We start from the raw sequence: 119398 nt of genomic DNA, 5'->3' as shown, positions 1-119398 counted from the left end.
TCTAATAGGATAGGTGGCCTCCGGTACTTCTTTACGATATAATCGAGTTCGTGCGGGTAGTATCGGGTAGTTAGTAGGTAGTTTAGCTAGTAGTGCTACCTAGCGAACCCCGACGGATCTTAGATCCTTATATTCTCGCCTATAGGATTACTACGTTTTCTTCTTCGTCCTATAGCTCCGCGTAGATCCTATTTTTCTCCTTTACTAGAGCTAGACGTCTTTTAAGGGTCTCTAACTCTCGGAGTTCCGCCTCCTCGTCTATCTCGGTCGGGGTTATCGGATCCGGCGGGTTTCCTCCCTAAGGGTTATCGTCGACTCCCTATATCTCTACCTCTTCTAGTAGGGGTTATAGGGGTCCCGGGACGTCATTCGTTTCCGCGATCGGGGCTAAGGTTCCCCTTAGGCGGTCGCTCGTGCGTCGAGTCGTCGATATTACGTATTCTAACGGTCTAGTTCAATTGAGATTTAGCGATTAGAATATTAGGACCGGCGTACTAGCGGGTCCTAGTAGGTAGTATAGAACTAGAGTGAAGGAATAGTAGGGTACTAGTATATTTATAAACTAATCGCTAAAGAGCTAAGTTCCCCTAGCAGTCTCTATATAGATGACCTTTAGCGGGTCACGGGACTAGGTCACCTAACCCGGCAGGACTTAGTCTCCCTAGTGCGGTCTCTGGCGGGGGGTTATGCTACCCCTACTGGGTCACGGGTTCTAGGTCATAGGACTAGGCGGGATCCAGCCTGTGAGGCACTCTCCTAGTAGAGGGTCGTAACAAACCGTATCTATATTTCTAAAGGTAAACCTATAATCTACTAAGAAATTATAAGGATCTATTATAATAATCTATAGATAGACTATTATATAAGGAAAAGAACGCTATAGGCTATTAGATATAAATACTAGTAGAAAAGCCTTATTAAGGATATATAAGTCTACGTCCTTATATACTAAGTTTACTAGTCTAATACTATTAAATACTATAAGCTATATAGACTACTCGAACTACTATTAATACTAGAGAGACTAGGCTAGTAGATAAGCGTAAACTTTATTATAGGTCTACTACCCTTAAAATAAGAGGGGAAGACCTATAATATAATTATAGTCGTAATCGACCTATTCTTAAAATATTCCCTCTATATTTCCTATACTAAGAACGTAGACTTACTAGAACTCGTAATCTTATTTTACGAAAAGGTTATACCCCTATAGGGAATACTAGAAAATCTCGTTAGTAATAGAGATATTATCTTTATATTAAAATTTTAGAGCTACTTCTACTATCTCCTTACTATAAGATATAGACTATTAATAGCTTACTACCTATAAACCGATAAATAAACTAAGAGATAAAACTAAAATATTAAGTATTACTTATATAATATAATAAGTTAGTACTAAGATAACTAAATAAGATAGATCTCTTTTATATAGATTATTTATAATATTACTACTTATAATATACTAAAAATATCTCCGGCTAAAATATTACTAAGATTCTAACCGGAACTAAGAACGTTAGTATTAGATAGGAAAATAGAAACCTATAATAATACCGAAAGCTATATAGAGGAAATACTAAAAATATAAGAGATACTAAGAAAGCGCCTAAAAGAGTTAAAAATTATAATAAAGCGAGTTTATAATAGGAGATATATAAAGAAGTCTTTTATAATTAGATAATAGATTATACTAAGAAATAAGTATATTAACTTAGGATAACTATATAAGAAGCTAGATAACCGCTATATAGGACCCTTCGCGATAGTAAATATAATAGGATAATAAGTATACTAGCTAATCCTTATATTAAGATATTATAAGATCTATCTTATATAATATACTTTAATACTAAAACTATACTATAGAGATCTACTAAAAATTTAAAAGCGGCCTAACCCTATACTAGTAGATAACTAACCTAAATAGAAGATCGAGGAGATCTTTATTAATAACTATAAAAGCGCTAAATATCTTATTAAATAAAGAGAATATAGGTATAAAGAAAATACTTAGGAGCTAAGAGAAAACGTAGAAAATATACTAGTATTCGAGAACTATTATAATAAAAAGAAAGAATAGCCGGAGTATATAATATACTAAGGAAGATCTATAAAGAAGAAGTTAATATAATCTAGGATCTACCGCTAGATATATTCTAAGAAGGTTAGAAAGACTAAAGTAGGCTTAAGAATACTAAATCTAATAGCTAACTACTAAATAGACCCCTAAAAAATAACTAGCTATACTAGTATATATTATAGATAGGTTAGGGGAGGATCTAGAATACTAATAAAGATAAGAAGCGGATAAAAAATATCCTAGAAAGACTATAGATATATAATAAGGATATATAGAAGTTTATTACTAAAAAATAAGATAAAAAGTAATATAGCTAATACTCTCTAAAGGTATAATATAATAACTACCTATACTAGATAAGTAACCTCTAAGATATATCTATACTTTTACCGCTATATATATAATTTAGCCTAAGAAGATACCTAAAGCTAACCTATAACCTAACTTATTAATAAAACCTATATTAAAGAGAGCGGAGGAGATAGAGAAAGTAGAGAGGGCGTAATATAAAGAGAACCGAAAGGCGTAACTATATCTATATAGATATCTTAAGTTAAAGTATTCTATATACCTTAAAACCCCTATATAATTATAAAGAACGATATATTCTACGCGAGGGTAGTATAGGACACTAAGATATAAGTATTAGCTTAAATATCGAGCCTAGAATCGATCTAAAAAATATTAATAACCGCTAATATAAATAGAGATCCGTACTTATTATTATATAAGACTACCGCTTCTTTATATAATAGTCGTATTAGGGAGTATTAACGTTAATCCTACTAGGCGGAGGGATATATATATACGCTAAGTTTTATCTAAGATAGTCTATATAACACTAATACTATATACTCGTAGGGTTAGTAGGGGAGACGATAGCTAGAGGGACGTAATTATTAATAGAGATATATATCGTACTTACGACCGGAGGAAAAGGAGCTACTATATTAATTCGAAATAACCTATAGTAAGAAAAGCGAAACGACGAAAAAGCTATAAGAAGAAAAAGCGAAAGGATAAGAAAGTATAGAAAGAAGAAAGCTATAACTCGAAGAGAGATAAGTAAAAAATATATAAAGAACTTATATTATACGCGACGAAGAGAGATAACGCTTAAAGCTCCGAGTCTAGCTATACCTTCTACTATAAAGATAAATTACTCCCTTTTAGATAAGCTAGATACGTACTATTTTCGAACTCTCCCTATCTCGACTATAAGAGACCCTCGACCCCCGACCCTTAGCTATAAGGACGTAGCTCTTTAAGGAGGGGGAAAATGTTACGACCCTCTACTAGGAGAGTGCCTTATAGGCTAGATCCCGCCTAGTCTTATAACCTAGAACCCGTGACCTAGTAGGGGTAGCATGACCCCCCGCTAGAGAGTGCACTAGGAAGACTAAGTCTTACCGGGTCATATAACCTAGTCCCGTGACCCGCTAAAGGTCATCTATATAGAGACTACTAGGGGAACTTAGCTCTTTAGCGATTAGTTTATAAATATACTAGTACCCTACTATTCCTTCACTCTAGTTCTATATTACCTACTAGGACCCGCTAGTACGCCGGTCCTAATAAGAAACCACTATTAAACGTCGCCGCCGTACTATAGTTTAGGATCTAGATTATTAGTTAGATACGTACTATAGTAAAATAACTCGGTATATATTATTAATTAATTAAGTTTATTTACTATTTTACTATTTATATACTAGGTTTATAAAATTAGAGATCCGATATATACTCCTATTACTATAATTAGACTAGTATAAGTATAAGAAATGCTATACTTCTACCTTAGAGTTAGCCCTTTATTTAGTCCTTACTAAACTAGTCTTCCTAATTCGCTATTATAGGGGACTTAATATGTTATTCTATCGCTTAGTAGGCTAGTTATCTAGTATATATACTAATACTATCTTATTTTTATATAAGCTATATGAAAGTATTATACGTTAGTACCCCTATTTAATATATAAAAATATATTACTTTATTTATTAAAAGGTAGTCTATAATTTAGGGCTTAGGGCTTTATTAATAGTACTTTTTGTCTAACTATACGTCCTACTATAGCCTAAAGGGCTAGCTATTCTAGGTACAAAAGGTAATATAATATATAGTTCTAAGTAAGTTATCTCTCTTATATAATAGTTTATATACTAACTTTTATTATTATAGGCTATTACTATACTAAATAGTATTATTACTAGCTTAATAGACCCTTTTTCTAGTAAAATAGGTAATACGCGGGTTTACGATAGTCTTTATATTGTCACCTACCAGTCGATCTATGAGAGAATCGAGTACAAAAACGAGAAAACCAAAGATAGGGAAAGAAGAGAGAGAGATCTGGTAGGAGATAAGACTTTATACCCTATCTTATATATAAACCAATTAAACCTACATATCCCAAATAGGTTTAGTAATATTTGCTATCAAATAAGAGACAAAGGAAATAAGCAAACAATCTAGGAGATCAGAAGGTATAAATAAGATATATAACGTGGATCGTCATATATTCCCCGCAAAAGAATATATCTAGTCCCTAGATATTTAAAGACTAGAAATAAAAGTATCGTAATCGAAAGTACCCTTAACCTTAATCTCTTTGATAGCGGTATCTATTTCGTCCTTATCCCTTTAAAGTTTATCCCTCTATAGAATACTAATGTTAATACCGGAAATATCTATTTTATTAGTATAGGTATTCGAAGAAGTTAACTAGAAATTATAACCGGTAAGCTACTATACGATTTTAAGGAATTCGGGATAGGTATAAGGTAAATTAAGTTATTAAGAAAGTCTATTACGTAGGGAAGTATTAAGACCTTTATAGAAAGTAGAGATTTTTATAACGTCGGGCTACTCTTATCCTCGAGCTTTATAAAGAACTCTTTCGAATTTAGCGATATAAGCGGCGAGAGTATCGGAATCCTACTTAGTTAAAAGAAGTCGATCTTCGGCTTCTTAAGTCTTATTTAGATTATTATAAACGCGTCGAAGTTAATCGAGAATAGTATTATAGTTATAAATACCGGAGTTATATACGGTTAAAAGTTAAGAAAGAACTATAGCTTAGACTTAACTCGAGAGATTAAAAAAAACGTAGTAAAACTAAGCTATTAAATCTCCGATAGTAAGTCCGTCGATAGCTAACTTTATATAAATAGAGGCGTCTTACGTATCGTATCTAAATAACTAACTACTAAATTTCTCTAGATCTAAAAGGGAGGCCTTTAGGTATTTTAAAGAAGAAGGAGAAAGGGTAGCTTACTAGACCTTAAGTTATTAAATCTACTACTAAAGGTTATCGATAATAGCTATAAACTTAATATAAAGCTTAGTACGAAGCTATTAAATTTATTATTAATATTAATTTATTTTAATAAGGATTAAGAGAAGGAAGCGAGATTTAAAAAAAGACTTATACTAGAAATCTATACCTAGAATAATAGAAAGAAGAAAAAATTAAGGTAAAGGAGTTAAGAAAAAAGGGAATAGTTAGTCTCCGCCTTAGCTTACTAGACTAACCTAGAGTAGCCTAGTCTCTATTCGTCTAAAGCACGATACTAAGCTATCTAAAGGAGAAATTAAAAATAGGCTTCTACTAAGAATAAGCTTATATACGTAAGCTCTCTATATAGTGTTATAAAGCGGTGCCCTTCTTAATATAGGCCTTTATAAAGAGGATCTTTAGTTTTATATTACTTACTAGATCGATCTATAAGAGAATCGAGTATAATAATAAGAAAACTAAAGATAGGGAAAGAAGAGAGAGAGAGAGATCTATAGATAACGAGAGCCTTTTATAACCCTTATATTATATAAACTAATTAAACCTATATATCCTAAATAGGTTTAGTAATATTTAGAAGAATAAAGGAAAACTAGCAAACAATCTAGATAAAGGAAATAAGTAAACAATCTAGGAGATCGGAAGGTGTAATAAGACATATGACGTGGATCGTCATATCGAGGAGGTAATTTCTTTTTATCTTATCTTATTGTTTTTTTAGTCTATAGTGAGTAGAGAGAGTCGTAACTATCTACTATTTTTTTAACGAAGTAGACTAAGGATAGCCTTAGGATTCAAAGGCTAGATTCCTTAAGTTTTAAAAGCGCCCCGGATAATATATAATATAAAGGCTTACTTTCGAATATTATATATTATCTAGAAAAAGTCCTTTTTTCGAGATATACTTCTACCCTATATAACTATCTTATTATTTACTATATAAAAATAGTATTTAGGTTATTAAAATACCTAAATATTAAGGGGCTAGTAAAGATAGGTAGTATATAGTAAAAACTATAGTAGGATAATAAAATATTATTTATAAAACTATATAAAACTATATAAAACTATATAAAACTATATAAAACTATATAAAACTATATAAAACTATATAAAACTGTTACCTGCTAGTCGACCTACGAGAGAATCGAGTACAAAAACGAGAAAACCAAAGATAAGGAAAGAAGAGAGAGAGATCTATAGAGGACGACGAGAGCCTTTTATAACCCTTATATCATACAAACCAATCAAACCTATATATCCTAAATAGGTTTAGTAATATTTAGAAGATAAAGGAAAACTAGCAAACAATCTAGATAAAGGAAATAAGCAAACAATCTAGGAGATCGGAAGGTATAAATAAGATATATAACGTAGATCGTTATATATTCCCCGCGAAAGAATATATCTAGTCCCTAGATATTTAAAGACAAGAAATAAAAGTATCGTAATCGAAAGTACCCTTAACCTTAAGCTCTTTAATAGCGGTATCTATTTCGTCTTTATCCCTTTATAGTATGCTAACGTTAATATCGGAAATATCTATTTTGTTAGTATAGGTATTCGAAGAAGTTAACTAGAAATTATAACCGGCGAGCTACTACACGATTTTAAGGAATTCGGGATAGGTATATAGTAAATTAAGCTATTAAGAAAGTCTATTACGTAGGGAAGTATTAAGACCTTTACGGAAAGTAGAGATTTTTATAACGTCGGGCTACTCTTATCCTCGAGCTTCGTAAAGAACTCTTTCGAATTTAGCGATATAGACGGCGAGAGTGTCGGAATCTTACTTAATTAAAAGAAGTCGATCTTTAGCTTCTTAAGTCTTATTTAGATTATTATAAATACGTCGAAGTTAGGCGTTTTAAAGAAGAAGAAGAAGAAGGGGTAGGGGGTATAGCTTACTAGACCTCGAGTTATCGAATCTACTACTAAAGGTTATCGATAATAGCTATAAACTCGGTATAAAGCTTAGCGCGTAGCTTAGTACGAAGCTATTAAAGTTATTAATCTATTTTAACGAGGATCGAGGGAAGAAAGCGAGATTTAAAAAAAGACTTATACTAGAAATCTATATCTAGAAATAATAGAAAAGAAGAAAAAATTAAGGGTAAAGGAGTTAAGAAAAGAAGGGAATAGTCGGTCTCCGCCTTAGCTTACTAGACTAACCCGGAGTAGCCTAGTCTCTATTTATCCGAAGCACAATACTAAGCTATCTAAAGGAGAAATCAAAAACGGGCTTCTACTAAGAACAAGCTTATTATACGTAAACTCTCTATATAGTATTATAAAGCGGTGCCCTTCTCAATATAGGCCTTTATAAAGAGGATCTTTGGTTTTATGTCACCTGCTAGTCGACCTACGAGAGAATCGAGTATAAAAACGAGAAAACCAAAGATGAGGAAAGAAGAGAGAGAGATCTGTAGAGGACGACGAGAGCCCTTTATAACCCTTGTATCATGTAAACCAATTAAACCTACACATCCTAAATAGGTTTAGTAATATTTAGAAGATAAAGGAAAACTAGCAAACAATCTGGATAAAGGAAACAAGCAAACAATCTAGGAGATCGGAAGGTGTAAACAAGACATATGACGTAGATCGTCACAAAAACTATATAAAACTATATAAAACTATATAATGTTGAGAACCATGCCTGAGGCAGGATTCTCTCATCCGCAGGATTATCAACGCTACGCCTCTTTTGTCTTTTCTGCCGAAAAGCTCACCTTTGGGGGCCAAATTGAGGACTCCGATCCTCGGCACACAAATGGGCATAAATAGCAGGAAAAGGCAGATATTATCTAGATCTTCAGACAATTTAATACTTCCATGAGAGATGCTATTCCTAGTATCATTTGAACCCATTGTTGAACCCTGCATGCTGTATCATACCTCTGTATCTTCAACATATAAAACTATATAAAACTATATAAAACTATATAAAACTATATAAAACTATATATAGTATATAAATAGTAGTTATCTATTAACAAAAGCCTTAATAGGCCCTTTCGAATATAGTCTTTTAATACTTCGTAAAATAAGTATAACTATTAAACCGCGGTATAGTCGTTAATCTAGCTATTTAGGGTTAGTTTAATACGAAAATCTAGTATAGTAATATTTATATACTACTCTTTAAAATACTCGGAGCCCTTTAATAAAAACTATAGAAGTATAATCTACCTATTAGTAGTAATATACTTTATTCTAATAATTAATTTATACTAACCGCCGGTAGGGTTAGGATAGTCTATTATAGATATAATAACCTTTTATCGCTTATTTTCGCTAATTCTATAGCTAGTTTTATCTTAATTAAAGATCATATTTAGTTAGAAAATATATTTTCTATAAGCTTACGTAACCTATAGAAATAAAGGAATAAATAACTAAAATCCTCGCTATTAACCCTTACTTTTTTTTAGCTAGTTTAGGGTTAATATATATAAGGTCGTGGTATAAACGTTTAATAAAACGATAGACCTAGTTTTTACTAATTTAATAATCCGAACTAGTATCTTTTAGAATAGAATTACTATCCTACTCTTTAAGATAAGGGGTAAGGTAAATAGATATATTATATAGAGAATTAATCTATTAAATTAATACCTTCTCCTAAATTATATCTAATACCCTACTTTAGCTACTATAAGCGGAGGTAGACTTATTACCGCGGATACGCCTATATAGCCGTAGGTATAGAACGCCGAAATCACGCGCTAGCTAAGAGATATTAGAGATATCACCCTAGGAATAGACCTTAAGTGCCTTTATAATCCGATCCTTAGTAAAATAAGGGGTATTTGATATAGTGGCGGGGAGATAAATAAGGTTTAATGAGAAAAATGTTGATTTTGTCGGAAGCGGTGAGAATTTTCGAAGTAGTAAAGCGCACCAACCCACAGGAGTGGTGTTAGGCGCCTGGTACGATTATTAGGCAGGAATCAGGCCAAATTCAGGTAGGGGCTGTCCCATTAACCAAGAGCTGTCTCATTAACAATCCCTTACTTTTATAGCTATATTCAGTAATATTATAGGGAGATAGTTATTCAATACTTTTAGGATAAACGAGTATATAAGATTTATAACTTATTTACCTAGATAAGGAAGGAAGATATAATTAAATAAAGCTCCTTTCTTATAACAAGGGTTTTTTATTTAATAATAAAAGAGAAGCTATTTGTATTTCTTAACTTTAACTTTACTTTTTTATATTGTTTTATTATTATTTATATCTTATCTTATATATATTCTATATATATTCTATAGATAATTTATTTATATTTACTTATCTTATACTTTCGTATTTTATCTCTTTTTATGCGTTAATTATATTAATTATAGCGCGTAGTTATAGTCGCGGTTAGAGTTACGGCTATAATTATAGATATGGTTATAGTATAGATCTTATTATTAATCTCTCTATTAATTAGTTCATACCCTCTTCTTTTTTAGATTTATTTAAGATAGTATTTAAGATTGTTGATATCTAGCACTTCTCATAAGTGCAGGACTGACGATGTGCCTGACCAGTGAGGTTCCCAAAGGAAGGCCTGGACAGTGAGGCTTCCAAGGAGGGGAGCCCTGATCTCAACAGGCTGCATACCAACACATCTGAGAGACAGGACCAGACTCTACGCTACGAAAAGAGAGAGAGAGACTGGAAATCCTGTATTCGTCTGAAGAGAAGAGAAGAGAAGAAGGGAAGGAAACTATCTGGAAGAAAGAGCTTCTTATAGCATGGCGAGGAAGGAGGAGTCACCTGACTTCAAACAACATCATCATACAGATCTCTGCATATGATCATCCCCTGCAAGGATCATGCAGACCTCTGCATCTGATCCTCGCATGGAGCATCATACAGGGAGAAAGAGAGGGTAGGATTGTAGTCTTGCATTTTGCAAGGGGGTTCTTAATTCCTTATAAGGATCGGCTGAACTCTAGAGTGCAATCCCTATATAGGACTTTCTATAGGATTCCACATAATAAACTCTGTACCATAGTTGTGTATTTAAGTCCCCTCATTTCCTACCTTAAAACACTAGATAATTATAACTTCCTCTTCTATAATACTATCCTCTTTATGCTTCTCTTACTAGACTCCTTTCTAGGTTAACAAAGATTTATAACCTTTTTAGTATTAATCTATCTATAACTATTTCTTATATTAGTCCTATAAAAATTATTTATCGCTCTTATAACTTTAGTTCTTTTATATATCTAAAATAAAACTATCCTATTTAATATTATTTAAATTAGTATATCATCTGTTTATATATAGCTAAGAAAAAGTAGGTAGCTAATAGCTCTCTTAAGGTTAAATATAAATCTAAGGCTATTAGATCTATTTCCTATTAGTATTATATAAAAAAATAGCGTATATATAATTTAGTATAGATTCGTTTATCTTTCTTACTATTATTAGATTCTAACTATATAGATTGTTAGTAGTGTTAGAAGTAATATTATAGACCTAATCTTAATTATTAAATAGACTACCTAAATTTTCGAAAAGTCAAAAGATTACCTTAGCTATATAGAATAGAAAGAGGTTAATAGATCCTAATTATTCTATAAGCCTACTATCTATACTACTATAAACAGTAGGATTCAAGAGTTAATCTCCGACTTTTCGGCTTTAATCTATAGTTACCAAGCTACTTATAGTTTCTCTCTATCCTAGAAAAAGATACCTATAGTAAGCAATATCCCCTCTGTTCTGTATATATTTTATTAATAAATTAGTAGGATATCGCTTATACTTATAAACGGTTTCTCTCTTCCTAAGTTTTAAGCCTTTTACCCTATTCTAGGCTTCTTATTATAAAAGTAGAGCGAAAGATATATAATATTTTAGTACGCTATTTCGTTTAATATAGTGATTCTAGCTATATATTATAGAATACTATGAAGTGAGATTCGACGAAGATCGTATTATTTATATAAGCTAGGGGAATCTAATGGTAATATATATAAGTATATAGTCTCTAGGAACTACTAATATAGTACGAACGGAGCTTATTAAGAACCATGCCTAAGGCATAATTCTCTTATCCGTAGAATCAGTAACGCTACGCCTCCTCTGTCTTTTCCGCCGAAAAGCACACTTTAGGGGCCAAATGAGTACTCCGATACTCGGCGTATAAAGGGGCATAAATAGTAGGAAAAAGCAGATACTATTTAGATCTTTAGACAATCTTACACCTTCTAAGAGAGATTCTACATTATAGTATCAGTTAAACCTATCATTAAAACCTTACATACTATATCATACCTCTATATCTTTAATAGCTCTATATAGTGCCCTATATAGACTAAAGGTATAGGAAGCACCTTATAATCTAGTCTTAGGATTATAAAAGTATTCTTTTGTTAGTAACCTTATTCTAGTGATTATTATATCCAGATAGGATACTAACATAAGTCCTTCCCTTTCTTTTAATATCTAAGCTAACTTCCCTATTATATTAGATATATTATAGTTTCCTTCTACGTCCGGTATAGCTTTAGATATTATTTAATTTTCTCTAAGTTACTTTTTAAGGATCTTTTTTTAACAATTAGCTTTTTGGTAATATCTTAGTGGTATTTTAGTAGCAAGCTAAAAGTATTTCTATCTAAATTTATTATTTCTCTAATATTAATAGTATACTAATATATAACTATATATTTTAGACTGTTTTCTTCTCTTTCTTTAGTCTCTTATAAGATTTAATAGCCTCTTTTATATTTCTTATATTTTCTTCTAAGATATATTAGTTATAGTTAATAGACTAATCTTTCTATTTTATTAATAACTATCGCTCTTTATCAAATAGTTTTATATCTTTAATATATTTAATTTCCTATTCCTTAGACTCTTCGAGTTTAGATATTAATACGGTTTTAGATATTTCTCTCTTCTATAGTTCTAAAAGCGAAATATAGAATATACTATACATCTTATCATATTAGTTTAGGAGACTTAGCTAATATACTTATAATCCAATAGGGTTTAGGACATTTAACGGTCTAATATATCTTAGAGCTAATTTCTTAATAAAGACTTTAAATTTTAGATTTTTTATTAATAGCTGTTACGACCCTCTGCTGGAGAGTGCCTCACAGGCTGGATCCCGCCTAGTCCTGGGACCCAGAACCCGTGATCCAGCAGGGGTAGCATGACCCCCCGCCAGAGAGCACATCATGAAGACTGAGTCCTGCCGGGTCAGGTGACCTAGTCCCGTGACCCACCAGAGGTCATCCCCGAAGAGACTGCCAGGGGAACTTAGCTCTTTAGCGATTAGTTTATGAATATATCAGCACTCTGCTATTCCTTCACTCTAGTTCTACATTACCTGCCAGGACCCGCCAGTACGCCGGTCCTAACAGACAAGTAGGTCGACTTTGACAGGTGGGTGTAGGACCCTCGTTAGCGAGGGTCCGTAATTTTGGTGAGCAAAATGTAGGGGCCGGTTATAGGTTTTAGTAGTGTCGCACGGTCGCATCCTACTCAAAGTATAGTTTTGAACTTCAATTTTCACCATTATATAGCGATTTCTATTAAAATTAAAAAGCACTAGACTACATTAGATTAAATACAATTTTAATCGTATTAGTTTTAGAATTTTATGATATCATTTTGCAGTGGTATTATTGATTATAAGCTTTCTGCGAATAGCTTCATAACCTCTGGGTCTCCTGGGTTGTGCCTATAATGAAGGTTCGGTGCTGATTAGAATCATTTGACTTTTAGTCTGTGTTCTTGTATTATATAATCAAAATTATTATGTAATGTTGTGCAACTAGTCAAACCTTCCGTTGTGCGTGGATCAACACCTGGAATTCTGTATTACCCAAGGTAAATGATTATATAATGTTGTGCAACTAGTAAAATCCGTTGTGCGCGGATCAGAACCCAGTCTGGGCAGGGTGGACTGCTTACCTAACCCGTACTCAGTTCTACGCAGGAAAAAAAAAAAGAAAAAAAAAAAAAAAAAAAAACCGGCCCGAGGTGAGCACTACACCGGAATAGGGAAAGCAGCGGAGTACATACAACTGAGGTACATATCAGTACCTGTACCTCTGAGAATATGCGATTGAAGGCACTTTATGGAGTCTCTGGACGCTAGGTACACAGGTCGTGTGTACGTCATGAATTAGCCGCAAGATGCTATCAAAATCTCAGCCTCCCCGAGTCTCGACTCTGGACTCTTGACTCTCGAGTCTTGCCTCTCGATCGGTGTGTGGTTCAGTGGATCGTCTTCTCGTCTTGGCTGCCCGTTTCTGCTAATTTCTGCGAAAATACCGGTGGCCGCGGGTTCCACCAGCAGCCACGTTCCCAGCGGTGGTCTATGTCATTTTCTCAAACGAACTGCCAGAAATGGCAGCAAGCAAGCCTGTCTCCAGATCGTGGTGGCCACCGGTGCGGATCTCCCTATTGGCTCTATCATCATGATGCGCATCGAATATCCTCTTGGGTCCACAGCACCTTTGGACCATCGGGGAAGGTTTTTTCTTCATTGGCTGGCGAGACTTCATGAGAATTGGCTTCCCTTTTGGAACGCTGAATCCCCCACCTCTTTCTCTTTTTTATATCCTTTTGATATCTTATTTATCATCTATTCTCCTTTATAAATATAGATCGTAGATCACCGATTGTGTTCGCCAAATGATGAGTCCGCTATCCTTTTCCTAACCAACATTGAAAGGGTCAAGATGCCCGCTCCTCTGAACCCCCATCCCAAGCATAGTTCTTCCTTTGCTTCGGAAGCACATAATGATGGCCCTCCGAGGGTGAATGTCTCACATGAAGATGAGGATGCCCTGGTCGATATCCATCATACCTTAACTGAGAAGAGTTTGGCCGATCCCAAATATCCGGAACCACATTCCTCCTTCGACAAGTTCCTGGAGGAACAGATCCAGGGCAGGAAATGTGCCAATCTCGGTGTCTGTTTCCAATCGCTCTCGACTTGGGGTGATGCGGACAGCCATGCAGGTGTAAAGACTCTGGGTACGGCCCTGTGGCGAACCCTCACCCTACAAGATATCTACGAGTGGACCATTCAGCCCTGGCTGGCAAAGAAGAAGCCCCAAGATGGACGTCCATTGATTCGGGACTTTTCGGGAGTCGTCCACAGCGGGGAAATTATGCTGTAAGTGAGATCTCACCTATCGAGGAATTTGGTCTAATTGCAACATATAGCGTTCTTGGCCGTCCCGGTGCTGGTTGCTCAACATTCCTCCGCAGCATCGCTGGCCATCATTCCTCCTATTTGGGAGTGACTGGCTCAATCGACTACTCGGGCCTGAGCCCGGAAGAGGTTCGGAAGCACTACCGGGGCGCAGTAGCATACATCCCCGAAGACGATGTGCATTTTCCAACGTTGACGGTGCGCCAAACGCTGGAGTTTGCTCTTCAAAGTAAGACGCCCAAGCGTTACCGGGACAAAATTCCGAGGTACCTGGAGATCTATGGGAGGGTCTTTGGGATGTCGCATACCATGAACACGTTGGTGGGCAATGAGTACATTCGTGGCGTGTCCGGGGGAGAACGCAAGCGGATCTCCATCATTGAATCGCTCGCCACTGATTCGTCGGTGGCCTGCTGGGATAATTCGACAAGAGGACTGGATGCCTCTTCTGCCCTGGACTATGCACGCAGTCTGCGTATCATGACAGATACGTGTGGTAAAGCGACCTTGCTCACTTTGTATCAAGCGTCAGATGCAATCTACGAGCTGGTAGATAAGGTGCTGCTCATTGATGAAGGCCGTATGCTCTACCAAGGGCCTGCTAATGAAGCCAAGGGTTATTTCGAAGACCTGGGCTACGAATGCGCCGACATGCAAACCACCTCGGATTTCCTGACTAGCATCACCCTGCCCGAAAGACGGCAGTTCCGTGCTGGATGGGAAAACCGCTCCCCAAAGGGCCCGATCGAACTCGAAGCAGCTTTCCGCCAGAGTGCTGCGTTTGCAAAAATCGAGACCGCAGTCAAAAGCTATGAAGATCGGAAGTTTACTACCAAAACTTCTGAAACTTATCCAGCGGATTCAGACTGCGACAGCGTAGAGGAATTCAAGAAGACCGTGCAGAGCGATAAGTCGCGTTTCGTTTCGTCCAAATCGCCATATACAATTTCGCTCTTCCGGCAAGTGGTGCTTTGTACAAAGCGCCAGATTTGGCAGTTGAAAGGCCACCTGGGCCCGCTGTATATCAAGTTGATATCCTGCGTTGTTTATGGCTTGCTGATTGGGTCCATGTTCTACGACCAACCCCAAACCACCGAGGGCTTGTACTCTCGTGGAGGCGTGCTCTTCTACTCTGCCATTCTACTTGCCTGGCTGCAGATGTCTGAACTGGAAGAAGCTATGCAGGGCCGCGATATTTTGAGCCGGCAAAAGAAATATGCTTTTGTAAGACCCAGTGCTGTGTGCTTGGCTCGCGTTCTCACAGATATGGTGGTAACCATCTTTCTCACGTTCCTCTATTCGATCGTCATGTACTTCTTGTCTGGTCTGCGAACCGAGGTGAGCAAATAGAAAAAGTCTTCATGCCGGCGGTATCGACTCCTTACTAACCTGTCTAGGCTGGTCCCTTTTTCATCCTCATCCTCTTCATCTATATGAGCACGATCTGCCTCACAGCGCAATTCCGCGTCTTTGCCGCTTTGTCACCGAACTTCGAAGTTGCACTCCGCTACTGCGGAGTATCTGTTGTGTTCTGCATTGTCTTTGGCGGCTATGTCCTCTCAGTCGATAAGATGATTCAAGATGTTCCCTGGGTTGGATGGCTAGCATACACAACCCCTGCGTTGTTCGCCTACGAATCAATCATGGCAGCCGAATTTCACAACATCAATTTCACCTGTGCTGCCGGGTCCATTGTCCCATCCGGCGCTGGGTATACCGACGTTGCCTACCAGACGTGTGCCTATGCTGGTAGTCAGATCGGTAGCACTGTGATCAACGGCGATGACTACCTGGCTGTAAAGTATGGATTCTACTACAGCAATGTCTGGCGCAATTTCGGTATTCTGTGTCTTTTCTCCGTCGTCTTTATTGCGTCCACCTGCTGGCTAAGCGAGGTGCTTGAATGGGAGCTGGATAGTGCAGGCCCCATTCGATACAAGGGGTCGCGCAAGCTATTCAAACGGAAGAGCAGTGGTGCTGATGAGGAGAACTCACCCGTCTCCGTTGACTCTGCTGCGCCGCCCCCAAGTGGCCAAACCCTGCATGACCAGACACTTACAGCTACTGAGTCCACCTTCTCTTGGTCGGACTTGGAATTGAATGTGCAGATTGGCAAGGAAACACGGAAGATCTTGGATGGTGTTTGTGGATACTGCAAACCAGGGTCTCTGACTGCTCTCGTTGGTGCCTCCGGAGCAGGCAAGTCTACATGTAAGATCTTTAGCGAAAGTCATTTCCATTTATAGTTACTGACAGCCTTTAGTGTTGACTGCACTCACGCAAAGGGGCAGCCCTGGCTCCTTGTCTGGGTCTTTATTCGTAGACAACAAGTCAATCGACCAATCCTTCAACCGACAGATTGGATATTGCCAGCAGATGGACATCCACGATGAAAGCAGCACAATCAGAGAAGCCTTCGAATTTTCTGCACTACTCCGGCAAAGTCGTGAGATTCCTACGACGGAAAAACTGGCTTACGTGGAAACGGTGATTCATACATTGGACCTGGTCGAATTGCAAGATGCAGTGATCGAGTCTCTGGATATTGAGAAGAAAAAGCGTGTTACGATTGGGGTAGAGCTTTGCGCTCGACCCAAATTGCTTCTATTCCTCGATGAACCGACAAGTGGGCTCGACAGCCAAGGTGCAACTAGTATCGTTGCTCTGCTCCGGCGCCTGGCCAACCAGGGCCTGGCAGTCCTTTGCACCATTCACCAGGCTAACCAACAACAATTTGAAGAAGTAAGTATCGATCTATGAACTCATCATTCTATTCTAACAAAACCAGTTCGACCGTGTCCTAGCTCTGAGTCCCGGTGGAAGAACATACTACTTCGGCCCAGTTGGTGAATCTGGCCGCGACATTTTCGAATATTTTGCTAGACGCGGCAACCTCCCCGAACGCGCCACTAACGCAGCCGACTTCCTCATTGAAGTGGTTGTCGGTGGTATGAAAGCGTCGGGAAACAAAACAGACTGGGCAACCGTCTGGCGCGACTCGGAAGAATGCGCTCAAGTCAAAAACGAAATAACCTCAATCCGCTCTGACAAGAATCCCAATTCTCCTTCCCTGCCTCCTACCTTGCCCCCTCTCAGCCAGCAGATCAAACTTTTGACCCAACGAACTTGCCGCCAGTTCTGGCGCACTTCTGAGTACCCGTACTCGCGCCTCTACTCTTCCTTCCTCCACGCTCTCGTCAATGGCCTCACCTATTTGCAGATCGGAAACAGTACTACGGATCTGCAGTCGAAGGCCTTCTCCTGCTTCCTTGTTCTGATGCTCGTCCCTGAGTTTATCAACGCTATATCCATGCGATTCATCATGAATCGCGATATCTGGTTAGCCAGAGAAGGCCCCAGCGGGGTTTATGGCTGGGTTGCATTCTGTACCGCCCAGATCCTCTCAGAAATTCCTTATTCGGCTATTGGTAGTGTGATGTTCTTTGTCCTATACTACTTTATGGTCGGGTTGCCCCTCGGCTTCGCGGCCGGCTACAGCTTCCTGATGTTCTTCCTTTTCTTCCTTTTCTCGACCTCCTGGGGACAATGGATTGCCGCTCTAAGGTGGGTCATGCCGCACGCTCTTTCGTTATTTCTAGTAGGACTTGACTAACACAACGCTGTGTAGTGCCGACTCCATGATTGCTGCAACGCTCATGCCATTTTTCATCATCATGTGCGAGTTGTTTAACGGTATTCTCCGACCACAAAGTCAGATGCCCGTCTTCTGGAAGTACACCATGTACTATATCACCCCGTTTACCTACTGGATCGGCGGTGTGCTCACTGCTGTCCTGCGCGGTACCGATGTCGTCTGCTCCCAGACGGAGTTGACTGTCTTCGAAAGTCCCCCGAACACCACTTGCCGCGAGTATGCGGGAGCATGGCTCAATGCTAAGGGTATCGGGTATCTCTCCAACCCGGATGGGATGGGCGAGTGTGGATATTGTGAATTCAGCCATGGTGATGATGTGAGTTGATGCTGATCTCGAATCACTCGTGAGCAGATGCTAACAATCTACATAGTATTTGTCTGGAATTGGGTTGGACTCTTCGAAGATCTGGCCATATTTTGGCATCTTCTTTGCTTTTACCGTTACGAACTACTTGACGGTTTACTTATTGGTTTATATGCGGTCTGTTATGAGGCCATTCTGGCGGTCGAAGTAGATCATCACTACTGGATGGATTTCGGTCCGAATTCTTTTCGAGTTGTATATATAGCTTCCGCATAGCGTTGGTGTACATATCACAAGTAAATATCCCGATTCCTTCAAAACCCATGTTCATACCCTCGAGGCATCTACTCATCTAGTGGTCAGACTCAGAATGAACCAATGCTGCCACATGACCTGCTGAATGCTAAGGCGCCCGTTTCACCTGTAGTCGTGTTGGATGAAAGATTGCACAAAGCCCAAGCATTGCAAGCATTGCAAGCATTGCCAGCATTCATAACCTGTGAATTGCGACCAAACGCCTGACAGCGATTCACGTCGATTCACGTGAGTCGCTTGGCCAAAAGCTTGAGTTGTCGCGGAGATAAGTCCCGGGGTTACTTAAAGGGGTAACTCCGACACCGGACATCCCTGATTCAGAAGTAGTTTCAACCATCCTGTCTGCTACATATCTGCCAGACACGCCCTGTTGTCACTCTTTCCAGGAGAATTTGTCATTGATTTGTCGTGGGAGAGAGCCATCTCTTCCGTTGAGACCCCGTGGAATCGTAGGGGGAAACGGCCCCTTGTCCGAAAAGGCAACGTCTCAAGTCTAGCGTCATCGCAAGGCAAGGAAAAACCCAATTTGAAATCACTCAACAACCCTGAATATGGAAAACCACGATTCGATCTCTTCGGAACATGAAGAGACAGATCAATCTCGCGCTCCGCAGCGCCGCCGCCGCCCGCCCCTGTCTTGTACAGTCTGTCGCAAGCGCAAGTTGAAATGCGATCGTGCTCAGCCTTGTGGACAATGCGTACGCTCAAAAACAGCAGCGCAATGTGTTTTTGTCGGAACGCAGCTGGGCCCCGTTCTCGACTCTGGGCAACGCATGTCGCCACCGCAAGCACCCAATAGCGTGACCGTGGAAGAGCAATCCGGTCGAAAAAGCGGGATGTTTGTCTTCGACTCCAAATTGGGGCCAAATTCGACTACCAATCGTGTCTCGAAGCGTACTCAACCAGATGAGCTGCGCGAGCTCCGGACTCGGCTGCGCAATCTGGAAAATTCTATCGGCAAGCCGTCTCATCTTCATACCCCTGAGACGTCGGTCGGTGATGTCCTTTCCGAAGCTGAGACGAACAGTCTTGACAATGTTGGCGTTGAGGATCGCGTGCGATTTTTACCTGAATGTAGCTTTCGTGGAAAGAAGACCAAGACCCGTTATTTCGGTCGCAGTCATTACACAACTACCGTTTCTTTCGTGGGTATCCCTCATGGTAATCACGAGAAGAATATACTAATCGGACGTAGTTTCATGATATCGGAACCTTCATGCGGCGAGGGAATCGCCACGGAGAGGGGAAAGATGAGGAATATACAGATATGAAACAATTCAAGACGGAACTGTGGTCACGCGAATCCCAGGATCATCAGCGCGAGTTCCGCGAGCAGGCTTTCAAGCTGAAGGAAATGGTCCCTCAGAAACATGTCGCAGATCATCTGCTTCAGCTGTACCTCGATACCTTTGAAATGACATATCGAATCTTGCACACGCCGACTTTCTTGAAACAATATGCCGAGCTCTGGGCGAATCCCCAATTCACCGACATGGCTTTCGTGGCCCAGTTACTAGCTATCATGGCTGCTGGTAGCTGCTTCTATGCTCCATCCGCAGGCCAAGACCACCGGGATGTATTCCAGAAACCGGCCCTGAAATGGATTATGGCTGTCCAGTCCTTCATTTCGTGCACATTTATAAGCCCGGATATTGACTTTCGAATGCTCCAGACTCAAGCTCTCCTTCTGGTAGCTCGCCTCGGAGTTGCCAGTGACGGGGATGTAGCCTGGGCTTCAGCGGGGTGGTTGATTCGGTCCGCGACAACAATGGGATTGCATCGTGATCCGACACGCTTCCATAAGCTCCGCCCTTTTTACGCTGAACTGCGCCGTCGGCTATGGGCGACTATTGTGGAGCTGGACCTCAAGATTTCACTCGACCGTGGTGTGCCACCATCAGTTGACCTGGATGAATGCGACTGCGATGCACCATCGAATTGGGACGATGCGGATATGATACCGGACATGGAAAACAATCCTGCTCCCCGTAGCACTGCTCTCTATACCCAAAACTTCTACCAGACTCTCCTTACCAAGACCCTTCCACTCCGCTTTCGAATTGCCAAAAAAGTCAACAGTCTCTCCTTCGATTTATCTTACGATGACGCCCTGAAAATGGGCGACGAGCTATCCCGCTCCATGCAACAAACATCTTCTTTGTTCGAAGAAAATGCGCCAGGTCCTGCAGCGGAAGAGGCAGAACGCCACCGTTTCGCCCAGTCCTTACATTTGTTCATCATGCGCAAGTTCCTCCTTGCCTTGCATCGGCCCTTCTCGCTGAGTGTCGTTCGCCTACCTAAGTGCTCTTATTCCCGCAAAGTATGCCTCGAAGAGTCTCTCGGTATCCTCTCGCAGATGGAGCTCCCTCCCCCAACGGAGAACATTATCGCTCCGCATATCACCCAGTTGGGCAGCGGAATGTTCCGTGATGAGACGTTCCACGCCGCGGTCACTGTCTGTGTGGAGCTCTCCCTCCAAGCCAATGAAATGAGATCATCCACTACTGCGGGTATGGACGGTGTCAACTCCAGCGTTCTCATGAGCATGATCCAATCCCAACAGGGTGTGATGATGCAAGCTATCGAGCGCACGGCTGACAACTTCGGGCGGCGCATTGATGTCGGTGGAAAGGGATCTAAGCCTTTCTTCTTCTTGAATATTATTCTTGCCTCTGTCAAGTCGCGCGTCAAGGGGGAAGATCCCCTGTGTCACATTGAGGCTGCATCCAAGAGATCTGTTCGTATCTGCAGGGCTATCTTGAACGGCCTCATCTATGAGGAGGCTCGGATCGCTGTGGATAGCGGGCTTGTGCAGGTAGGCACCTCTGTCTACAGCTATCTATTGACCGTAACTAACATATCCGTCCAGACTCCCGTTCCGTCGGGACTAAATTCGGTGTCTGCCACTCCAAGTGATCTTGACGCTGTATCGTTTCTCTTCAACGATTTGACTGATTTCGCGGTAAGTCGTTGCTTCTCAGTTGCTGTTTAGGGCTATACTGACCCTTCACAGCCAATGGATCTAGGAGGATGGCTTGGCAGCTCAGAGAATCCTGGTCCGGAGGTATGGGATTGGGATGCAAACTTGTCGGTCAATCTTCCGACATTCTCATGAATTACGTAGTTACGATCTATCAGGGTCACTGCGGTCATCCATTGCGGTGTTCCTTCTGATAGAAGATATTATTCCCCCAATTTGATTATTATTGTTATCGTGTCACTCAGCGCCGAGTTACTGTACCGGAGCTTATTGCCTGCATTTTCAGGACCTTCTTCCCTTGGTGAACGGCAACAGCGGTGGTCTGGTGCTAGCTGATATCCTTTTTCATGGGCGGCTTCCACTGCTATACCGGCACAAGAAGTAAGACCAATCCCAGTCAAGCATGGTATCTTGGATTGTATTTACGCGTAGGTTCTTGTACTGGATATAGAGACTAAATGTCCGATCCTGTAGCTTCGGCTTTCCGGCGAGTGGTGGGCTCTTACTCCGGGACCTTATAAAATCTACAAGTCCGTTAGGAGAAAGATCAATCTGGGACTCGGTCATATTGATAGCTTCGGAATTGAGGGCCATTATAATTGATCTCCGGAGAAAAAGACGAAGCCAAAGCGATAATTGTCGACAAGAGTACTGGGGGAGTCGGAATATGACACACAAAAAGACTCCAAGTCAAAGAAAAGGGTGATATGTCTTTGGAAGTCGGGTGAATCAGAAGATCGAGTCGTCTAGATCTCTTTGTCCAGGCGCCACTCTATACTTGCAATCAATGAATACGTTGGTCCATCTTTGTGATCTATCACTTCAATTAGCTCTAACTCACTAGCTTGATGGTCGATCTAAGAATGGCTCCAGCTGATCATCGGATTATAGTGTGATTTTCTATACTCTGAAGTGCTACGAGATCTGTGACATCCAAAACATCCGTGTATACCTCTTTGCATTACAGCTCTTCCTCAGGCTTTTCCTCGGGGTTCTATGGAGCCTGCTTGTTGAGATCCTTTGGAGCCACATAGTCCTTCAATGCAGGGTCTATCACTGGCTCAGGCTTCTTGACAGGTTTCTTAGCAGGTTCCTTAGCAGGTTCCTTAGCAGGCTCCTTAGCAGGCGGCTCATCAGGTTCATCCGGCACATTCGGATTAATATTCCTGACGGGAGGATATTTTATTTGACCTGGGATGTCGGGCCGATATTTCTTTCGCTTCTTGGAATCACGGCCATCGTCTTCTTCATTCTCTTCGTCTCCTTTCTTGCGCTTTGTGCCAGCAGAAGAACCTGGTGGTTTTAGACGGACTACTGAGCTAGATCGACGCCGTTTGGCTGGCTGTGGTAGTTTGGCTGGCTGTGGTAGTTTGGCTGGCTGTGGTAGTTTGGCTGGCTGTGGTAGTTTGGCTGGCTGTGGTAGTTTGGCTGGTTGAGGCAGTTTGGCTGGCAGAGGTTGCTGCGGCACAAGTTGACCTTGATCGAATAGAACACGGAACTCCGGTTGAAGAGCTACAAACATTGCGTAAAGAAGCGGCTCGAGACTGGTTACATTGGATGTATAGTTACGAACTGTCGCTGGCAGCAAGGGAAGTCGGGCTTGAATCTCTCTTCTTATCGTGTCGCGTCGAATGCTGGACCTGAGTAGACCGCGTCTGTTGTCGTCACTCAATGGGCTGGCGACGTCGTAAAATAATTGCCTGAGTACATTCATCAAACCATCCTGGTCGGCCACGCTATTTTGAATGCCCAGCTCTTGAAAAGGTCGGCGTGTTTTATTTCCGGTTGGCTTATAGCCACCCATCAGACGCGAGAGAAATTGTTCTTCGGGCGTCATCTCTGCCATCGTCTTGCCTCGGGACGTGCTGATATGTCTTGGTTCGGCCATTGTGTGGATTTGTTGAATATGGTAGTGGTTAGGGATGAGAAGGGCATCCCTCGTTACTTATATACTCATCGCCCAATGTGGTCATACACATACTGCCATAAAGATGGCTTGGGCAGTTTACTATGCTATCTTACGGCAACGCACAGAGGACCTATATTCGAACAAGAAATAGACTAGAGACAAAGGCAAAGCCCATAGAGAACCGAGGAGCTTTCATCTCACAATGCCTGGTTCTTTCATTCGTTTCATATGGAGCCGATATCAATTCAAGGGAGCCAAAGGGCAGGCCACTACAGATAGAGCTGTTGGGGACAATGGGCTGTTGAGATTTAAACATGTGCTTGTTCATAGATACCTTTCTTTCTTGCTCTTTGTCGATTGTCTTCTGGCAGCTTAAAGCAAGTCTGCATTCACATACTCCTCCCTATCCGATTGTTAGAAGGCTGGGATGACCGCTGCCCCTTCTAGATTATGTTGGGAAGAACGATGGGAGAATGCTCCTAATAGTAATCAGAATAACAGGAATCTCTCTAGATGACTTGAGGAAAGGAAAAATGAGGAAGAATCAACAGGAAAACAGCCAAAAACCAAAAAGAATGCATGCACTGTATCCTCAACGCCAAAGAAACAACCAAAAGCCCTCAAATCCTGCCTATCTCCTTCAGCATCTCTTGAGTGCCCATCTGCGAGGGCTCATCTACAAAATGCTTCTTCGGGGTCATCGAACGGCTTTGGGCCAAACTAGGAAAAAGAAGGAATGTCAGCCTCGACTCAACAGAATCAGAAAAGAGAATACTCACGCCTGATACCGCTGAATATTCCAAATCTCCAGATGTGCCAGGTTGCCCAATGCAGCTTGTATATCTCGCACCAGGTTCTCACATCGTCCCATACTGAAATCGGTTCTCACCACCACCCGCATCATCCCCATCCCCTCGCAGTCTGCAGCCATCGTGTATGCAGGCACAATCCACCCTCGTTCGCGTAGTTTCCGGGACAGCGCCCATTCGTCGAAGAACACGCTCAGTGTCGAACTAAGCCTAAATGCCACAACCGGTAGGCCATGTCCATGGCAATCACTCATGATTATGAACCCCATTTGTTGTAACTGATTTGTGAGGTAGTCGGCTGTCTGTGTGAGGTTGGTCATAACCGCCGTGTAGCCACTGCGTCCTAGCCGGGTTAGCTGGTAGTACTGGGCAATGATATGGGAGGCCGGCTTGGAGAAGTTCATTGTGAAGTTGAGTTGGTCAGCACCGAGGTAGTTGATGTTGAAGATGAGTTCTTTGGGAAGATAATCTGGCGACCGCCAGAGGGCCCATCCGATGCCCGGATACACCTACGCTGGGTGTTAGCAACGGACTATAGACCCCGTAAATGCTAGATGTTGTACTCACTAGTCCGTATTTGTGGCCCGAGACATTGATCGAGGCGACATTGGAGAGTGCAAAATCCCACACTAGACCGGGATTGACGAAGGGGGCCACGAATCCACCGCTGGCGGCATCTACATGGATTGGTGTATCTAGTCCTCTTTGGACGAGCAGCTTGTTGATGGCCTGGACATCTTCGTATTGTCCCGTGTATGTTGTTCCTAAGATCGCACAGATTCCGATCGTATTCTCATCGACCAGGTCAACTGCTTGGACGGGGTCGATCACATATCGAGACTCGGTGCACGGTACCAGCTTCTCGGTGATATCAAAGTAGTTGGCTGCCTTTTCCCAGCAGACTTGCACACCGCTACTCATGATGATATTTGGCTTAGAGGCATCTTTCCCTTGCGCTTTGCGGTTGATCTGCCAGCGCTTTTTCATCGCCAAGGTTGCCAACATGATAGCCTCGGAAGAGCCAATACATGATGTTCCAATAGTGGTTGGTGCTCCGTGCGAGACAGGGGAGTGGAAAAGATCTCCGAGGATGTTTAGACACCGGTGTTCGATTTCGACAGACCTGGGGTATTCTTCGTGATCGATGACATTCTTGTTGGATGATTCGACGAGGAGTTTGAGGGCTTCCTCTTCCTAGGAAAGGGTTACTCATGTTGAAACTGAGATCAGAGAGAGGATTCAAGACATACCATGTATGTTGTCACGAAGCTGGCCAGGCTACATCCAGCACGATGTCAGTTGACGGCTCCGACACTAGGCCGATGTACGGAGGACTCACTTCAACATGGGTTGACCGTCTAGAGATAGCTCATCTTTGATCATCTGATAGGCCACATCTTTTGGCATCTCTCTGTCTGGCAGCCGCTGCGTCGGCATCGCGGCGACGGCAAATTTGGAGCCATAGACGTAAGAGCAGTCGTGCGTCTCACCAGCGAGCTCGGAGAATTGCTCTATAGAACCCATTGTGCAGCTGATTAGATACGAAGAAGAATAGTGCATTTATCACTTCGAAAGACTCTCTTTGTTTTATATCCATCTCTCTAATAATACCTATCGTTCTTCGAGGGCTAGAAACCAAAAATATCTCATAGTAGGTGGCATCGCGTGGTGGTGTGAGGGATTTACAAATTACACGCGACATCATGATCAAGGAAAGGGGCCACGCTGAATCTGGTTCGCTGATATGTTCTATTTTCTCCGATTCGAGATTGGACAACATGACGAGCATCATGGCACACATTTGAAACCCGACCTGAGGCTAGATCTATATCTCAGAATCAAAGTTGACCCCCATACGCTCTTGGCAAACGCAGGCCAAGGCCTTCTAGAATCCAGCCATCTATACGGAGTACTCCGTACTCCGTACTCCGTACATAGCGAGAGAGGGAGTACTCCGTAGGATGTTCTGGTGCTCCTTATTATTCATTGAAGCCCGTCATCCCTTGCCCCAAAGTTCGAGCATTCCACGCCCTAGATTGTGGATAGGGGCGTGAGAGGGATATCGCCCATACGTACGGAGTAGCATCGCACATAAAACCCAAGCAGTGGATCGCCACGATGAAATAAAACCTGCTTTGCGTTGCTGGCCCCGATCAGACCCCTGACTGGATTTGGGCACCCGTTCTCCTTTCTCTCAGGCTGATACGGCGCAACGGCACCGAGTGCCGAAATTGGAGGCGCAGCTCTCAATCCTTGAGTGGCTTTTGCATGGATCTTAGGCAGATACGTATTGCATTGTCGGGAGGTTTCAGGGTATTATTGGGGTTGATAGCGGTTGGGCGTCAGTGGGTTGGCGGCTGTGGCTTCATCAGGAGATCGTTCAGGAGTCGCAGGCATATTCCACCCTTTCCCTCTTTTGATTCCAGTTTCTCGTGATTTTTAGTTCGGCCAACTCTCGCAACGTTTCCTTTTGCAATTTGTTTTCTCGAAATGTCTGGAAGTGGTTTCCCCCCTTATCTATGACACGTAACAGAGCACATCCCTTGCCGCGGACTAGATGCAAAGGCCGCGGTGGCATATTGGCAAGATAAGAGACCTCGAATCAGCTCAAGGACGACAAGGGAGCATTCCGTAATATCAATATGACGGTACTCCGGAGAAACCCATGTCATGTTCAAGCCCCCATTGTTCACAACATCGGTTGTCAGCCCCCATTGTCTTGCACATTATCTCCCACGTAGCAATTGTTTTGCAAAGCAATCCACTGCGATTGCGATCGGAAAGATCTGAATGGAAAGCAGGTACTCCGTGTTCCTTGAAATCCATCAACTGGGCTCTTAGTGCATCGTCGGCGGGAATAGGATGCTACACCCAACGCTGGATCTGAGTAGCTTTAATGTTGTCCTTGCATTATCCGGTGAGAATTCCACATGCTTTGTCCAAGTCACTCTTCTGATAGATTGCCCTAGGAATACATGTCTTGGTCTTTGGCGTTGTCGCTGTGAAAATCAACCAACGATGGTATCTCGGTGAAGCCTGTATGTTGTCCTTCGACCTTATTGATAAACCAGAATGACTGACGATATCTAGTACCCTCCTTCATTGTGGGGACTATCATAGGCCCTTTCTGTGCAAAGTTCATTGACGTGAGCCAATGGGGAGGAGATATCGAAGTCGACTGTGGTGATATTGCCTACGTACGTCCGCTCACCATTGAGAAAGAGGTTAACCTGACGAGAGCAGGGCTTGAGTCGACTCGTGATCGGTGTTGCAATGATCAAAGTAGGCTATGAGCTGCCAAAACGATATATTAGACTTCATCTGCTCGAACTCACCATCTGCCTGCTGCCTTTGATGACAATCCAGTGGCTGATAACCTCGGCATGCATTAAATTGATGATCCCTCAGCTATCCTTTGTGTGTCTACAACCCCTGAAGCTGATAGAGAGTCTGACTAACTATCATGTAGCTGACTGCCCTCATAATCGGGTCGTGTGTCATCTGTATAGACCCGGTTCTCTCGCAGGCTATTGCAAAAGGTCCTTTCGCAGATCAATATGTCCGACGTCATCTTCGAGAATTCATCTCCGCCGAAGCGGGTGGGAACGACGGTTTCGGGTTCCCATTTCTGCTGCTCTCGATCGCCCTTCTTCGCTATGCCGATGCGCCGGGGATGGAGATGGCAACAGCCGGCCATGCGAAACAAAGTCAAGACTGGATTGGCGAGCCGGACATAGGACGGTTTGGGGGGACTGTCGGTCGAGCCTTGGCACATTGGGCTGTGGAAGGAGTATTGTACATGTTAGTGATGGGCGCTGGATATGGTGTGCTAGTCGGGTTCCTGAGCCGGAAAGCATTGAACATAGCCTCGAGAAGGTATGTGGATACACATGAATCTGGCACTACGATACAGACTGATAAGAAATGCAGGCAATGGATTGACAAGGCAAACTTTTTCTCATATCCTCTTGCGATGGGTGTAGGTCGGGTTCAACATGATCATCGGATATATGCTAATCCAGTGGGCAGTTGTTCATCGTCGGGACCTGCGGCTGTTTTGGCTCCGACGAGACCCTCGCCTGCTTTATCGCCGGATGTGCCCTAAATTGGGATGGGTCCTATCATTTCGAAGTTGAAGAGAGACACGACTCATTCAATTCGACGATTGGAAACCTCTTGAATATCGGAACATTTATGTTTCTCGGTGCTATCATGCCATGGGACCAAATGCATATGCCTAACCAGAGCGGGATCACGATTCCTCGGCTAGTTGGGCTCGGATTCTTGATCTTAATATTCCGTCGTATACCAGCAATCATGATGGGGTATCGATTTATGCCAAAAGTCTGTGAGAGTTGGAAAGAGGCATTGTTTATGGGATACTTTGCTCCGATTGGTAAGTCGAAGGGGGTGTTATTTCGTATTAAGGTGCAGCGCTTACTAGTCTCAGGAATTGGTGCCATTTCATATGTCGAGTATGCTCGACGATTGTTGCCGGACCCTGGAGAGAGTGATGCAGAAATCAATACCTTGACTACTGCCATGATACCTGGTATGACATCCCTCTCGGATTGACTCGAAACTGGACTGACTGCTAGCTGCAGTGGTATATTGGCTTGTTTTCTTCTCTATTGTCATCCATGGCCTGTCGGTACCGGTCCTGAGCTGCCTGTATAGATGGTTCCGAGTTCCTATTGTCCGCGATCACCCAGTTGAGATCGTTCTTCTCTCAGAGACGGAACCCATTCCCAATAACAGTGTGGTCGATCGCACCGGTCATTCTATAATATTGAACAACCGCTTCTCTTATGTCTCAAACCGGCAATCCCGTTCAGCTCATAGTGATCTGCATCGGGATCAAACAGACACGATTGTGCTATGTCCTAGTGAAGAAACTAGCTATACCGGCTCGGTAGAACAAGTCTCAACGAAAGCGTCGTCGCCCGAACTGAAGCGGAGTTTTCCTACGAGAAATTTAGTTTGAGATGCGACACTGGGAACTGGAATCATCATAAAATGGATACCTAGCTATATATATTTTTTCGCGCTTGATATATTAGAGACAGCTAGAATCCTACGAGGATGACGTTCACAGGCTTTATATAATGTGAGACTCGAGAGAACGACCGTAGTCTGGCCCCCCTTTTGCCATCACCCGGATGCCCATCAGAAAGAGTGGTGATTGGGGGATTTATCAAACAAGACAAGTCTTCTGTGTATGGGGCATCCTATTCTGTTTTGAGAATATTCGCTACTCCAAATGGACTATCGCATCGGCATCGGCCCTATAGTACAGTGTGCACCGCCAGCTTCATCAAAGCGGTGACGGACGCAGCCGTTGATTGGCTGCGTTAGCTACCCAAAGAGGATTAGTATAGAACAAAAACCAGCGGATCCTAATCAATGGACAGCCAATCACAGCCCCAGATTTCTTGCGCCTCAACTCTAAATGACTCGACAGGAACGGGGGACGCGTCTACTCCGTACATGCGATGAGGATCTATACGATATCTTCACTCACAGATATAATTTCTACCTACTCCGTATGCACAGAGGAATCAAATTTGAAGGTATTGTACGGTATATGGACCCATCGATGGCAAGATGGTGGGCTATCTGGTTGTAGCATGCAGCGTGTGCTATTCTGCTCTTGTTGAACTTCCAGCATCAGAACAGAGTCAATGTTCAGCGACAAAAAAAGATGGATTGAGAGATTGACGACTTGCCCCTGGGATCCATATTCACAAAATGTGGAGGTGCAAAAAAAGAAACTGTGCATCATCCGTGAATCGAACACGGGCCTCGTCGATGGCAACGACGAATTCTACCACTAGACCAATGATGCTAGTTGATGTATGGAGTTGCTGGCTATGGCTACATCAGCCAAAAAGGACGAACGACGAGGAGGAAACGCAAGTGCAGAGACGTGGGTAACTGATGTTCAGAGGATGTGAACAGTGAACACCAAGATTATCACCGAACACGAAAATGAGCGGACATCTCATCCAAGTCCTGGATTATGGCTACGGCTGAAACAATGAAACCCACGATTCGACGATCAAAGAGAAAACCCCAAAGGCAACGACTGAACGACCGATCGGCATGATCTCATTTCTCGGGCTCTCGGTGTTGAGGGAAATCCACATGCCCCCGAATCGCTCACAAAAAGAGATCCGCGGGAAACAGCGACTCCTCCATTCTTGAACGTGCATCCTACAGCATCATTATTTCCAAATGTCGTGAGTTTAGTGACGACCTACCAGACCGACCCAGACTGATCACTCCAGTGCCCTTCTGACAACCCTCGGCCTGCGCGCTGCCCCTGGCCAGGTGCCAGCCAACCATGCTTCAGGATTCCTGGTGGCAAATTGGGTGTTCGCTTTTTGCTTAATGAGCACTCGTGGCACGAAGATGCGCCTGGGTCTGGATAACAATGTCCACCCGCGGGAGGACTTGACTAAGTACGGCGAAGCCGCTGTACAGTCGGGCAAAATCAGTCGTCGCGCCCTGGAGAAGTTGAAGCGACAAGAGTCCGCACACGCCAACGCGCAGGAGGGATATCCTTTGTTTGTTGCGGCGAGTATGTGCAGATTCCTTTTCTGACTCGAGTTGGCAACTTCGAGTTCGAGTTTGCCGCACTGTACGAAGTACTAACCCATATGATGCAGTCCTCGTTTCTCTGTACGCCGGTCTCCCCAATGAGACGATCAACACTATTGGTGCATGGTATTCCGCTTCACGTCTCGCATATAGTCTGCTGTACTCCCATGTCGAGTCCCGCTCGTGGAGTTACCTGCGCTCAGTGGCGTGGTGGTCCGGGAACATCAGCTGCATCTATGGGCTGGTACAGGCCAGCAAGAAGCTGTAAAGTCGACAAAGTCTTTTTTTGCACCACTATGTCTTCGGTTTTGGATAGTGTGCTCGATAAATAATACTTTGGAATGTATCTATGAATCGTATCTTCCATCGAACAACAACACGGCTATGATCAATGGGCAGCACATGGGGCGTAGTTGTGACGATTTGCTGATGTCCCGGTGGCGGACCACACTTTCGATGACTCTGCATCTACTTCATACAAGTCTCGCCAGACATCACTACGAACTGCTCAATCGCTGTCTGTCCACTCTGTGTGGCAACTGATAACTTGTGTATAACGAGGTGGGATTGCATCTGGATGATATCGGTCATCCTGAAATGTGTATTCCACTATGCGCATAGTGAGATCACCACCTTCGCCCCATTATGAAGTCAAAGCATATATCAGCCCCGAGTGAACAATTCTCTCTTTTTATCTAACAAGAAAGAAGGGTTCCAACAACAGCTACACAAGTAAGAGTTTGCACTATGTCTTCCAACAAGGTCAATCTTACTCTCCAGGAAAGAATCAACTCCGCCCGTGGTTACAAAGCGTAAATATAGATTGAGGTGTCTACAAGAATTACGACTGATGAGTTTTTCTTCAGGGCCTTAAACAATCCACGCGTCTCGGATGAGGCAAAGCAACACGCACGAGAGGCGCTGCCCGAAATCAATGAGCAAGAAGCCCGCCAGCAGCTTGAGCAAGAAGCCCCCCAGCAACATGTGCCTTATCACCGCGAAAGAAGCACCTCCGAGGACATGGAAAGCCAGATCCCAAGCTCCCCCCAGGACCGGGTAAATGCGGCTCGTGGATACAGAGCGTATGTGCTCTCTGAATACCAGGGAATAATGGGGTATACGTGTGATGGCTGATACATAAACAGGGCTATCCATAATCCACTTGTCTCGGAAGAAGGAAAGGAACATGCGCGGAATATGTACGAAGGGATGAACGATGAAGAGGCCCGACAGGAGCTCTACCGTGCCCAAGGAAGGCCAAAAAATCCTGTCCGAATGGCAGCTGGATTGAAAGCGTGAGTCCAGAAACCAAGAAACCCATCCATCTGATGTGTCCATACTCACGATAGTAGCGCTCAACGCAACCCGCGGGTCAGTGAAGAGGGTCACCGTAGAGCTACGGAGCAGCTCCATGAGATTGAGCACGACCGACCAGAAGAGTGATTGGCGTCGCCTACATGTACATTACACCAGAGATTATAAAGGGATAATGTCACCATTACTCTATTTCCTATGATCCATGTCTGATGTGCAATGTAGAGACATGGGAGGAGTGCAGAAGTGCTTATTACCGGTAACGCTTCACTGGAAAGCAACAGTGTTTTTGTGAAAAGGAGAGAAGAGAGCTTCCAAATAGACTGATACCATCGACAAGGAAGAATTTCCCAGCTGGAACGCTCCATGGTAGATGCAAGACTCGTGGACAAGCGGAGGCGGATTGCCCCCTGCCACACGGTCGAGAGCTACTTTCATCCGGCTTTCAATGCAAAAGAATAACCCGTCAATCTCAGAATTCCTAAACTGAAAAAGAAACCAATTTCGACATGAAGTTGAGGGAGGATGCACTGCTCCGCTGATTGGTGGAAGAACGCCATCCTCCCTCCCCAGACGGGACAATCAGTTCCGGCCATGGCGACGGGGCTCTTCAGGTTGGAATGAGACCAATTACACAGGGCCTCAGCCCATTCTGACAAAAGTCTCTCCGCATCCCCGCTTGTACAGGACCTTGGCAAGAAGCGGAGAAATGGTTCCATCTACACAGTTGTGATCCACAACGCGGCTAACCCGCTCCATTACTGCACTCATTCCGTAGGCTCTGCCGACCATCCGAGTCTGACAAGATGGGAATTGCTCGCTTTGACAGGCGGAGAAATCTGTCTCCTCTGCCCGTCGTGCAGTTCCCCGGACCGTGCCAGTCTGGGGAAAGACACAACAGGGGGCTGACGATGAGCTGTATTTTGAGGGCCCGATATTCCAGGATGTTTTTATAAATGAGCAGCAGTGCCGGTCTCAATTCTTGAATCTGGAAAAGAGCAACTGTACAATCAATCGACCCTTGTTGACTTGCCTAAAATGAAGTTTCTCGCTATTGGTGCGCTTCTGCTCAGCACGGTGGGCGCTGTTGCAACGGAGCATATTATCCAGGGTGCTAGCATCATCCAGGCCAAGGACAAGTCCGGGTTGCAGAAGATCGGTGCACATGGACATCACAAGCACCCGGATCGCCGGACAGTGACCATTCGGTCGTCTAGGAGTGACACGGACGATATCTCCGATGATTTCCTCTGGGGTATCAAAGCTGCCAATCACGGTGGCAGACTTCTTCTGCAAAAGGGGAAGAAGTATGTTATTGGAAAGAAGCTAGACCTCACCTTCTTGAATAATATTGAGGTGCAGCTTGAGGGTGAATTGAAGGTATCCTATACTACTACTCCCCGCTTGAGCTTCTCTGACAGACACAGTTCACCGATGACATCGACTACTGGCAAGCAAACCACTTCTACTACAGTTTCCAGAAGTCTATCACGTTCTGGGTCTGGGGTGGCAAGGATATCAAGATCTTCGGCAAGGGAACTCTCAATGGTAATGGCCAGGAGTGGTACAATGGGTTTGCTGGCCGGGAAATTCTGGTAAGGATCATCTTGACAACCGGATGAGGATGACCGACGCTGACGCATGATCCAGGACTCGGACAATACCTTCTATCGACCCATTCTGTTCATGACTGACAACGCTACTCGAGTGTCCGTCGAGGGGATCACCCAGCTCAACTCGCCCTGCTGGACCAACTTCTTCGTGCGCTCCAAGGATGTCTCTTTTGACGATGTATTCATCAATGCTTTTTCGACCAACGCCTCTGTAAGTCATAGTTCTGATATCCGATTCTCTGAGTCTAACCCTCCGTTTGTAGGCCTTGCCCAAGAACACCGATGGCTTTGACTCCCTGAATGTGGACGGCCTGAGTGTGACTAACACTCGGATCGATATTGGGGATGACTGCTTCTCCCCGAAGCCTAACACTACCAACATCTTCGTGCAGAATCTGTGGTGCAACAACACCCATGGTGTCAGTATGGGCAGTATTGGACAGTACCCCGGAGTTGAGGACATCATTGAGAATGCCTGGATCGAGAATGTGACTTTGTTGAACGGCCAGGTAAGAGAACATCTCTCACCCCATCCCGGTTCTCTTTGAGGCACTCGATACTAATCCGAAATCAAGAACGGCGCCCGGCTCAAGGCGTGGGCTGGACCCAACGTCGGCTTCGGTCGCATCAACAACATCACCTACAAGAACATCCGCATTGAGAATACCGATGCGCCGATCGTGTTGGATCAATGCTATTTCAACATCAACTCCACCACTTGTACCGAGTATCCCTCCTCTGTCAACTTCACCAACATCAAGTTCGAGAACATCTATGGCACTTCGTCGGGCAAGAATGGCAAGGTGATTGCCGACCTGACCTGCTCTCCCAATGCCGTGTGCTCCGGTATTGAACTGGCCGATATCGACATTAGCAGCCCTGCTGGTAGTCCCCCGACCGTGATCTGCGATGGAATCACCGGAGACATTGGGGTGGATTGTCAGTCCAGCTCGGCTTGAAGGGTCGGCGACATCCGCTGTAAGGGGCATAGATAGAATCCAAAGTACGACTGCGTACTCTCAATGTGAACAAATCATTTGCAAAGGATAATCGTTCAAATGGCCGCAGTAGGCAGTGTACTCCGAGGTTATTCCCCGAGGCGCAAAACCCCCAGCTCGGCCCACAGTGACTGGCTCCTCTGTGGGGATCTCTCGGGACTCCTTGATGTTTTCCTTCCTATTCCCCTTCGTATGTCGATATTCTGCTTATTGAAGGCCGTGAATTGGTCAGAACCAATATCTTCGCCAATCCCAAGCAGCTGTGAACAATGTGTGTCCCTTGGCCCTGAACGCGACGGAGCCCGGTCCAACAGCCCAACAGCCCAGCAGCTGAAAAGCCAAGCAGCCAAACAGCAAATGTGGAGAGCCACCGAACTCAACTTCTCCATCTGAACCTGCCAGCCAATTAAAACGGAACAAGCAACGCCCAGCTCTCTTCCCCGAGAGAAAATAGATGTTCTCTCCCGGTCTTCCGACACACACCAACAGAGAGGACTTCAAAACCCAGCCATCATCCTCGATCGGATCCTATTCTATCCTGGGCAATCAGACCCTGATACCAGGATGTCAGAATGTCAGGATGTCTCCTCTATCCCCCCTTCATCGCTGAGTGATTCGGCTGAGACTATCCCCGCAGGCTGTCTTTGACTCTTTGGTCCAGAACGTACCAACGCGATCAGCTGGGACTTGCCGCCATCAGAATCCAGTGTTCAACGTGCAGACCCCCGGGTCTACTTCGCTGCCAGTCTGGGGAAACATGCCTCCCCAGGGTCCTATATCCCCACCCCCAGATGCCCCGGAAAAGGCGGAGCACGGGGAACGAACGGGATGAGGATTTGACGGGGTCTCCGCTATAAGAACACTGTGGCAGACTTGCTTCTTTTCTTTCTTTTTTCCTTCTGTCGGTGATCTTTGAACACCACTGATCATTGCGTGCTTGGTTCAACATGGAGAAAATGAACAGTCAACACGAGCACATCGAAGGACTTTCCAAACAAGGGATCGAGTCCGGAAAGCACTCTGACTTTTATGTCGAAGACAAGGTCGCTCATTTGTCCGAGGAACATCGCCAGTATCTTCTTGCACGTCATGGCACGTTGGATTTGGATCCCATCCCTGACATGACCGATGCGGATCCATACAATTGGCCGCGATGGAGAGTGAGTACAACCTCAATTGACCAATTCCTCCCCGGACCACGTTTCTGATATTCTGTTTCAATGTAGAAAAATGTGAACCTGACCCTGGTCGCTTTCCACGCCATGATGGGCACTTTTACTGCCTCGTCTATCCAGTCGGCATTCGAAAATATCTCCGAGGATCTGGACATCAGTATGCAGCGTACCAGCTATCTAGTCTCCCTATTTATTGCCGTTCTGGGGGGTGCCCCTCTCATCTGGCGTCCACTATGTAACCGATTCGGTCGCCGCCCGATCTTCCTGATCTCGTTGATTTGCAGTTTGATTGGGAACGTTGGGTGTGCGAATAGCCCATCCTATGCTACCATGGGTCTCTGCCGTGCGATCACTGCCTTCTTCATCAGCCCTGCTGCCGCTATTGGTAGTGCGGTGGTTGCGGAGACGTTCTTCCGGAAAGATCGGGCTAGCTGTATGGGTGGATGGACGCTGATGGTCACTTTGGGAGTACCTGCTGCTCCGTTCATCTTCGGGTTTGTTGCTTTGCGTGTGGGATATCGGTGGATCTACTATATCCTTGCAATCGTGAGTCTTTTCCTGACCTTCCTTTTTGTTTGCAACCTTGCACCTAAGAGTGAGATCTCGACTAACCGTGTGCTGTTAATAGGTCAACGGAATCCAGCTTATCCTCTATTTTTTCTTCGGCTCGGAATCCCTCTACATGCGCGATGATGTTCCCTCGAACCACGTCACTGCCACTAAGCAGGGCTTATTCGACTTTGGCCGCATTGATCCAGCACCGCTCAAACTCTGGGACTTTTTCCAGCCCTTGAGCTACGTGATGAAGCCCTGTGTGACCATTCCGGCAGCTGCCTACGCAATGATCTTCCTTTGGGGCAGTATCGCCCTCACCATCGAGATTTCGCGGATCTACCCTGCCGATTTCGGCTTGAACACCCAGCAGGTTGGTCTGCAATTCCTCGGTGTGATTGTCGGGTCTGTGATCGGTGAACAGATCGGTGGGTTTATCTCCGATCGGTGGATGATCATGCGCCAGAAATGCACCGGAGAGCCCTCGCCGCCAGAATTCCGTCTGTGGCTCAGCTACATTGGCCATGCATTGACTATCTGTGGTCTTGTGGTCTTTGCCATTCGGCTGCGGGACTCTGGAGGTACCTGGGATATTACCCCAGTCATTGGGTCGGCTATTGCGGCAGGTGGTAACCAGATTGTAACGACTGTTGACATTACCTATGCGGTTGATTGCTACCGTGCGGATGCCGCCAGTGTGGGGGTTTTCATTACCTTTGTTCGTCAGATCTGGGGATTCATGGGGCCATTCTGGTATGTGGTTTATTTTCTGTCTGGATCTTTGCAATTACTCACTCCTGCAGGTTCCCCGAGATGTTCGAGGTTGTTGGGTGGGCCGGTGGAGCTGGCATCGCCGTTGCTCTTATGGTTGGAGTCAGTGTGATTCCGACCATCTTCTTGCAGTGGCGAGGCGCTACCTGGCGTTGACTGAGACGGCCAGGTGATAATAATTGCTTGTCATATAAAGAAAGTCATACCAAGGTGGCTGTTTCTTCCAATCTAGGAGATGCTGCCCTGCTTGGGCTTCATATGGGTCCACCATATTCATTGATCCAACAGGTTGTGCCTTCGTACTGTTGCTATTGGTACAAAGATATATGGATATGTAGTAAAGCACAGCTTTAAAGCTCTCGACATGATTGACAGTTATTGAAGTTACATGTAGACTATCATCCTAAGATCATTGTCTCAATGTACCCCTACCATTGTAAAGCGGGACACCGCAAACTCACAGGATTGACTACATGGCTGTTAGATACCTCATTCAGATACAGAGGTCCCGGCTGAAGCTATTCAACAATAGTTCACGCTTGTGGGGTCGGGGAAAAGGGGTATACGACCGGGCCACCGCATACGTTTATATAGAACTGATGGGAGGAGAAGAATGGCAAAGGCGAAAAGAAAAAAAAGAAGTATCGGGGAATCGCACCCCTGACTGGGATGCTCCTTATGGTCGCGTCTCACAGGCAATCGTCGCATTTAAAGTCATTCGTTTATGGTCTTCATTGCACAGACATTCGTCCGGACCTAAACACACTAGGCTAACTTCCCAGGATTACTGATTTCAGTCCACATTCTTGTATTTATCCTCACTTCTTCACTTCTTCACTCACCTCGACATCAACATCTCCCTCCTGATGCATCTGCTTCTTACTTATCCTCTTCGCTCCTCGTCATGCTGCTTTATCAGCCTCAATCCTGGATTGTGCGCCCTCAGTATTCTCACACTGAATATACTTATGATCTGAATGATCACACTTAAATCTGTACGCGTGAGTCCTTGAACCTATCCAAGCACTACCTCAACATGCTCGAATGCTTCAAAACACCAAACCTCTTTGCTATGTCTTATATCCCTACCAAAGACCAACAGACTATAGGAGTGCTTTCATTCTCTAGGTTCTTATACTTTATACTTACTAGGTTATCTCACTTGTGACTCTATGCAGAATCTTCCCTCCCAGCAATGTTAGGTTCTATACAGGCCACAACTGATTGTTCTGATAGGATTCGACTCCTTCTTAGGGCAGTCAAGGCTATTGACAATTCCATCGTGTTCATGAACTGCAGATCAAATGCTGAACTGCGACCTACCACCCCCCGACCCTCCGTATTCTCAGATGCATTCCCTCCAAAGGCTTGATAGTCACAGCCCCAGAAACATGAATCTCCTGCGTGGGATCTTGCATCTCAAACGAGAACCGCCCCACAACGCCAGCAAGCGCACATCGCAGCTCGGCACGCGCAAAATCCTTCCCAATACAAGACCGCTGCCCGTGCAGGAATGTAATCTGCGCGTAGTTTGTGGAAGCCCCGCCGTTATTGTTTGGAACACTGTGCCCACGTTTATCCGTGTCGATCCACCGCTCTGGTAGAAACTCCTCCCCATTGTCGCCCCAGAATAGCGAACTGCGATTGATTGCCCATGGGCATATCACGACTCGTGTGCCCTTTGGGATGAACTTACCTGCTACCACTGTACCGCGTACCGCTTCCCGGATGGTCATGGGTACTGTAGGATACAGTCGAAGCACTTCTTGACAGACCCCGTTTAATAATGGGAGGTGTTCGAGATCTTGGTACGTGATTGGGCTGTCGCCAGATGGGATGCTGGCGCGAATTTCTTCTCGGAGCCTGGTTTGATACTCTGGGTGCAGGTGAAGCAGATAGCAGGCCCAGGTCAGGGCGCTGGCGGTGGTTTCGTGCTGTCGAATAGTTAGAGGCAGGTCGGATACTTCAAGGTTATATTCACAGGGCAATACTCACACCAGCAGCCAAAAAGGTCAGCATCTGATCAACCAACTCGGTATCTGAAAAGTCACCCCCAAGCATCATTGTCCCCAAGATATCAGCTTCGAGATCCTGAGCCGAGACCTTGGATTTAGCCAGGTTGTCCCGCTTCTCGTGTACGATCTCATTGCATGCACTGCGCAGGTAGGCTGTCTCGGTGTCAAGCATGGTATTAATCCGCCACGGCACCCGCCTCGCAATCCACTGCGGCAGCGTGATGTTCATCACTAGGAACGCCGCCTTCTCTCTGGTTGGTTCGAGGATTCTAGAGAAGCTCTCTGCTATCTTATTTTCCTTATTCTGCAGCGAGCCGAAGTCACGGCCCACTGCTATCGGTCCGATTATATCGAGCGTGAGGCGACTGTTGGATTGTGAGCACGTGTCCAAGGCCAACCACGTTTTAAAAAGACGTACCTCGCCCATTCACCTATTTCAATCTCGCCAACCTCATCCTCCGAAATCGTTCCTCCGATGGGGCGAGTCTTGATCTCTTTCTCCAGTTCATCCAATAACTGGCCTGTCTTGCTCCACATGAGTGAATACATCGAGCGGATATTCTTAATATTAAATGCGGGTGTGAGTGCCTTGCGCTGCTTCTTGTGCGCCGCCCCTTCGGAGGTAACCATCCCGAAGCCCAAGATGCGGGCGAGAAAGTGGCGCGCCCGCCACGGCTTCTCAAAATCATATGTATTCGTGCTCATAATATCTAACAGAGCTTGGTGGTTGGTCGGCAATACATAGCTCTGATTGAACATGCCACGCAGGTGAAGAAGGCCTTCATTCGGAATCGTTTTCATCCAGATAAGAGGCTTAGCCCCCTTCGGTGAATCAAGGAGGAGTTGCCCGTGCGAACCCTGCAACGAGATCAGTACCACTGCGTCTTGGTAAGCGGTTGTCTCCCTACCTGGACTTTTGGCAGATGTCTCAATGGATTCAGCAGGTATGGCCATAGCACCATACTGTATATGGCCAACAGGGAGAAATTCACTCCCAGTGAGCCTAGACAGATTGTTTGAAAGGTCTTGTCTTCAAAGACAACGCGTTGGAGGAAATACGCCTCCACCAGGGAGAAGGCTCCTATTGCCGGTAGACTGTCCCCGAGGGCCATGCTGTTGGCAAATGTGTGAAATGTTGTAGATATGCAATCCTCCAGGCTTAGGAATGAAGACCGGCGTCATATAATTTGGGTGATGATCCATTGTGTCCGCCTAGCGGTGCCTGGCATTGACCCCCACAAAGATCGACATCCCTATTGCGGTGACCAATGCGAGACCTCGGCTCTAATGCCTTCAGATTTCCAAACATGGACCCAAGAAACGGTGACAACTGCCAAGATTCATGATTTAGTATTAGCGCCATGTTGAGAGAAGGGGTGATCAGGTGGTGATATTCTGCAGGACCTGCCCATTCAAAATATCCTGGTACCTTGTCCTCCGTATCTCCGGAGGATGCGATGTACCTGGATGTAGGTACATGTAGTTACATATGTACTTAGGTACATCATACGACTAACTGCATTGGAATAGCGGGCAAGCTCCGGGTGGGGTCACTCCCGAGGTCAGTTCATCCAAAGTTCCAAGGTTTTTAGTTCCAAGGTTTCGTTCCAAGGTTCCATGGATGAATCCGCAGCAATATCCATGGTATAGTTCCAAATTCCATGGGCTGGGACGAGCTAAAACGTGGAACAATATGGAACAATGTGGGGATGCCAAGAAACATGTGAAACTGAAGCAGCTGCGCCGATCAACAGACGATCCCAGTCGGGAATGTTCAATTTGTCTAAACGGTGAGGGGGGGAAAGTCTTTGAATGCTGTGAAGCCGAGGCTGAGTGGGGATGCATTTTATATCCGACTGTGTATATCCTGATTTTACATCATTTACCCTCCGAAACAATCTCACTTTCACAGTCTCTCCCTCGAACAACAATCATGTCCGCGCTCGATCTTATCGCGCAATATACACAAAAGGCGCTTGTTAGCCTCCCGGAGCCGGCCCAACTTCTCCTTCGTAATTCGAGAGCCCAAAAGACCTTGGGTGTGCTCGCAGCATTGGGTCTCCTCCGCGCCACAAATAACCTATTTTCAAAATGGTCCCTTCAGAATTGGACATCGAACCAGCCTTGGGTCGCCGCCCGCGAGCTGATCTTGCTCACAGGGGGCTGTAGTGGAATCGGCAAGCAGGTCATGGAGGACTTGGCGCGCACCGGTGTGCGTGTCGTGATTCTCGATATCAATGAGCCAGACTTCCAGTTGCCCGCCAATGTCGCCTTCTACAAGGCAAACATCACTTCCTCTGCGGATATTGCCAATGTTGCAAAGATCATCCGCGCGAAGCATGGTGAGCCCACGGTGTTGATTAATAACGCCGGTGTCGGTTACGAGGGGACTATCCTCGATGAGCCGGAGGCCAAGATCCGGCAGACCTTTGAGGTGAACACTCTCTCGCATTTCCTGATGGTGAAAGAGTTCTTGCCTGCAATGGTCAAGGCGAACCATGGACATGTCGTGACGGTTGCTAGTATGGCGAGCTTTGTTGCACTAGGCGAGATGGTGGATTATTGCTGCTCAAAGGTGAGCGCGCTTGCTTTCCACGAGGGATTGCGCCAGGAATTACGCCACTGGTATAAGGCACCTAATGTGCGCACTAGGTAAGACGGCCTCGAATCGGATCTCTGGGTATATCGACTGATTTTTGTTTTAGTGTGATTCACCCCCTGTGGGTGCGAACTCCCCCTCATCGAGATGCTCACCGGCAACGAGAAAGACTTCAACCAACCTATCATGACCCCCCAGGTTGTTTCAGATGCTATCTGCAAACAAATCCTCACCCAGACCAGTGGCCAGATTGTCCTGCCTGGCAGCCATTCGGCTGTTAGTGCAGTGCGCGCATTGCCAATCTGGATACAAGAGCATGTGCGCTCTATTTCTTCCGGTAACTTGCTGAAGTTGCGCGTGGCAGACCAGGGGAAAGCGAAGGCGCAGTAATTATTGGCTCTGTGGGGAATCGATGGAAATGCAGTTACTCTGTGAATCATACCTAATTCGGATGTAAATATGTCATTGTGTCAAATAAATATAACAGGCTGGTCCATGCAATTCTCAAAGCGTTGCCTTAAGAGATAGACAAAGTCGATAGGCCTCACATCTGATCTCCAAACCGCAGTTTACCTGTGTGCCATACTACCTGCACCTTAATTACCCTGTGTGAAACCTGAAGGACGCCCCCAGAGATGATATTTACCTGATATACTGCATCTATGATGATTCTTTAATTCGACATGAGAATAAGATAGATTACACAAGACAATGCCAACGTCAGATGTAACATTCCAGGCCATGGACTCAAATATAACCCGATCACACCTTACCGTGCCATCTAAACCATCGTCTCTCCTAAATAAGTCTCAATCCGCTTCCCTTGCTCCGTCTTCGTCGCATCCCCAAGCTCCATATTGGAGAACGGCGCAACATGACACTCGCGATGCCCAATAAACAGCTCCACATTCTCAAACCCTGCCTTCACCTTCGTCGCAAAGTCCTGGATCAGAGGCAACATGATCTCATTCCCACCGGCCGTGATCAGCATCGAGTTCACCGGGAACTTCGTGAACCAACCCATCGGCGCATTCGACAGATCCGTGTAATAGTCTCGTTTGCTCGGACCGATGTACGCTGTCGCCCACGGCCCTGCCACCGCCGTCGTGATAATATCGCCGCCATGGTAGACTTCCATCCCCGGAAATGTCGTGTCTAGTAGTGTCCACGGTGCAATCATCACCGCGCCGCCGAGATTTGCACTAAGCAGGAGTGGTTTGATCTCCGGGTGTGGATGTGCTAGGTGTGACAGTACCCCGCCAACGAGGTTCCCGCCTGCCGAGTCACCACCGAGGAAGATCGATGCCGGGTCGCGGTTTGGTTGCGACAGGATATACCGCACGGAGCTCACTGCCTGTCGAAGTTGTGTCGGGTAGGTAGCGATCGGCGCCAATGTATACGTGATGCCAAAGACCGCCACACTTTTCCCGGATGCTTTGAGGTCGCGCACTAGTTGCGCATAGAACTTCCAGTAGCCCATGTGGGCGGGCAGCCCGAAACCACCTCCTGGAAGCAAATTGTGAGTATTATTTGGCAACGACCTAGATTGGATGAGAGGTGCGTACCGTGGAACCAGATTAGCACATTGTCGGCATTGCGATCACCCAGCCAGTGCCCCAGAGCACCATCGCCCAATTCGACCGATTCAGGCCGTCCGCCCGTTTTCTTCAGGTACAATTCATAGATCTTGTGGGATGATGGCAAGATGTACTGCATCTGACTTGGGCTCAGACGCGCGGTGGCCTGACGGAACAGTGCATATCCCGTATGCAGGGATAGAGTTGTTGCTTGGCGTTCGGTGCGCCGAATCCCAGTCAGGAGAGCATAGAAGGCCGCTGCGATGATAGAGGCCACTGCTGGCAGTAGGTCCAGCTTCTCCTGCAGAGAGAGCTCTGCTTTGGATAGCGACATGGTGTGTATACCGGTATTTGTCCACTATTGTGCGAGGCCATTGGATTCTCTTATCAGAGTCCCTCTCGGCGACGAGGGAAGCTCGCAAGGCTTCCCGGGTTGGGCTTAGGATGGACGGGTTGGGGCCGAGGTTGCGAGTGGAGAGGTTGGCGGTGGGGACTCTTTCCCCCAGTTGGCTCGACCGTCACATCTTTACTTCTTACGATGCTATACTCCATACATTCGATCGGAAATAACATTGAACAAACGGGATTGATCGGATTTGTCGATTTGTATGACCCATGGAGTACAAAATACCTCCATATATGTGGTTAAGATATCATCTGACTTGATTCTGCCATGCCTCCCTGCCTCCCTGCCTCCATGATTGCATGATGTATACGGAGTACCCGAGATGCACGTGCAACTATACGAAATCCAGGAGCAAATCACTTCCCCGCATCTCGAGAGATCAAGCTGCACCTTTGCTCCGTGCGTACTGTTTACCCCAAGCGTCTTGGATCGGAGCCCCCCCGCCGATCCCCAAGCCCCCAAAGCAACAGGCTGTGAAACCGAGGCACGTGAACTCACTTTTTATATATGACCTTGCCGATGCTGTAGACATCTGTTGCCTCGAACAGTCACCATGAACGGAACTAAGCAGACTCGCTTCGATGTCATTATCATCGGCGCAGGCATCTCCGGCATCAACGCCGCGTACCGCATCCAGGACCAACTCCCTGGTTACAGCTATACCATTCTCGAGGCCCGCGACGACTTAGGTGGTACCTGGGATCTTTTCAAGTATCCGGGAATCCGCTCTGATTCCGATCTCTTCACCTTCGGCTTCCAGTTTAATCCCTGGTCTCGCGCGAACCCGATTGCCGAGGGCGGCGCCATCAAAGAGTACATGCGTGAGACAGCGGCCAAATATGGCATCGACCAACATATTCTCTACAATCACCGTCTGTCATTGGCGGACTGGTCCTCCGACGACAACGCCTGGTCGCTGGCTGTCAACTCCAACGGCACCGACCAGACCTTCACCGCCCGCTACGTCATCTTTGGGACGGGCTACTACAACTACGAGGAACCCCTGAAGGCCGACATCCCCGGTCTGGAGAACTTCCAGGGCCAGATCGTGCATCCGCAGCTCTGGCCTGAAGATCTCCAATATAAGAATAAAAAGATCGTCATCATCGGCTCCGGCGCTACAGCTGTCACTCTCCTTCCCACTCTCGCTCAGGATGCCACCCGTGTCACAATGCTACAGCGCAGCCCTACCTACATCGCCTCCGTTCCCAATCATACAAGCACCTACTGGCTCTCCTATATCCTGCCCAAGGCGCTGTATGATAAGCTGCAACTCCTGATTTGGGTCTACAGCACGCGCATGATCTTCCTCTTCTGCCAGCGTTTCCCGAATTTCTCCCGTTGGCTGCTCAAGTTGACTCTGCGCAACCAGTTGCCCAGTCATATTCCATATGACCCACACTTCAAGCCTAGGTACAATCCTTGGGACCAGCGGTTATGTGTCTGTCCCGATGGCGATTTCTTCCGCTGTCTCCGACAGGGCAAAGGCGACGTGAAGACCGACACGATCCGCCAGGTTACGAAGAATGGGCTTATCTTGAATTCTGGCGACCAGCTGGAAGCTGATATCATTATCACTGCTACTGGACTGAAGTTGCAGATCGCGGGTGGCGCTGCACTGTCAGTTGACGGGAAGAAGATCGACGCAGGTGACAAGTATATGTGGAACGGAGTCATGCTTCAGGATCTGCCTAATGCAGCCTTCGTCATTGGGTATACCAATGCGTCGTGGACGCTAGGTGCAGATGCTACAGCGCAATTTGTCTGCCGTTTATTGAAGAAACTTGAGTCACAGAAATTGATTGCTGCCGTCCCCCGCTTGAGGGAGAAAGAGGCAGCTACTCTTCAGGATCGTCGCCTGTTGAATCTTAAATCGACCTATGTCGCTACTGCCGAACACGCCTTGCCTAGGGCTGCTGATCGCGGTCCCTGGAAACCGCGTGATTTCTATATGAAGGATATGAAATTTGCGTTGGGCGGTGATATTGATACCGGTCTAGAGTTTGTGCAAGGACCGGATCTGCACCTACGTGCCAAGATGTCATGATGGATTTGAATATTTATGAAATGGTACCATTCTTGCCATGAATTTATTACGCTTATGTCCCTCGGTTAGTGGGGTGTTTCCTAAATACAGCGTTGCATGGAGATTCCTACTCACGATACATTTATTCCAGTGTTTCAATCTCCAGTATGCATGTTCCTCTATTCGACAGTAGTCTCTAGGGTCTTGGAGACGATATCGCATTACCCAGAAATTCCAAATTGAATATTAGGAGCAAAAGTTTTCAACCAAGTCGTGATTTGCATCTGTGTTTCAAGAGCTAAGCGAGTCAGGTTGAGTTAATCCCCTAGGCAGGTACCAAGGTGGTTCAAGGGGCCTATAGAGGGTCACTAGGTTATCTGGTCAGCATCGCAAATAGCCACGACAACCTGTCCTCTCATAGAATACGCCCCGATTTTTCAGGAAGAATTTAAGGTTAATTTTGAGCCGCAGAACTGGACTGAGTCTGCTCGATCAGGTTGATTCAACCAACTTCACTTTCTGGTATGATGTCACCCAATGACAGCACGATTGTCAGGTCTTCGATGAACAGCTTTGACCGGTTAGTTCATTTCTTGCCTTTCCATTCTTCACACTTCTCAATGCTTCCCTCTGAATTCCCTAACCGCCCAAATGGCCCCCGAGGACAAGTATAGTGACCCCAAGCTCCGCGATGGAATCAAAAAGGCAGTCCACCACAGTGATAAAGGTGGTAAGCCCGGCCAATGGTCTGCACGAAAGGTACACCGACCCAGATGTGTTTTCGCAGTCTCCCAGTTGTTCGTATGAAGTGTTTTCACCATATGACAGGCCCAAATGATGGCATCCGAATACAAAAAGCGTGGTGGCTACAATACCACCAAGGAAGAGCAGACGAAGTCTCAGAAACACCTCGAAAGGTGGACCAAGGCGGATTGGCAAACAAAAGAGGGGACCGGGACAGCACGGCAGGATGACGAGTCGCGTAAACGGTATCTGCCCAAAAGGGCGTGGGAGGAGTTGAGCGAAGAAGAAAAGAGAGCAACAGACGAGAAGAAGCTCGAAGAGTCCAAAGAAGGAAAGCAGTTTGTTGGGAATCCCGAGTCGGCGAAGAAGGCGAGGAGAAGGGTTAGTTTTGATGTCGAGGATGAAAGTCCGGGGTCTCATGGAGATTCAAACGAAACCGATCATAGTGAAGAGGGAGGGAGGGGACAATGGTAAGAAAAAGGACGTGGAGACGGAGAAGCACAATTCGGACAAGGCAAAGAAAGACGAGAAGACACGAAAGACCAAGAACGGAGGCGTGGGAACCAAACGCAGTGCAAAGGATGAAGCGCCAAACAAGAAGCAGAAGGATAGCACAAGGATGCAAAGCCTCAGGAAGAGAAAGTAATACAAAAATATGATTCTCCTGAGCAGATTGGTTTCAGCGTCGCGGTATTGTCTCTCCACAAACATTTGACCCTCTGCTGGGCTTGTAGATAGTGGCCTACGGTCCTCGGTGATCCGACGCAAAAAGGAAACCAGTACCCCCAATAGAAGCCCCTGGTGAACACACAAAATGCGGACGCATTGGTAGCCCACGGGTTTTACAAGAAGTACAGCACTAGAGAATACAACACCAGAATACCCAATCTATAATAGAGGAAATGTGTGATACAATGAAAAATATTTCATTCGGGGTTCATGATCTTGAGGCTCAACTTGTAAATGTTCAGGCCTCATCCATCATGCCTGCATTACTTCATCCTTACATGTCTCGTTCTGTATCCTAAAGAATTCCCTTTACTTCTCCTCATCAGGAGTCGGTCGGGTGTTGTATTGGCTGTCCGGCAACATGTTCATGCTGTCCTCCTCGGCATCCAACTTGTAGTTGGTGAGCCAGAACCCAACGGCACCAATGAAGGCAAGGATGGCAACGATGGTGTAGTTCCAAATCAATAGAGGATCCTTGATAAGGCCGGTGAATGCCTGTCCGAGAGCCGAGGAGAAGGCGTTCATCAACATGCACACAGCCTGGACAATGGAACGCATGTTCTTGGGGGCCTTGGTGTAGGCGTACTCGAGGGAGGTCACGGACGCCAAGATCTCAGAAATACCACCCATGATGTAGGTTAGGGCCTGGATCCAAACGGAGATGTTCGTGAATTTACCCTCCTCTTCAAGACATCTGTTGGCTTCATCGCCGCAAGGTCCAAGCTTGTAGATGTAGTGTTGAGTGACCGCAGCGACGACCATACTGAGGGAGGCCATGACAAAGCCGGCGGTGATACGTTTCAAAGGCGAAAAGTTGATTCCCATCTTGCGCAAACCCGGGTAGATGACGTGATCGAAGATGGGGATGAAGATGATTAGGGCAAAGGGGTTCAGGTTGTTGATGATATCGTTGGGAACACCTCCGAGCTTCATAGTAGCGGCTTGTGAGGTCAAGTTGTTCAGCATCTGGTTGTAGGCAAGCCAGTAAAGAGGGTACCATAGGAACACTCTACAGGCAAGCAATCCACGTCGGACTTCATCAACCCAGGCATCATCGAAGTCCATCCAGGCGGGCTTGCTGTTGCCAAGATAGCTAGGTTTGACAACGGACCACATGTTGTGGTCAGGGTCGGAGCTCTGGAACCACCGCACGGGGTTCCAGTGCCAGTGACCGTGCATAGCCAGCTTCCACAGCTTGAATGCCTTGGTGTAAGTCGATCCACTGGGAGGAGTCAAGCGGTATTGCTTCTTGCAGAGGAAGAGCACCAGAGGGCAGAAAATGTACATGATGGTGGGGAGAAGGAATGACAGGTAGAAGCCAACATAACGCTCGGCGTAGGCCATGGAAATCTGGCCCATAAGAGCACCGGCGTTGACCATCATGTAGAAGTACAGATAGATACGGGCAACCGTGGCAGTCGGGTCAACGATGACACGCTCACCGGAAGGTAGAACCCTGATAAAAGCCTTGTCCTCACGGTATTGTTCTGCGATAAGGGGAGAAATATTGGCCTTGAAACCACCAGTTCCCATACCCATGATGATAAGACCAACAGAGAAAACGCCGATGGCTGCGTTCGGGTGCTGGATGACTGTAGGAATAGCAGCAATGATAAGGAGGATATGTCCGACGATTGAGAATGCACTGGCCACGAAGATGGTACGGAAACGTCCCCAATATTGATCAGCCATGACGGCACCCAAAAGAGGCATGACATAAGACCAGAACTGGTTAACTATTCGATCGGTGATATTAGCAAGATGAAGCAAGCATTCCACCACATCTCACTTACACAATGTCAGTCCAGTAGACGCCTGTTGGCCCATGCCCAAAGCTCCAGGTACACCATTGCTGAAATCAGAAACGCCTTTAACGAGGGCTCCAGTGGTGGATTGGGGTGGCAAAGGTCGCTGAATGAAATTGACGACTAGGTCAGGTTAGCCATTGGTCTCTTCGAGTGGGAGGGTTCAGGTGGTCCATACAAACAGCGGTGGTACCGTAGTAGGAGAAACGCTCGCACAGCTCCACAAAGGCGACAGTGAATGCGGCCCAGGGAATGTTGTCGGAGACACGGCGCAGTTGGTCCATCTCCTCCAAGGTGGGATAAACCCTGTCTACAGTGTCGTCGGAAGACTCAAGAGAGTCATTGTTGACGGGTCCCTCATTGATCTGTAGTTCCTTCTTCTCGTCAATACCGATCTCATGTGAGGCTGCCTTAGATTTGGCAATCTCAGCCACGTCAACGGGGTCGCTCATGGTGATAGTGTCCTGAATCCAAATAGGTTGGGGGGAGGATGAAACACACAGAACAGAAAAGAAGAAAAGAAGAGCAAACAACCGAAGGGGAAGCAGTAGTTATATGGGCATGGCGTGATTAAGCCTGACCAACGAGCTACCCAGTCATTTCAATTTCGCCTTTACCTACTCCGTACTCTCTTCTAGAACCTCGGGTGTGTCCCGGGGAATTGTCTGTATCTGGACATGGCGCTCAGTGTCCACCAACAAACCGTCAATAGCCGGAAGACCCTGCGTCGTGTACTTGGACCAGATTGGAGCTGTGGGATCTGTGCACTTGCGTGGCGTCGAAACGGTTCAATCAAGACCAACTTCGGCTCCATCCGACTATCACAACGTTGACAGGCAGTTGGGGGCGACAAAAACACGCACCGGTAGCTTTGTTCGAAAAGCATCAGATCCCGGATAGGCTAATAGTCGCCAAGGCTGGCATCATCCAATCAGTCAGCTGCAGTGGGCTTAGGCCCTCCGTTGGTGTGCATCGGGGACCACTTGAGATCCCTTGGCGCCAGTGAAGGTCAATTGACAGCGCCTGGCCCAGTATCTCCCCGCGCCATGCCGCTTGGCTGGCATCCTACACTGTAACCCTGTCTACTCCTGGGGGCTTGGCCAGGATCACACACCCTATCACCGTCAGGAACGGGCTGATAACCGAGGTGAGATAGCTGATATCCGGCACATGGCCTGGGGCCACTAATGTGCTTCATATTGGCAAAAACTGTGGAGACTCTGATTAGGCTCAAGGTGAAGTTGCCACTCTTTCCCCCTGGGGAAGTGAGACATACGGCCATGTGATCTTGCCATCCTCCCACTCTCTATTATGCTTTGATCCAACTGGTTCAGTGCATTGGCATCGTCTTGGACCGTCGGTGGCCCGGGCCTGCTGGGCTCGTATAACCTCATGATTGTTGGGCTGACCACCTCTTTTGACAAATCGTCCCTCTGCCATTCTCCCTCTCCCGGTCGGCTTCCGGTCGGGCTGGGGTGCAATGCTGTTTGGCGCTTCTTTCTTCCCTCCAATACGGAATGTGTTGGTTGGAAGTTGTATCATCTGATCTAAAATGATCATATCAAATCTCTCTGTATGGCGTCCTCCGGAGTACGGAGTAACCGTCCTCCGTATACTGAGAGTACATACTCCGTACTCGCTCCCCCACCCCCACCCCCACTGAACAGAATCGATCCACCGAGTCTAGCGAGTTTGTGCGGACTACGGAGTAATCTCGCACCTGTGGATTTCTTGGATTGGGAGGTCGCCACCCGATCACGTTCTCCGTTGGATTGCCCGAATGTCGTACGTTCCGAGGGTACCACTTGCATTCAAACTGCGCCAGGGATTCCTGAAAGGGATGTTCAATGTCGCAGATGCAAGAATTGGCCTTTGAATCAAACCCCTTTCGGGCCCTTGCGTCTCATACCCCCTTCGCAACCGTTGCCTCCGCCTTGTCAAGATCCTTGCTCCATTGGCCGTCTGATTGGATGAAAAAAAAAACATTATGGGCCGGAGGACAGGGATAATCGATCGGCGAGCCAATGTGGTCTTGGCTGGCCTTTTTGGGGTGGATGTCCGATCGGACTACTCCGTATCTAGGCATGCATGCCTCCATAACGCTGCGTGAACGCATAACAAACTCATGGAGACTGATCTTGAGATCGCGGGGGAAGCTTGTCTCTGGCCCCCGGTGGCACATTCTGTGGCAAATCGTTCCGTTAGCCCATCTTTCGTATAGCGTCTGTGTCCGTGGGCGGCTCTAAAGAATAGCTGGACTCCATATTCATGTTGACCCATATGTACACATACAATCCACATCATTCCGAAATCCGAAGCCGAATTCCAACTGCCGAAGAAGAAGATGCATCATTGCCGCTGCCGAACAGGCGGCAACTGCCCCATCATCGTTCAGGAGGCTCGGCATCTCGGGCGGCTCGGGGCCTTCGGAGGCTTGGAACGAACTATTGCGGCTTCCCGAGATGATATCAAGTCGTCCGAGAGGAGGATTTTGCACAGGTTGTGGGAGGAGTACCCCAGCCAATCTAATAGGGAAGTTCTTTTTGAGAGTTCCTAGATCGACAGATCCTGAGTGCATTCAGACATACCTCAATCAACATCTGTACATCACTCTTACTTTTGCCCTGTATCTCAATGGCTTCCACCGCCCCTCACCTCTGTCTCTGATCCTTCGTTGAGCCTCTCAAGGCCGACAGTGATCTACTTGAGATTAACACCCCCGTCGACGCCAATCTCGAAGCTGCCGCTATCACTCGTCGTGTCTGCGAGACAGATGACAATGCACCTCTGTTCAACAATGTCATCGGCTCGCAGCACGGCCTGTTCCGTATCCTCGGTCCCCCTGGTTCTCTGAGGAAATCCAAAGGACCGCTATGGCTGACTGGCACGTCATCTCGCCTTGCCTCCTACAGCCTCCATGCGTGACATCCTCGACCAGATGCTCTCAGCCAGCACCATGACCCCGATTCCACCTCAAATCGTACCGACAGGCCCTTGTAAGGAGAACTTCATAAAGGCAAGTCAAATTGATCTGACCAAGATCCCGGCCCTCTCATCCACCAGTCGAATGGAGGAAAGTACATCCAGACTTATGGAATGCATATCGTCCAGTACCCCGACGGATCATGGACCAACTGGTCAATCGCACGGGCAATGGTGTCTGACGAGCGTCATCTGACTGGTCTGGTCATTGAGCCCCAGCATATCTGGTAAATTCACCAGATGTGGAAGAACGAAGGCTATGACGTGTCCTAGGCCTTGGCTTTCGGTGTTCCACCTGCTGCCATCATGGCTTCAAGCATGCCTATCCCCGATGGCGTTTCCGAGGCTGGTTATAGTGATGCGATGACTGGTTCTGCCCTTGAACTTGCTAAGTGCGATACTAATGACCTCTACGTGCCTGCCACATCTGAGATCGTTTTTGAGGGACATTGTCCATCACTGACAAGGGTCCCGAGGATCCCTTTGGTGAGATGCACGGTTACGTCTTTCCCGCAGACACCCACCTTTGGCCGAAGTATACGTCCAATCGCATCACCTACCGTAATGACCCAATCATGCCCATGTCCTCCTGTGGACGCTTAACCGATGAGACTGTAAGAACCTCTTTCCGTCTGATATCAATTTCATGCTGATATTTTACTAGCACACAATGATTGGTTCTCTCGCTGCCGCTGAAATCCGCCAGATCTGCCAACAACATGATCTCCCCGTAACTGATGCATTTACTCCTTTCGTGTCCCAGGTCACCTGGGTCGCATCGCGCATTGACACCGCTCGCCTGCGGGAGATGAAAACCACATCCGCCGAGTTCTCCAAGCGAATTGGCGATGTGATCTTCAATTCCAAGGCGGGATATACAATCCATCGGCTTGTTCTGCGCGGCGATGAGATGTCTACGATGACAATGATCTTCGAGGTTTCCCACTTGTCCCGTATATGAGCCATAGAAATGGCTCCCCTACCATGGGTGGTAAGGTTGTTTCGGATGCGCTGATGCCGTCTGAATATACGACTGGTCGAGACTGGGTGCTTGTTAACTTCAAGAACTCCTATCCCGAGGAGCTTCAGAAAAGGATTCTGGACAACCGAACCAAGATGGGGTTCCAAGATGATTGATTACCGGTGTCTCTTATGCCTTCGTTTTTTGATGAATAGATACATACCCCGTAGATTGAATAGACTGTAGACTCGAACTTGTACTCCATTGATCTTGACAAACGAACCATCTCCTGCCGTGTGTAATGACATTTGAATTAAATATGTCTATCGAGATTTGTGTCTTCATCCCAGAATATATTCGTTCTCCTATATATATATCCCAGCATACCAGGACATTTCCCCCATCTCAAAATCAAATGTAATCTTAAATGTTCCACATCATACAGACTTCGGGATCAAAGCAATCAAGATTCAAATCATTATACGGAGTTCACGTTCATGTATCTATCTCCATATATCTATGTTGTTGCATGTAGCATCTCTTCCTCATAGATGCTCCGAGTGGCCCGTGCGCTTGGAGAAAGCAGCTCCCGGTTTCATCTTCATTTCGACCAGCTCAGCAATCTACGGATTACGGAGTATACCATTCGCGTTTCCATTATTCTGGATTAATTATTTTCATTTGATTTTGAGTTTGAACTTGGATGAGAGGAGATAAAGATTGCGAGAAACCCCCTGAAGCCACCAAAGCCCGAGCGTTACCAAAGTCCTAATCTCGGACTCCGGGCCGGCTCCTTCGGTGCAATGAGCTCCGTCAGCCACCACGAAGTTGACCGAGTATGGACTCCGCCTTAGGCGTCGAGAGCGGGAAGCACGAGCCTGTTATCCCCGTCGAAAAAGGAAGGTCAAATGTGATGGCTCTCAGCCGTGTCGCACTTGTCTGAAGCGGAATCACGCACAAATCTGCACGTATGATGCTCCGCGAGATTCAAGGCGCGAAAGATCCCGTCCCTCTAATGCCCCCTCCGTATCGCCAAATGCACCTCTACAGCCGGGCCTGACAGATAATGCAAGTCCTACCACTGTACCGTCTATCTCTCTATCTTTGCGACCGGATGAAGCTTCGAAGAATTTTGTCTACTGGGGCGACAATTCCATTGTCTCGATCCTGCGTTCGCAGGCCTCAGATGCTAACGAGTCCATGACCCGCGACCTAGGTTCGGTTCTGGGCTTCCAAAATACTCTTAGGAGCTACTCGTTTATGGATCCGAGGACGCCATAGGAACGATGGAGCTTTTTGCTCGGTATCTTGCCGCAAAGAACGGAGGGTTTGAAGTAGGTTGTCGTTGTTAGTGGTAGAGACTCCTGGATGCTGACCCGATAGATTTTTTCATTATTACCATGGCATGGCATGGCTTATCCGTTCAGTCCACTCGTGGCTGATACAAAGACACGATATGTCCTACCAGGAGATCATGCATTTTTTCTGTCGAGTCGGCCTGGATATCATGCGACCAGAACCCCTCGGTGTCAATGAGCTTGATCGAGCAGTTGATGCCTTACAACAACTCGACAATCTCTACCAGTAAGGACGATCCTATTTACAAGTACGTCATAATTGCACAACATTCCAGCAGAATCTTGAGCACCTTGCACTAAAAATGCATTTATCCTTTTGCGTATCGGTGGTGTGCCGTCCTGCTATGAAACAATGGCAACCGCAACCCCCCACTATTCCAAGCTGATATCTTACGGATTCGGGCCAAGCGCAGCTTAATTAATGCTTCTAGGGCGTTTTTTTTTTTAATTTCCAGGCTCTGGGTGTGGTGCCGCTGCGGAGTTGGTCAATGATACATACCGTCCTGAGCTCAACGTTACTCCTTTGCATCTGGAAAGAAACACGGAATGATCCGGAATGTCGGGACTTGCAAAAGAGTGTCATTGACGTGTTCTCCTCATTGGACTCTCGGACAACAGATGAGGGGGACTTAGAGCCAGATAATGGCAGCCAGTGGCTATCTGCCCGTCATATTCTTGCCTTGATCACTTTACGTGCGGCTTTAGGTCGACAGCAACCCAACAGTGCTTCCAAGAATGAAGCCCTGGAAATCCCAGGTCTTAACGGTGGGACCTTGGGACCCTGGTGAGTCACATTTCCCGTGCACGAGTGTTTGCTTTGTCGCATTGATTTGGTGTCATTCTGGAGGTTATCCGGGTTCAATTCCCATATACAGAAGGAGGCGGACATGTGCCATATAGACGCGAGAATCATACAGAATCCCAGAGTTGCTATGCGCCTCATCAGGAGTTCCCCAGCCAGAGTACCACTTTGAGTTCGGATTTCGGGCACGGCGAGGGTAACGCAAGGAGATTGAGATCTGAGTGAAGATATATATGCGCCTGGGTGGATTGTGGAGGCAATGCACATTCTATGTCTATCCCTTGGTTGCCCACTTCGATATGAGGATCGTCAGGCAAGAGTGGACCGTAGTCTGCCGTGCATTGCAATCAATTCCTCTCGCTCCATGAAACTGCCATAATGCGTATTCTATTGAGACTGGTTCTGTGGTTCGCTTTCCCTTTTGCGTTGGCTGTCCCGGCGCCAGACAAAAGAGTAGCTGGCCCGACGGTTACCATCCGCAAGCCCGAGGCCACTGTTGTTGGCTCCTTGGGCGTTGACAAGATTGAGAAATTCAATGGCATCCCATTTGCACTGCCTCCGATTGGTTCCCTTCGGTTAAAGCCACCTCAGCCAATCCGAACCTCCCTCGGCACTATCAAAGCTACATCCGTCGCTAGATCCTGCCCGCAATTCTTGTTCAGCACCGATAAAAAGAACATCCCCAGCTCCATACTTGGGAAGCTTTCGAATGTGCCCATCTTTCAAGAAATTACCAACTCTGGCGAAGATTGTTTGACCCTGGATGTGCGTCGCCCAGCTGGGACCAAGGCCGGCGCAAATCTACCAGTGCTGATTTGGATTTATGGCGGCGGCTTTGAGCAAGGTTCCACCGCGGAGTATGATGGCGCAAGGTTTGTGGCAAGCTCTGTGGCATTGAACATGCCGGTAATCTTTGTGGCAATGAACTATCGCCTCGGAGGATTTGGATTCCTTCCGGGCGCAGAGATCTTTCGAGATGGTTCATCCAATCTCGGGCTCTTGGACCAGCGTCTTGCTTTGGAGTGGGTCGCAGACAATATTGCTGCATTTGGAGGTGATCCATCCAAAGTTACTATCTGGGGTGAGTCTGCTGGATCCATCTCTGTGTTTGACCAGATGGCGTTGTATGATGGGGACCATATGTACAATGGCACGCCCCTATTCCGCGCTGCAATCATGAACTCTGGCAGCATCGTACCAGCTAATGATATTGACGGCATCAAAGGCCAAGCTGTCTACGACACTGTTGTGGAAAACGGTGGCTGTCGGGGAGCAACTGACACCCTTGAATGTCTCCGCGGGCTGGATTATACCAAATTTCTCAATGCCGTCAACTCTGTCCCAGGCATCTTGGGTTACAATTCTGTCGCCGCGTCATACCTACCTCGTCCAGATGGTATGGTATTGACAGAATCGCCAGAACAACTGGCCAGGAAGGGGAAATACGCCTCAGTGCCATTCATCATCGGCAACCAAGAAGACGAGGGTACTGTCTTCGCTCTGTATCAGAATAATCTGACAACTACCGAGCAAATCGTCGATTACCTCCAAAATTTGTATTTCTTCGACGCCTCCAGACAACAGATCACAGATCTTGTCGCTACCTACCAAACCGTCGAAGAGGACGGCTCGCCCTTCCGCACAGGGCCCTTGTACAATTGGTACCCTCAATACAAACGACTTGCAGCTATTCTGGGTGATCTTTCATTTACCCTCACGCGCCGGATCTTTCTGAACTATGCTCAGAAAGCAAAACCCAACGTCCCATTCTGGTCCTATCTGGCGTCCTATGACCATGGGCTGCCCTTCCTAGGAACCTTCCATGGATCGGATGTCATTCAAGTCTTCTATAGCATTCTTCCAAACTACGGATCTAGATCTCTGCATTCATATTACCTATCGTTTGTATATGATCAGGACCCCAACACGAGGGCCTCGGAGTATATGAACTGGCCGCAATGGGGTAATAATCACTCGCTGATGAATTTCTTCCACGATCACGGCGCGCTGTTGCCGGATGATTTCCGTCAAGATTCCTACGATTACATGTTTGCAAACCTTGCTGCATTGCATATCTGAGTGAGAATGGGACCCTGATGATGATTGGGGGTTTCACGAATTACGTCGACACGGATCACAATTGACGAAGAAGAGCCGAGCAACCAGTGATGCTTGCTTTTCATATTTGATGTACAAACTTCATAGCGAATTCAGATATATCATTGATTACCATAGTCCTAGGTAAGGTTCAATTTGTGTTTATGAGCCACACTTGTCATGACTGCTGATCCCAGGTTCATCTCCAAGTCGCACTCGCAGTAGCTGTAGTTCCAGCACATCCACTAGGAACCGTATACGATCGATTCGGATCGCTCTCCCATGTCACGCTCGAAGATCCGCTCGTCTTTTTGATAAATTTATACTCAAATTTGGTTCCAACGGGGAGTGTGATCGTCGCCTGCCACAAAGGATTCGAGGAAGTGTAGCCGTCTGCGGACAAGGCAATGGCCTTACCAGTGTCCCAGCTGCCAAGTTGACTGATCGAACCCGCGATGTAAATATCCTGGCCGTAACTAGTTGTCACCAGCTCCTTGAATAAGACGGGTAGAGCGGTGGCCTGAGTGCAACCCGTTCCTGTAGCGGTGGATGTGGTCTGAGTCGCTGTGGCAGTAGTGGTAGTGCTAGTGGGAACGGGGTTGCCGCAAAGGCCACTGCCGCTCACAGAGGAGGCGAGAACAAGCACGCGTGGTAGTCCAGAAGCCATTGGTACTGCGGCATTGCCGTTGGAATCCACTGTGATGGATGTGCAGGTGTACAACTCCATTAACTTGGCGCCGGATGAATACCCGGTCCCACCTAGCCACAACGTGTAGGATGAGCCCGAAGACCCGCGATTGGAGACCACGGTGATGACCGGTGATCCGCCCGACCCTTTTTTCATGGCTAGGGTATTGCTGTCTTGATAGAAGGGGGCATTCTGGCAAGGCTGTTAGCTTTCATCTGGAGCAAGGGTTGCCAAAAGGAAAAAGAGGTTGAAAGCGCACCTTATTCGTGACAAAATTCGAGTCTGCTGCGACCGCCAACCTGCGGATTCGATTCGTAGTCGCAACGTGTTGATACAGCTCAGCATTCGTAGAATATCCTGATAGCCAAATGGCCTCACGATTGCCGGGATCCTCTCCACCACTGTACTGTTGCTCCTGACCAGCATACAAAATGGGAATACCATCTGATAAAAAGAGGAAGGAAATGACATTCTTGGCCTGTGAGAGGTCCTTTGTATAGCTGCAAAAACAGTCAGTGTTGTGAAACTCCGAGAACCTGGAATTTCGCACCTTGCAAAACGTGGGTTATCGTGATTCTCGATGAAATTCCCTAGCAAGGTTGAATCGGCGCAAGAAGACGCCACCGTGTTGATCATGTTATACAAGTTGTTGATGCTGCCACTGGAGGATTTAAAGGCAGATAGCAAGGGATAGTAACTGAATAGTTAGGCTTGGTTCACGCGAAAGCGGAATGAGGTAGCTGGTCTCACATGGGATAATTCAAGACCCCGTCCAAATAATTTTGATAGTCGCAGGTGTAAGAAGGGCTTCCATCAAAGATTTCTCCGACGGCGTAGACGCCTGCAGCGTCGTTAAATCCAGGCCAGAAAGACTTCTGGACATGCTTCACGGTGTCGATGCGTATTCCGTCAACTGGAAATTGTCAGATTGCTTTTGATCCACTAGCCGTTGGACTCACTAGAGTATTTAGACACCAGATCCGCAATCCAACTGTACCAGATGTTCTGTACTGCGCTCTGGCTTGTGTCCAAATCCGGCAGCGAGACTGAAGTATCACCCAGCCAGCAATTTTCGACATTCGACTGGTCATTATAATTGCTGATCAGACAATAGGAGTGGAAGTATGATGAAGAGTCAAAAGGAGTGAAGACACTGTAGTCCACACTATTTCCAGATCCGGCATAGCCCTACGGGGGTGTTAGATCGTTCCAACCTGCTCGTCGGTAAAACATACCATATGGTTCGCTACAACGTCAACCATGAGATACATGCCTCGGGCATGCAGTGCATCGGAGAGAGCCCGCAAGTCGTCAGATGTACCCAAGTGCGAATCAACATCATATCTACCGCAGCTGGTCAGTGGTGTTCCCATATCTAGGTTTGAACGTCTTACATATCTTGCTGCCAGTATCCATGGAAGGCCGCGCCATAAGCGGTTGTTTGCGGTAACTGCTTTGTCACTGGGGTAATCCAAATGGCAGTGAAGCCCATTCCCTGGATATAATCCAGCTGGGAGTCGAGTCAGTAGAGGTGCTTTGGGGAGTCATTGAGATCCATACATGGTTAATGATACCCTGCCAGCTGCCACCGCAATAGGGCTGGTCGTCGCAATTAGTTCCTGATTCTAAATTTCCGGGCGAAGAGACTGCATACTCTTTGTTCAACATTGCACGCCGCACTAGTCGAGTTATCCTCGCGTCCAAACCGGTCCGTCAACAGGAAATAGATGGATTGACTGCGCCATTCTGCAGGTGTCAGACCCATGGCCACCTGCACTAGCAGCAGAATCGCAGTGAGAAAAGTATTCTTCATGGTTGCTGCCATGCAAAGGAAGAGTAGTTGTGTGATGGAAATCCGCGCTCTTGATAGATCTCACCGGGAATGGCAGGATTGATTTATACCTGCAACCTGGCTCTTGAGCGTTGTGACCAAGACCTTCAGATCATCGCAGAAAGCGGGCCTTCCTCATGCACAGGACTGAAGATTTGTTGCAACATGCGCCTCCCACAGTTCCAATCCAATCGGTCAAACTGGACAACGCCATCGGGCTGATTCCAGGTAGCATTGATTTCGCTAGTCACACATGATATTGGATAAAAAAGCGCCGAAGTGCCAAAAGAGAGTTGAAAACCAATCCCGGGCCGAGATGTCAAGTCAAAACCAACGAAAAGGTGAGAATCGCACCGTCGCCAATGCCAATACTCCGGGAATTGCAGCAGTCTCAGCCTGTGCCGGTCCTGAAACGGCCAAGCCTCCGGATCTTAGCAGGATCTCTCCATAGCCCCTCATTCGACTAGACGATATCTCATGTCAAATTCACTCGCAGGTCATTTCCTGTCACAGCGCTAGTCCCCAGACGAGTCTAGCGTGTCAGGAACGGGCTCAGCCCGATCGTGCGATTGGTGGCGTTCACCCCGGATTGTCCGATGAAGAGGACAGGGGACGGGGATTCAACGGGGGCGGGATGAAGATGCGATGTGCACATGGAATTTGGTCAAGGATGACGAGTTCTTGCATTCGGGTCGATTGAAGCGATTGGATTTCAGACCATTCGGCAGTTAGGCCTCGCATCTGCCTCGGGAGATATTCGATATACCTGCTGAAGAGAGTAGTGATAGACCGCATCCTGGAAAATCCAAAATCAAGCTCATGACACCTGGAAATTCCTTCCAGGCCGCTGATACAGAAGCGAAATGGGGATCCTGGCTGGAATTTCTCGGCTGACTTCTGCAAGAGTATCGCACGACTATGCATTTCTCACGGAATTAGAGACTGCTGTGATGTAGTATTGCGATTGAGATTCTTTGGAAGTCGACTGAATCTTCTGCTTCATCTATAAAGGCGATGGAATTACATCTCGACGCTAGGGAGTCTACCGTCTTGGGAGGCCGCCGCAGAAATGAGGATCATGTCCCAAGCACAATGTGGATGACCTTGAAGACGAATAGACTGAGTAAAGCCCGGATCCGTTGAGTGGACAACGAAGCAGCGCTTCGGATACACGAGAATGAAAACGCGAACATGGAAAGTGTATATAACTCGAAGAATCAATTCAAAAGCGCTAGCCACCGGGCGATTATAACCCGTCATTCAAACGCATTCCGGTCAAATTTGATGGCGTGTAATGAACAACCCACTAAACGACGCCAGAAGTGAACAGGCCAGGGAGACCACTATAGACAGTCAGCATGAGGCAGCCTAGTAGCACAATAGAATCAACTCCTAACTCACGATATGTATGTTTAAGCCCGGAAACATAACAGGCGACCACGATCTCGCGCACTTGACCACTCAAATGGGCGATATAATTCGTATCCGACATCGCGCGCTTAATGATCTAGGACAATTAGAACCCTGGGAAATGCGTCACTGTCGGTCAGGAAAGACTGACCTCTTCCGAACCAGGCCCATGAAGATTCTTGCTCAGTTCTCGCTGGAATCCCATTCCCAAAACTGAGTTGGAGGTAGTTACACCAGCTGTTATGGAAAATCCGACCACCAGCATGTATCCTGCAGTTGCCATGGCCATTTCCTCGGGTGGTAGCATAGAGGACATGGCAATAAATGATGATGCCGCCGAGATTCCAGTTCCCAGGCCACCGGGAAGGATAAACAACGACTGCCAGAAGCCGGTCTTGCCTTCCCAGTAGAGATACAGGAGAAGGTAGGACAGGGAGGCCACGAGGCCGGCGATGACCAGAAGGATCTTGAATTGACCTGTCCGTCGGATGAACACTCCAGCTAATAATCCACCAAGAGCATTCCCCACCACTGCTGGTACGAGATGAACACCTGCTACCGTGGTCGATGCTCGTTGGGTGATTTGGAAGTACAATGGTATCGCGAACATCATTCCCAGCTGTGCGGCAGTCTGAAGTGCACCGATGATGTATGCGGCTGACACATTCGTCCGGCGAAGGATGCGGAGGTTGAAAATGGGCTCGCTGGCGACATAGGCTTCCACGACCACGAAGGCGACTAGAAGTAATACTCCGCCGCTCCCCAGAAAGACCGTCCACCATGAAGTCCACGGGAAGGATTTTCCGCCTTGGTCAAGAAGCGTTGTCATGGCGATGATAGATGCGCCCAACAAGCCTATTCCTAGGAGATCTAGCCTGCCAGAACGGTTGTCAAAGGCGAAGTCTTTCTCCTCTCCGATGTTCAGTTTGACGATCACAAGCACTGCACCTACTACGAGGAAGGGTGCTTGGAGGATAAACAGCCTGACTCACAGTTAGCGAAAATATATCATTCTAGATTCAACTTACCATCTCCATCCGATGGTATCGCTCAGCCAACCACCCACTGGACCCCCCAGACTACGGCCAAGGGTCATGGCAATATTCACATACGCTCTCCAACTTGCGACCTCTCGCTTTGGGACGATATCTGTAATGATAATTGCGCTGATCGTTATGATACCGGCGCCACCCATGCCGCTGATCGCGCGACCCAGAATGACCTCCCATATGTGGGATCCGACGCCACTGTCGGTTGTCAACATTGCAGCTCGTTGAATCAAGAGAGTGCATACCTTATGATACACCCTGCCGCAAATAAGATGTAGGAGAGCAGTAATAACGGTTTGCGACCGTAGATATCGCTCAGTTTCCCATACTAGACGGCTGATTAGATGCTCGATGCGAGGATCTCCTTTGGCATGAGTTCACTGACCATTAGCTGCGCCGTGCAAAGACCCAACGTATAGCCCGTCGAGAGCCAACTGGCATCGCGCAGTCGATTGAACTCGGAGGAGACACGACCTGCTGCTGCCATCACCAGGGTCGCATCGGCGTTGGAGATAAACTCGCCTGTCTTCACTTAGAGTTGTTTTCTCTTCCACCGCGATTCCATCTTACCAAGCAGAAGCACCGTGATGATTGTTCCAATACTCGTTAAAGCCTTCAATCTGGGCTCGAGTGGCGGCAGTAAGGGAGTCTCTTCGTCTTGTAAATGGCCATTCTCATCGATTGACTGTGTTCTGGTGATGCTCTCAGGTATCCCCTCCGGTTGAGTGTCGCCATCGGTATAGGCGGCCATTGTCGAAATACTACACAGTTCGCGGCGGATTGGATATATGCGACCGGGCGACAAATGCGGACTCTGTTTTCGGAACTCAGGTCTGGATTCCAGGCACGTTGACAAATGATTTCAATCGTCTTCGTATGCTCATTGCAATGGCAAAGCACGCCATTGATGTGACTCCGTATACCCCCTGTTCTTCCACGTGTGTTTTCCCTAGGCCCCTGAGACCAATACCCAACCAAAAGATGTCTGGTCACAGAAATCAAAGAAGCCAACGTTCCCAGACGAAGTGAGAATAAACCCCCCGATGTTGACCTGATGTGCCACCGCAATGGGGACGGCTTCATCTTTCCCACCAAGACTCCCGTCAGCCCTGAGGCCCACCGATGGCATCATTTCGGGCTCGAGCGTCGATCGACTAGTGGGCTGTGATCAATTGGATCGACTCAACTCTTCAACTGATCTCTCGCAATGAAATTGATCGCGCTGACCGGCCTCGTCGCCGCGGTGGAGGGAGTATCCGTCAATCTCCAGTCCAATTTCCAATCCAACCTCCAATCAGCTCTGCAGTCGGTGCTCAAACACGAAACACCATCGCCCAATATTCTCTTCATTCTCACCGATGATCAAGATCTCCAGCTGAACTCAATTGCTTACACCCCGCTCATCTCCAAGCATATCCGCGATCAAGGCACCTTTTTCCGCAACCACTTCGTCACCACGGCACTGTGCTGTCCGTCGCGTGTGAGCTTGTGGACGGGTCGCCAGGCCCATAACACCAATGTGACCGATGTGAGCCCGCCATACGGGGGATATCCCAAGTTTGTCGAGCGTGGCTTCAATGAGGATTTCCTTCCCATCTGGCTGCAAGAGGCAGGCTACGATACTTATTATACTGGCAAAATGTTCAACGCCCACACCATTCACAACTACCACAGCCCGCATATAAATGGGTTCAATGGCTCGGATTTTCTCCTCGATCCTTATACTTATTCGTATCTCAATTCGACATACCAGCGAAACCATGAGGCCCCCGTCAGCTACGAGGGGGAACATACCATCGATGTGATTACGGGCAAGGCACTGGGGTTCCTCGATGATGCTTTAGATGGTGAGAGGCCATTTTTCCTGGCCGTGTCGCCTGTCGCCCCGCACTCGAATGTGGACCCGGAGGATATCGTCTCTGGGAAGATTCAAATGACGGCGCCCATTCCTCTCCAGCGACACGAGCATTTGTTCGAGTCGGTCAAGGTGCCTCGCACCCTGAACTTCAATCCGGACGAGGTAAGCCCAGTCCTAATTCAACTCACTTCTGTTTCTTTTCTTTCTTCCAAATCGCCTCTAACTGTTCCTTTTCATTGCCCAGCCAAGCGGGATCAGCTGGATTCGTGGCCTTCCCCCGCAGAACCAGTCGGTGGTCGATTACAATGACCACTTTTACCGCTCGCGTCTTCGCGCGTTGCAGGGTGTGGATGAATTGGTTGATTCGCTCGTCACGCGACTGGAAGAGAGTGGTCAGCTCGATAATACCTACATTATCTATACCTCCGACAATGGTTTCCATATCGGTCAGCATCGACTTCCGCCCGGGAAGACCTGCGGGTTCGAAGAGGACATTCGCGTGCCCCTGTTTATTCGCGGGCCAGGTGTTGCAAAAGGCCATGTGCAGGATGCGGTGACGACCCATATCGACTTGGCTCCGACCCTTTTCCATCTGGCGGGCCTTCCAGCTCGGGACGATTTTGATGGTGTTGCAATTCCGGTGACGCCGGAATTCGATGGCGAGAGGCATGAACATGTCACAGTGGAATACTGGGGATCTGCTGTTGTGGAAGGTGCTTATAGTGGTATCGGTAGGTCTGAGGCAACACCCGAGCATTTCCAGGCTCATTGCGCAGGTGAGTTGCTAATTTCCTGAGTCTGCAGGTGTCGACGGCTCCTCCACAATCCCAAACAACACCTACAAATCCGTTCGCTTGCTGGGTGAGGGTTACAACCTCTACTACTCCGTTTGGTGCAACAACGAACACGAACTGTACGATCTGTCGGTAAGTAAATGGGATTTTCGTTTTTCTAGAACTGCGACTTATTCTTCTCCAGACGGATCCGTACCAGTTGAACAATCTCTACCCGTCTACCACCTCCCTGGCCAATGACATCGAGCCTCGGATTCTCGGCCGCAGCTTGGCACAGATTATCAGTCGATTGGATGCTCTGCTTATGGTGCTCAAGTCCTGTCAGGGAGTGACCTGCATCCAGCCATGGGATGTGCTTCAGCCGGTAGATGACGTCAGTAGTCTCCAGGATGCTCTGCACGAAGAGTATGATAACTTTTACGGAGCTCAGCCTCAGGTCTCATTTGACTGGTGTGATGCAGGGTACATCATCGATGCTGAAGGCCCGCAGGTGCCGTTGACCAGTCGGCATGGTGTGTCTTGGGATATCTGGGTGTAGGCATCCATCCGATTGTACATAAGCACTGAGTTTGAATATATCCGATTGCCTTTGCTTCAAGTGGCAGGTTTTCCTTTGTTTGCAACTTGGGGAAACCCTAGGAAAGAAGGGGTCTAAGGTGCTCGTTGTGATGGCAGCCATCTGCTCGATTGCTGGTGTCCAGTGTATTCTAGCCGGTTCGCTTTATGCTTACTGTCAATTCTGTCGATAAAGCACGGCCTCTATGGAAGATAATTTCGAGGCAAATGCAGGTGGCATGTGGACTGGATAAGGGTTGTTAGCCAGAATTTCCTAGTGAGACATCTAGATATGTATGGGAAATGAAAACCAACCCTCGTCGAGCATACCAGCATGCAAATAAAGGTTTCACTGTCAAATCTAGATCAGATCAAGATCGTGCTGGCATCCTACTGCCATTTCAGAAATCCGTTCACCAAGGCTCCCTTCAGTTGCCCGTCAGATGTTTCTCAGTGTACCTCCGCCATATCATCGGTGCCTTGTGCCCAAGGTGATGATATCTATATCTCCCGATTGCAATGAAAGGGTGAGGGAGCAAGGCTGAAAGGTCACGGGGAAAACACGAGTCAGCTCATAAAGAGCGATTCTCCGTTTGCAGGCAACCATCCCATTATCTTCTCCTTCTCCTTCTTCTTCTTCTTCTTCTTCGCCAAACAAGTCATCCATCGACTCCCTCTCTCTCAGATCCTTTTCGTGTCACTTATTCATATCCGACAGTCATCTTGGTCAACTCAGTCCACAGAGCACGAGCATAACTTCTTGTACTAGGCCCTTTTCTCCGCTTGGGACTTCATCAGGACTGAACTAATCATCCTCAAAACGCATCTCAGCCGATCATACCTCTCTCCCAGTATGACTCTTTTGCAGACAAGTTGATATTTACTGACCAAATCGTCTTCTTTAGTCGAAATCTGAGAAACAACACTTGCATCCTGATCTACTTACTCCAATCAAATGGACTCATCGCCAGCAATACCCAGGTAACTTTTAGAGCTTTGAAGAAACGCCAAATCTTCTCGTTCCTTTCCTCCTTCCCTCGATATGCATCCTGTGGGGTACCTCCTTGATGATGAAGGTCATCATATTAAACATCACACCATCATCGGGTCTGGCAGGGGCGTGGTTGTTGTTAGACGCGACGATGTGGCAGTCAAGATGGCAATAGTTCACGCGAGTGACTCGTTCAAGGACGTGGAAGCGAACAGGAGGAAAATCCGGGCAGAGCAAGCCGTGTGGCGGCGCGTTCAGCCTAACTTCACTAAGCCAGTTCAAGGGATCGTTCATTGTCTCGATCTTCCTGGAGATACTATCGAGCTGAAATACATGTCAGGGGGCACACTCGGCCAGTGGTTAAGTCATAGGGAGCCACCCCGGCTCCCTCTTCAGAAGAAGTGGATTCGGCAGCTGGCTATTGGGTTGCACAACCTCCATCAGCGGCGCGTAATCCACTGTGATATTCTCCCCCGCAACCTTCTCCTAGATGATGCGCAAGATATTATGATAATGGACCTCGGTGCATCAACCGCCATGCCACTCAGCACCGTTATGGTGGATGCGGTTGATAGATATAACTGCTCAATGTGGACGGATCTTTGCCAGCTTGGGCTTGTGATTTATCAGATTGTCACTGGGAGACCCCACGGCGTCCGTATCTATCATTCACGCAGTAACGGCGATTCCGTCGCCACGTTTCCCTCTCGGCAGATGCTCCCTGCTGTGGGAAAAGACGTTTGGGCCCGTGAAATCATCGAGACCTGCTGGAAGAAGCGTGGATATGGGGCCGCAGGGGCAGCAGGCATTGTGGCAACGCTGGACCGTATGAAGATCTGCTCGTAGCAATTGGTGGCTCTTTCTACATCTATGCAAATTCCATGAGTTCTGATACTTTCTTTTCTTCAGTAAGTATTTCTTTGTTGATACCGATTCTCTAGTATCTCAGCCCCTGTGGGCTCTCATGCAGCCACAGCAATCTTTTCACCTGGAAATCGAATCGGATTTCGCTTTTTTCCATCTACCGTGGCTATTCGGATTAGCGAACATGTCCAGATAGCCAAGACGGGCACTTGTTCGCTGTCCAGGAACAGCTACGATGTACAGCTGTTTCCGGAAAATGAAGTCACTAGCACAGCCACACGCCACGCATCTCGGTGACGACCGTCCAACTCTACAGCGTACCTACTACCTACAGGGTACCTACATAGTGCGCTTCTGACACATAGATCATGCATGTCACGTCCAGAAGATTTCTCTCCCTAGTAATGAGAGGGAAGCTACCACAATGCACAATTACCCAATTCCCGCTCTACTGCCTTTCCGGCACCCCCCGCATCAAACTGCCCAAGATCCAGAAGGTCCCGAGTTGTCACACACGAGGAATCGTGACGTTGCCCAACAAATCGCATCTTGTCATGTCGAAGCGTGAGATGAACCAAGAAGCTTCCTTCAATCAGAAGGTGTTCAACTTGTCGCTGTCTCTATCGCAGAGCCGCATGAATGATGCAACGGAGCTACGCTGCATGGTTTTGAATGTGGATGGGTCGGTCCAATATTCTGACACCCGGGGGACCAGAGAAGACGTCGCTAAGCGGTACGGTCTGGATGCCCGTGATCTGCGTAATGTAGACCTTGTCTCTGAGGGAATCCCACATCTGTTGGTTCGTCCATCAACGATCTTCATTAGCATGTTCACCCTTCGGCTTCTTATCTGCACAGATGGCGTGCTCCTTTTCCTTTTGCCAATTGAAGACAGCCACGTGAAGGTACAGGACGTGTTTTTGACCGACCTCCAGGGCAGGCTGCAGCCCGATCCCGGCTGTGGCGTGCTAGCAAAACTGCCATTTGAGCTACGGGTAGTGGATGCAGCGCTTGCCTCGGTTATCGCAACCCTCGAAGCTGAGCATGTTCTCATTCGCCGGGAAGTTGAAGAAAGCCTGCGTGATTCAACCAGGGAAGATGTCGTCCACGCCGTGCTCCGCGGGTTGCAGGATCACCGAAAAAGGCTCGTGGCTATTGAGCAGCGTGCCCGTCAGTTCCGGTCAGCGCTCAGGGAGATGCTCGAACATGATGATGATATGGCAATGATGTACTTGTCCGACCGTCAGGCGGGCAAACCGCACGTTGAAGAGGATCACCAAGAAGTGGAATATCTCCTCGAGGGATATTACAAGAACACAGACGCGATTTCGGAGTCTGCAAGCGCATTGTTAGGGGACGTGGAACGGACAACAGAGACCATCCAATCCATTCTCGACGTCCGGCGGAATCAAATCTTGATCTTCGAGGCTCAGCTCGAGATTTGTATGTTGGGATTCGCAGTGTCCACCTTTGTGGCAGGTCTGTTTGGAATGAATGTTGCGAACTTCTTTGAAGAGAGCACTTCGGCATTTGCCATCTTGGTGGGTGCATGCGTGATGGGAACTGTTTTCATTGCCAAGTATGGGATGTGGAAACTTGATAGATACCGAAAGTTACGATTTTAGAGCTACGAACCGTATTTATCTTTGGAAGAACGAGATCGACCATGTTGGAGCTCATGTTAGGGCTCAAGTCGACCACCGTAGCCTCCTGATGCCCTGCGTACGTCGAGAGGAAGGAGCCGGGCAAACTTTCGCTTTCCCCGCGCTGCCTTCTCTTCTTTCTCTTCTTTCTCTTCTCTTCTCTCTTCTCTCCCCTCTCTTCTCTCATCGCATCCACTTGCTCCATCATTCTGAATCCCACCTTCGATCCCTCAACCAAAGTCATCATGCCTGAAGATAACTACGGCAATTCGTACTCGTACTCGGGCTCTGGCGTCAACAGCCAGGTGAGTCGGGATCTACAAGACATCCTCAGAGCTAACTGGGATCCAGGCTAACCACTACTGCTCGCGCGACTATGGCTCCTCGGCATCGAACTCCAACTCGTACCATTACTCTAACCAGTGAGTGATCATATCTTAAGTTCTCGAGATCCGACGATCCGTGATGATCTCCGGCAGCTGCAGCTTGACTAACATTCATCCACCAATCAGGAATGGTTCCTACTATTACTCGAACCCCGATGGCAGCACCTATTACAACAACGGCCAGGGTAGTGCCACATACACGCCTTCCTCTTCCTCGGGTGGTTCCTCTCAGAACTCCGGCAGCTCCGGAAAGTAACTGGGCTGTGAACCTGTGATGTAAGAAGTGCATTGAGCCACTTCTTTGCCCTGGAGGCGATTGATTTGCTTGAATACGCGGACGCTTGACATCGAAGGACTTGCCGTTTGAATGGCGAATAATAACTTATTAAGTAACCTGGGATGAGGAACTAGCTAGCAAAGCGCCCGAGAAATATAATTATCCTACCTCGGTCGATGACGGAGAAGGCTTCCAGTATTCCATTCTTTCACGTATGACTATAGCAACCGATGATATCTCACATCCAACGAGTTGTCTTCGATGGGACTACGGACGACGAAAAGCACCCATAGAAAAGACGATCCACCCCGCTGTTCCCCCCCTTTTACCCCTTCTCTCATCCTACGCGCGTTGAGCGACCGTACTATTTGTGCTTCAAGTCTTGTTTTGAGACAAGATATTGGCCCATCGAGCATCTTCATTCCAGAATCGCAGTCTCTGCTTTTGGACTTTTGACTTGAGAGGTGAAGGGGGGGGGGTTCTCATTTCCGACGCCAGGCGAACGTTGCGGCCAGCGCCATTCGGACTTAGTCTTCCAAAACACGAAATACTGACGAGGGCCCAGGTAAACCGCTGACCCTTGTCGGGATGAAGTAAAAGGTTGAGTATCAGGAGATATTGGGTGGAATGTGATTGAACAGACTCATGACAGTCGAGTCGTGGATTCTCTTCCCATCCATGTCCATTATGTTGACAGTATCTTTAGTCTAATTTCCCATATCTATAAAAACATGAAGCAATGACGGGGTTGACAGGCTCATTCCGGACCATCGTTCCAGCTTAGTTCACAGCGATTCCGCTCTGCTGTTGTCCTTCTTTCAGTGCAATCTCCAGTCCATCAATCACTTTCTCGGGCATGCTCAAAAATGCGGAGTGAGATCCATCGACGTGATAGGTCACTGGGGTGCCCAGGAGCTTCGCGAAGCTCTCTTGGGCGGACAAAGGAATGGCTCCATCCTGGTCACAGAACAGATACATACTGGGCATCTCGTGCCACGGCTCATGCAGAGCTGGTTCCCGGAATGACTTCTGCGGTTGCGGCTTCAAGTTCGCAATCGCGTTCTGCTGCTCTTCTGGCGACATGTCGTGATAAAACACGGTTTCTTGATTGGAAGACCAGCAATAACCGTCATCCGGACTCTATATAACTTGGATTAGCTCGTTGCCGGTGGGATATTTCAACCAAAGAGCCAAAACAAAAGAGGAAAGGAAAGGAGAAAGAACCCGACGTGACTCACCTTGATCAGCATCCAAGGAAGCCAATTTCCGCCCAGCATATCAAGTACCGATTGGCCCTTGGGGGTTGCAAACGCAGCCATCCATACTACCATAAGCACGCCGCCAGGAAGGCCAGCCCGAGACCGCTGAGCATACCCCAGGCCTTCGACAGCCCCAGCACCGACCAGGCCACCATAGGAATGGTTCACCACCACAATCTGGCGGCCCGCGTCCACCATCTCTTGCAAGATGGCTTTGGTATATTCAATGTCGGCGTGCAGCCCCTTATTTGGTGGGGACGCGCCCACGGAGGGGGTTGCGATAGCTTTAGTTGCGAAACCACGCTTGTGCATCAAATCCCGCAGGACGTCGAATGTGTCGGCAGTATGCCATGCGCCTGGCACGAAGACGAAGATTGGTTTCTCGGACATGGTGATCTCTCCGTTGGTGTCGATGTTTGAGAGTGAGGCGAATAGGTTCAAACGAGGGGAGATTGACTTAGGCTTGACCACCCCACATTTATAAGGACCGAAAACGTTGAACGGCTCCTTTAACTGTGCATTGGCATTATACTATTGAGCGGCGCGTATTATAAATGGATCATTAATACGTACGGAGTACGCGTGGTGAGATTAGCTCCAGTGCTAGCCCTAGGGGGATTAATATTAATGTCCTACTTCGATTGGACTAGTCCGACTCTCAGAGACAGCATCTCCCAAGCACCCAAATAGAAGGTCAGAACCTGGATCCAATCCCACTAGCGGGAGTTGACCGGAACTAGAGAAGTCCCTTCGGCAGAGTAGGGGCAATTGGTGAATTTCGCCGTTCAACGTGAGATGCCCGGAGAAAGGTGAATGATCGTCTTCCCCTTTACACCAAACCGGAGGTTATCCTCTGACCCGCCGTTAAGACGCCAGTTTGACGCCAACGGTGGAGCACGGCTGAGGCTGCTAAGCTGATAGGCCATTGCCGCAGCCCTGGAGCCCGAAATATCCTGAACAAGCCTACGATTGGCCTCTTCGTTGACGATCCACTCGGGAGTCGGCCGTAGCCAACGGGTATCCTTGGCTTTGCCCACAACGCAAATGCATTTGCCCTGGTTTCTTTCCGGATGTGGGATTTCGGGCAATGGGCGTGTAGATCAGATGTCATGGATATCCGGGCTCCTCTTCCGAACAGGCTCCTGGCATCTTGCGGTCTAGAGACGTCGGGATTCCCTGTCGGGGTTTGCGTCTGCCAAATTAGTTCCTAGTTCCCAGTCCACAGAAGTTGACTGGTACAGAGTTGCTCCTTTGACCCGGGCAATGCTCGAATGTGACTTGTGTTCAACGACATGGCATACATGTTGTCCCCGATGAGTAGCTTATGCCTACTCCGTCCTCCGTCCTTCTACAACAGCACAAGTGGACCAAATCGCGAACAGAAAAAAAAAAAAAAATAGGAATAGGGAGAGCACATCTAATCCTGCCCCCCAATAACCCCCCCCCCCCAATTCCCCCACCTGCCCCTTTGGAGTGTCAAAAGAGAACGCCGACTACGAAGTATGGAGTATACCTAGCCTTGTTTGGACCCTCTCTTAACGGCCTTGGAATTATTCGCGGTTATGCATTAGTCAAAATGAGGATTCGATTCCTCATAATCCATTCTGGACATATTCGGTATACAGTCTGTCGCTCAAATGTGGATGCTCCGTCAGTCACTTCGTCGTTTCATTCTATTAAAACCCACCTCCGCGCCTCATCGAACTCGCAAAAAAATGCGCTGATTCAGTTTCGCAGGGTCAACATGCCCGCGCTCAATCCCCATGAAAGCTTCCAGGCCTCCTGGCAAGCTGGAACGATCACGATGACAATTCTTGCGGTACTCTTCGTGATCTTACGGTTTCTGGCACGGTGGAAGAAGTCGTTGAAGCCAGGATGGGACGACTATTTGATCGTCGTGGCTTTGGTACCGTTCTTTGCCCTCGTCGGGGTAATGCTAACCTGTACGATCGGTTTCCTCCATGATATCCCCGGTGTTCTGACGCTAACGGTGCATAGCGGTCCATTACGGCATGGGTTTACATTCGGAGATTCTACCCCCGGAGAATACGATGATGATTGCAAAGGTTCGCAGCGTTGAGAAATCTCGTGAAGTCGACACGTTTGCTTACATGCCTCTAGCTCCTGGTGGTCTTTGAGTGTTTCTATGTCACAACGATTGCAGTGACCAAGGCTTCCATCCTGCTCATGTATAGCCGCATCTTCCCCACACGAGAGATCAAGATTGCCTGTATCGTTCTGGGTAGTCTATCTGTCGCGTGGGCCATCGCTATTATCCTCGTGAGCATTTTCCAATGCACTCCGATTGCCCGAGCCTGGGACGTCAGTATTCCCGGCCACTGCATCGACCTCAAAGGCTCCTTTATTGGCAACGCGGTACCCAACGTTGTCACTGATATCCTTATGCTTTGCCTGCCGGTGCGGGTGGTATGGAGACTGCACGCAAGCCTCACCCATCGACTATCCGTGATTGCAATCTTTATGCTGGGTAGTTTGTATGTATACCCTTTTCCCTGTTCCTCTCTTGCATGGAATTTGCCCAGGATTGACTGACATGTCCTTAGTGTGATCTTTACCAGTGTGTATCGCTTTAGCACTCTGTTCGATTTCAACGTGGCGGACATCGCCTGGACACTCGGTAAATCCTGCACCTGGTGTGTCGTCGAGGTCTCAACGGGAATTATCTGCGCTTGCATGCCAACATTGCGGCCCTTGTTCATGATGATTTCATCCAAATTTTCCAGCCGGTCTGGAACCCAAAAATCTCGGACAGATGTCCAGCAATCCAAGGGGTATGAGTTGGATAATTCTGCCTTACGACCGGCAGATGAGCCACGCAATAAGACCAAGACGCATCTGGATGTGTCCAACGCCGACGACATGTCGGACGAAGTGCCTTTGAATTCCATTCGGGTTCAGCGGGATATGACATGGCAAGAATCGAGTGATTCCTTGCGACAGTATTATAAATAGAGACAACCCCATCATGTACAAGAGATTACCTCTATCAATGCGTATAATTTAATTGACCTCCATAAGCACAATTTCAAGACGTTAATTTCTCTTTCAATGTGGGTTCTCTATCAGAGATTGTTTAAAAAAATGCTAAAATGCAATGATCGGAGCAGGTCTAAAGCGTCGAGTCCACTCCGCCACACATATCACTATGTGGAGAATTCAGCCTATTATGTATATGTATATGGGTATCAACTCCGTACTCCGGTCGCCATAGGTATCATTCATGGTGGTTCCACTCGACATTACGAGGCACAATTCCGAGACTCTGAAACGCCATATATTAACGGATCCACTCCAGGGGTAGCTTGACTTGTGCTCTAGTAATTGTTTATTGTGTACAACATCTACCGTGTTTTTCAAGCAGCTACTCCGTATGATGCTCCATAGATCCATCTATTCTTGTGAACGGTGGGTGTGTGGAGTTCATCATCAGATACATCACCACGAAGTCGGATATGTATACCAATCGTAGATTGTGTACAGAGTATCTATGAACATCATTACAAGTCCAATGAAACTGATCTCATCTAACCGATCCAGGTCAACACGACATGGACACTTACTACATACGCTAACACATGTCGCCAGTGGGAATGTGCCGGGAGGGAGTTCTGCAGGATCATCTTGTGGGCTATTGGCTTAGCGAACGAACTATTAGGCCCAGGTCGAATCGACCAGTATTGCAAGGCTTTGGATCCGATGGGACGCTGTGGTCCTCTCGAAAGGAAATTGGAGACAAACCGCCAAGGGTATGGTAGTCGAGTGCATTTGATCACCCCTTTTGTACTCGACCGATAGAAGATATTCGATCGTCGAAATGAATTAATAAAACAATGCGAATGGCTAGAAAAACGGCGAACGAAGAGTACAAACATCAATTCAGTCTTGGTAATTTCTCCCGATCATATCAAGTAGCAACATGGACTGCGGGTATAAATCTCAATCAAGGCTGCCCGCCAGGCAATTCTTCTTGCCATATTGAACACCCTTTGTTTTGAGCTCTCTGTTCGAAAGTGTCGGAGTAGAAGGGGGCAGGGAAAAAAAAAATACAGATACACAATTCAGATGCGAGTTAAGAATATACATAAACCAAACGCAAACCCACGCTCACTCGATCTCTCGGAAAGATTTACAGAGCGATCATTCCAACACCAGCCAGTAGGGCGGTGGCAACATAGGCTGCCACCTGGAAAGACCCGAAGGACACGCTGGAGTGGATGTTCATAGCGCCGCCGCTGGAGGAAGTCGCTGAGGTAGAAGAGGCCGAGGAGGACGAGTCGGAGTCGGAGTCGGAATCGGAGTCAGACTTCTTGCTGCCAGTACCCTCGGTGGTGATGGTTCCCACTCCCGCACTTCCGGCTTCCTTCATCTGCGAAGAGCAGGTGCCGGTAGCCTTGGTGACGGCCTTGACGGTAGCCGATCCAGCGAAATCGCAAGCATCGGCGGCCTTGTTCTGCTCAAGGTAGTACTTGTTCAAAGCAAAGGCAAGTTGATGCTTGGTGGAGCACATGCTGTATGCACCATACTCGCCTGTGGTGGCATTGGCGGCCAGTCCGCTGCAATCGGTGTAGCCGCAAACGGTGCTGAACAGCTTGGAGTATCTCTTCTCGGAGAGTGACTCAGTCACAACGCAGGCAGAGGCATCGTACATGCAGTCACACAGATTGCTATCAGCGGCGGGTGGGAGAGGCTCGGCCTCAGCACCCCACTTGGATCCAACGGTGGGACAGCTGCGCAGAGCGGTATTGGTGGGTGTGTAGGAGGCCTTGTTCGTACCCGTGGGGTCCACATTGGCGATCTGGCTGGAATAATATTTGAAGTCGGACATGGTCTTAACACTGGTGCTGTCGACAATGGAAACAAGACCTGCTTTCTGATAAGTTCATGCTTTCACGGGAGTTGAAAGGCCGCTTCTTACCGTAGTTGTTGGCCTCTTGGAAGTACATGTACACGATACCACCAGACCAGACCTCGGACATGGTCTCGCCGTACAGAGCCTTGACCTCAGTGAACTTGCGAGGCTGCACCTCATTGCAACCGTACTCGGCGAAGAAAACAGGGACAGTATAATCGGCGAACTCTTCAGTGCGGTCTTTGTATCCGGATTTGGAGTAGGTCGATTCACCACACCACGAGTAGATGTTATATCCCCAGAAGTCAATGGTCTCGTCGGAGTCCTGGCAGTTGAAGTAGTCGGCCATGTTCGCACGGATGTTGGACACATCCGCGGTAGCATAACCGACACCCATGGGGCGATAGTTCTTCTTCTTGATGTATTTCTTGATGTCGCGGACAGCAGCCTTGACGAAGGCGCTGGCATCGGAAGTCGAGACAGTGTTGGAAACCTCATTACCAGCGAAGAAGCCGATTGTGTTTGTGTATTGGGCCAGTTCATCAATCACGGAAGTGTATCGTTCGTAGAGATCGGTGTTCCACGCAGGTTCGCTGCGGTCGATTGAGAGCGAGGGCTCGGATAGATCGGAAATCACGTAGATACCGGCATCGGACAAGAGCTTCATACAGGCAGAGTGATCAGCGGAAGCGTTGATGGCGTAGGTACGGATCACGTTGGTGCGCAACTCCTGCATGATGGGAACATCACGGGCACAAGCCTCGGGATCAGCCAGAGGGTCCTTGTAGCTATTGCTATCAGTAGTTTCCTCTGGGAGAAGGTTAGTGGAGATGGAGACGGTGATGGATCCCCGATCACCTACGCTGATAGGCAAGACCACGCATATAGCTGTGCTTGTCAGTAACACGTCAAATTCAGGAGTCCGGGAGTCCGGGGCGCGACTTACAACTGAGTGTTGTTGCTGGAGTAGAAGAACTTGGTTCCCTGTTGTTTCTTTAATACACCATTCTCTCTCATACATGTGCTCTAGAGACTGCACCACCGTACCTTGATAACAATGGGGTCAAGATCGGCGACAGCAGCCCCAACCAGGGTAGCTAGTGCCACCAGGGAAAACTTCATGGTGAAGGTCGCGAAGCTCACTGCCCGCAATCAAATCTAGCGAGTGAATAAAGTTGGATATACAAACGAAAGACTGAGAATCAAGAGACGCTTGCAAGGAATGAATAACGACGTACGTCGCTGAAATGTGAGAGGGGAAAAGCGTCTGGTGGCTTCGAATCCATTAATAGGCCCCCCTGGAGGTCTCCGACAGCGACTGGATCCGATTTGCTCCCCTGAAACCAAACGGGGACACAGCCGAGGCCCCAAATGTGGCTAAGTGTCTCGAAGCCCATTTCAATAATAGGTCTGAAGGGGGGCTACTGGCAGACTAGCGCCATGTCAATTTCGTTCGGAGATAATGGTCCCGAACCGACCTTAGGGCTTGCGAATGAAAGCGAATCGGTTTCGTGCGAGCGAATTATAACGCGAGAGCGACACGCCCCACGCAGTTAACGTGTCTTGGCTTTGGTCTTGAGGATGTGATTTGTTCGGGCCTCGGTCTTTGCCGGGATGAGAGCTGCCAAAGATCATCTTGTACATGACGATCTCGATCTGAAGGTGTTCGGCATGAACTGATATTTGAGTCCGAGGAGCGACCAGACAGGAGTCAAGAGAGAAGTCAAGACACGAAGCCCAGACGCGAACTCGCCGTGGTGTGTTGTGGGGCCGTGCCTTTTTGCTTTTTTTTTTCTCTTTTCTTTTGTTTTTTTCTGTTTTTTTCTGTTTTTCCTGTGATTTCTTTTCTCTTGGCTCCTTTCTCTGAAGAAGTGAAACATAATCAGAGACTAAGCTTCTTGCTAGACAGCGCGAGGCTGTATTCTATAGTAGGGGAAGCCAGTGGCACTGTCCCGATCCTCTCCAACTCATGTCCGAGTCTTGGTTATTATGTGGGATGTTATGTATAATATTTATGTTGTATCTATAAATATTATGCATAGTTATTCTCTTTTGCTTTTCTCAAGTGGACCATCAAGAGATCCGTCTCTGCCGGCCTGGTATGTTATACATCCACGTTCTACCTACATAGAGGTAGGTATGAACGGAGAAACGTGGAAGCCTCCTATAGTTCAGACCACTTCGATCTACGCTGTCCTCGGACGCGATCGACCTGTAAATCAAGTTGGTTTTCAATTCTGTGGTCTCTCAAGAGTCTCTCGGCTGACCCGGCGCAATGGAACAAGAACTAGAATGACAACTACATGGTCTATGGCACTTCGAGTACCTTCAATCTCGATACTAGAGTGGTGGACTGGGAATGCTCACGTATCCCAGAGGCAGCCATTCAGCCAGGGCAAGGGTTCAAAGCTACATGGTTTTGATAAGAGACCAAATCGTCCAAACGACGTATTATCCGACCTTGATATCTCCATGGCGACTCCGTTCTAAGCAAACATAAATTATACATCAACCTCGGGCTTGAAAAATGGCATCAGAAAGCGTTCCTTCGTTTCATTCTGGAGTACGATCCGGTCCAGATTCCGACCTTCACATCCGTTGTTGTTTCCGATGTGTCTCGATGGCCGCATCGAACGATCGGATAGTGTCGAGCGGGCGCTCAAACCGACTGCGTGTGGGGTTGGAGAGATCGGGATCGGCTATGGGCGCAGTTAGAACCGTGCTGTTCCTAACCATGATGGGTGATGGCTTACTGATGAGATTTCCTTCCCTGTCCCTGTGCTGCATGTTGCGGAGGGATAATGTATCCCGGGATCCAGGTTGGAGGTTCACAGCGGCTGCTAGTCGTTAGTGCCGCAGATTTAACCGTTTCATCAGGGCAATGGAATACACACTGGGTTCTTGCTCATAGAGAGCCATGTTGGGGTCGGCTTTGCTCTGAAGAGAGATTTTGGGGCTATGTTGCGACTTGACCGAACCAGAACGCTCGGTAGAAGCCGTTGAGGATGGCATTGTGGGGAATGGATAACAAAACGATCTTGGCAATCGTAGGACTCGATTGGAATGTGTTTAGATCACTTGTTGTGATCGTGCTCGATGATATTCCTAGTAAGGCAATTCGGGAGACAATTTGGTCCTATATATATCCTCCTTGCACCTGCCACCTCCGCTCAACTTCCACTAAGAATAGCTCTCAAATTAACATCACGCAAGCTGTGGCGACATTGGCGGACAGGTTAGGATGGTGATTGGGCTGATCCTGATCGGCCACCGTAGCTGATTGGCAGGTACAAATCTAATTTGGTATGACGTTAAAGCTCCATCAGGACATTCTTAATGGCCACTCAGACGTCCCGTCCAGAATGCTTAGCATGCATCATAGCCAATCCGGCTACATAGGCGTTTCCGGGGCCACGCAAGCACCGGTGGCTGGCCTTTTGGGCCGCTCCAAGCACCCGGAAGCATTCCCAGCCATTGTATTGTGTTATTAAGGAACCATGCCGACCAGGACGTGAGTTGCAGAAGTGGAATCACTTCCAGCGAAGAAAGGACCGTCACATGCAGGTACGCACCATTGTGTGACTACTTGCTCGTGGAGATAATCGCCGGTTTTGAAAATGTGACACGCCCCAGCATTCTTCCTCCAGGAACAATCGATCACATCACACCCTACGAAAGGGGTTGATAGTGTTTTCACATGGTCCCATAGGGCGAAATTCTTTTGATTGAAAGGTATGTTTCAGGACCGTAGACTCCGTAAGGCGTACTCCGTACTCCGTACCGTTTACAGTCATATGGCCAACCTTGCAAGGTTCGAAGATTGAGAGATTAGGATATTGAGTTCCTCTTTCGTCTACAGGTACTCCGTGCTATCCGGTCGGACTATTGCGCTCAGGCGGTGATTGAGAGTGCAACTTGATAAAAAGAAAAAAAAATGGACATACAAGCAACACCGTTCTTTTTATTGGAGATGAACCCCGAGCAATCTACTGGGATAGGTGGATGAAATCAAGATTTCATATGGGCGTGTAATGCGGTACCTTCACTGCATTATTAAAGCCTCTTATTCCGGTGATACCTAATTCAGAGTACCTATGTCGTACTCCGTACATTATATAGCGAGACACGTTACCGAAATAGGTTGTCGCCGGATTTGAAACATCGCCCAGCATTCCAGACGTCGACCTTCCGAATGCAGTCCATATCAGTCTTTTAGAGAGGTGGACCCCAGCCCCCCCCCCCCCCCCCCCATGTGGTTTAGGATAATGGCATTGCCTGTCCTTGCAATCTGCGCAGTCGTTGTAAACGCTGCAACGCTGCATAGGGTTCATGATGGCACATGACCCTATTCCCATCATTGCTCAGTCTGAGGATAGCACGATCGCTTTCAGTCCTTGGCCACCATTTGGGAGATGTTTGACCACTTGCAATTGAATCCCACGAAAACTGAGCATATGCAGAATTTAGGCGCCACTGGGGCCTAGGGTGTAATCATGAGGCCTCCCAGACGAAATCCGTGCCATACGCGGAACACATTTACATCTTGCCTTATAGCTGCCAAAATTAATTCCCACTCGGAATCAGATGAAAAGACCCCTTTAAATGGGGAATTGGTCAGCCTTTTCCCGGCATTCCCATTGCTAAGGCAATCCGATCATGCCAAAGCTTCGGGCTGCTCTGTTGGTGAGGACCGATCGGGTGCATTTTAAGTTTTTCTTGGGCAATCTGAGCAAGTTCATCATGGTTGATGACAATCTGTCCTTCATTGTGACCTGAGCCCAGTGTTAACCACGGTGTTACTTTGTTTTGTCGTGCCTGGTCGGACATCAGCACAACCGACAATTGTTGGAGAAGCGCGATGCCTGATTGCACGCCCTCAACCGAAAATGCTACCGAGGTATCCTTTATAGGACCGGAAATCAAGCCAAAGAACGCCTGACATTCTTTCTTGTTCCCGTCATGGTTGGCCTTGATACCAGCCAACATTTGGGTTTCCAAATCCCTCAGATTCTCGCGACTCCTGTTGATGGCACATAACAGGCGTTCTCTCTCCGCATTGGTAGTCTGTGAAGAGGCGACTAGAGCTTTGGTTCTGACAAGAAACCCGGGGCATTGAGCTATCTCGTTGAATGCATAGTCCATCAACTGGCCCAGACGACAGCTTGTGCCGCGGCGCTCTTCGTCCTCTAGGATCTGTGGAAGAATTGATCTCCATTTCTCGCTCTCTAGAAAACATGCCTCGCCCCGCGTGAACGCCTCAAAAACTAGGATTCCTCGAAAGGACAGTAGTAAGGTACGGCCAAACCCACGGCAATGACCTTCTGGTCCTCGAAGACGAAGTAGATGAGAGATCCCTCGCGAGTGAAGTAGCCAGGATGTCTCCGCCGTCGCATTCATCAATTCATAAATCCCTAGCAGTATTGCCCCTGCAAGGGTCACATCCGTGCCGGCTGTAGTAGGACTTTTGAGGGCTTGAGCAAGATCGCGAAGCCCACGACCATAAATCTCCTGACTAGCAAGAATCAGTCGTTGATCGCCATTTGCTCTGCCCAACTGCAAGCATCCAAGGCTACGAAACCCAGAGTCCATTGCCTTTGCTGTGCCTTTCTCATCATGTAAGATTTTAAACCAGGGGGTTTCCACGCGAGTGTTGTAGCTGTAATATATGTTTGGGAACACAACATCCACGAAATCGCGAAAGCTCCGGCGGCATTGTTGGTCCAGGGCTTTACCGACGAGCCCTGGCACTAGCGCCTCATCCATTGGGGCATAAGGGGCTGAAGTGCGTCTCCGTATTTCGTTTGCAGAAACCAATGCCATTTTTGACTCTGATGATTCTCTTGATGAGATGTTATTTTTCGACTGGCGCTGGTTTGATGAAGCGAATCGGTGGTAAAACTTTCGGTCTCTCGTGTAGCCAGGACACGCATGCCCTCTTCTCTGGCATGACTGGCATCCTGGTTGAGCTTCATCGCACTATACAGTGGGTTAGTGCACTATCTCAGAAAGCGCAACACTTGGGCCCCCTTACCTTGACCCGCCGCTGGAGACACGCCAAGCAACCCTTGCTGCGAGGTACGCCAACCATCAGTATTGGTTATGCTCGATCGTGAGGAGTTCTGGTGTGTGCTGCATAGATGTAAAGCACAAAATGGGACACATGGCGAGAATACGAGGTCTTTCAGGGGTCCCCCGCCGCCCCATTCTCCCCAACGGAGAGCCGAATTTGCCCATCGCGCATTGGGCGCCTCGCCTGGTTTCCCCATTTCTTGGCATCGACAGATTGGAGCTAGGCGATGGGGATATTTGTGGGTTGGAGTCATCCAGAGCACCCAAAGCATCCCGAAGAGGGCAATAGGATTGCTTCGTCTTCGCTGAAATCGCTCTTCAGTGACTTTCGGGGGCCCCAGATGCAGCCTTTCTATCTTTCCAGCCTTTCTGCGCTTCTATTCGGGATCCACTTTTGCTTTGCTCGTGGGTGGACGGAGTATCAAGCAAGGAATTGGAATTGGCGGAGGATATCCGAAGTGGACCACTTGATAGAAGGAATCAGCTCGATCCAAAGGTGAAATGGAGAAAATCTTTCTTCCAGGCTCCAGATCGATTTCACATTCAGCTAGACCAAACGTTGGTCTTTAGTTATTATAGGAACGAACGCCTCGCGGCCCTACGCCGATGATCAGCCCCAAGCCCCCAAGCGAGGCAATCTTGTGGGACCATCGCAGTTCATCTTATGCCATGATCTCTTGGCTGAAGAACCTGAAACGGAAGTCGCAGTGCTTCACGTCACGGTGTCCACTGTCCATCTTCATCATCGACGACCATATAGCCGACTCAGCGGGCTTGGCGCTGGCTGATCGGCGTTTTGCATCCTGCGGTATTTGGGGATCCGGGGACTCGCAAGGTGTTCCAGATTATTGATCTGGTATATATAGAATAAGTGCCAGTCGCTGCAATTGGAATTCCAGTCTTGACACCAAACGAGAGCTTGCAATGAGGTCGTTTCTCTCGAGCACATCCCGGCCCCTTGCACCGTCGGGTGCAGTTCGATCCACAGGAGGGTCACGTATTGCGTCGCACTTTTACTCTACTGCTCCGTCTGATAAACACAGGCCGCTACCTCTCGCTGGAGTTACTGTCGTCAGTCTGGAACAAGCTATTGCCGCGCCATTTTGCACCCGACAACTTGCCGATCTTGGTGCTCGAGTCATCAAGGTTGAACGACCAGTTGTTGGAGACTTCGCACGCCAATATGACACCCGAGTTCGTGGACTCGCATCGCATTTTATCTGGACAAATCGCTCCAAGGAGAGTTTGGCACTGGATCTGAAACAGAAAAAAGATCACGCCGTCCTAATGAAGCTCCTCGCAAAGGCCGATGTTCTCGTGCAGAATTTGGCCCCTGGTGCTAGTGCGCGATTGGGGCTTTCCTACAAAGCGTTGAAGGAAAAGCACCCGAGTTTGATTGTGTGCGATATCTCTGGATATGGACAAGATGGTCCATATCGCGACAAGAAAGCCTACGACCTTCTCATTCAGAGCGAGGCCGGAATGCTGTCGGTCACAGGCACTGGAAAGGAGCCGGCGAAAGTCGGTATTTCCATCGCCGATATTTCCGCCGGAATGTACGCCTATAGCAACATTCTCTCCGCACTACTGCAGCGGGGTAAAGATGGCCAGGGCTGTCAGATTGATATCTCCATGCTGGAGAGTATGGTGGAGTGGATGGGCTTTCCCATGTACTATGCATTCGACGATGCCCCTGGTCCAGTACCAGCAGGTGCCTCTCATGCGGCTATCTACCCATATGGGCCTTTCGAAGCTGGCGATGGACAGTCGGTTATGTTGGGTATTCAAAATGAGCGAGAATGGGTCAATTTCTGCAACGACGTCCTTTGCCAGTCGGACCTAGCTGCCGATCCCAGATTCTCCAGTAATTCACTGCGAACTCAAAATCGTGACGAGCTGAAGTCCATCATCCATGATGTCTTCTCGAAGTTTACAACGGAAGAAACGATCGCTCGCTTGGACAAAGCTTCTATCGCCAATGCTAGTGTCAATGACATGAAAAATGTCTGGAACCATGCCCAACTTCAAGCGAGGGATCGATGGACCAAAATACAAACTCCCATTGGGGCGGTTCCAGCCCTCCTACCACCTGGATCCACCAAATCAGTCGAGAAGGGTGGATATGGCGCTCAGATGGGCTCAGTTCCACAAGTTGGAGAACACAATGAGGCCATACTTGCGGAGTTAGATCTATTAGATTGATTCTATGTATGTGAATATCATATTCCAACAATAGACAGATAAATTTCCATATTGAACTGTGTTAATTGGGTATTGGATTAGCATGAGCTACAGGAAACGATATAGAAACTCCAGGTTCTGTGGATTCAGATACTCCGGATTTGACAATGACCCGGCGAGGCCCATAACATCATCGCCCTCCATGTTGAACAACTCGTACCAGTCCATATTGATTGCCGTCTCTTCCGTGGGGTTATGCGAAAGCGCCAGGTGGGAATCCGGCATGGGATTTTCCGCTGCATTTGGAGACAGCGATCGATATGGCCCACTGGCAGGAGTAGCAGGTGAGACCTCTTCAAGTTCATGACCACCAGTTGTCTGCGATATCGATGGTGGCATATGACTGTCAGCTAGTTGGAGATCGCGAGCAGTCCGGTCATCCAAGCATCGAAAGAAAAGATCCAGGACCCAATTCTTCAGATCCCATGATCTCTGTAATTCCTTCAAGCCCAGTAGGCACAGCTTTGCCCTATGTTCTGCTAATTTGCGGGCAGTGCCTGTCACCCGCCCAAAGTGGATGGTGTGTATGCAAAGAGCCGAGAATGTGTGGGTGATTCTGCTTCAGTATTAGTGTTGACTCGGTTAAACTCGCTGAAAGAACCGACAAATGAACAGATCCATGTTGGACCAGGTTTTCTGAAAGCATATCCTCCAAAATGCGGGTGCTTCGTGTCGCGGCATCCAGAGCGATATTTCCTTCTGAGTTGCCTGATTGGCCTGGGGGTTGTAAGAAAAGCGGCCGATATAAGAGGATGTGCAAGTTGCTGTATGCGTGTTAGCTGCAAACGCTCACAATGATCACTATCGGCACGGCATGGCATACTTATACGCCATATGAAGCATGCCAACGAGGAACATAGCGTCCCTACTCATAGGCATTTGAAACTGCAGCTCGGCCGGTAGGCATGACTCCCAGTCAACTAAGCGTTGATGAAGTATCGGCCGAGCTGCGTTATCCAACTTGGATCGTCCGGGCAGATATTGGCTGGAAACCACTTCCCGTACTGGATGCAAAGTTGTCAGTAGACGGAATAGGCCCTTTGTATTCGAAAGTCTTACATATCCTGGCCAATTGAGCCATTCCAATCACGTAGGAAATATGGACACTTGGTGGCGCTCGGAATATTTCAGGTCGTCCCATGGGCTCGTTTTCCTCGAAGTCCGCGGCTTCCAGCTCGGCAGTTTGGCAGTCTTCGTCGCGTATACGAGGAGGCAGGCCTAACGCGGCCGATGCTTGTTGATCTCTGACCTGATCGAAGATTAACACTCATGTCACACGGTCGATAATTGCGAAACGAGAACCGTACATATAGAGCCCACCAAATTCGTTTCCAAATCTTATGGTCCTTGGGATTCAAGAAGGACAACTTCGACCTGTACATGTGAGCGAATATTCCCCAGATTGAAGCACGCGACGTACATGACATGCAAGCCTTTTGTCTGGGCAAGACCGATCGCAGCTCCGAGCCAAAAGCGAACGTCACGCTCCTCCGTTGGACTGCCACGCCAAAAGCTTAGTAGAAACAATGACTGTAACTTCGTGACCGTGTCTGTTTCCCATCCCGAATCATATATATCCTTTGCTCTATGATAAATCGCTTCTTTGGCCTGATAACGATTACCGAGGCCCGTGGTAAACAACGCTGTGTCCGAGCACAGGCTCACGCCAATGAACAGCATGGACTGTAAAAGCAGAGGTGACAGTGTGCCCTCTTGGTAGCCAGCTTGCACATCTGCGCGATCTAGAATTGGAAAGCATGGGTGAAGCCAGTCGAAATAAGCCTGAAGTAATGTGTCACATATCGTTGGCGACGGGAATTCAAGGGCCCCTTGGCGGGTAAGACGATCATGTACTAGCTTGCGACGGGGTCCTATTGGGTCATGGCTATTTTCAGTTGCACCGGTAAGCTCCGAAATAGAGTAGTGCAGTCGTCCTTTCTGGAGACTGCATGCATACCCCTTGTCCGGAGATCGTCGCCCTTCGTCAACGACACAAGTCAGAGGACTGGACTCGCCGAGGAACACCGTTTTATGGATCCCGCCCTCCGCTGTAGTGGGACGAGCTGGTGGATACTGGGAGCATTGTCCAGGCAAAGGAAATTGTCCGGGGTCTCGGGATTCCGATGCATTTGCCGTGTCATTTGGCGTGGTGGATGTTCGAGCCCCCTTTTTCTTTCGACGGGGATATCTGCCAACTGAAATGAGCATCCACTCGGATCATTACTTGATAGATCCTTACTTTCCGCGTCGAGAGATCCCTACTTCACATGCGAGATTCCATGCCACGCAGTTTTGGCAAGGCTGCATTTCTAGCACGTTGCACCGCACGCGACGCGAGTTACATGCCAGGCACGCTTTCTTTGCCCTCGTGCGTGGCCTATCTGCATTCTCGGTCTCCATACTCAGATAACAGAGGAATCGGCTGTTTCGAGGCAATACTCACAGGGTAAGGCGATTCTTGTACTGAACATGGTGGGGCTCGGCTTCTTCGGTTATGTCTCTGCCTCGGCGTTTTGCCCCTTAGCATCGCGATGATCCACGATGTTTTTGTATTGGCTTGCCTTGCATGTTGATTGAAGACCTTGTTGAGCGCATGAATTGCCCTTCACTCGATCTATTTCTCCATTGGGGCTGTTGTGAATTGAAATCGGAAGTCGAAGCAAGACTTTGTATATTGCAAGTGCTCGGCTATATATATATCTACGTAAGCTCCAGGTGGACGTTTACCTCCAACCCATTTTTGCGGGTTGTAAGCTGGGGCCAAAGCCCCAAGGATTAACTGATACCCAGTGGCATTCCAAGTCCATGAAGATATAGAGATTTACCGGAAAGTCGAAGGAGTGCTCGACTGTATCTAGGTACTAACCTCCGCTTTATTGGTTTCATGAGCCTCGTATGTTCCAGCACAAGGGAGAGACTGCGCAGAAAAGCAGATCAGACTTGGAACTTACCAATCTGACAGCTCGTGTTCTCAAGTGCATCCGTGCAAATTCTGGTTATAATCCATGTCGTTGGCTGGGCCGCTCCGTGACCCAGGAGCCTCGCTTTCCCAAGGGGTCCAATCCGCCACCTTCTGGAGACAAGACCTACCCCTGCTGTGTAAATGTCGCACATTACAAATCACAAAGGACAGATTGATACGACCAACAATAATAACTACACGAAGGTCATGCTGAAAAGCTGAATGGATGCAGCACATGCGGCAAGACCGGCGACGGTGGCGCATGGCTATAGCTTTTCAAGACTGAGCTATTCTGCTGTGAAAACATTGCCAAGAGGATGCAGTAATGCCAAGCCTTGCAGACATAGGTGTACTGATCAGGTTCCCAAGGCCATGGTGCTGTAGCTACATGTGCAGGTTTGTTGTTGAAGGGATCAGTCATTTAATCCTACTCTATTTGATCTTCGAGGCATTGCAATTGCATATCAATGCGACTCATACATCATAGGAGATGAAAGAACCTTCGGTACTTTCTCCCACCAATGTTCGAGGGGAGGAATGCCCGGCGTGGAGGGAATGCAGGGGGCGAGGTCGAAATCCAATCCGGCAATACCGGGGAATGTTGAGTTTGGGAACGGATACTTGACAATTGGCGCGACCATAAGGCCAGTTTGTTTGCTCAGCATTTGCGAGACCTTGGCGCAGGGGCGCCGGTATTGTTGGAGCATATAGCTAAGTACATAGGACATCCCTCTCCCTGGGTCCCCATACCACGCAATTCACTATCGTTGATGCAATGCGCCTCCATACTGCCTGGCTCAGTGGCCTAGCCATCCTTCCATCGGCTCTCGCTTCCTGGCCTCTATTTTACAACACCGAAGCGATCACCGCAAGCCCGGATTCCAACCAAGAGCCCAAGGTCAAAGTAGAGACCCTCTTTCAATTCCCCAACAATGGCTCATGGGTCGACAACATAGCCCTCCGATCGGATGGCAATCTCCTTTTGACACGCCTAGACACGCCCGAGGTCTGGCTGGTCAACACCACCAGCGGAGATGCGACCCTTGCCTACACGTTTCCCAACGTCACCAGCTGCTTTGGAATCAGTGAAATCGAGGATGATGTGTTCGCAGTTGTCGTGGGAAATTTCTCCACCAAAAACTACGAGCCAACTCCCCGCTCGTTCTCAGTCCAGAGATTGGACTTTACCAACAAGGCCAGTACTAGGGCTAGAGAGGACAAGCGGACGTTGGACCAAGCATCTGTCTCGGAAATTGCCGCACTTCCCGAAGCTCTGGCCTTGAATGGAATGGCCACTTTTCCCGGAGATCCCAATCTAGTTTTGATTGCCGATAGCCCCAAGGGCGCTATATGGAAGGTCAACACCAAGACTGGAGACTATGGTGTCGCACTGGACGATCCCACGATGCTTCCAGCTGAAGGTCAGGGCCTCCCCTTGGGAGTCAATAGTTTGACAGTGCTGGGTCAATATGTCTACTACACCAGTACAACACGGATGGAGTATTGCCGGGTGAAGGTGGACCAGGAAGCCAACCCAATTGGGGATTTTGAGGTCATCGCCAGCGGATTCCTACCGGATAATGTCGAGGTGACTGAAGATGGGACGGCATATATCCCCACGGGTCCCCAGAACTCCGTTGTCCGCATCAGTCCATCCGGGCAAATTGCTCTCGTTGCTGGCGGCCAAATTTCGACGCAGTTGGCAGGACCAAGCTCGGTCCGTTTGAGCAAAGACCGACAGACACTGTATGTTGGTACCAATGGTGGGCTGATTGCGCCTGTGCTTGGCAGTTTCATTGAGCCTGGAAAAATCGTCAAGATTTCTTTGGCGGGATAAAGGAACCGTTAGGTAACTTGATACCCTTGGTAATATGTTAGGCAAGTCATCGTGGGTGGATGGTTTCAGTGAAGGATAAATAAGTTTTCATAGCAGATTCGATAGAATTAGACATTCAATCTGTTCACATATTGATTTGGTCCTAAAACTCCAGCAGGAGCTGCTCTAACTAGGCACCTGGATATATCAGTCACTGTTCTTTAATATCTCAGCTTCCAGCCACGAGGTATGAAGACCTCAATTTATGACTGGCAGAGCGTATAGACAGTGTGTGAATCTGCAAAGATGAAGATTAGACCTTGAAGAATCCAGAATAGGGAATGAAGTATCAAAGGTCCCCTTGATGTTGAGCCAGATACGGAGAGGTGTTCTGTACTCCATCGATGATCGAACCACTTACAGATGTCAACTGATGGTGTATTCAGTATAGTAGGGGTCCAATCAAGGGAGTTGAAATCTCTGTCTTTCTGTATCCACTATTCTAGCAGGAAATATGACTTTCTGACTAATATCAACAATACTGCGTGGACAGGATAAACTAAACTTCCGGTATGCCGATCTCATGCTCCATTACAGACTGACACCTGAGGCACCAAGGGGTAAACATTACATAAGCAAATGCCCCGCCTGACGTCATCTTCAGGTCCGGTCAGCTCCCCGTCAAGTTTCTGTGATATCCTCAGCACTGCATCAAATATGCCGGGACATTTGGGTCAAAAGGTTCTCAAAACGCTAGGGCTAGATGACCAGAAGCATCATCAACAGAATTCCTCGGATGTTCGGCTTCCAGGACGACCAGCTGTCAACAATGACGAGCGCGGATTGTCTTCACCTCCCAACAAAGGCACATACCCCCGTCTGTGTCGGCTCTCCGATGGGTCCATTCTCTCGTCCTTTACCCGCTTCCCCGATGGACAACGCTCACTCCGCATTGCGAAGAGTACTGATAACGGCCGTACCTTTGTGGACTTCTCAGAGGTGACTCGCGCTGCTGGCGACGTGGATAACATGTTTTTGTGTGAAGTAGCTCCTGGTACAGTACTGGCTGCTTTCCGCAATCATGACAAGGGTCCAAATGGCCCTACACATTTCCGCATCACTATCTGTCGGTCTACGGATGGAGGTCGGGTCTGGCACTATGCCTCGCAGGCAGCAGAGAAACGCCCTCCCTTGGGAATCTGGGAGCCTTTCATGCGCGTGGGGCGCCAGGGTGAGGTGCAGCTCTATTTCTCGCAGGAGTTTGCCCACAACAACCAATGTACCATGCTGGTTGTCTCACGAGATCAAGGAAGTACCTGGACTCAACCGATCTGTCTACATGGTGTCGAAGACCCGCTTCGTGATGGAATGAGCGGCATTGCGCGAACTTTTGATAACGGCCGCGAGGCCCTTGTCATGGTCTTCGAGACAACTCGGTACGGTCCATTCAGCGTTGAAGCGCTTCTCTCCTATGATGACGGTGCTACCTGGGGTTGGCGGCACGAAGTTTTCCGCCCTCGGCAAGGTCATAACGCCGGATCCCCCCAGATTGCCTCTTTTGCGGATGGATCACTGGCTGCGATATTCATGACCGACGAAGACTCCGAACACGTGAACTGGGTTAAGAATGCCTCTATCAAGGTCGTGTTTGCTGGCCCGCCAGTTAAAGGGCGTATTCAATGGAGCCCGGCAACGGTTGTCTCCCCGGCCTCCAGTTTCTGGCCTGGAATCATGGCATTGGATCATCACACTGTACTCGTCACGTATGACCGAGGCGGTCCACTCGCTAAGACTATCACTTGGCATCCTTCTTAAACATTCAATCGCGAAGTGGTTATCCTTTCTTTTTCTAGAGTTTGGGACGTCGGTTCCAAGATTAGCAATCATAGTTTGTCGCGCGGAAGTGGATGGACTGTGTCCGCATGATGTTCGCTGGACCAGAGTTAAGCTTTCGACACAGAGGCCTGGGACAAGGGCAGTTCACTCCATACACAACGTACATACATACTGTACCAATTATGCCTTCAAAAGCTATTCCGTATGCGCTATTCCTCTTTGACGGTGCGTACATAGATGGCCTAGGTTTGCTTTCAATATTGGTACTTTTTTTAGCCAGGAAAAGACATAACTTGCACTTTACACTGGGCATCACCTCGGTAGGATTGAAAGTGAGTGACCAGTTGGAGGAGCCTGGGATATACGGATATACGGATATGCACTGTATGTGATCTCATTGCGAATCTGCAAAGCTGCGGTGCGATTATTTTTGGAGCTCGCCATACAGTGGCTATACATGGATAGCATGAGCAATATAGTTTCACAAATGCGTACATATATATATATATATATATATACATAGACCGGCCACCAGCTCATTCGCGGCAAAGAAGATCGGATGGACTCGACACGGCGGATGTACACTACTCCGGGGGCGCTCGGAGTTTGGCCCAAAAAGGAAACTGCATCTCGGAGTTAATCTGATAAGCGGATTCTACTCGAGGGTTATAAAGGGCCTCTATTCGCCTGTCTCTCACTTCTTCTTCTCATGTCTAAAATGGCCAACTCGCTACGGAATATCATTGTCGTCGGCGGCTCCTTCGTCGGACGGGTAGGTTCATATTCTGGTGCCTAAAAGTCACCACTAACTCGTGTCACCGATATAGACCACAGCCCAGGAGCTCGCACGCATCGTGCCCTCAACGCACCGAGTAGGTTGCCATGATTTTTTGTGTCAGAGGGAAAAAGAAAAGCAAAGCAAGCTAATATCTGGCACAGGTTCTCCTTACTGAGCCTCATAGTCATTTCCACCACCTCTTCACATTTGTAGGTTGTCCGTTGACACAGGGAGTACTGGCAGCATCCTGGCAAAGCTAACGCAGTACTATAGCCTCGATTTGCCATTGTTCCAGGACAGGAACATAAAGCATTCATCCCCTACAGTGGTATCTTCAATACATCGCCCAACCCTGCCTCCCATAGCGTGGTACAGGCTCGGGTGTTGTCCGTTAGGCCCACCCATATAGAGCTTGACCGTGAATGGCAAGGATCGAAACAGATATCCTTCGACTATGTTGTTCTTGCTACAGGAACACGTCTCTCCAAGCCTGCAGCTATGGATGATGATGATAAGCCATCGTCCGTCGAATATCTCCAGAGGCACCAGGCCAGTGTCAAGGCATCCCAGTCTATCTTGGTTGTGGGCGGGGGTGCTGTCGGTGTTCAGATGGCAACCGACCTCAAAGAGTATTACCCCGACAAAGAGGTCACAATGGTACAGTCGAGGCCGCGGGTGATGCCGAACTTCCACTCTCAACTCCATGATCTGATCAAGCGGCGGTTTGATGCGCTGGGCATCCGACTGATCACTGGCTCTCGCGTAGCTATTCCAGCAAATGGATTTCCTAATGATGGCAGCACCTTTCAAGTTCAGCTCACGAACGGCACCGCCGAGTCCACGCAATTCGTTATACTGGCCACCGGGCAAACACCAAATAACCAACCGGTGGCCGATTTGAAACCTTCCAGTCCAGATGGCGAGTCAATCATCAACCCTGATAATGGGTTCATTCGTGTTAAACCTACAATGCAATTCTTGGATGAGAAGTATTCGAACATGTTTGCAGTTGGAGACATCGCGGATACCGGTGCTCAAAAGGCTGCTCGGCCAGGTGCAGCCCAAGCAGCAGTTGTTGCGAAAAATATCCAGGCCTTAATTGAGGGCCGCGCTGCCGAGGATAAATTCGTGAAGGGACCTGGTGCTATTCATCTAACACTCGGAGTGGTAGGTCAATGGAACCTTTGTGGGGGTCGCTTCAATATCCATGACATGCTAAATGTGGCTTTAGACACACAATGTGGTGTTCCGCAATCCCAATACCGCGGAAGGCCAGACAGAGCCATGGATCAATCCAAAAGACGAGTGAGCTCTTGTTCTCTCACAACATGCAGCCCAGCGGAAGCTAACACCATCACCAGCGGTCAAGAGGATATGAATGTGGAAGCGATGTGGGAACGGCTCGGCATCTCGGTTGAGAATGCCCGTCAGTATCATTTATAGAAACTTGTGATCTACAGAGACTCAAGTAGAAATGATGGTGCCAGTGTGAAATCTTCTGTTGCCATCTCGAATCCTCATTTTAGATTGATTAATGCAACGTTTGTATCATGTTTGGATACATTGACATAGCCAACTTAGGTTACCTATATTGACGTCTTCCGATGGCTAAAATTGGGCCAGTAGCACGGGATCAATACGGGCAATCCTAGTATGAAGCATGTCTTAAAAAGATATCCTCCTATTGTCTTAAGTATTGCTAGCGTCTGATCAAGATATTCTCTGAGTACATCGGATGTGTTCTCATTTTTCATGCTACAAAAGGTAGTGCTAAGCCTGATTGGCCCCATCAGTTACTGATTTTGTGTTTTAATCCTATTCCGGGCATTGCAAGACATAGCAGTTCTCCAAGGTGAGATATACGGTCCTCATGCTTGACAACCCAAGTCTTCCGGGGACAACTCCTCCTGCCGTCTCCGAATCACCAGATTCGCGCCCGAGTCAGCAGTCATGGATACGCCAAATCGCCTGACTTGTGGAGGACATGCTTCATCGAGCTTGATATCGTACTTCATGAGGATCTGACAGAGAGCGATCTTCATTTCGTTCGCGGCAAAGAACCTTCCGGGACAGGCATGCTGCCCGAAGCCCCAGCCCAAGTGGATCGGAGAGGGCGCCACCAACTGAGCGGCTGTCTGTTGGCCGGGGACATCACGCATTTTCAGAAAGCGATAAGCATCAAATTCCTGCGGGTTTTCATAATTTTTCTCGTCCCACATACTATCCGCGGAGATCAAAATGGTGGTATCTTTGGGGACGAAGACCCCGTCGGATAACTCAACGTCGGCGGTAGTAAGACGACGCATTGGAGCTGTGACGAATTAGCGTAGCAGAGGAGAAGGTTCGAAGTAAAAGATAGCTTACTGATAGCGACAGGCTTCAACCTTTGACTCTCCTTGATGGTGCTGTCCATGAGGACCAACTTATAAAGGGAAATCTTGCTCCAACCATTCTCGCGAGTGACGGTAATGATCTCTTCTCGCAGAGCTTTGATGATATCCGGTTGGGAAGCGAGATCAAATAGAATTTGTGTCAACATGTCTGCCGAGGTATGAATAGCAGCCATGGAAAGTAGGAGCTGTGAGATGGCTGGGTTGTATGGGCGACCTTTGGCAACATCTTCCATCCAATCAATAGCATCATTGTATTGAGTTGGGGCTTCGTCAGCCGCAAGAGCAGCAGCTCTGTTTGCCCTTCGTTCGTTCAGGATGGGTGTGATTAGAGCTAGCGCTTGCTTCATGTCCGACCGAATCATACGGCATGAAGGGAGCACCCAATTGACCAAAGGTCGGAGCGGCTTGGGCCATTGCCGTAGCTGTTCGGTCGCGCGGATGACATGGACGGCGTAGTTGATCGTGATATGAAGCCAGTTAGGGTCTCGGCACAGCAGCTCGCCTAAGAACACCCGGGAGGACATCTGTGCCAGCATGGGAGTGATTGTGGTTCGGAGAGGTATGGCGTGCCATTCTATCTTCCCATTAGCCTTGACATGGTTCTTTGCCTGTCCTGCCCTCCACGACTTACCCTTCTCATCGGTCCAGTGCTTCTGCACAGCCATAGCTGTTTCCTTCGAGAGATGCTCTGTGACGCGCCCTGGATGATTGGGGTCAACATGCTGGATCTTCTGCATTTAATTTCCACTCCTGAGGGGATTTACCCAAGGTGCGTGTCAACTTTGTGAGGACCACGTCGTGCATGATTCGCTCATCCTTCGATCCTTCACGAAATGGTTCGAATCCCGGAAGATGAGAATGCAACTCCTTGGCCGATGCTTTGTCCCGGCTCATCTCGGGATGGTTTCGAATCTCGTTGAGATACTTCGGCGGCAGCACGACTTGACATCCATTGTCTGTGATCAGTCGAAATCCCTTGGCAGACTAGAACGATTCATCAGCTCTATCTACGAACGAACTATGATGACGATACTTACTTGAGCAAATCCGGCCTTGATAAGGTCCGCAGCACCAGCAACATAGCTGCGACGAGATTTGACCCCAAAATCAAAGACGGATCTCTGATTGATCAGTGGCAGCTTAGATCCCACTGCAAACGTGAATCGAAGAACAGAACCAGCGAGGAGAACAACGCCAATCGCAATCACCACATCTGTCAGAGGCGGAGCATTGGTGGGATACCCAATCATGATGGGTCCTAGAAGCCGTCACTATGGAAGTGCTGATGACCAGACGATCCAAAGGTGGAAATAGGGTATTTTGACGAGACTTGTCCCTGTGGCCCTGCAGAAATCCGGGCAACCGTGAAATAAAAGAACGCATTTTGCACGAGGCCTTCAGCACGATATACAACATTGTTCCCCCAAAAGGAAAGAGACGACGCAAGGACTATAGAGGGGGGACGCTTGGTTCCAGGACGGAATAACACGTCGGTCCATGTAACATGAAGCACAAAACTGATCATTATCGCAGGTAAGGGAGTCCTCTGACTCCTGAGTGTTGATGTGATGTCAGTCTGCAGAATGCTCCAGTGAGGCTTGGGCTCTCTGCATGGGATCGGCATCGAAAGCTGCACGGGGCGTCGGACGGATAGCAACCGTCTCCCGCCGCTAAGCCAGGGGTGTCTTCCCCCTGATATGTACATGTATCCTGTGTCTAGGTCTGTATCATGAAGACGAGGGAGACGGGAGAGACTCGACGGCTCCGGTTCATCTTGATATGCGGCAATGATCTTCGCACTACACGGTATGCGGCCCTTGGTTGCTAGCTCTATGTACGGAGTACGTAACGGAGGAATGTAACCACCCCGGTAGGACTCCGTACAGATAGAGATAGTCCAATACCTGGATCGATCACATTGTATTGTACCGGGCATACACCGCTCCGAGGCTGGTGAATGTGCAAATCTGGACCATCAATGGCTGGCCAGAGATCGTCGGTATCCTAGTCACTTCGACTTCTGTTGGAGCATCTTCGCCCACCGTGTAACACAAGATTGACAATTTGATGCGCTATTGCAAGTTGGGAAGCATAGAATCCGAAGATGTCTCTCAAGAATGGCAGGAAGGAAGCACATAGGAGCATTGCCTGCTATGCAATCGCTGGAATGGGGGGTTGTGTATAAGTGGGATCACCGGGAACCGGGGCGATCTGTGAGTTATGTCGAGTGATTCCAACCTGACAGTCATTGATACTGGATCTTCTGGTAAGCACGAATGTTATATATACTCCATACTTCGTAGGGAGTGCACGGAGTGTACTCATGGAGGTTATATTTCTTTTCGATATGCGTGGTAATGTGAGATAAGTGGAAAGCGAGACCCCATCCACTGATCTGTCCTGCGAGAGAACCAGGTCTCGATTAGGTATATCATACGAGGCAATAGCACTGGAGTGGACGGTACTGAGTATAGAGATTTACGAGGGAGGGCTGGAGATGAGGTGGGAATCCCAGCCCACAATGCTTTGAGGCAGCCTCTGTATGTCTATAGTCTATTGAACTGTAACTTTTGTTCTTCTTTGTTCTTCACTTTTTTGTTCTAATGAGCTGGCTCGTCTCCGATCTCCGCCATCTTTCTCTCCAATAAGCCCGTCATTTCGATCACCACATCCGCATACTGGGGATTGGAATAACAGTTGAACAACTCGAGCGGATCCTCCTGACAGTCAAACAACTCCCATTCCCGACAATCCTCGCCTCCTGGCCGCGCCCCATCGACGAGCAAATCATCATTGTACCAGTAAATCAACTTGTATCGGTGATTACGCACTCCATAGTGCGCATACGCTTCATGCTCGGCATCGTTATGCATCCAATACCGGTGATAGGCCAGCTGATCCCAATCAGCGGGGCAATCGCCGGCTAAAATTGAGCGGAATGACCGGCCTTGCATGTACGTTGGCGTCGTGATGCCGGCGAAGTCCAAAAAGGTGGGTGCGAAATCGACATTGCAGACAATGTCAGTACAAACACTGCCGGGCTTAATTTCCTTCGGATACCGAATCATGAACGGCATCTGGAAACTCTCTTCGTAAATGAACCGTTTGTCAAACCATCCATGTTCACCAAGGAAGAAACCCTGGTCGGACGTATAGATGACAATGGTGTTCTCTCCCAACTGAGGATCCGAGTCGAGGAGATCGAAGATACGGCCGACATTGTCATCAATGCTCTGAACGGTCCGGAGATACCGTTGCATGTAACGTTGGAACTTGAACTCAGCCAGTTCGTTTCTCGACTGGAAGCGGAAAACAGTGCCATCTTCATTGTCAATGAGCTTCATCAGTCGGACCTCGTCATCCGTGGGAGGCGAGGGTATCTTCCGCGATCCACCACTCATCTTTTCCCCGACTTTTCTTCGACCACCATCCGGTTGGGCGAGGCCCAGATCCTTGTATGACAGGTCCTCCGATACTCGCATTTTAGCAACCGCCGCAGCCTTCGCTCGATTTTTATAGTCGTCCGAAAAGGTATCGGGTAGCTTGATGGGGTCTTGGTACAGATCCTTATGCTTCTCATCGCATTCCCAACTCCGATGCGGCGCCTTGTGGTGGCACATGACAAAGAACGGCTTCGACTGGTCTCGACGCTGAATAAAATCCAGAGTCATGTCGGTTATTATGTCCGTAGCGTATCCCTCCTGAGTGTGTATACCGGTGGGGGTGATAAATTCGGGATCATGGTAGTCACCTTGGCCTGGGAGGACAGACCAGAAATCAAATCCGGTGGGCTCGTGTAGTTCGCCCTCTCCAAGATGCCACTTGCCAATCATAGCGGTCTGATATCCACCAGCTCGGAGCTGTTTTGCGACGTTCGGAGTATGACGTTGGATTTTCGAATCGAGAGACACCACGCCATTCACATGGTTATGTGTTCCAGTCAAGATAGCAGCGCGCGAGGGTGTGCAGATACTGTTGGTGACATAACAATGGTCGAAGCGCATACCCTCGTTGGCGATCCGGTCGAGGTTCGGTGTTTGGTTGATCCCCGCGCCGTAGCAAGAGATGGCTTTCGAGGCGTGATCATCGGCCATGATGAAGATGATGTTGGGCCGCGAAGACCCTAGAGGAGCGACCATATTTGAAGGTGGCGTCTGCAGGTGTAAACAACGGTAGCTGGAGTTAGAACAGGGAGCTTGCCTTGGATGGCGAAGCTGTCACGATATGATCGCAATCTTTGAAACGGACATGGTGCGGATCAATCACGCCTTATGCACGTTTGTTTGTACTCCTGGTATGTTCTAGCCTGGATGCAACATGGGGGCCCATGGAGCACGAGGTTTCCAATCGCTTGAGCTTCTCACCTGCGCCAGGCGAACGATCTCCAGGAGAGACCACGGCGATCGGACCGACCTTCCCCATTAGGATAGCTTCGGATGTCGGAGCCTCCTTCCGGATGAGTCACCCAATGGCCCTGCAGGTGCCCTCGACAACTGGAGTCTTTCCCCCGATCCCCGCATTATCAAAATGTTACTCCATTCTCTGCATCTCACTTTACATGGCGGAATATGGGGAATCTGGTCAATGCACCTTAACTATCCGACTGTGACATGATGCCGACTGCCGATCTAACAATCTCACCCTTTTTGTCTGTTTTCAGATCGGCAAATCCGCGAGCGAAACAGGTCTGCCAGGAGTGCCGAGCTCGCAAAGTATGCCCCGCTGCGATTTCAACTAGCTAGAAGAAAAGGATTTTATCGCTAATGGTGGGCCAGGTTGGCTGCGATGGTAGGCTTTCTACCTGCAGCAACTGCGAGCGCCTGGGCTTCCAATGTTCCTTTACCCGGCGTGGCGAGCCGTCTGTGATGGCTAATACGCGATTCGTGACAAAGAACGTGAACCGACCTAGACGGCTACGAGGGCCAAACTCCTGTTCACAATGCCGGGTGCGCAAGGTCCGCTGTTCTAATACGCACCCGCAATGTGCCAACTGTGTCAAACACGATAGACCTTGTTCATACCCTCCATCGAAGGTGGACCAGCAGCCTGACAGTAATCCTACGGGAGATCAGGAGCATCACATACCTCTTTCCTGCTCTCCAGAAGCTCGCGCCACAAACCCTGTTATTCTAGCGCATGAATCGGTATCGGTTCAGAACAGTGCCTCAATATCCGATCCCAGCGAAGAAACCGTCCCGGGAGACCCTTCTCCTGCAAAGACGACAGAACTGGTCTATAGCTTTTTTGAACATCTCTATCCCGTTCCTTCCTTTGCCTTCTTACATCCCGCCTCCACCTTGGCTCAGTGTAAGGAAGCCACCCTGGAGCGACCGCTGGTTCTTGCAATTTGTGCTTTGACTTCCTTTCACGTGAATGTTAATGGTTTAGCTGTCAGCCGGGAGAAAAGTACGGAATGGGTCTCAGATGCGGAAGAAATCATCTGGAGGCGCCTGGAGCATCCATCAATGCCTCAGTTGCAAGCTCTGCTGTTGACTATCAGCTACCGAATGGCAACCGGGAGGTACGAGAAAGCATTCATGCTAACTGCGATAGCCGCCCGCGCTGCATCTGCCATGGGTTTGAATCATGAGCACACATATTTGGACCCGATATCGGAGGAGACACGGCGTCGCACAGTATGGTGTTTCAAGTTGCTGGAGTCTTATTTCTCTATCGGACTGACAGAATTTGAAGTATGCCCATTTGAGTGCATTTACTTGCACCTCCCGTCATGTGAAGACTCCTTCGGTTTGCTAAGCCCTCCGGGCTCTCAACATCTTGTCATTGAGGCGTTGAGGGATCGAAACGAGTCGGGATCGCTGACTATGTGTATCCGTTTGGCCTCGGTTCGAAGGGACATTATGAAGCTAACTCGAGAGCTCGCTGTCTGCAGTGAGCCATACTTGCATCTCAAAGACGTGACTGGGGGTCTCGACGAGATTCTTTTCGAAGTCAAAACAGCGATGCCGAATCAAGCAGAAATTTCACCCGCAGGATTGAAGAAATTAATTGCAAGTCCTTGGCTGCCGCGGCATATTATGATGGTCACCTTATGGCATGGATGTTACTTTGATCTCTATCGCATCTTCCTCCCCGGATACCCGGAAGCTCCCCCCGGGTAGTTCTGAGCGCCATTGACGCAGAATTTGTTCAAATGGCGAAAACTGCCTGCATTGAGCATGCCTTGGCGGTCGTGAATCTCTTTTGCGACCTCAACCAGGGTTGTACCAAGCCAAGGCTGCTTGAGTTTGCGACCGGTGTGTGCGTTTACCACGCTGTGCGGTTGATCTTGTTTATCGCGCACTCATCGACTGAGCCGGATCTCCTGAGCCTTGAGTTTGCTGTGAGTCGCGCGGAGCTATGTCTGGCCGGCATCAAGCGGTTTTTCCACGGGCTAGCTTTGGCACAACCTATCCTCGATGATATTGCGCGACTGATCCAAGCCTTCTCCTCGGGCGGTTCTGCCACTGAGAGTCTTTCTGTATTTCATCAAGTCAACCATGGCCGGCAGTCCGATACCCGGATTTTATCTGCCGCGCGACCTCGACAACATCTGGCGGTCCACAGTGTTTTGCAACAGGCCAGGTTCTCCCCGGAGGACCCTGCCCCTTAATCCTTCATCGCCATAGGAAGCATGCTGGTGTGAAGTGTGATCTTAGATAGGCGTATACGACATGTGTAGATAATATCTGGAGCTCTATCGGGAATGAGTTTCGCTAGCATGTTCTATCTCTCTTGCGGGCTTTTTCCAAGTTGCATCCGTTACAGTACATGTTGCATGGTGTAGATGTCGCAATTGGCTATCACGAGCCAAGATCGTGCATCATGGGGCATTTAGCCACATGGTCGTATTGGCACAATGGGCCGTCTCTTGCCCTCTGATAGGCCCGAGCACAATCACCAAGCAACAGCAAGGAGAAGAAGAAACGCTTGGTTGTTCGGCAGTCGGAGCCCGTTACTCGATTGGGCCATCCAACGGCCCCCATTCCAGTCGCCCTGTTGTGTGGGGGCCACTCCACACAAGCAGCGTCGAGCGCGTCGATTAGCTGGAGCCCATGGAGCGATTGCTAGCCGAAAGCCTAACCCTCGCCTAGCACCTTTTCGTCGTGCTCGTTGGTCTTCCTTTTGGATGTTCAATATACAACGTGCGAGAGAGGCCAGTGAGCCAGGTCCATTCCACACCGCTCTTGACGCGCCACGGAGAGGACGATATTAACACCAGCTGGACTCCGTACTCCGTACTGTTGCCATTGTCATTGTGTATGATGTGATCCTGGAGAAACGCTATTAGAGGCGTGAAGTGTGACATCCGTGGCATTACTCCGTACCTGATACACGAGTATCCAAGGAGACATAAATGTAGAGCTCCGCCCCCAACAGAACCCCAAGGCCTTTTCTCTTCACGCCTTCGTTGTTCCAAGTGTCCATTCCACATATCCCACACTCGATCGTGGAACTATACACCTTCTCCTCGGTATGGCAGACAAGGAGAGCCCTGCCATTTTGGCTGAGTCTGAATTGGTCGATACCTCGGCCAACCAAAACGAATCTAACCATGGGGCCTTCGCCAAGCTTCGTAGCTGGTATACTGCGCCTCTCTTCCAGCTCATTTTGGTTGCTCTCGTCTGTTTCTTGTGCCCGGGCATGTTTAATGCCCTGAGCGGCATGGGAGGCGGTGGATTGACAGATGCGACCCTCGTTGATAAAATGGTAATAGCGATGTCCTAGCGAATTGAGTCTTTTGCACGAGCTAGGCTGACAACGTGTATAGAACACCGCGCTGTACGTGACCTCGGCTTTCACCAGTTTCTTTTCGGGTACGATCGTGAATCGGCTTGGTGTGCGGATCACACTCGCCTGTGGAGGTATCGGCTACTGCATCTATGTCGCTAGCTTGCTCACTTCGTTGCACAAACATGTTCCGGGCTTTAATATCTTTGCTGGTTTCTTGCTGGGTGTGTGTTCCAGCTTGTTGTGGACGGCTCAAGGTACAATCATGGTGTCTTATCCGTTGGAACGGCAAAAGGGACGCTTTTTCACTTTGTTCTGGTCCATCTTCAACGTTGGATCATGCGTGGGCAGTCTGGTAAGCGATCTTATGACATCCCTTGCCCTTCACTTGTGGAGTTCTCCAGCTGTGATTATCCATTCGACTAGCTGCTGACTGCGTAACAGATCGTTCTTGCCAACAGTATCCAAGAGAAGACCAATGTCAATGTGCCAGACAGCACCTACATCGTTTTTGTCGCCCTGACGTTCATGGGCGCTATGATTGGACTCTTCATCTGTGATGTCAAAAAGGTCGTTCGATCGGACGGATCCAAAGTCATTTTGATGAAGAATCCCAGTTGGAAATCCGAATTCATCGGCCTCTGGACGACTCTTCGCAGCGAACCGGCGGTTTTGTTGCTTTTCCCGATGTTCTGGTCGTCCAACTGGTTCATTTCTTATCAGACCAACTCCATTAATGGCGCTTACTTCAACACTCGCACCAAGGCCTTGAACACCTTCCTCTATTACATTGCTCACATCCTCGGCGCTTGCTTCCTCAGCGTGATGGACTGGGAGTACTTTCGCCGCAGCGTCCGTGCTAGGGTGATGCTCGTCATTCTCTTCAGCCTGACGATGATCATCCATGGTGGTGGATATGCGTTCCAGAAAACCTACACTCGCCCACCCGGTGGCGCCAAGCCGAACATCAACACGGACTGGACTGATCCGGGATACGGGGGGCCGATGTTCCTATACTTCTGCTATGGTTTCTATGACGTCGTCTGGCAAGGCGCGGTATATTGGTACGTGATTATTATCTTGGTACCTATGGCTACACCTGGATCCAATACTGGGTACTGATTGAAATGGGAAATTTAGGTATATCGGAACGTTGAGTAATTCTGGCCGTAAGAGCGCCAACTACGTCGGCTTCTACAAAGGTATCCAGTCTGCTGGCGCTGGAGTCATGTGGGCATGGGACTCAACAAAGCCGGCGTACATGGCCGAATTCACCAGTAACTGGGCACTACTGGCCACTTCGACGATCTGCGCTGCTCCCATGATCTGGCTGAAGATCAAGGACCATGTTGCTCCCGAGGAGGATCTAGAGGGCACGGACGAAAAGCTTGAGGATGTGGTACCAAAGGAGGCACGCGACGTATCACACATGTCTTAATGGAAAGGTATGCTTACGACGAACTTACCACAAGCAAGAAGTACGAATACTGACCCTAAATAGGAAATTAAATAATGTATTACCCATCACCAAGGCCCTTGAGTCAAACGGGCGGCTAGGCCATTGTGTCTTTCTCCGGGAGCCAGCTGTATACCAGTTTATAGCTGGCAACAAGACATGCGAGGAGTGAACTTTGCCATAAATCCATATAATATTCCCATTTTGCATAATTTTTGCCCTAATCCTGCTCTACAGGTGTAGAAGAATGCTTCTTGGGATGCATAGGCCCCGTGCCTGCATACCACTTCCCGTAAGGATGAGATGGATTTCTCCTGCTAACTTGAATTTCCTTGATAGCCCACGCGCGCTTTGTCTCTAGCGATACGATGCTTCACAATGGATACGTCTGTGTAAATGTAAGACTGTATGGACCATGTAGATAGCCTTCTTGTGTGGGATATGAAGTCTACAAAATCATGCTCACAAAATTGACCAAGTGAAGTATATATATCAAACTATCTCTGATCAATAAGCCATTACTGTTTACAAATAAACGAGTTGAAGGACTTTTGTGTAAGCAGACCACTACTAGACTATGACAGCGACGTGAAGTTAGGTTATTTGTGACAAGAGGTGGAGATAGTTGATCTTTGTACTATCTGAAACTAGCTACTTGACGTTAGAGACTCCCACATGCCTACGCCCATGACCATTCAATCGTATGACCAACGTTGCGCTGTGACAGAAGTTGGAGCTTTTGTCTGTCCACAATTGACCGGTCACTTAGGGCTTCATAGAGCGTCTTGATGAGACCTACGGATATGGGGCTCGGAGAGGAGGAAGGAGAGAGTTAGTTGTATTGGAGAGGAGACGAACTCCCGAACTATCTAGGCTACGAGGGTCGATGCCCGAGACACCAGTCACTCTCAACACATCTAGCGCCTTGAAAGTGTGAAGGATCATACATAGAATGACAGAATCCAGCGGATACGGCCGATGCCTGGAGGGTGTAGTATGTGAACTGGAGAACACCCGTGATTTGCCTGTCTACAGAGGAAGTGGCCGTATTTAACATGCCAGATGCAACATATGGACCATATGCCCCTAATACCGTAAAGGACAAAGAAAAAACACCCAAAAGAATCTATATATTAACACTTGAATTGATCCAGCATTCCATATTTAACCTCCTCGAGGTATATTCTATGTGAGGAATGGAATGATCCTCGTCGATGAAGACACCATGGAGGTACTGTCAGCCCGCGAGACCATCTGTGTTGGAGGCCTCACCTAGACCTCCGCACCAGCCCGCAAAGCCCAAAGCCCAACCCGCCCCAACCCGCAAATGGGCTGGGCTTTGGGCCCGGTCCCTGGGCCCATCGGTGGCTATGGGCCTAGGGTAGAAGCCCACTGGGCTTTTATGGGGGCCCAATGGGCTTCAAACAATACAAACATACTAATGCTTGGCAGATATATAAGTAATGCAGATTTTTCTAGTATTTCTAGGTATTTAGATTACCCCCTAAATTGACTATAGGTGCCTGAATTGACTGAATTGACTGAATTGACTGAATTGACTGAATTGACTGAATTGACTGAATTGACTGAATTGACTGAATTGACTGAATTGACTGAATTGACTGAATTGACTGAATTGACTGAATTGACTGAATTGACTGAATTGACTGAATTGACTGAATTGACTGAATTGACTGAATTGACTGAATTGACTGAATTAATAAAATTAAGATTTATGAAATTTGAGAAAAATGTAAATTAATAGAAAGATGCACTGACTTCTCTCTATATGAAATATATATATTTGCACATTGATTCTCTGTCAACTGTTGAACCCCCGTATTAGGCTAGATCAGGGCCGGCGCCGAGATCTTCCGCGGTAAGCATACAGACTTAAACATGTGTAAAGAACAGACATTAATCAGCAGGTTTATGAGCGCCAAGACTATATTTATGCATACAAATGGGCTTTAATGGGGGCCTTATGGGCCCCCATAATGGGCCATGGGCTTGGTTGGGCTTCGAAGGTAGGGCCCAACCAGGCCCATTGCGGAGGTCTAGCCTCACCATGTGCAATCACCATCATACTGTGTGCAATAAGCCATCTGGACCGGTGCTAGGTTGACCCCGCGCAGCACCATTCTCTCTCTGAGCTCAGACAATCGCACAGCCGCGTCAATCTGGCTCCTATTCTGCCCCCTTGAATCTTGACGCCCAGACCACATCACTTCCCCAGCCGCACTTGTACGTGGCCAGATCATCGGATCGAGGTTCGAAGGATCAGTCTGCTCGCTAAACAGATGGACCTCGCCACCGACCACCAGTTTGGCTTGCGCAGCCGACAGAGAGGCTGTTGGGTCGTACTCATACATCACTCGCCAGTTATTAATGGGCGAACAGAAGTCAGTATACGGATAGTTGGCTTGTGTATCGGCGTTGTCGAAGTTGAACCATTTGCCATGGCCGCAGGCAAGATACTACAAGATGTGAGTCATGGGCAAAGGATCTGCGGAAGATGAATGCTCACCCAGCTTGGGTTATCTCCGAAGAGAGCTTTGTGCCCGCGCGCGGTTACCTCGTCCAAGGATTTGTCATCGATCCAGGTCTGGACTATAACATCATCCCCAAGGGTAATATTCCAGTCAAGAACTAATTCTTCCCATACAATTGGGACTAGCCCTGCCTTTCTGACCAGGCCATGGGCGTGATCGACAAACTTCTGCAGCAGCGGGGCGAGAACAGCAACGTCGTCCGACTTTACCGTATCATCCAGCAGGTGGTCGCGAGTGTCAATCTCGTCCCCACCGGTGTGGAAATAGGCTGAATATGGTGAGACCCGGGGTAGAATGTCATTGAGAAGTGTGGTGACAAAGTCATGAACCAGCGTGGAATTCAGCTTCAATTGTCCACATGGCGGTTCGGAACAGTAATTCTGCCATGGCTCTTGACGGAATGCAGTGATAAGCTCTGGGTGTGAGAATCCAACAGAGGTTGTGTGACCGGGCATGTCTATCTCTATTATAACTTCGATGCCCCGATAGACCCCATAGACCTGAATGTCTTCGATGTCCTGAGGTGTGTAGGACAGTCCAGCCCCATAGGCGCCTTCCTTGGACAGCTCTGGAAGTGCGGGAACATCCAGCGGCCAAGACTGTGCATCAGTCATGTGGAGGTGTAGCCGATTAAATTTGTTCCAAGACAGGGCATCGATGGTCCGCAGAATGTGTTCCTTGGGATACCAGTTTCTCGACACATCCAAGTCCAAACCTCGGTAGCCAAACTTTGGCTCATCGTGTACATGAACGGGGACGAGATTAGAATAGACTCCTACTCCTTTGATGGAGTGAGAATAAAATAGCTGAGTGAAAGTCTCCAAGGCACGGAGCACACCGGTAGACGATGCTGCTACAATTGATGCTGCACCATCCAGCCCAATTGTTAAGTTGTAAGTTTCGTCTATCGCACCTGCAAGGGGCTTGAATGTCGAATCACTATCCTCTGTGGTCTGGGTGATCTGAAGTCTGCGAATATAGGTTTTAGCTTTGCCGGACGAGGGGGGTTCAAATTGATCCAGCTCATTCCGTGGGTGAAACTTCCAAGGAACAATGCTACTCGTAAAGATGGACTCCCTAGTCCTCTGCACGGCGGCTTTGATGATTTCCACGCTCGAGATTGTTGGGATTGACTCATCTGCACCCGTGGATTGCGGAATCTATTGTTTTAATGCTCGTCAGCCTTTTGATTGAAGAGGGAGCGTCCGCGTAGGAACCGTGATTAATAGAAGCGCTTACATCCTCATTGTTATATGAGACCCGAAAGTCCTCAGCAAGCCACACAGTAGAGTTACCCTTGGTGAGAGACTGGGGTGCAGGCCACACGGCCGCAACGCGACCAACGAGGTACAGGAGGGGAAGGATCCTCATCTTTCAATCGAATAAGAGTCCCAGATGTTTCCGATGTTGGGGTGACTTCGGTCGACATATACTTGATATGTATACTCAACCCCTGACATGATCTACATTGGCGTATCATGCCTTCCAAAGACCGGATGTCGTGATGCTGCGGGGACACAGTCACAGCCGATGAAGCGTAACCCTGTACGGCATATCTACATCAGGATGAAGTTACACCTGCAAAAGTCACAACATTTATTGGGATTGTCCCTTTTTGTCTCTAGTCACCTTCCATCGATCTAATGGTGCTTTCAGCGCCAATGAGAGCATGAACCAAAAATGGCGTTATTCAGGACTCGGTGATATGACTTGACTCAATGGGACAGTACGGAGTAGATCTTCTCATGCGCATTTTAGCCTATGATATCTACTGGTGTATGTTGTACGGAGTATGGAGTAGGTACTATGGAGATACTATAGAACAGGGAAATCTAATCAATTAGCCTTTCCAGCCACCTCTTTCTGATTGGCCGCGGAGAATACGAGTACCGTGGGACGTGGTCTCCTCAGGGACCGCGATCGGACCCTGTGACGCGTGGGGCTATTCCCAAAGGAGCTCGCGCTCCCGAGTTCCGTTCCCCGACTGCCGAGGTCCGACATCGGAGATTTCTACTCGATCGGCAGGAAGATGCTACATCAGGGAAGACAACGGATCAGCGATTGGGACGGAGTACAAGGACGGAGTATACAATCAAATGACTGGTTGGTTGGTGTTGTCGCAATTCATCAATCTGATTCGATTTATCCGATCTGCGACCCCATCTGGATGGCTAGGACTTTACGGAGTCCTACCAGCAGACTACGGAGTAGAGCAGCTATGCGCAGTAGTGCTCGATTTGTTGAGTGACAACTATGTGAAATTGGCATGCGGTCCCTTGACATCCCCGTCTCCCCATTGGTGTCCTAGGAAGCACGTAGTCGCCGCGAAATATGGTATCAATCTCATGAGGGATTGATGAGTCCAAAAGGGTTCAGAATCTGTATCCTTTCCGGACTACTGCATCTACTGCATCTAGCTTGCTATTGAAGTAAATAACTGGTGTGAGACATATAAAATCGAGTGGAATCTGCCGATGCGAGTGGTGATTCCTATTCCACTACAGTTCAGGTCTTGACTGAATTCATCATTACTCTCTATAACCCTTCTATCCCTGTGCCTTACAGCATCGAAGGCACGCACGACAATGACCCGTATTCCCACACTGCTTGGCGTGGCCACACTTGTCTGGTCAAACATGGCTGCGGCGAAATACACTCTCCTTGATTCGTACGACGCAACCAACTTTTTCGATGGCTTTGAATTTCGAAACGGTACTGGATCCGGTGGGTTTGCACACTATGTAGATGCAGCCACTGCAGAGGCAAAGTCTTTGGCTGGGATTCGGGACGGGCAGGTGTACCTCTCCGTTGATAATCAGACCGAAAACACAACGGGCGGACGGGATTCTGTCAGAGTCATCACGTCAAATGTGTATACCAACGGGGTTTACATCGCCGATATTGCGCACATGCCGGGTAATGAATGTGGCATCTGGCCCGCCTACTGGACCAGCGGTCCAAATTGGCCCAACAGCGGCGAGATTGACATCATCGAGGGTATCAATCTGCAGAAAACTCCTGTCATCACCTTGCACACTGGGGAGAACTGCACCGTCACAAATACCGGATCTGCAGCTGGTTCGGTCCTCACAGATGCCGACTGTGACAGCACAGTTTCTGGCGGCTGTTCCCAGTCAACGGTGAATACCCAGGCCTACGGGGACGGGTTCAATGCGATCAACGGGGGCGTCTACACGATGCAATGGACAACGACGGCTATCTCGGTCTGGTTTTTTCCCCGTGGCAGTATTCCGGCGGACATCGCGGCAGGGACACCAACCCCAAGCACTTGGGGTACGCCGTTGACCAGGTTTGAGGCTTCTGAGTGCGATTTCGCCTCTCACTTCAAAAGCAATGATATCATATTCAACACGAACCTGTGCGGCTGGGCGTGAGTAACAAATTCCAATGATGTATCAGGGCATGTAATAACAGATATTAGTGGAAACGTGTGGTCCTCGAACGCTGAGTGCAGTGCAAAGGCTTCTACCTGCGAAGAATATGTCGCTCAAAATCCTTCAGCGTTCTCGGAGGCATATTGGCTAATCAACTATGTCAAGGTGTACAGATGGAGCGACTCTGCTTGATGATGAATGGAGGGAGAAGGCGTTAAGTTACCCTTGATATAGCCATGGATTCTATGCAATTAGGAAAGCTCGGAATCCCAGAGAGATTATTATGAGGACATGATCAGCTTTCATCCCGGAGGAGTAGATGATGGGTTGGAATCCGATTATCCAGGGTCTACCTAGGCAATAATTTAATCAAGACCCAGTTTCTATCCCAAAGTGTCGAGCAACTTCATTTAGACCTAAGCCTCCAACGCCCACCCAAAGATCGACGAACCCCTCTTCTCTAGCTCGAGCAATGTCTCTACTACTCCAAGCTTCTTCCAGATGCCTCTCGAGATAGATTGTTTGAAATCCACATCTTTTGGCGGCTTGCAAGTCCTCGAGATGGGCTGCGACAAGACAACATTGCGAATCCTTAAGACCAAATCTGCGAGCAGCACCATGATAGACGTCTGGCGACGGCTTGTAAGCACCGAAGTGCTCCGCACTGGTAATGTGCTGGAAAGGCAAAGAATTATGCTCTTGTAGGTCTTTGAGCAGTTTCACATTACCATTAGATAATGTAGAAGTCGCAAACTTGGTGCTTAGCAACGAAAGGCCCGCCACACTATCAGAGTACGCGTCAAGTCGATGCCAAGCGAGTGTTAAGTCTTTGAGATCGTCTTCGTTGAATAAGCCTCGGAGAAGCCATTTGTCGAGAATGCCTTCCAAAGAGATTCGGTTGTACTCATCTACCGAGACAAAGGGCTTGGATGTATCGTACGTGTCTCCGAAGCTCATATATGCGCGATGCCACTCCTCGGCAATTTCCTGCCAACTTGGAGTGGACATGTCGGAGGCACGTGCTCGTACATCCGGGCTTAGATATTTCACTTGATCTTGTAGAGCCCTTTGTGCTGCGGCATTGAGCTCGTTCGCAATGCAATATCTCCATTCCACGATTGTTCCCAACACATCAAAAAATATTATCGAAGGGAGACTCTTTGGTGACATGTTTGTCGGAACTTCTTCGGGAGCAACAGAAGAATTGAGGCGTTTATATAAAATGTAGATTATACCTGAGGGGTCAAGCGTATTCTCCCTGTGCTAGCTAGAGAAACAGAAACCGAAAGAAAAAGAAGATGGATTTCCCTTCTGGAACCGGGGCAAACGTTGACAAGATAGCATCGCAGTGAGACTAGGCTTCTATCAATATAAATAACATTGAGCACTCACCATCTCCATTAGCCTCGGCATTGCGTAACATTGCATGTGACTGGCAATTGGAAGGCCTGAACCAGGCCCGTCGGTGTCACGGGCTGTCACGGGCTGAGCCGATTGGGTTAGGGGCTAAAACGCTCAAGGCAGTTACATTAACGTCAACTCTCTTCAGATATTCTTCAGCGAATCCTCTAGAACTCCGCCAAAAGAAAATCCTATCTAGACCCCCGCACCAACCCACAAAGCCCAAAGCCCCCCCCCCCACCCCCCAACCTACAAATGGGCTGGGCTATGGGCCTAGGGTACAATTCTACCGCAAAGGTTTCCTCGAAATTGCCCCACACCCGCGTAGACTTCCAAACGCACCGGAATTGCAGTGGGTAAGTGGGCTTAGCTACGACGTAAAAGCTAAGCTTATCCATGATCCACTTTCGATCTACTTCTAGTGGGTCCGTAGTTAAGGTCTACTCGGAAAACATTTATAAGCAGTATTGATATGACGAAGAAAATAATATTCCGTAATAACTCATTATTTATTCATTGTTTTTCCTTTTTCTCACATAGACTTCCGCACGCACCGGAATTAGGTCGAATATCCCAACCCGGCACCGGACCTAACGTTAGGTTCACCAGATAACCTAATAAAAACCTAATTAGACCTAAGTTTTATATAATTCTCTATATAAAGTGCCTTACTTATCTAAATTAATTACTATAATTTTTCCTTATTTTAGTTATATTAAGAAAGACTTTAATATTTAGTAGTATAGTAAGTTAAACTTAATTAAATATCCTTATTTATTAGTATTTAAGGTCTAGTAATATATTAATTACTTAATAGAATATAAAATTTCTTATAAAATAATACTATAATTAGTAAGGTTAGAAAATTTATATATTTAAGTAGTAGAAATACATATTTATAATCTATAGTTTTAGTATAGACTTTCTAATATTAAAGAAATAATTAGAATAATAGTAAATCTATCTAATTTTATAGATCTTCTTTATTAGAGAGTGGTTTCTAGTAAAAATAAACATTATTAGTGCCTAGATATTATTATATTTACTTAATAATCCCTTGATTTTAAAGTATTTAGTTAAGACTAAGTATTTAGGGTAAAAGGTTCTTAAGTGATTTTCTAAATTAATATAGGAATTAGGTTTTTATTAGGGTTTAGGTAAGTATCTACTTACTTTATACTCTATAAGCTAATTAATATAAAGCTAATATCTTAGTCTATTTAATCTATTATCTCTAATCTCTATCTATTATTCTTAATTATAAGTAATAATCTCTCTCTTTTACTTTCTTTACTATACTTCTATCTTTTTCTAAAGATAAGGCTAATAATATCTTATATTTATTAGTTTAATTACTTACTCTCTTCTTAACCTATTCTATAATTAATAAAAGCTTTAGATATCTAATTAAACTACTTCCGATTCTATCTTCTTTTTAGTATATTAGTCTAGCTTAAAAAAAAGGTATTTATCCTTTATAACTAAATAATATATACTAAATAGATAGATTAGTAACTATAAACTATTAAGGCAAGTGGGCCTGACACCACGTTGCAAAACTTAGGAAGTAATGGTAAGGTAGAGCGTTTACCAAAAGAGCCACTATGACGACCAACTGGTCTTCATATCAGGTTACTAACCTAAATACCCGATATATACTATAAGATATACGCACCGTATTCGTACTCCGTACGTTAGGTTATAATATTATCTCCCCTCTTTCTGATGCCTTAACCCCGAGGCATAAGGAAAGGATAGAATATCTATAGGTAGCTTAAACGGTATGATTACCGTGCTAATAAGATATCGGTATATATATTTTAAGTTATAGACCCCTAAGTGTATATATAGATCTCTCTATAATATTCCTTATAAAGACCGTAGATTCGAATTCGATATCTATATGTCTCGAACCTAGGGTCTCCGAAGTTAGTCGTTATATTGTTAAGGCAAGTGGGCCTGATACCACTACAAAACTTAGGAAGCAATAGTAAGGTAGAGCGTTTACCAAAAGAGCCACTATGACGACCAACTGGTCGTTATGTTAGGTTACTAACCTAAATACCCGATATATGCTACGAGATATACGCACCATATTCATACTCCGTATGTTAGGTTGTAACATCAACTAATTTAGTTGGAAAAGTAAGTTTAAATAGGACTTAAATTATAATATAAGAATTTAGTAAAACTACTATTAAGTTATATATAATATAAATAGTATATTAAGAATTATATATAAATACTATAGAAAGATATTAGTGTATCTTTATTTAACTATATTAGATTATAATATAATTAAAATATATTATTATGATATATTAATAATATAAAAATATCTTAAGACTATTATATATACATATTTTAGATAAGAAGAAGTCTAAAAGTATAAAGTTCCTTTAAAAGAGGGTATATCTAATATTATATATAAAGTTTAATAGTACTAATCGGTTCTAATTCCTTTACTATCTAAGAGGATCCTTTAATATAGAATAGACTTTTTTTATAAGAAGATTAAAAGGAGGATATCCTATAATTTCTTATCTTAAACTAATTACCTTTTTACCTAATCAAATACCTAACCTTTAAGCGATTAATTAGATACTCTATTTAAGTATAACCTTAAAAATAGAGTATTTAGTTTAATAATAGATAATACCTCTAATAATAAGATCTTAGTAGACTCTCTTTGATAATATTCTTATTATCTAAATTCCTTATCTTACCTATATTATCTAACTAAGCTTAAATTAGCTTCTTATGTATATTAAAGTAGCTCTATTAAATAATTTAGCTAAGATAAAATAGATAAAGAAATAATTTTAACTAGCCTATATAAATATATAGTACTAAAAATATAATATCTCTATTACTCTAAATAAGATTTACTATCATACTATCTATATTAATATTAGTCCTTAGCGCTAAGAGATATTTTATAGCCTCTAGATAACCTTAGTGAAATTAATACTAACCTAAGATATGTTACGACCCTCTACTAGGAGAGTGCCTCATAGGCTGGATCCCGCCTGGTCCTGTGACCTAGAACCCGTGACCTAGCAGGGGTAGTATGACCCCCCGCCAGAGACCGCACTAGGGAGACTAAGTCCTACCGGGTTAGGTGACCTAGTCCCGTGACCCGCTAAAGGTTATCTATATAGAGACTGCTAGGGGAACTTAGCTCTTTAGCGATTAGTTTATAAATATACTAGCACCCTACTATTCCTTTACTCTAGTTCTATACTACCTACTAGGACCCGCTAGTACGCCGGTCCTAACATTCTAATCGCTAAATCTTAATTGAACTAGACCGTTAGAATACGTAATATCGACGACTTGACGTACGAGCGACCGCCTAAGGGGAATCTTAGCCCTAATCGCGGAAACGAACGACGTCCCGGGACCCCTATAACCCCTACTAGAAGAGGTAAAGATATAGGGAGTCGACGATAACCCTTAGGGAGGAAACCCGCCGGATCCGATAACCCCGACTAAAGTAGACGAGGAGGCGGAACTCCGAGAGTTAGAGACCCTTAAAAGACGTCTAGCTCTAGTAAAGAAGAAAAATAGAATCCGCGCGGAGCTATAGGACGAAGAAGAAAACGTAGTAATCCTATAGGCGAGAATATAAGGATCTAGGATCCGTTAGGGTTCGCTAGATAGTACTACTAGCTAAATTACCTATTAACTACCTAATATTATCTATATAAACTTAATTATATTATAAGAAAGTACTAGAGGCTACCTATCCTATTAGAAAAAAGTAAAGGAACTACGTATACCTTATAATATAATAACGTATAGAGCTAAGAGTTCGGGTAAATATAATCTCTTTAAGTCGAACTAGAAAGCCTTTTAGAATAGATACCCTAACTAGTTTACTAATAACGTACGTAAAATAGATTAAGTAACTAAATTCCTAGCGCTAAAGATTAATATAATATAGATAGAATACTATAGGAATAATCTAGGTACGATATTTATCTAGTTAGTCTTTAAAATATAAGCGCTTATTTAGGTTACTAACCTTATCGAGATATAGCGAGAAGCTAAATATAATTAGTAGTAGATAATATAAGCTAAGTATTAGGATATATACTAATACGTCTTAAAGCTTACTAGACTCTATAACCGCCTAAAAGATATACTAACTAGATAGATAAGAATTAACTATTTAGAGATAGATATCGTTAAAGAGATATAAGACGAAATAAGGAGGTTTATAGCCCCTATTATAGATTAATAGGATAACTAGATAGCCTTCTATAACTAAATTAAGAAAGTAATACTAGATAAGATATTATATCTTAGAGAGGCTAAGAAGATAGCGCTAAAAAATACTATAGACTTATAAAGATTTAGTAGAAGACCCTTTAAGGGAAATAGCGCCTTCCTTATATAATAAGCTACGACTACTATAGAGGGTAGAAAAGCTACCGTAGGGTCTAAACGAGACTAGAGCGGAGATAGTAAATTCTATAACTTCTATAGTAAGCCGGGCTACTATATAAAGGACTACCGTAAGAAAGCTATAGTAAACGCTATAGCCGCGGAAGAGTTAAAAAAATAGATAACCCTATATTATAGACTCCTATAGTATTAGGAATAGTCCTCTTTAGAGAACGTAAAAAAGTATACTAAGTACTCGTCTATAATATACTAATATTAGATATTAAGATTAGAGCCCTAACGGGGGTAGCTAAGACGTTAATAGATAGTAGCGTAATCTAGAGCTTCGTAAGCTAGAAATAGGTAAAAAAGAACTTAGAAGAGATATATATAATAAGTACCCGCTTAGTAGAAGCTATAGATAGGTATAAGATCCCTTTATATAGAAGCTAAGAAGTATAGCTTAGTTTAATAGACCGGAATAGAACCTATAGAGTTATTAAAATAATCTATAAAACTATAAATATAACGATCTATAATATAATCCTAGGAATAGATTAGCTTAGGCTAGTAAATCCGGATATTAACTAGATAATTAGTAAGTAGACGTATAGAAATATAGCCCCGCTAGAGATTAAAACCCTCCCGCTAGAAGATTTCGAGGAAGAAGTAAGACTATAAGATATACTTAGAGAGCTACGCTTAGATATTAATAAGGTTACCGGGGAGTTTATAGTAATACTAAGGGTAATATAAAGCTCGGATAGAACCTCCTATCCGGTATAACCCCTAACTAAACTCCTATTAGAATACTAAGATCTAGCTATCGTAGCGAGTAAAGAAGGTACTATAGCCCTTCTAACCTACGTAGAGTATAACTACGTAATCGAGCTAATATTAGGTAAGATACCTCTTTAGAGGTTAATATATATATTATCCGCTAAAGAGTTAGAAGTTCTCCGCTAGTATATTAAGGAGAATCTCGAAAAAGGCTAGATCCGATACTTAAAGAGTTAATTAGGTATATCTATCCTCTTTATACTAAAGAAAGATAGTAAGCTTAGACTTTATGTAGACTATAGAGGGTTAAACGCGATTACTATTAAGAACCGCTACTCTCTACTACTAATTAATAAGTCCCTAATAAGATTATTAGAAGTATAGATCTATACTAAACTAGATCTATAAGATACCTACTATAGGATCCGTATAAAATAGGGAGATAAGTAGAAAATAGCGTTTAGATACCGCTATAGATATTTTAAATATATAGTAATATCGTTTAGACTTACGAATACTCCCGCTACTTTCTAAGCGTATATTAATAGAGCCTTAGTAGGACTTATTAACGTCTATTTAGTAGTATATCTTAATAATATACTAATCTTCTTAAAGGATAAGAAGACCTATATATATTATATCTAAGAAGTGTTAAAACGCTTAATTAAGTAGAGGTTATTTATTAAACCTAGTAAATATACGTTCTATATAGAGAGGGTCGACTTCTTAGGCTTTATTATCTCCTACTACGGAGTTACTATAGACCCTACCCGAGTAGAGACGATAAGCTAGTAGCTAAAGCTAACTTATATCTTCGATATATAGTAGTTTATAGGCTTCGCTAACTTCTACTAATATTTTATTAGGAAATAGTCGATAATTAGCGCCCCTCTTAATAATCTAATTAAGGGGCTAGACGTATAAAAGAAAGGAAGAAATAAACGCTAGGAAGGGTTCGTCTTTATAGAAGAAGCGCGAGAAGCTTTTAAAAAGACTAAGACCGCTTTCTAGACTACGCTAATAATTATATACTTCGATATTACGTTAAAAACTATAATAGAAACGGATATATTAGGAGCCGCTATCTATATAATTATATTATAGCTCTATAAAGATAGATACTAGTACCCTATCGCCTTTTACTCCCGGAAGATACTAATAGTAGAGAGAAATTACTAGGTTAGTAACTAGGAAATACTAGTAATCTTTATAGGGTTTAAGGAATAGTACTACTTCCTTAAAGGAAATAAGTACCTAATTATAATAATAATAGATTATACTAATCTTATCTAATTTATAACGACTAAAAAGCTTATAAGACACTAAATATATTAGGTAAAATACTTTATAGGTTTTAACTTTATTATTATATTCCGCCTAAGGAAAATAAACCCTATAGATACTCCTAATAGATAACCTAACTATATAGTAGATAAACTACCGGACGCTATAAGTCGTAATATCTTTATATAGAGACTTAAGGAGACTATTAGTAAAGGCGCTAGTTACTAAAAGGATCTATAGGATATAATATACCTAGGCGCTATAATAACTATAGTATATATAGAGATCCCTACTAAGCCCGCGACGAATAGACTACTAAGTCGAAAGGAGATACGCGAAGTAGCTAAAGGAGAAACTATATATACTTATAAGCCGCTAGAAACTATAGTAGAACTTATACTTAAGATATAGGCGAAGAATAAGTTCTATAGGAATACACTTAGAAGGGTATAGGAAACTAATAACTTTAAATAACTCCCGAAGATACGATAGAGCGTAAGAAGCTAAGATAGACTACTAAGATATAATAACTACGTCTATATTCCTAAAGATAAACCCGTAATCTATTAGGAAATTATAAGGATCTACTACGACGATCTATAAGTAGGCTATTATACGAGGAAAAGAACGCTATAGGCTATTAGATATAAATACTAATAGAAAATCTTTATTAAGGATATATAGGACTATATCCTTATATACTAGATTTACTAGTCTAATACTATTAAACGCTATAAGCTATATAGGCTACTTAAACTACTACTAATACTAGAGAGACTAGGTTAGTAGATAAGCGTAGACTTTATTATAGGCCTATTACCCTTAAAATAAAAGGGGAAGGCCTATAACGTAATTATAGTTATAGTCGATCTATTCTTAAAATATTCTCTCTATATTTCCTATACTAAGGACGTAGACTCGCTAGAACTCGTAATCTTATTTTACGAAAAGGTTATACCCCTATAGGGAATACTAGAAAACCTCGTTAGTAATAGAGGTATTATCTTTATATTAAAATTCTAGAGCTATTTCTACTACCTCTTTACTATAAGACGTAGACTATTAATAGCCTATTACTTATAAACTAATAGGTAGATAGAGAGATAAAACTAAAGTATTAAGTATTACCTATATAATATAGTAAGCTAGTACTAAGATAACTAGATAAGATAGATTCCCCTTATATAGATTGTCTATAATACTACTATCTATAGCGTACTAAAAATATCCTTAGCTAAAGTATTACTAAGATTCTAACCGGAACTAAGAATATTAGTACTAGATAGAAAGATAGAAACCTATAATAATACTAAAAACCGCGTAAAAGAAATACTAAAGATATAAGAAATACTAAGAAAGCGCCTAAAAAAGTTAAAAACTATAATAAAGTAAGCCTATAATAGGAAATATATAGAGAAGTCTTTTATAATTAGATAATAAATTATACTAAGAAATAAGTATATTAACTTAGGACGACTATATAAAAAGCTAGATAACCGCTATATAGGACCCTTTACGATAGTAGGTATAGTAGGATAATAGGTATACTAGCTAATCCTTATATTAAGATACTATAAGATCTACCCTATATAATATACTTTAATATTAGAGCTATACTATAGAGATCCGCTGAAAGCTTAAGAGCGGCCTAATCCTATATTAGTAGATAACTAACCTAAATAGGAGATCGAGGAGATCCTCGCCGATAACTATAAGAGCGCCGAATACCTTATTAAATAAAGAGGATACGGGTATAAGGAAAATACTTAGGAGCTAAGAGAAAATATAGAAGATATACTAGTATTTAAGAGCTATTATAATAAGAAGAAAGAATAACTAGAGTATATAATACGCTAAGAAAGATTTATAAAGAAGAAGTTAATATAGCCTAGGATCTACCGCTAAATACGTTCCGGGAAGGTTAGAAGGACCGGAGTAGACTTAAGAACGCTAAACCCGATAGCTAACTACTAAATAGACCTTTAAAAAATAACTAGCTATATTAGTATACGCTATAGATAGATTAGGGGAGGATCTAGAATACTAGTAAAGATAAGGAGCGGATAAAAAATATCCTAAAGAGACTATAGACGTATAATAAGGATATATAAGAGTTTATCGCTAAAAAATAAGATAAAAAGTAATATAGCTAACACTCTCTAAGGGTATAACGTAATAAC

At 46.8% G+C, this 119398-nt stretch overlaps 44 protein-coding genes across 44 annotated transcripts; 27 read left to right on the top strand and 17 right to left on the bottom strand.

Moving 5' to 3' along the window:
* Positions 1 to 14085: 14085 nt before the first annotated feature.
* Positions 14086 to 18734, top strand: N7457_007669 (putative ABC multidrug transporter; the record flags this gene model as incomplete). The annotated part of the gene is made up of 7 exons (XM_057178712.1): positions 14086 to 14525; positions 14576 to 15902; positions 15962 to 16775; positions 16828 to 17306; positions 17353 to 18128; positions 18193 to 18535; positions 18591 to 18734. 7 exons carry the CDS (start codon positions 14086 to 14088, stop codon positions 18732 to 18734), a joined length of 4323 nt encoding a protein of 1440 aa, XP_057027098.1.
* A 655-nt stretch (positions 18735 to 19389) lies between these two features.
* On the top strand, positions 19390 to 21953 carry N7457_007668 (uncharacterized protein; the record flags this gene model as incomplete). Its single annotated transcript, XM_057178711.1, has 4 exons — positions 19390 to 19983; positions 20034 to 21653; positions 21708 to 21800; positions 21852 to 21953. 4 exons carry the CDS (start codon positions 19390 to 19392, stop codon positions 21951 to 21953), a joined length of 2409 nt encoding a protein of 802 aa, XP_057027097.1.
* Positions 21954 to 22812: 859 nt separating this feature from the next.
* N7457_007667 (uncharacterized protein) lies at positions 22813 to 23706 on the bottom strand (the record flags this gene model as incomplete). Its single annotated transcript, XM_057178710.1, has 1 exon — positions 22813 to 23706. One exon carries the CDS (start codon positions 23704 to 23706, stop codon positions 22813 to 22815), a length of 894 nt encoding a protein of 297 aa, XP_057027096.1.
* Positions 23707 to 24347: 641 nt separating this feature from the next.
* N7457_007666 (Pyridoxal phosphate-dependent transferase major region subdomain 1) lies at positions 24348 to 26060 on the bottom strand (the record flags this gene model as incomplete). Its single annotated transcript, XM_057178709.1, has 5 exons — positions 24348 to 24447; positions 24507 to 25045; positions 25104 to 25730; positions 25787 to 25814; positions 25876 to 26060. The coding sequence occupies 5 exons, from the start codon at positions 26058 to 26060 to the stop codon at positions 24348 to 24350; spliced, it is 1479 nt and encodes a 492-aa protein (XP_057027095.1).
* A 1338-nt stretch (positions 26061 to 27398) lies between these two features.
* Positions 27399 to 29520, top strand: N7457_007665 (putative plasma membrane antiporter; the record flags this gene model as incomplete). Its single annotated transcript, XM_057178708.1, has 9 exons — positions 27399 to 27453; positions 27506 to 27574; positions 27627 to 27733; positions 27780 to 27953; positions 28006 to 28412; positions 28467 to 28515; positions 28566 to 28932; positions 28987 to 29088; positions 29141 to 29520. 9 exons carry the CDS (start codon positions 27399 to 27401, stop codon positions 29518 to 29520), a joined length of 1710 nt encoding a protein of 569 aa, XP_057027094.1.
* A 1250-nt stretch (positions 29521 to 30770) lies between these two features.
* Positions 30771 to 31404, top strand: N7457_007664 (MAPEG family protein; the record flags this gene model as incomplete). The annotated part of the gene is made up of 3 exons (XM_057178707.1): positions 30771 to 30775; positions 30824 to 31116; positions 31205 to 31404. 3 exons carry the CDS (start codon positions 30771 to 30773, stop codon positions 31402 to 31404), a joined length of 498 nt encoding a protein of 165 aa, XP_057027093.1.
* A 479-nt stretch (positions 31405 to 31883) lies between these two features.
* On the top strand, positions 31884 to 32579 carry N7457_007663 (Con-6 family protein; the record flags this gene model as incomplete). Its single annotated transcript, XM_057178706.1, has 4 exons — positions 31884 to 31948; positions 32003 to 32218; positions 32282 to 32431; positions 32489 to 32579. The coding sequence occupies 4 exons, from the start codon at positions 31884 to 31886 to the stop codon at positions 32577 to 32579; spliced, it is 522 nt and encodes a 173-aa protein (XP_057027092.1).
* Positions 32580 to 33488: 909 nt separating this feature from the next.
* pgxB (uncharacterized protein) lies at positions 33489 to 35022 on the top strand (the record flags this gene model as incomplete). Its single annotated transcript, XM_057178705.1, has 5 exons — positions 33489 to 33830; positions 33878 to 34045; positions 34101 to 34274; positions 34327 to 34572; positions 34639 to 35022. The coding sequence occupies 5 exons, from the start codon at positions 33489 to 33491 to the stop codon at positions 35020 to 35022; spliced, it is 1314 nt and encodes a 437-aa protein (XP_057027091.1).
* Positions 35023 to 36008: 986 nt separating this feature from the next.
* On the top strand, positions 36009 to 37715 carry N7457_007661 (uncharacterized protein; the record flags this gene model as incomplete). The annotated part of the gene is made up of 4 exons (XM_057178704.1): positions 36009 to 36221; positions 36288 to 36782; positions 36865 to 37541; positions 37592 to 37715. The coding sequence occupies 4 exons, from the start codon at positions 36009 to 36011 to the stop codon at positions 37713 to 37715; spliced, it is 1509 nt and encodes a 502-aa protein (XP_057027090.1).
* Positions 37716 to 38878: 1163 nt separating this feature from the next.
* Positions 38879 to 40686, bottom strand: N7457_007660 (cytochrome P450; the record flags this gene model as incomplete). The annotated part of the gene is made up of 4 exons (XM_057178703.1): positions 38879 to 39493; positions 39555 to 39939; positions 39993 to 40432; positions 40483 to 40686. 4 exons carry the CDS (start codon positions 40684 to 40686, stop codon positions 38879 to 38881), a joined length of 1644 nt encoding a protein of 547 aa, XP_057027089.1.
* An 821-nt stretch (positions 40687 to 41507) lies between these two features.
* Positions 41508 to 42563, top strand: N7457_007659 (uncharacterized protein; the record flags this gene model as incomplete). The annotated part of the gene is made up of 3 exons (XM_057178702.1): positions 41508 to 42226; positions 42280 to 42298; positions 42339 to 42563. 3 exons carry the CDS (start codon positions 41508 to 41510, stop codon positions 42561 to 42563), a joined length of 963 nt encoding a protein of 320 aa, XP_057027088.1.
* Positions 42564 to 42954: 391 nt separating this feature from the next.
* On the bottom strand, positions 42955 to 44084 carry N7457_007658 (lipase/thioesterase family protein; the record flags this gene model as incomplete). The annotated part of the gene is made up of 2 exons (XM_057178701.1): positions 42955 to 43679; positions 43739 to 44084. The coding sequence occupies 2 exons, from the start codon at positions 44082 to 44084 to the stop codon at positions 42955 to 42957; spliced, it is 1071 nt and encodes a 356-aa protein (XP_057027087.1).
* Positions 44085 to 44709: 625 nt separating this feature from the next.
* N7457_007657 (flavin-containing monooxygenase) lies at positions 44710 to 46203 on the top strand (the record flags this gene model as incomplete). The annotated part of the gene is made up of 1 exon (XM_057178700.1): positions 44710 to 46203. The coding sequence occupies one exon, from the start codon at positions 44710 to 44712 to the stop codon at positions 46201 to 46203; it is 1494 nt and encodes a 497-aa protein (XP_057027086.1).
* Positions 46204 to 46873: 670 nt separating this feature from the next.
* On the top strand, positions 46874 to 47400 carry N7457_007656 (uncharacterized protein; the record flags this gene model as incomplete). The annotated part of the gene is made up of 2 exons (XM_057178699.1): positions 46874 to 46912; positions 47011 to 47400. 2 exons carry the CDS (start codon positions 46874 to 46876, stop codon positions 47398 to 47400), a joined length of 429 nt encoding a protein of 142 aa, XP_057027085.1.
* Positions 47401 to 47964: 564 nt separating this feature from the next.
* N7457_007655 (uncharacterized protein) lies at positions 47965 to 49912 on the bottom strand (the record flags this gene model as incomplete). Its single annotated transcript, XM_057178698.1, has 3 exons — positions 47965 to 49391; positions 49449 to 49583; positions 49639 to 49912. 3 exons carry the CDS (start codon positions 49910 to 49912, stop codon positions 47965 to 47967), a joined length of 1836 nt encoding a protein of 611 aa, XP_057027084.1.
* A 2465-nt stretch (positions 49913 to 52377) lies between these two features.
* On the top strand, positions 52378 to 53579 carry N7457_007654 (UbiD family decarboxylase; the record flags this gene model as incomplete). Its single annotated transcript, XM_057178697.1, has 6 exons — positions 52378 to 52456; positions 52501 to 52646; positions 52716 to 52893; positions 52959 to 53056; positions 53107 to 53379; positions 53439 to 53579. 6 exons carry the CDS (start codon positions 52378 to 52380, stop codon positions 53577 to 53579), a joined length of 915 nt encoding a protein of 304 aa, XP_057027083.1.
* A 1110-nt stretch (positions 53580 to 54689) lies between these two features.
* On the top strand, positions 54690 to 55061 carry N7457_007653 (uncharacterized protein; the record flags this gene model as incomplete). Its single annotated transcript, XM_057178696.1, has 3 exons — positions 54690 to 54737; positions 54787 to 54929; positions 54989 to 55061. 3 exons carry the CDS (start codon positions 54690 to 54692, stop codon positions 55059 to 55061), a joined length of 264 nt encoding a protein of 87 aa, XP_057027082.1.
* Positions 55062 to 55063: 2 nt separating this feature from the next.
* N7457_007652 (uncharacterized protein) lies at positions 55064 to 55549 on the top strand (the record flags this gene model as incomplete). Its single annotated transcript, XM_057178695.1, has 2 exons — positions 55064 to 55090; positions 55217 to 55549. 2 exons carry the CDS (start codon positions 55064 to 55066, stop codon positions 55547 to 55549), a joined length of 360 nt encoding a protein of 119 aa, XP_057027081.1.
* A 392-nt stretch (positions 55550 to 55941) lies between these two features.
* On the top strand, positions 55942 to 57642 carry N7457_007651 (putative extracellular lipase; the record flags this gene model as incomplete). Its single annotated transcript, XM_057178694.1, has 1 exon — positions 55942 to 57642. One exon carries the CDS (start codon positions 55942 to 55944, stop codon positions 57640 to 57642), a length of 1701 nt encoding a protein of 566 aa, XP_057027080.1.
* Positions 57643 to 57859: 217 nt separating this feature from the next.
* Positions 57860 to 60173, bottom strand: N7457_007650 (putative alpha-amylase; the record flags this gene model as incomplete). Its single annotated transcript, XM_057178693.1, has 9 exons — positions 57860 to 58540; positions 58608 to 58848; positions 58899 to 59045; positions 59099 to 59261; positions 59308 to 59536; positions 59584 to 59692; positions 59743 to 59858; positions 59909 to 59947; positions 60003 to 60173. 9 exons carry the CDS (start codon positions 60171 to 60173, stop codon positions 57860 to 57862), a joined length of 1896 nt encoding a protein of 631 aa, XP_057027079.1.
* Positions 60174 to 61485: 1312 nt separating this feature from the next.
* N7457_007649 (uncharacterized protein) lies at positions 61486 to 63389 on the bottom strand (the record flags this gene model as incomplete). The annotated part of the gene is made up of 6 exons (XM_057178692.1): positions 61486 to 61686; positions 61741 to 62572; positions 62618 to 62836; positions 62884 to 62966; positions 63024 to 63160; positions 63209 to 63389. 6 exons carry the CDS (start codon positions 63387 to 63389, stop codon positions 61486 to 61488), a joined length of 1653 nt encoding a protein of 550 aa, XP_057027078.1.
* Positions 63390 to 63845: 456 nt separating this feature from the next.
* On the top strand, positions 63846 to 65828 carry N7457_007648 (sulfatase family protein; the record flags this gene model as incomplete). Its single annotated transcript, XM_057178691.1, has 4 exons — positions 63846 to 64658; positions 64741 to 65227; positions 65301 to 65422; positions 65475 to 65828. 4 exons carry the CDS (start codon positions 63846 to 63848, stop codon positions 65826 to 65828), a joined length of 1776 nt encoding a protein of 591 aa, XP_057027077.1.
* A 1059-nt stretch (positions 65829 to 66887) lies between these two features.
* N7457_007647 (uncharacterized protein) lies at positions 66888 to 67682 on the top strand (the record flags this gene model as incomplete). The annotated part of the gene is made up of 1 exon (XM_057178690.1): positions 66888 to 67682. One exon carries the CDS (start codon positions 66888 to 66890, stop codon positions 67680 to 67682), a length of 795 nt encoding a protein of 264 aa, XP_057027076.1.
* A 422-nt stretch (positions 67683 to 68104) lies between these two features.
* N7457_007646 (CorA family magnesium transporter) lies at positions 68105 to 69325 on the top strand (the record flags this gene model as incomplete). The annotated part of the gene is made up of 1 exon (XM_057178689.1): positions 68105 to 69325. The coding sequence occupies one exon, from the start codon at positions 68105 to 68107 to the stop codon at positions 69323 to 69325; it is 1221 nt and encodes a 406-aa protein (XP_057027075.1).
* Positions 69326 to 69588: 263 nt separating this feature from the next.
* N7457_007645 (uncharacterized protein) lies at positions 69589 to 69985 on the top strand (the record flags this gene model as incomplete). The annotated part of the gene is made up of 3 exons (XM_057178688.1): positions 69589 to 69648; positions 69695 to 69765; positions 69856 to 69985. 3 exons carry the CDS (start codon positions 69589 to 69591, stop codon positions 69983 to 69985), a joined length of 261 nt encoding a protein of 86 aa, XP_057027074.1.
* An 801-nt stretch (positions 69986 to 70786) lies between these two features.
* N7457_007644 (alpha/beta hydrolase) lies at positions 70787 to 71655 on the bottom strand (the record flags this gene model as incomplete). The annotated part of the gene is made up of 2 exons (XM_057178687.1): positions 70787 to 71146; positions 71245 to 71655. 2 exons carry the CDS (start codon positions 71653 to 71655, stop codon positions 70787 to 70789), a joined length of 771 nt encoding a protein of 256 aa, XP_057027073.1.
* Positions 71656 to 73009: 1354 nt separating this feature from the next.
* On the top strand, positions 73010 to 74238 carry N7457_007643 (uncharacterized protein; the record flags this gene model as incomplete). Its single annotated transcript, XM_057178686.1, has 4 exons — positions 73010 to 73208; positions 73264 to 73331; positions 73387 to 73760; positions 73830 to 74238. 4 exons carry the CDS (start codon positions 73010 to 73012, stop codon positions 74236 to 74238), a joined length of 1050 nt encoding a protein of 349 aa, XP_057027072.1.
* Positions 74239 to 75412: 1174 nt separating this feature from the next.
* On the bottom strand, positions 75413 to 77257 carry N7457_007642 (glycoside hydrolase family 72 protein; the record flags this gene model as incomplete). The annotated part of the gene is made up of 5 exons (XM_057178685.1): positions 75413 to 76149; positions 76202 to 76945; positions 76998 to 77023; positions 77082 to 77119; positions 77183 to 77257. 5 exons carry the CDS (start codon positions 77255 to 77257, stop codon positions 75413 to 75415), a joined length of 1620 nt encoding a protein of 539 aa, XP_057027071.1.
* Positions 77258 to 78724: 1467 nt separating this feature from the next.
* On the bottom strand, positions 78725 to 79147 carry N7457_007641 (DUF2406 domain-containing protein; the record flags this gene model as incomplete). The annotated part of the gene is made up of 3 exons (XM_057178684.1): positions 78725 to 78834; positions 78889 to 78972; positions 79030 to 79147. The coding sequence occupies 3 exons, from the start codon at positions 79145 to 79147 to the stop codon at positions 78725 to 78727; spliced, it is 312 nt and encodes a 103-aa protein (XP_057027070.1).
* Positions 79148 to 80749: 1602 nt separating this feature from the next.
* Positions 80750 to 81955, bottom strand: N7457_007640 (uncharacterized protein; the record flags this gene model as incomplete). The annotated part of the gene is made up of 1 exon (XM_057178683.1): positions 80750 to 81955. The coding sequence occupies one exon, from the start codon at positions 81953 to 81955 to the stop codon at positions 80750 to 80752; it is 1206 nt and encodes a 401-aa protein (XP_057027069.1).
* Positions 81956 to 83128: 1173 nt separating this feature from the next.
* On the top strand, positions 83129 to 84406 carry N7457_007639 (CaiB/BaiF CoA transferase family protein; the record flags this gene model as incomplete). The annotated part of the gene is made up of 1 exon (XM_057178682.1): positions 83129 to 84406. The coding sequence occupies one exon, from the start codon at positions 83129 to 83131 to the stop codon at positions 84404 to 84406; it is 1278 nt and encodes a 425-aa protein (XP_057027068.1).
* Positions 84407 to 84493: 87 nt separating this feature from the next.
* N7457_007638 (fungal specific transcription factor domain-containing protein) lies at positions 84494 to 86752 on the bottom strand (the record flags this gene model as incomplete). The annotated part of the gene is made up of 7 exons (XM_057178681.1): positions 84494 to 85001; positions 85051 to 85209; positions 85269 to 85449; positions 85505 to 85694; positions 85753 to 85819; positions 85866 to 86633; positions 86685 to 86752. The coding sequence occupies 7 exons, from the start codon at positions 86750 to 86752 to the stop codon at positions 84494 to 84496; spliced, it is 1941 nt and encodes a 646-aa protein (XP_057027067.1).
* Positions 86753 to 87871: 1119 nt separating this feature from the next.
* On the bottom strand, positions 87872 to 88114 carry N7457_007637 (uncharacterized protein; the record flags this gene model as incomplete). Its single annotated transcript, XM_057178680.1, has 1 exon — positions 87872 to 88114. One exon carries the CDS (start codon positions 88112 to 88114, stop codon positions 87872 to 87874), a length of 243 nt encoding a protein of 80 aa, XP_057027066.1.
* Positions 88115 to 88182: 68 nt separating this feature from the next.
* N7457_007636 (uncharacterized protein) lies at positions 88183 to 89244 on the top strand (the record flags this gene model as incomplete). The annotated part of the gene is made up of 1 exon (XM_057178679.1): positions 88183 to 89244. One exon carries the CDS (start codon positions 88183 to 88185, stop codon positions 89242 to 89244), a length of 1062 nt encoding a protein of 353 aa, XP_057027065.1.
* Positions 89245 to 89940: 696 nt separating this feature from the next.
* N7457_007635 (sialidase family protein) lies at positions 89941 to 91038 on the top strand (the record flags this gene model as incomplete). Its single annotated transcript, XM_057178678.1, has 1 exon — positions 89941 to 91038. The coding sequence occupies one exon, from the start codon at positions 89941 to 89943 to the stop codon at positions 91036 to 91038; it is 1098 nt and encodes a 365-aa protein (XP_057027064.1).
* A 739-nt stretch (positions 91039 to 91777) lies between these two features.
* N7457_007634 (uncharacterized protein) lies at positions 91778 to 93280 on the top strand (the record flags this gene model as incomplete). The annotated part of the gene is made up of 6 exons (XM_057178677.1): positions 91778 to 91831; positions 91887 to 91931; positions 91999 to 92046; positions 92111 to 93004; positions 93069 to 93142; positions 93199 to 93280. The coding sequence occupies 6 exons, from the start codon at positions 91778 to 91780 to the stop codon at positions 93278 to 93280; spliced, it is 1197 nt and encodes a 398-aa protein (XP_057027063.1).
* Positions 93281 to 93705: 425 nt separating this feature from the next.
* Positions 93706 to 95480, bottom strand: N7457_007633 (cytochrome P450; the record flags this gene model as incomplete). Its single annotated transcript, XM_057178676.1, has 5 exons — positions 93706 to 94148; positions 94202 to 94804; positions 94862 to 94930; positions 94995 to 95214; positions 95268 to 95480. 5 exons carry the CDS (start codon positions 95478 to 95480, stop codon positions 93706 to 93708), a joined length of 1548 nt encoding a protein of 515 aa, XP_057027062.1.
* A 1350-nt stretch (positions 95481 to 96830) lies between these two features.
* Positions 96831 to 98369, bottom strand: N7457_007632 (sulfatase family protein; the record flags this gene model as incomplete). The annotated part of the gene is made up of 1 exon (XM_057178675.1): positions 96831 to 98369. The coding sequence occupies one exon, from the start codon at positions 98367 to 98369 to the stop codon at positions 96831 to 96833; it is 1539 nt and encodes a 512-aa protein (XP_057027061.1).
* Positions 98370 to 98843: 474 nt separating this feature from the next.
* N7457_007631 (Zn(II)2Cys6 transcription factor) lies at positions 98844 to 100352 on the top strand (the record flags this gene model as incomplete). Its single annotated transcript, XM_057178674.1, has 2 exons — positions 98844 to 98942; positions 99006 to 100352. The coding sequence occupies 2 exons, from the start codon at positions 98844 to 98846 to the stop codon at positions 100350 to 100352; spliced, it is 1446 nt and encodes a 481-aa protein (XP_057027060.1).
* A 32-nt stretch (positions 100353 to 100384) lies between these two features.
* N7457_007630 (Transcription factor) lies at positions 100385 to 100843 on the top strand (the record flags this gene model as incomplete). The annotated part of the gene is made up of 1 exon (XM_057178673.1): positions 100385 to 100843. One exon carries the CDS (start codon positions 100385 to 100387, stop codon positions 100841 to 100843), a length of 459 nt encoding a protein of 152 aa, XP_057027059.1.
* Positions 100844 to 101706: 863 nt separating this feature from the next.
* N7457_007629 (uncharacterized protein) lies at positions 101707 to 103399 on the top strand (the record flags this gene model as incomplete). Its single annotated transcript, XM_057178672.1, has 4 exons — positions 101707 to 101940; positions 102002 to 102316; positions 102406 to 103025; positions 103102 to 103399. 4 exons carry the CDS (start codon positions 101707 to 101709, stop codon positions 103397 to 103399), a joined length of 1467 nt encoding a protein of 488 aa, XP_057027058.1.
* Positions 103400 to 105480: 2081 nt separating this feature from the next.
* On the bottom strand, positions 105481 to 107340 carry N7457_007628 (beta-N-acetylhexosaminidase; the record flags this gene model as incomplete). The annotated part of the gene is made up of 3 exons (XM_057178671.1): positions 105481 to 105894; positions 105945 to 107129; positions 107209 to 107340. The coding sequence occupies 3 exons, from the start codon at positions 107338 to 107340 to the stop codon at positions 105481 to 105483; spliced, it is 1731 nt and encodes a 576-aa protein (XP_057027057.1).
* A 1214-nt stretch (positions 107341 to 108554) lies between these two features.
* On the top strand, positions 108555 to 109556 carry N7457_007627 (glycoside hydrolase family 16 protein; the record flags this gene model as incomplete). Its single annotated transcript, XM_057178670.1, has 2 exons — positions 108555 to 109360; positions 109412 to 109556. The coding sequence occupies 2 exons, from the start codon at positions 108555 to 108557 to the stop codon at positions 109554 to 109556; spliced, it is 951 nt and encodes a 316-aa protein (XP_057027056.1).
* Positions 109557 to 109733: 177 nt separating this feature from the next.
* Positions 109734 to 110534, bottom strand: N7457_007626 (uncharacterized protein; the record flags this gene model as incomplete). The annotated part of the gene is made up of 1 exon (XM_057178669.1): positions 109734 to 110534. One exon carries the CDS (start codon positions 110532 to 110534, stop codon positions 109734 to 109736), a length of 801 nt encoding a protein of 266 aa, XP_057027055.1.
* Positions 110535 to 119398: the final 8864 nt, after the last annotated feature.

This window comes from Penicillium paradoxum, assembly GCF_028828445.1.
Source record: "Penicillium paradoxum strain IBT 22861 chromosome Unknown utg000007l_segment0_segment0, whole genome shotgun sequence".
Taxonomy (NCBI): Eukaryota; Fungi; Ascomycota; class Eurotiomycetes; order Eurotiales; family Aspergillaceae; genus Penicillium; species Penicillium paradoxum.
The sequence above is the reverse complement of the archived record's forward strand: the minus strand, read 5'-3'. Positions and strand labels throughout refer to the sequence as shown.